This window comes from Staurois parvus, unplaced genomic scaffold (genome assembly GCF_062004578.1).
Source record: "Staurois parvus isolate SC_StPar_1 unplaced genomic scaffold, SC_StPar_1.0 ptg000604l, whole genome shotgun sequence".
In the NCBI taxonomy this organism is placed as follows: Eukaryota; Metazoa; Chordata; class Amphibia; order Anura; family Ranidae; genus Staurois; species Staurois parvus.
In genome coordinates, this window is record NW_028318400.1 from 3,167,440 (window position 1) to 3,292,791 (window position 125,352).

The following is a 125,352-nucleotide window of genomic DNA, read 5'->3' on the forward strand; positions in this document are numbered from 1 at the left end:
CCCCATGAGTTGTCAGTCCGCCCCTGATGCAAAGTGAGTCTGGGTTCACAAATATGCAGTGCGGTATATCACATGTGATTCTCAACGCACCTCATTCCTGTGCAAATCACATGTGAATTGTGCGCGGTGCGATTGGAGCCATACATTTTATATGGCTACAATCATGCCGCATCCACACCGAAAAGGTACAGGATCCTTTTTTTGGTCCGTACTAGAATCGGATCGCATAGGTATTCACACCCAAGCAATCCGATTCTGCACATTGCACCGTGCTTTGCGAACCGATTTCGGGGTGATGTTAACTTAACATACACATGAATGGGGTGCGATTGTGATGCGGTGCAGAATTTGGACAGAAAACGCTGTGAATTCTGCACCGCTTCAGTGTGAACCCAGGCTGAATCTGTATGAAAGGGACTTCATAATTATCTATCAGCTGCTACACCTGCAGGGAGCTAATGAAGAAAGTGGCAGGGACTGCATCCCTTTAGGGTTAGTTCACACCACAGAAACGCTGTCCAGATGCGTTCCAGATGTGTTTCTGCATGTGCGTTTTTGATGCATTTTTGGCGCATTCCAGTGCATTTTTAATGCATTACGGTTCATTTTTTCCCTTTTTCTTTTATTTAAATAGGAACATATGCATCCCAGTGCGTTCTGGTGCGTTTTTGAAGCGTTTTACCGCATTTCAGTACAGTTTTGTTCAAGAAAAATGTAGCCTGTTCTACTTTTTTCTGCATCCGGAACACACTGGAACTGCAAGCACTGATGTGAACTATGACATTGACAACCATATAATCTAATTTCTGTGCATTTTGGATGCAGAAAAAAAACAACTGAAACACATGTAATCTGAACTGGCCCTCAGACATGATTTCCCTGTGGGAGTATCTCCCCAAAAAGGACATTTTGTTGCAGGGGATGCCAAAAATCTGACTAGTATCTTAGTACATGCTTCTGAGGAAAGTGGCAGGGTCTGCATCCCTTTAGACTTTTCCTTTGGGAGTGTCTCACCATAAATGACATTTTATTTGCAGGGGATGCCAAAAATCTGACCTGTGTCTTAGCACAGACTACAGGGAAAATCAATGAGCCAATCACACAAGCAGGAAATATTTCTAGGCGGTGTTCCATACACCATCTGCGTACAGAAGGCCCCCGAGTAGCCATATTGCATTTTATAGAAAATGACGGCGCTGCAGAATGAAAAGGAAAAGTCATTTTTAATGCCATTCAATTACAATGTGACTTGTGTTGCAATTGTATACATTTGGTTTTATTTGCTATTTGTTTTTCCCCACAAACGTCGAGTTACCCTCAGGGGCGGACGGACAACTCATGGGGCCCCTGGGCAGTAGGGGATCATGGGGCCCCTGTGTGGTCGCCCACACTCAAAATAGCCTATGAAACGTACTAAGGGCATCTCATGGGGCCCCTTACTGAACCCGGGCCCGCGGGCAGTGCCCGACTTTCTGGTCAGTCCACCCCTGGTTACCCTTTAACTACAGGCCTATTGGGGGGGGGCATTTCTCATAGCCCCCCCAAAGGAGGCGCACACATGAATTTGCGATGGCCCACGTATCCCCCTATACTGAATGTCCTCAATCCGTGCATTGCAGCGATCAGTGTGCAGGAGAGCCACACAGAGTAGTCACCCTCCACACCGTGTACAATAGGGGAGGGGTTTAGCACGGGGGCGGGGCGACAGAAATCAGGTGATGTGTAGCAATCAGAGCGACACTGGAGGTTACACTGCACGCTTCACCTTGCCGATTTGCTCGCTCACGTGCGCTACCCCCTCCTCTTATGCGCCTGCGCAGTATGCATTCCCAAGCACCGAGCCGACAGGCTTGCCCCATGACAAGGACCGGCCTCGGCCAAGCCCCCGCTGACGTCACTCTCCCTCCCCGGGTCCAGCGCTCGCTGTGACGCCCCCCTGTGCACTTGGTAGTGATGGGGGATCCAGCGGAGCCCGAGGCGGCCTCTGCCCCCCGCCTGCAGAACGGATTCTATCCACCGGGGCTGGTGAACGGGGAGAGCAGCCGAGGCCCGGGAGAGCATGGTCCGCTCCGAGCCACCCCGGACTGTGGGCACCACCAGCACGGCTCCCCGGCCAAGAAGAGCCGAATGAGGCGGAGGATGGACTCCGGGAGGAGGAGCAGACCCCGTGAGTGTGACAGCGGGGGGGCACTGCAGTGTATGGGGGGGAGGGGTTCTGTCATCTGACACCTGCACTCACACCTGTGCTCCGTGCGCTGTGGTGTCATTCATTCTCAGGGCCCTTCACTCCATCTCATTGTCATCATTCTCAGGGCCCTTCACTCCATCTCATTGTCATCATTCTCGGGGCCCTTCACACTTTCTCATTGTCATTCATTCTCGGGGCCCTTCACACCATATCATTGTCATTCATTCTCGGGGCCCTTCACACCATCTCATTGTCATTCATTCTCGGGGCCCTTCACTCCATCTCGTTGTCATCATTCTCGGGGCCCTTCACACCATCTCATTGTCATTCATTCTCGGGGCCCTTCACACCATCTCATTGTCATCATTCTCGGGGCCCTTCACACCATCTCATTGTCATTCATTCTCGGGGCCCTTCACACCATCTCATTGTCATTCATTCTTGAGGCCCTTCACACCATCTCATTGTCATTCATTCTCGGGGCCCTTCACACCATCTCATTGTCATTCATTCTCGGGGCCCTTCACACCATCTCATTGTCATTCATTCTCGGGGCCCTTCACACCATCTCATTGTCATTCATTCTCGGGGCCCTTCACACCATCTCATTGTCATTCATTCTCGGGGCCCTTCACATCATCTCATTGTAGTTGCATTTATTCCAAACCACAACAGATGAAGGTGGATGTCCCTCTTCTGCCCCCTCCCCCAGTCATTGTACCGCAAGGCATGTCCAGAGGTGGGGGCATGGGATCAATCGCACCGCATTGCACGAATGCCTGTAGGTCCCATTCACACGTACCACTGTAATGCCCCTAAGACACGTGTGTTGTACATACGTGATGGCCACGTCACTGCCCTGCTCTGGAAGACAGGACTCTCCGGCTGTTTTTTCCATAAAGTGCACTAAAAACTGCAAATAAAAAATGTATCCACATCGCTGACACCGAGGTGACTGGGCCCTTGGCATGCATGTTGCTGCAGCAAGATGGTGTGAGCGGGTCCTGAATGTGATCATAATGCACCTGCATGGCGTCCTATGGGGTGCGCTGCGTCAGTGGACAAGGTGCCGCTACATATACACGTCTGCGCCTATCCATTGACTCTCCACCCAAGATGAAGGGGCCGCCTTTAGGCCCGGTTCACACCAGTGCCACTTGACATTTCAAGGTCACATGACAAGTCTCACCCTATATGCGACAATGGAAACATTCAAATCGATGCGACTCTGAAAAAGGTTCATGCTCTATTTTTTGCAACTTCATGTGCGATTTGCATTGATATCTGTGCATGAAGGCGCACAGATGCCAGTAAGCCACATATGAAGTCGCACTGATCAGCGGCTTTAAAATTGCGCTGAAGTAGCGTAAATTCAAAGCCGCATCCGGCCTGAACCAGGACCTAAAGTGGTTGTAAACCACAGACATGAAATATGAACAAAACATATTCTACAGTGTGTAATTGTATCAGTCCAGAGCAATCAGGAGAGATTTCTGTCTGCTGATCCCTTCCTCTGCTATCAACATGAGTAACATCTGACACATTTTCCAGACACCAAGAGAAAAATGGTGACAGTGGAGGGCACAGCCTGTGATTGACAGCCTCAGCTCTGTTCCTGTGTGGAGGGTGTGTGTGTCCCTCCTTCCAGTCAGTTCTCAGAGCTCTCCTCACTGATGTAACTTCAGATCCCTGCCCCCTGCTTTTCAGAGCTGAGAGATCCTGTGTCAATTCTGCTCTTTGAATGGATGTAGGGGACAGACAGCTGCAGATAAACAGATACAACTTGTGTAGGAGAATTAGTTTCATCTCTGTGTATCACCCGAGGCCAGTCACTTCACTGGGTATATGTGAGGATTTAGTCACTTTAACACAATGCACCTCAACAAGCATTGGGCAGTTACATGTGGACGGTGTCTGTCATTTATCTGTACAGGGCAGGGGCGGACTGACAACTCATGGGGCCCCTGGGCAATAGGGGATCATGGGGCCCCTGTGTCCTTGGCCAAATTAAAAAAAGCCTATGAAAAAGGTACCAGGGGCATCTCATGGTGCCCCCTACTGACCCCGGGCCCTTGGGCAGTGCCCGAGTTTCCAAATGGTCAGTCCGCCCCTGGTACAGGGTGATATGTCGCAGCTGATCGCAGACATGTGACTGTACCCACCGCAGAAGTACACTGATCTGGGTGGTGTCTGGTCCTAATCAGTCATATGAATGAGCCCCATAGTCTGTACTGGTTATGGCTCACGGGGGGGGGGGGTCATGACAGTAAGGGAGTTTAGATGGGATTGTGTGATATGAATGACGGGTGTGTAGGGGGCAGTCAGGTGGGAGTTTTGAATGCCCCCCCCCCCTAAGATAGCTGCAAATCTCCGCTGTCCAGTGACTGAGCCCTCCCCCCTCCACATCCCTAGTTTCTGTTCCAGCAATTTCTTGCTCAGAATATGGTGATGATTTTCTATGGGGTTCAAAATGTTGAGTGATTCATCACATAGTGACATCAGCATCTTGGCTCGGTGACATCACTAGCGGCAATCAGGCTTAATGCTTTTCTATGAAATGTTGCAGCAATTGCTGTGATTGGCTACTATTGCTGAAGGAGAGCGATTTTTAGCGGAGCACAACCCACTGCTGCAAATCGCTGGCAAGCCCTGCCAATGAAATGGCTAGCTGCAAAACCCCTCCTCTCCATCACAGCCAAGGAATCTGCCATCTTGGCTTCGGTTGGATCTGCAGTTGATATGACGCTGCACATGTGATCAGTTAGGTTACTTTCACACTGATCGCTGCAAAAACGCATAGGCGATTTTGCCGTGCTTTCTGAGCTTTTTTAAAGGACACATGACTTAAAAACTGCACCAAAAGCGCTTTTTTCAGGCGGTTTCCACAGATTTCAATGGGAAGAGGCATTTTTGGTGCGTTTTTTTAACTCGCCAAACTTGCTGCAAGCAGGAGTTTTTAATTGCTTTTTTTATGTATATACCTTCATTTTGTGTTTAAAATCACATTTGATTGCATCTGGTGTAATGCAGGCCATAGACGGGTCGTTTATTGGCTGAATTTTCATCCGCACCAAAAATCGGCCGATATTCACGCCATTAGTGGGGCAATACCATCGGCCGTCTTTCGCGGATCTTCTTGTTTGATTTTAGCGATCATGCTGGAAAAACAGCCGTTTTTCATGGACATTGGTGGCAGCATCAACCGATTTTTTGTTTATCGGTCGAAAATTTGTCCGATAAACGACCCGTCTATGGCCAGCCTAAGGCTTGGTTCACACCTCTGCTGTTTGTTGTTGATCCGTGTTGTAATGCTTTTTGCATTGTGCTTGCGTTTTTACACACGTATTTGCTGCGTTTTTAACACATTTTGCTTTCTTTTCAGCTTTTTTTTGTTGTTGTTGCTAGGCAGAAAAAAATACACAACGTGGTAAAAACACACTACATTCATTTCAGCAGCTTCTCCATTGAACTCTGTTGTTGCCAAAACAATGCTTTTTGCTTTTAAAAAAGTCCCCGACCCTTTCCAAAAATGCAGCAGCTCAAAAAAGCAGATGTGAACATGTCCCATAGGAAACCATGTTAAATGGACTGTAGTGCGTTTCTGTAAAAAGCACTAAAAAACACATTGGTGTGAACCAGGGGTGACGGAGCCCTCCGTTTTCACCCAGAAATGTCCTGTTTATTACAAAGCGGAGTGATGTAGGGGGGTGTGCAGTGTATGTAGATGCTGATGACATGATGGCTGTCCATTGATCCGGTGTACTAGCTCTGTACAGGGGAGCCTAGTCATCCAGGATAGCAGCACCTCATCTGGGCTGGCAGCACTCCCCCCTCTCCCTGTGTAGAGGGCTCTCCAGCCTCCCCATCAGCAGCATACAAGTCGGGGGAGGATTGGTGAGAACACAGTCAGTAGACTGCTTAAAATCAATGTGGTGTTAAATGCCAGACTGGAGCAGCCAATGAGAGCAGCAGAAAGCCAAACACACCTACTGACACCATGGGAGGCCGGACTGCTAATCAGCCAATCAGCCGGGAGGAAGCATGGCTTTTGTGGCTGCATTGTAAATACCATGTAGAGAAGGCACAGTTCACCGGGCGTTTCACAATTTATATGCAGGAAAGAAAAAAAAAAAGCGTGACCTTGTTCCTAGTGATTTCAGAGCAGACAGTCTTGAAATGCGAAGGTGCTGGTCGCATCTCTCTGGATCGTCATTCTGTCACTGAAGGCTTTGCTGCATTATACACCCAACAATGAAGCTCATTGATGGCAAGAAACATTGTAAGTACAATTGTGAACGCAGGCGGGGATTGCCCAACAGTGATGAGATGTAGGATTTCCAAAAGAGAGAGATCCAGCGCTTACATATGTGTGTCTGTAATGATGTATGTGATAGACAGTACAATGTGCATGTCATCACCAGTCATTGATATCATTAGCGGACACTTGGAGTGTGTGTATACAGTATATATGTCTGTACATACAGCCATCCATCCTAAAATGTGTACAGTATTCTTCCTTTTATTTCTCTTTACACTTTTTTTTTTTTATTATGTTTATTATTGTAATAATAATTTGCTCACATTTGCACCTAGGACTGTAAATTTGCTGTAACAGGCATTTATCAGTCACTTGTATTGTACATTTTGGTAGATGCTATTGTTGCTAGAATTATAGTAAGGGCAGCGCAGTGGCTAAATGGTTAGCACTTTGGCCTGGCAGTACTTGGGTCATCGGTTTGAATCCCAACCATGGCACCACCTGCCTGGGGTTTGCATGTTCTCCCTGTGCCTGTGTGGGTTTCCTCCCGGTACTCTGGTTTCCTCCCGGTACTCTGGTTTTCTCCAGGTTCTCTGGTTTCCTCCCGGTACTCCTGCTTTCCTCCCACACTCCAAAGACATGCTGGTAGGTTAATTGGCTGCTGTCTAAATTGGCCCTAGTATATGAATGTTAGGGACCTTTTGATTGTACGCCACTTGAGGGTTTGGGACTTGTGTGAATGAACAATAAATATGTAAAGTTCTGCATAAATTGATGGCGCTGTAGAAGTACCTGTGATAATAGTATTGTTGATGCAATTATAGTAAATGTTTAAAACATTTACAGTGACAAAAGCCAAACTGCATACTTTTAAATTAAATTTGCCTTTTCCTATTTAATCTGTGTAAAAAAAAAAAAACTAATGCTTGGCACTTCCTTAGCAGGGTGACAACAGGTTCCCCTGCAGTAAAATCACTGCGGTGTTGTCACCCTGTTCAGTGCTGTTTCACCTCACAAGTAGAGGAAGAGGGGTATCACAGTGCTGAAAATCCTGCTATGCAGGGCCAGTTCGCATTGGCTGTGTCTATCTTCTACTTCTGCATTGTGAATGACAGCATAGGGATGTCCATATCAAGGGGAAGGGGCGGAAGTGACACTGAGGGGGAGATTTGCTAAAACTGGTGGACTCAGAATCTGGTGCAGCTGTGCATGGCAGCCAATCGGCTTCTAACTTCAGCTTGTTTAATTAAGTTTTGACTTTAGGCCCGGGTTCACACTGATGCGGTGCAGAATTCTCAGTAGTTTCTGTGTGAATTCCTCACCGCATCAAAATCTCACCTCGTTCATGTGAACAGCTGAGGGTGTGTATGTTAAGTTAACAACACCCTGAAATCACTTCACAAAACGCAGTGCGATGTGCAGAATCGGATTACATGAGTGTGAATACCCATGTGATCCGATTCTAGTGCAGATAAAAAAAGGGTCCTGCATCTTTTTGGTGTGGATTCGGTGCGATTTGAGCCATACAAAATGTATGGCTCAAATTGTACCGCACAGAATTCGCATGTGATTTGCACAGGAATGCGGTGCGGTCCCTGTGCGAATCACATGTGATGTTCCGCACCGCAGAAGTTTGAACCCAGGCTATAACCTGGAAGCTGATTGGTTTCTCTGCAGAGCTGCACCAGATCTTGCACTCTCCAGTTTTAGTAAATCAACCCCACTATGTGCAGTGACACACGCTGGTAAACGCAGGCCACCACTAGACCATTTATAAAACAATTGTTTTCAATGTGCCTTGTTCACACCAAAACACTGGTGTGATGTGCGGAAAGGTGCAGCAGGTCTTCATTTTCAGCACAGCATTAGATGGCACCACAAGTCGTCAAACAGCAACACCACACACTGAGGTCCAGTGACTTGTGTGAAGTGTCCCTATGGGGGTTATTTACTAAAACTGCAAAGTGCAAAATCTGGTGCAGCTCTGCATAGAAACCAATCAGCTTCCGGGATTTATTGTCAAAGCTTAATTAAACAAGCTGAAGTTAGAAGCTGATTGGCTACCGTGCACAACTGCACCAGATTCTGAGTGCTCCAGTTTAAGTAAATCTACCTCTATGTGACACTTTAATAAAGTTGGACAAAAACAAGCAGTTTGCTGATGTGCACATCACACCGCTCCCTGCCGGAGCGAACACTGTAGCCTGCATGGTAGAAGGCTGCGTTTTATGGTGTGGACCTAGCCTTAGATTAGAGCACTGTAGCCCCTGTGTTGATGTATGAGGAGGAATTCCAGTGCGCCTCAACTAGGAGAGTTAAAAAAAAAAAAAATGGCAGTTACCAAAAGGAGCAGCAAGATGGACTGAATACTCAAACTTGGAAAACATATGTACACTATAGATGGACTTTAACACTGAATTCCATGCAAACATACCTCTACCCCTTTCTTGCTAAATTACCCATTCATTTAAAAAAATGCCCAAAATACCTACCTATGTTTATGGTCATGTGATGCACCATGTCCCTAGTCTTCTTGACTCTTCAGTGCAAAGTCAGAGGCTACTTTGGATGTCCACATCGCTGACTGGTGATATGGACACCTCCATCAGTGAAGATTCTGAGGACTCCAGCGGTGGACTGATGATGTGACATTGAGAGGCGCCACAAAACTGATTGGAGGGCCAAGACTGCAGCGGTGGACCACTGGTCTGCTGCCTCAGGATGGGTGCCACAAAGGGCTACATGACCACGAATAAGAGTAAGATGGTTTTAGTAAGGAGAAAAATCTGGTTGAAATGGGGATGCATGGGGGGAATTGGCAAATTTGCCTGAAGATGAACTTGTTTTTCAAAAGAGTATTTCATAAACCTCTCCATAAACACATCCAAAGGAGGATTTATTCCTTGTGTTTTGTTGATCGGAATCAACTCACAAAGTGAGAAGGCAATAACCCTGTGAGCTAAGTGACCGTTCAGTACCTACAGATCACGTATTTCTGGTTTACAGGGGTGTTTCTTGTAGAGATTGTTGCTGTAGGCTTTGATGTGAGTTGGAGAGGTTGCAGGAAAATAAGATCTTTGGTGTTTATTGAACTGGTGGTGGTTTGAATTTTCAGATGCCCCAAAGGCTGAAAAAGTGCAGTTTGTCTACTGGGGGAATGTGAAGATTGAGCGGACATCTGGTTAAAGGTTACAATGGGCTGTTTTGGTTTAAAAAGCAATGCTCACATTGTGGCAGTGTCACTGTAAGCTAAACAATGGCTGATCTTGGTATGTATATACAGGATCTTATATAATTAGCAGCCTGGGTGAACCAGTTTTCTAGTGCAAACTTATGTACAGATATTAAATCGCTATTGTTACATGCGTTGAGATGTTGGATCACTAGTATCTCATGCATAGAGATGTTGGATCGCTAGTGTCGCATGCGTAGAGATGTTGGATCGCTAGTGTCGCATGCGTAGAGATGTTGGATCGCTAGTGTCGCATGCGTAGAGATGTTGGATCGCTAGTGTCGCATGCGTAGAGATGTTGGATCGCTAGTGTCTCATGCGTAGAGATGTTGGATCGCTAGTGTCTCATGCGTAGAGATGTTGGATCGCTAGTGTCTCATGCGTAGAGATGTTGGATCGCTAGTGTTGCATGGGTAGAGATGTGGGATCGAGTGTGTTGCATGGGTAGAAATGTGGGATCGAGTGTGTCGCATGGGTAGAAATGTGGGATCGAGTGTGTTGCATGGGTAGAGATGCGTGATCGAGTGTGTCGCATGGGCGGAGATGTTGGGTTGCTGGTGTCGCATGGGTGGAGATGTGGGTTCGCTGGTGTCGCATGGGCGGAGATGTGGGTTCGCTGGTGTCGCATGGGCGGAGATGTGGGTTCGCTGGTGTCGCATGGGCGGAGATGTGGGTTTGCTGGTGCCGCATGGGCGGAGATGTGGGTTCGCTGGTGCCGCATGGGCGGAGATGTGGGTTCGCTGGTGCCGCATGGGAGGAGAGGTGGGATCGCTGGGGTCGCATGGGCGGAGAGGTGGGATCGCTGGTGCCGCATGGGAGTAGAGGTGGGATCGGTGGTGCCGCATGGGCGGAGAGGTGGGATCGGTGGTGCCGCATGGGCGGAGAGGTGGGATCGGTGGTGCCGCATGGGCGGAGAGGTGGGATCGGTGGTGCCGCATGGGCGGAGAGGTGGGATCGCTGGTGCCGCATGGGCGGAGAGGTGGGATCGCTGGTGCCGCATGGGCGGAGAGGTGGGATCGCTGGTGCCGCATGGGCGGAGAGGTGGGATCGCTGGTGCCGCATGGGCGGAGAGGTGGGATCGCTGGTGCCGCATGGGCGGAGAGGTGGGATCGCTGGTGCCGCATGGGCGGAGAGGTGGGACCGCTGGTGCCCCATGGGCGGAGAGGTGGGATCGGTGGTGCCTCATGGGCGGAGAGGTGGGATCGGTGGTGCCGCATGGGCGGAGAGGTGGGATCGCTGGTACCGAATGGGCGGAGAGGTGGGATCGGTGGTGTCGCATGGGCGGAGAAGTGGGATCGCTGGTGTCGCATGGGCGGAGAGGTGGGATCGGTGGTGCCGCTGGTACCACATGGGCGGAGAGGTGGGATCGCTGGTGCCGCATGGGCGGAGAGGTGGGATCGCTGGTGCCGCATGGGCGGAGAGGTGGGATCGCTGGTGCCGCATGGGCGGAGAGGTGGGATCGCTGGTGCCGCATGGGCGGAGAGGTGGGATCGCTGGTGCCGCATGGGCGGAGAGGTGGGATCGCTGGTGCCGCATGGGCGGAGAGGTGGGATCGGTGGTGCCGCATGGGCGGAGAGGTGGGATCGCTGGTGCCGCATGTGCGGAGAGGTGGGATCTCTGGTGTCTCATGGGCGGAGATGTTGGATCATTTTTGTGGAAAGCTTTTTTTCTGAAAAGAATATTATTTTCACACAAGGATTCTGCAGCTCTATATACAGCTCTTCCATGTCACTGTACCACCAGTCTGCAGAAGCAGCTCCAGGCACAATTAACATCCGTCAGTGAACTTCTAACACTTAATGGAACACCTGCAGCAAGGCTCATAGCGACTTTTGGGTTGGTGGAGGATTTTGGAGGATTCTGTACTTAAACTCTAGTCAAGACTTCTTTTCCTTTTCTTTTTTCCTCAGTGGACAACCTATTGTTCCTGTCTGTTCCTAAAGGGACCCTTCCCATTGCTGCTTCTGAATTTGAGAGTTGGTTGGATACCTGAGATGGTGGCACTGTGCATGATGTTTATTGGGCAAATATCCATGTTTGGGCAATGGAGGAAGAGCGGAGGACCTTCGTCTCCCAAGAATGTTTGGTTTGGGTTTGATTGCCAGGGTCTCGGAGGGAACTCTAGTACACCTTTATTTCTATACTGGCATGATCAGTCAGACGTTGTCTTATGTCTGTTGACATCTTTAAAGCCCAACTCCAGAGAAAGTAGCAATTCTCTCCTGCAGTGGGCTGGTCCTGCTTTGCATGGATTAACTAATCATGTAGGTCTAGGGGAAGGAAACGCAGTTTACCTACCTGATCCTCCGCTGCTCAGACAGATTGCGCTTCCCTACACTCTGGCAGTGGATTGTCTCTTGGAGTCCTTATTTCTCATGTAGGACCATGGGCTTTGCATCGATCTTGATGACATTCAAGAGCATCCTGACTAGTGGCTTGCAGGGGAGGAAAAGCTTTAGACTTCCCCACCGTCAGAATACACTGATCAGCGCTGCCATCTCTAGCTGGCAGTGCTGATCATGTGGAAAATGTCCAATAGTATGGTTGTACAGAGGTCAGTCAGTAGATTGTCTGTACATATCTGAATCGAAATTTGGACAGTCCCTGCAGAACCAACAGGATTTCGATCCATGTATGGCTGGCTTAAGGCTGCCCCCAGCCGTCCTGACTGTCTTTTGTTCTTCCAAAATCTGTGGGATCACACAACAGTCATCTAATGTCTGTACAGAGATTGCATTGCTTACTTAGAAAGATACGGAGAGTTAATCGTTGATGTAGTCTACATTGGTAAACAAGATACATTGCTTGATGTGTTGTTAAATATGCATCACTGAGAAGATATTCATTGAATGTTGTTCCTTTAATAACCATGATGTGAATGCTAAGAACCAAATACCATAAACAATCTCATTCCTCCTTAATTATAATCGTATTATATACAGGAAATAAACATGCCTCAACACAGTCTTTCCGAATTGGTTGTGGCAGGCACTTCTTAGAAGCAAACCAAATAATCCAGAAGCCTGGACAATACTGGGCTTTCTGGACATTAAACTGCTGCTGTCCCTCGACTTTTATAAGAAAAAAAATAGACAACATTGCACCACATGTAGCATTTCTACCACTAGTGCCCAATCTTGTTCCTTTTCCCTTGAATGTAAAAGATTAAATCTGATTTAGTACTGATCAGCCCCAGTGAATCTGCATATTGGTATAGACCAGTGGTGGGCAACCTTTTTTTTCAACTGAGCCAAATCTCGCCAAAACCACGATTGAAATTTATTTTGAGAGCCACATTTTTAAAACTGAAAATACATAGGATGGTACACTGTTTTTAGTTTCAATAAGTTTTTATAGTAATTCATCCCCCATATAGTAATTCATCCCCCATATAGTAATTCATCCCCCATATAGTAATTCATCCCCCCCTATAGTAATTCATCCCCCCCTATAGTAATTCATCCCCCATATAGTAATTCATCCCCCATATAGTAATTCATCCCCCATATAGTAATTCATCCCCCATATAGTAATTCATCCCCCATATAGTAATTCATCCCCCATATAGTAATGCATCCCCCATAGTAATTCATCCCCCATATAGTAATTCATCCCCCATAGTAATTCATCCCCCCTATAGTAATTCATCCCCCATATTAATTCATCCCTCATATAGTAGTAGTAAGTAAGTAGCAAGTCAAGTCCCTCCTGTGTCAATTCACTTACCTTTGCTCCGCGCGTTCCTCTCGCCGTGCTCCCCGCTCCGTTCCGGTCTTCAGGGCGGACTGTGAGAGGAGCCTAGCTCCCCTCACGTTCGTCACGCTGCCCCGCCTACACACATCCTGACAGCCAATCACTAGCTATCAGGATGTGAGTGGCAGCGAGACTGGCCAATCATTGCTGGGCTAGCTGCAGAGTCCTCGGCCACCCGAGAGGAGGGAGGGGAGCAGCCGCCCGAGAGGAGGGAGAGGAGGGAGGGGAGCGAGCGCCCGGCACACAGAAGAGCCGCATTAAAATGTGTAAAGAGCCGCATGTGGCTCGCGAGCCGCGGCTTGCCGACCACTGGTATAGGGTGTTCCAGAGGTCAAGATGTTCAACATCACTGCGGCTGCAAATGAACATTGATTTGACCTCACTAACAATTAGAAAATAAAATTAACATTCTTAGGCTACGTTCACACTACGTTGTGTGCAGGCAGCAGAGAGGCGTATGGGCAGCGTTTTTACCGCTTCCCAAACGCCTCTGCCAATTCTGCACATTACAGCACATGGTGCTGTTCTAACGGGAGAGTTTGCGTCGCGTTGCGTTGTGTCACGGCAAAACGGACACCTCTGATCGAGTCAGGAGGCGTTGAAGCCTCCTATTCTAGTCTATGGTGCCACTCCGCAAACGCCCGGCCGGCGGTTGCGGGGCATTTGCAGAGCGGTAACACCATTCAAACTGCATTATAGGCGTTTGTGGGGCGTTTTTAACGCTCAGCAAATGCCTAGCAACTGCCGCTAAACTGTGCATGCGGGGTTTGTGGAGCGTTTGCCGAGCATTAAAAAACGCTCCGCAAACGCCGGACCAACGCTTGCCAAACGCTATAGGGGCGTTTGGCAAGCGTTGGTAAAACAGCCAAGTGTGAACGAGCCCTTAGGCCTCATGTACACTGCTTCTCTTAAATGTGAGTTTAGGAGCTTTTAGCATTTTTTTTTTTGCCAAAGTCCCTGAACTCAACTCAATGAAAGATTTGGGTCCATGTACACATAGGCTTTTACCAGAGTTTAGAAGCAACAGCGTTTAGGGGCAGTTCAACATTGCTGTCCTGAATGCTGAAGAATCGCATTCAGGAGAGGAACGTTTTGGGCAAAAACACGCCTAAACGCTAGCCGCATTTAGCGCTTGGGCGTTTTTCATGTCCATGGAAAATACTGTGGCCAATCAAATAAATGAATGTCCAAGCACTAAACGCGGTACCGCTTTTCCATGCGTTTTTGCTGCGTTTAACGTCTAGAGGAGTTCATGTGTACTGTACATGAGGCTTTAAAATTTCTGAACAAAATCCTAAGAGTGTTCAGCTGTTGGGTGTCTGAACACTAAAAATTTGAACAATTTTCTAAAAAAATTTTTATACCTGTAATGTTATGCTTATGTGTACATCATAATGAATAATATTTTTTTTTATTTGGAATGTTCCTTTTTTTAATCAATTCTGGCAAGTAGAAGTACTCGTTCCAAGCTTTTGGAACTTGGGCAAGGCTCAGTCCTTTACCGTTGTGTAGAGTAGAGAGCAGGTTCCTAGCATGGCATGTGCACCTCTGTCATCATTTGGCCAGGTAATAGGATGGGATACAGAGCTCCAGTGACTTGTATTAGGGTAACTGTCTCCATCATTCTTAAAGTGAAATGTTTTTTAAATAAAACTTGCTCAGCGTAAGAAATCCAACACATGCGCCAGAGTGACATGATCTCACCCCAGCCAATCAAAATGGCCGTGTATGGATACTTTGAAGCCATCCCTCTTAAGATGTCAGCAGCCAGTGGGGAGCTCCAGTACATCCCCCGCTGGGGATTATGGGGGGGGGGGTATAGTTCCGAATTTAGGCTAGGTTCACATATATGTGGCTGTGCGAGCCACCATTTTCCTGGCCACGGCATCCTATTCGTTTGAATGGGCTGCTGTGCCTTGTGAAAAGCAGGGAGTGGGTCCCTGCACTATTTTTGAAATTGCAGCCCACATGGATACTGCAAGTACAGTGCGGTTCCCAGTGCAGGTGCGATTTCCAGTGCATGCCATTAGTAATAGGCTGGGTTCACACCTGTGCGGGTGGTTGTGCGAGCCACGGTTTGCCTGGCCACAGCATCCTATTTGAATGAGCTGCTGTGCCTCCTGAAAAGCAGGGAACAGGTCCCTGCACTATTTTTGAAATTGCAGCCCACATGGAAACTGCAAGTACAGTGCGGTTGCCAGTGCAGGTGCGATTTCCAGTGCATGCCATTAGTAATAGGCTGGGTTCACACCTGTGCGGGTGTTTGCCACTGTGGGACCCACACCTGTTCCCGCAGCCACAACCACCCGCCCAGTGAGATGCGGGTGGGGACCATTAATCCTAATGGCACACTGGGAATCGCACCCGTACTAGGAACCGCACCATACTTGCGGTTCCGGCATAGGCTGCGATTTCAAAAATAGTGCAGAGACCTTTATCCTTCATTTTATGAGGTACAACAGCTCCTTCAAATGAATGGGCTGCTGTGCCTGTGCAAACCGTGGCTTGCACAGCTGCATTTATGTGAACCTAGCCTTAATGGCACCTACCCACATCTCCTACATTTCACTGTGTGGGTTGTTGCGGGAAGAGGTGTTGGTCCCACAGCAGCAACCACCCACACAGAAGTAAACCTAGCCTATCTCTGCCTATCTGATGGTGGGCTGACATCTTTGGTATGAGGAAGTATCATTTGGTTTCATAATTGAAATATCTCAGCACGTCCATTCACTATATTTTCTGTAGTATGTGTCTTCTGTCAAAGTCCTAATGAAGGTGTAACTTGCATAGCTGGATATCTGTCAGGGGATGGTAGTACTATAATGTTGCTGGGTAACAGCCATAGCAGTTGATTGCATCTGGAATTTCTTTTAGATCCTGTTCCTGGTGTTTAAAGTAAGGGGAAGCCTCCATTGTATCCAGAATTCCAGCTTCCGGATAGCACTTTAACTTACACTATATTGCCAAAAGTATTGGGACGCCTGCCATTACTTGCAAATGAACTTTAATGGCATCCCAGTCTTGGTCTGTAGGGTTCAATATTGAGTTGGCCCACCCTTTGCAGCTATAACAGCTTCAACTCTTCTGGGAAGGCTGTCCACAAGGTTTAGAAGGGTGTCTATGGGAAGGTTTGACCATTCTTCCAGAAGCGCATTTGTGAGATCAGGCACTGATGTTGGATGAGAAGGCCTGGCTTGCAGTCTCTGCTCTAATTCATCCCAAAGGTTTGGGTTGAGGTCAGGACTCTGTGCAGGCCAGGCAAGTTCCTCCACCCCAAACTCGCTCATCCATGTCTTTTTGGACCTTGCTTTGTGCACTGGTGGGCAGTCATGTTGGAACAGGAAGGAGCCATCCCCAAACTGTTCCCACAAAGTTGGAAGCATGAAATTGTCTTGGTATGCTGACACCTTAAGAGTTCCCTTCACTGGAACTAAGGGGCCAAGCCCAACCCCTGAGAAACAACTCCACATCATAATCTCCCCTCCACCAAACTTTACACTTGACACAATACAGTCAGGCAAGTACCGTTCTCCTGGCAACCGCCAAATGCAGACACATCCATCAGATTGCCAGACAGAGAAGCGTAATTTGCCACTCCAGAGAACACGTCTCCACTGCTCTAGAGTCCAGTGGCGACGTGCTTTCCACCACTGCATCCGCCGCTTTGCATTGCACTTGGTGATGTAAGGCTTGGATGCAGCTGCTCGGCCATGGAAACCCATTCCATGAAGCTCTCTACACACTGTTGTTGTGCTAATCTGAAGGCCACACAAAGTTTGGAGGTCTTTAGCTATCGACTCTGCAGACAGTTGACAACTTCTGCACACTGTGCGCTTCAGCATGCACTGACCCCGCTCTGTCATGTTACGTGGCCTACCACTTCATGGCTGAGTTGCTTTTGTTCCCAGTTGCTTCCACTTTGTTATAATACCACTAACAGTTGACGGTGGAATATTTAGTAGCGAGGAAATGTCACGGATGGACTTATTGCACAGATGGCAACCTATGCATGATTTTATACACCTGTGGCCATGGAGGTGATTGGAACACCTGAATCCAATGATTTGGAGGGCTGGCCCAATACTTTTGGCAATATAGTGTACTTTGCGCACCAAAACTGCAGGATATAATAGAAGTCACTGGGAAAGTGCAGCTAACCCACACCAAGCCTGAGGGTACAATGCATTGACCCTCAAGGGGCGTACAATCGAAGGTCCCTAACTCACATCCATATATACAGTACACATACTAGGACCAATTTAGACAGGAGCCAGTTTACCTAGCAGCATGTTTTTGGAAAGTGGGAGGAAACCAGAGTACCTGGAGGAAACTTTGATGGAGTTTCCCACTACACATTTTCTTCTCCAGTTGCACTTGGCCTTCCTTGGTAACCAGGCCATCAATGCTGAATGTTGAGGTCAGAAGGATATCTGAAACCGCTTGTTAGTAAATAAATTAGTAACATTTTAGTGTCCTTTTGTAATGAGCCTAGTGTGGAATCCAGGATACGGATGTATCGTGTTTAGTAAGCCAGGACCCAGAGTTCTACAAGTGAGCCCAAACGTTCCTGTGTAAAGTCAGTGGTAGAAGGATCATTTGTTCTTGCCTATTCCTATGTTTACCAGTACTCAATAGTAGACTTGCTGCAATGGAAAACTCCTATAAATGATGCTTGTGATTTTATGGTGTCACTCAGTGTATTTTGGAAGTGGCTTTTCTGTGTACTTTGCTGTTCTAATACCTTTTACTATTTGTAGAAGTGAGTCTTCTTCCCTTTTTTTTCCTTATTCACAGCATTTGCTGACTACTTCAGTACAGGAGTGCATTAAAGTGGTTCTAAACTCCTACATATACCCAGTGAAGTGATTGGCATCAGGTGATACAGAGATGAAAGAAATCATCCTACATAAGTTGTACCTGTTTATCTGTTGTATTCTCTACATCTGTTCAAATTGCTGAATTTATAAAGTTTGTCTAAGAGTTCAGACAAAAAAGGGGCGGAGAGCTGAAACAACACACTAGAGCTCAATGAGGAGAGCTTGGAGAGCGGATTGGAGGGAAGAGACACCCCCCCCCCCCTCCCCTCCACACAGCTCACAGGAACAGAGCTGAGGCTGTCAATCTGCTGGAGGTCCCTTCCGTCACTAATTTTCTTTTGGTGTCAGGAAAGCTTGTGAGAAGTGATTCATGCTGAGTGCAGAGGAATGAAGCAGCAGACAGAAATTACACTTAGTGCTCTGGATTGAGACAAGTGCACACTAATGTTCATATTTCATGTCTGAGGTTTACAACCACTTTAAACTGACACTATTCTCTGGTTTAAGAGTTCAGACTGTGATGGACTATGGACTGTGGGATGTATAGTGTGCACATGACAGCAACTTATGTGCACTACTGGCTGCAAGCAAACAGAAATGAGGGGGAAAAGGAGAGGTTTATGAGCTCCCAAAGGACATTACAAGGAAGCAGAATGACACAGGAACAATTTCATGAAAAATAGATTGCAGGGCCATTAAGTAGTGGATGTGTTATTTTTGGAGAATAAGGATATGGTTTAGTGTCCCGTTAAGGCCCCTTTCACATGAGTGGACCAATCTTGTGTGCCTGTCAGTTTTTCAGGCGGATCCGATTGGACCCTCCATTGTCCTCTGTGTGGGTGTAAATGGACCTGTATGTTTTCACCCACCTAAATCCAATCCGGATGGCAGTCGGGTGTAAATGGACAGACAGTTCATTTTACATCTGACCGCCCATAGAGGAGAACAGACTGTGTCTGTGTCCACTCCATGTCCGAACCAGCCATCCATCTGCTCAGCAGGGATCAGTGGACAGATCCCCCACTGAAGAAGTGGACTCCTGGTGGAGTCCGCCCTAGCTTTGAAGGGGCCTAAGCCCTGGTTCACACCAGTGCGGTTTAGACGTCGTGGTACTTCAGTGCGATTTCAAAGCTGAAGATCAGTGTGATTTTTAATGTGCATTTCATTGCTGCTTTAAACTTCATTAAACAAATGTTAGTGCAAGTCACAATGAAATCGCACAAAATTGTGCAGGAACCTTTATTAAGTCTAAACAATTTGTACGGTTCCATTGCTGCAAATGGGGTGAGACTTGTCATGCGACTTTGAACTGTCAAGTTGCACTGGTGTGAACCAGGGCTTAAGCAGCCTTTCTCAAACGGGGGTTAAGCAGAGGTGCCGCCGCATCCTTGTTGGGAAAGGCTGTTAGAATGAGCTCCCTCTGGTCCCCTGAACTGTGTATCAGCACAGCCGGAGCTCCGTCAGGACTCAAGAGAATGACATGTAAAGCAGTGGAAGGGGCGGTGTGTTCCAGAGTCATGACCTGCTCTGCCTCCCCCTATAGTGCACTACTGTGAAGTGTAGTACCCAGCAGTGCAGGTATAGTACTACAGTTTTTAAAAAGTGTGTGTTTGCATGTTTGTGTGTTTGTATGTTTGTGTGTGTATGTTTGTGTTTGGGTGTGTTTGTTTGTATGTGTGTTGTTTATGTGTTTGTATGTGTTTGTGTGTGTGTTTGTAATGTTTATGTGTGTGTGTATAAATGTATGTTACCTAATCTTTACCCCTCATTTTGTATGATCAGAGCTGCTTTTTTTGTTTTCTGGGGCTTTTAACATCAGCAGCAATGACTTCTGCTCTTCTGGAAAGCAATCCATACCTGAGCTGCTTTTCAGAGGCATTTGACAGGCGGTGAAGAGGTGATATGTCACCTCCACACCACCCGTTTTAACCCGCTGTTTTAGTATCACAATGCCACAAGCATGTGCAAATCACACGGTTGTGGGGTTGTTGCAACTTGGCCCCATTCACCTGGGGGGGTTTAATTCCTGCTGCAATCACAGCAGGTATAAGAACCTGTTTGTTGCCTTTAGAGCTTGAGAGGTGCAGTTGGGGGTGGTAAAAATGCAGCTCAACCATATGGTTTAACTGTCTCTTTGTTGAGGGACATATCAGAAAGTAAAGAAACCTCAGGAAAGCCTGGCAGATTATAACCCCTACTCCATAGGCTGCCCTAAAGATGCCTTCATCCCGTATGACTTATTCCTATTTCTGTTGATTAAGAGGTTGCCAAATGTAATGTATGAATATCCTGCCAACATTTTCCAGACATGGAATTTTTTGCAGTTGCTGCATAGCATATTGCTTAAAACATTTTGTTTATAAATTAAATTTAGATTTTGCCCTTTTGCCTACTTGGCATTCTACAGAACTGGGTGACCCGAGTCACCTTCTAATTTGGCATGTAATGTATGTTTATACTTGTCAGATGGGAAAGCTTGGCTGTATGGAGCTGTGACCTGTGAGCGGCTGTGTGCAGGTAAAGGCATAGGAACTGCATATCACGTGTGTAGACCAGTCATCAGTGTTCAGGTAAAGAGGGACCCCTCCTGGTCTGCTGTCCTGAGCACAAATAACACACTCAACTGCCCAGTGAGTCCAACTGTGACCTGCAATAAGCCACCAAATGTCACTGCATGCCCGGTCCTTTGCTGATGACACCAGGAGGCTGTCTGTCTGTCGGGTCCTATAATGCACTGCATGTGCAATGTATTCTGCATACCGCCAAAGCGGGAGGGGGGGGCATTATTATGACCTAGAAAAAGGAAGTTCAGGGTGTGATCCTGCAGAAAGAAATTATGATCTCCTGCAGAAAGAGAAATTATGATTTCCTGAAGACATGAGGAAATAAGTAAAATTAAAGGCAGTCATACATGGCTCGAATTCGGCCAGTTCAGCAGGGACCGGGCGAATTTCAATGAAAGTATGGGTAGGCTGGTTGTATGCAAATCAATCTACTGATTGACGTGTACAAGCAGCCTGTTGGGGTTTTCCCTTAAAGATTAATGTCGCCGGCCATAGTTGTCAGCGTTGATCACAGTATTTTGACAGAGATGACATCTCCCTGCTGTCAGAACACAATAGCACAACGATAGTGATTCCCTCATCCACATCAAATGTATGGATGGGGGAATCTGATCCTTTTTTTTTTTTTTTTTTTTTTTTTTTTCAATCTGCTGGTAACCATGTAACCATAAATGCTAACCACCCCACCTAGCCTTTGCAGCAAGGAGCACATGGAAGGGCAATTCATGTCAAAAAACAAACATTCCCAGCTTACTTACCAGCCAGCCTGCAACACACTGAATTTTCCTGTCTAACAGCTCACATTAAAAACAAGGGGTTTAGTTTGCACACATTTTCAAATATATGTATAAGCTGCAGTGGCCACATCATGGCACCCCAGTGTACTGTAGTTCTAACACTATAATTTTGAGAGTCTCCCAAGTTGAAATACGTATACAGTAATGGACAGATTAAGGGCAGCTATGGCTGGAGGGAACCCACCCCTCCTTAAAGGTATAGGGATGCACCGGACATCCAACGGCAGCTGAAGGTAGCCAGTGCACCTCTTCACCAACAGTACAAACAAATGGCAACCACCCCAACCTATAACTAGCGTTTGCAGCAAAGAGCACATGGAAGGGCAACACATGACAAAAAACAACAAACAGAATTTCCCAGCTTACTCGCCAGCCTGCAACAAACCAAATCGGCCCTAACAGTTCACGTTAAAAACAAGGAGTTTGGTTTGCACACATTTGCAAATACATGGATAAGCTGCAGTGGCCACATCTGGTCTAACTGGTGTGTGCCTGAACTTTGAAGAAAATAGGCAGACTGGTCTGGAATTCCACCCTTTGTAAATTGGGGTTATCTATTAGCCGCCTTATATTACATTTTTGTAGTGTTGGGGCCAATGGATTTCTTAATTATTTCTTACTTATTTTATAACTTCTGCTATATCTGAATTGTTCAGGTTTTCCGGGGTAACATTTTAATGGGTGCCTTACATTTAGGCCTTATGCAGACAGGACGTTTTAAAAATACTCCTCCTCTTGGAAGCAGCGTTTTGGCAGAAAAATGGCTGACACTTGTCAAAGCATCTAGCGCTTTTACAAGAGTTAGGCTCATTTTTTAAGCATCAGAATTTATTCTGGCCATTGAAGTGAACTAATGTTCAAACGCTAAACGTGCCTACTGTTATCACACGTTTAGGCGCATTCAGATGCGTTTATGCCTGTCAGGCGTTTTTTCTGCTAAATCGTTGCTGCTCCTGGACATTCTGACCCTGGGAGTTTTTCCTGCTGGTAAACGCTACTGTACTAAAAGCTTCTGTGCACGGACACATAGAATAACATGGCCGTTTGGAAGCAGTAAAAAAAAAAAAAAAAAGCCTGAAGCACCTAAAAGTGGCTGCAGAAAATCCCTGTGTGCATGAGGCCTAAATCTCCAACAGAACTCATGTAATTCATTTGTCAGTAGTTAAAGCTAAACACAATGGGGGGTTGGGATAATACATCTTGTTTGATGGAGGCTTGACATCCCTGTTATACTAAGACACAGGCTGGAGGGGCATGACACAACCTGTCACTGCCAGAAATCCACCCACACCATGTTATTGCTAAAAAATAATAAAGTTTTGATTACAAATTTATATTTGTATGATTACTTAAAACAGTTTATTGATATTAATTGTTTATTTTTACTCTGCATCCCAAAGGCTTTTTTTTTTCTTTTGAACATGTGATCAGCAGCAGAGCACTAGAAGTTCCTCCTGCTTATGTTTCCCTGCAGAAAGGCTGGGAAAGAGCTAGGTCATGTGACAGCTGTACAGTATATAGATAAGAAAAAATGTACTTAGATTTTTTTTTTAATTAAAATAATTACAGTGCCATCATCCGCATACTGAAAAAGGAGGGACAATGTAAATTTAACAGTGTGTGTTTAGTATCATTCTATGCATGAAGGTAAAAACACTGTGCAGCCAATCCTTTTCCGAGTCCCCTCTGATCCAGTGATGTGATTAGCCTTGGCTGGATGGGGACTCGCCTACCTCATTGGATGAGACGGCAGCAGTAGCCCATTGGCTCCCAATGAGGAGAGAGCGGGGGTGGGGCCATTTATGGATGTATAGAGCAGTGGCTCGGGAGCAAGCACGCAGCGCTGCCCCTCAGGGCAAGCAGCTTTCTCTGGGGGCACTGCTCCAGGGGAAAGAGAGTGCTGTAGGAGGACCCAAAAAGAGGATCGGGGCAGCTGTGTCCAAAACTACTGCACAGAGCAGGTAACTATAGACATGTTTGTTGTTTTACTTAAAAAAAGAAAACAAAAAAAAAACAAAGCTTTAGTATCACTTTTTAGATACAATTGACACATGGGTCATATGCAAGGATGGTACTTTATGTTCCAACCTAGTTATTTGGTAGTACGAGTGTACAGTATTATGTTTTATCTGTCTAACCTGTTTGTCTCTCCTATAGACAATTAGTACAAAACGTTCAGTTTTGTGTCATCAGGCTGAACTTTACCTCCTAGTCTGAGACAGGTCATGGCAGTTCAGTCATCAGATATATGTGTTGCAGGATGTATGTGTTACCTGTACAGGGATCAACTATGACAGGCTAGGTTTGATACTGTCACATGAAGATTGAACATCACTGTGTATTCAGCTGACATATGTCTGTTCTTTATGACTGGCATGTTCTGAACCACATGGATCGCATCCCAGTCTTTGAAATTGACAGAACACAATAGCTCTGCGGGAGGCATTCCCCCATCAACACTGACTTGATGGGGGAATCGAGTGATATTCTGTCCCTCCACCTGATCAGTGTGCCCTGATGATCAGTGTGGCCCCAGAAGTGCCACCTGTCAGTGCCACGTGCCAGTGCCCATCAGTGCCACATCAATGCCACATATCAGTGCATACCAGTGCATATCACATTTCAGTGCCCATCTGAGCTGCCTTTCAATGTCACCCATCAGTGCCACCTATCAATGCCTATCAGTGCTGCCAATCAGTGACAGTCAGTGCCAGTCAGTGCCGCCTATCAGTGCCAGTCAGTGCCGCCTATCAGTGCCATATATCAGTGTCATGTATCAGTGCTGCCTTTCAGTGCCCATCAGTGACGCCTGTCAATGCCCATCAGTGCAACCTACCAGTGCCTCCTCATCAGTGCCCATCAGTGCCACCTATCAGTGCAGCCTATCAGTGCCCATCACTGCAGCCTCATTAGCGCACATCAGTGAAGGAGAAAAATCACTTATTTACAAAATTGTATAATAAAAAACTAAGAAAAAAAAGTTTGTGTTTTTTTTCAAAATTTTCAGTGGTTTTTGGTTTGTATAAGAAAAAATAAAAATCCCAGAGATGATTACCACCAAAAGAAAGCTCTAAAAAAATGATAAAAATTTCATATGGGTACAGTGTTGCATGACCGCGCAATTGTCATTCAAAGTGTGACAGCGCAGAAAGCTGGAAATTGGCCTGGGCAGGAAGGGGGTGTAAGTGCCCTGTAGGCTAGTGGTTAAAGTGACACTAAGAGTAAAATGATTTTGATTAAAATAATAAACATGTTATACTTACCTGCTCTGTGCAATGGTATTACACAGAGCGGTCCCGAACCTCCTGTTTTAGGGTAGCCTGCTGGCGATCTTGGCCCCTCCTCTTTTTTTTTTTTGTGTGTCCCCATAGCAAGCTGCTTGCTATGGAGGCACACAGTGCGTGTTCATTACCGAGCTATGTGCGTCTATGAAGCTGCGCTCCATAGACACACACAGCGGGACTTAGCCCCACCTCCCGCTTTTCCTCCCTGCATTTGAGTGACAGCCTGACAGTGCTTGAGTCTGTGTGAAGAGAGGGGAGAATAGATGCAGCCATGCACAGCGCTGGATCTGTTCTCCCCTCTCTTCCTTTTTACACAGGGAGGGGGGAAGACAGACAGCAATAAAATGTTTTTTGCACTAATGAAGGGAATTAAGTTAAAAGAAAGTTTTGGCTTTAGAAATATTTTAATCTACCAATTGACTTCTGTACAACCACCCTGTCAGATTTTCCCTGTCCAATCTGTGCTGCCAGCTATGGCCTGCAGTGTTGATTGGTGTATTCTTAGGGAAGTCTCTCCACAGTCAGTAAAATAGCTCAGTGGGGAGGATTCCCCCATCCACATAAAGTATGTGGATGGGGGAATTTAGTAATATTTTTTTTTTTCCAGAGAAAAACTTACTTATTTATGTGCTGCTTTAGTCATCCTACTTTAACCTATTGAAGTGATGACAATCTTTATTGCTTTGGCATAATCCATCCATAACTATCCAACACACATTTATCTCTTTATAAGAGCTATTGATAACCTTTAAAGAAATTTATAATTTCAAGACATTATCAGAATGGAGATAAACGTTACTGTGGTAAAAGGACGACTGGCATGCTCAGTTTACTGTTTAATAATTTCATTGGAACATGCTACAATTAGCCCCTCCCCTGCCCAAGGGGCACCTTTTATATAACATGAACATCGGAAGGATCCAATGCTTTTAAACGTCAAATTCAATTTCCTTTGAAGGTTTAGGTAAGTCAGGGCAGCTTGTGGTTTACATGCAAAGAAACAAAAATAGGGCGCACAGGCCTAGTGCATTACCTTTTTAAAAAATCATTTCTTGTTTAGAAGAAGTGGTAGTATACTCTCAAAGGATAAAATGTCAAGGGCACATCATATAACATCACATCAGTACAGCAAGGTCCAGTCACACTGGATGATATCCGTAATGGGACCCCTAGACCTCCAGATGACTGCCACGTTTCGAACACTTGCCTCTTAGAGCCAGATGGGCATTTCGAGTACTTGCCTCGTCTTCTTCTTGACGCGTTTCAACTACTTGCTTCTTCCTCTTGACGCGTTTCGAGGACTTTCCTCTTCCTCAGAGCCAGATGGGCATTTAGAGTACTTGCCTCTTTCTCTTAACGCGTTTCAACTACTTCCTCTTGACGCGTTTCGAGGACTTTCCTCTTCCTCAGAACCAGATGGGCATTTAGAGTACTTGCCTCTTCCTCTTCTTGACGCGTTTCAAGTACTTGCTTCTTCCTCTTGACACGTTTCGAGGACTTGCCTCTTCCTCAGAGCCAGATGGGCGTTTCGAGCAGTTGACACTTACTTTTCTTGACGCGTTTTGAGTACTTGCCTCTTCCTCAGAGCCCATCGAAACGCGCCATTCATTTGGAGGTCTAGGGGTCCCATTACGGATATTATCCAGTGTGACTGGACCTTGCTGTACTTTTTATGATCTGCCCTTGACATTTTATCCTTTGTGAATATTTTCCCACTTCTTTTAAACAATAAATGATTTTTTAAAAGGCCTGTGTGTCCTCTATTTGTTTTTTTTGCATGCAGTACATTTGGATTCCCCTGGTCCGTTGCAGCAAGGCATGCATTTTCTAGGCATCGTACATGTGGTTCTAGCCTTTGTGGAGTCCATCTTCCAGCGCAGGAGTATATGCATTTGCCATTCTTTGTCAGCTTTTGGTTTAGTTTTAATGACTTGTAAGTGATCTTGTTTCTTTTGTTTTACAGTTGATAGAACTATATTACAGTACTCCTTGTGTTGACATTTATATTATTTGTCTTGTGGCACTGCTAATTGTTTAATTTATTAGGCTGTACCTGATATTATGTCTCTCGGCAGTTGTCTTATATACTTGAGACCTTTCCCCTAGATAGTTATCGTCTAAAGCAGAGATCAAATGTCACCCATTCAGATAGCACCTGTTCACTTGGCCATGTGATCGCAGCATGCAAGGGAAGCGAGGTATGTAGAACAAAGTTTGGTTAGTAAGAAAGGTTAGACTTGTTTTCCTTTTTTTTTTTTTTTTTTCCCTTTTCTTTTTCTCTGTTGCAAAATGGAGGAATGGTGACCTGTCTTTAGTGCTGAGCTCCTTAAAATATACTCCAAACTTTAGGGCCCATTTACACCAGATGCAGTTGGATGCATTTTTTATTGCATTCCAGCTGCATAGATGGTCCAAAATCCAGGTTATCCTATGGGCATAGTTCACAGCATTACAGTGCAGTGAAAACAAGCCGCATTTTTCATGCTGCATGTAAGTGCACACAAATGTACCGCAACACATCACAACATAAAAGCCCAAAGAAAGAAGACAGAAGGAACCTCAAAGGACAAACACAGATGGAAAAACGCTCAACTGCATGTAAAAGCGCTTAAAAATGTGCATCATATGCATTCCAATGTACATGAAAAAAAAAACACACAGTAGATGTACACTTTCTGGTGTGAATGGGTCCTTAGGGCCTTTTCACACTAGGCACTGCATGAGAATCGTACAGAAATTCTGCAAAGTGCGATTTCAGCCCCATTCATTTAGAATGGGGTGAAATTGCACTGCACCAAAATGAGTGCATGCACTACGGTACTTTTTGAAACACACAGCAACCAGATTGCATGATACTTTTGTACTGTGCCATCTTGTGCGACACCCACAGCAGATCGCGAGGGCAGTATGATTGGAATGTGGTGTTGGAAGCTGCACAGGAACTTGGCTTTACCACACCGCATTCTAGTCTGAAACGGCCCTTATGCAGGCCAAACATGATTCGAATTCCGAACAATTTTTTTGTCCGAAAATCGAAAATTCGTTCTGTAATCTGATGGTGCCATCAATGATTTTGAAAATTGGTCATTTTTCACCAATTTTCCAGCATGCCCCATAAAAGAAATGGGGAGGAACCACGAAAATCGGCCAATGCCATTGCCCCACTAACAGAGCGAAAATCGGCCGATTAGTCTTAGGTCCGATTTTCGTACAAAATCATTTGGAATCCCAACCATGTGTGACCTGCATTAGTCTTTTGAATGTAACATTTTGTTCAGTCCCGCTAACTGGCTAAAGTAGGGTGGTGATATTTCAGCTGGACTTTAGACTCATCACACCAAACAAGTTGGACCTTACACCAAAGCAACACTGGCATTTGTAGGCCTTTCCTACATATATGGAGCATGATGCATAAAAACCTGAGACTCTCGGATCCTGTACCCTCATTGGTAGTTAAGGCGGACACATTTTCTTAAGGTGGAACTTTATGGAAATTATTAATATGGGCAGACAGGCAGGATTTTTAATGCAGAAGAGATATGATTTGCCTGTTCTGCAGTAAAATTGCCTATCTGCCTATCCTCCCCTGTACAGAGTGCTATGCATATAGAGAGTTGTCAGTTCTGAAGCTGACTGAACCCCAATGACATCATACCGGCCTGGCCAGTGAAAGCTGCCAGTGCTCCATACATGGAAGCCAGCCAATCAAAGATGTCAGTGGCCTGCGAGGAGCTCCAGGATGTCTCAGGTGAGGATAGTTCCGCTTTAAGCATACCAGCCTTATGGTCTCTTTCTCTTTAATAACATTGGCAATGATTATACGAGCCAGGCTGCTGAGTGGCATTTCTATTGGTAGGTAATACGTCTTCCTTTTTCTGGGCGCATGCCAGCTCCCACTTGATAGAAATTGGGGCTGTGGCAATGAAGGGGTTAGTACACTTAGCCTACTTTCCCACTGAGAAGTTTTTGAAGCGTTTTTGCATTAAAAAAAGCGCCTTAAAAGCTTCAGAAAAATGCTTCCCTATGTATGTGAATGTATATCTATGTATGTTTTCACACTGAGGCGTTGCGCTTGCGGTTTGGTGTAAAAACGTCTGCTTGCAGCATCTTTGGGGAATGTGTGGTGAGTTAAAAAAAAAAAAAAAAAATGCCCCAAAAACGCCTCTTCCCGTTGAATCAATGGAAAACTCCTGAAAAGCTCCTCAAAAACGCCACTGAGAAGTGTTTTTGTTGCAGTTTTTAAGTCACATGCCCTTTAAAAAACATACAGCGCTGTAAAAACGCCAATGCGTTTTTGCTGTGTATCAGTGTGAAAGTAGCCTTAAAGTGGAAGTAAACTTACCTTTATGAGAGACTTACCATAAAATGAAGCCCTCCATTGGTGTGCTGTCACCGCTGACAGGGCTTCCATCTTTAGCCAGTCTTCCTTCTGAGTTCACGGGTTTGGCCAGCTGTCTGGCTGGCCAAGCCGCAATGATGTCATTTCCGCGCATGTGCACAGGAGTCATAGTTTATGGCACAGATCTGTGAAGGAAAAGCATGATGTGCTGTTCCTTCAGAGCGCATATGCTGGTGACGTCACCGGCTGCTGCTCCATGGAATATCTCCTAAACGGTGCAGGTTTAGGAGATATTCATTTTACCTATAGGTAAGCTTTATTATATCTATAGTGTCATGTGACTTTTGCGCTAGACCTAAAATAAGGTGAAAACTGTACTGTGATAAATTGCTGATTGAGAATTCGTGATCGGGTACAGCTCACATCAATGAGTAGTCACACACGTCATGAGTACAGATCTAGAAAGATATATGCAGCGCTCCCTTGCCAACCAAACTAAATAAAAAAATGTGAATGCATGTGATATAAATGCATAAGATAAATACATAAATATTTGTTAAACCAATATGCAAAAATATACCTCTGTGTAATAAGTGTTCAGTGAGATAAAACATGACATAGGCATAAGCAGTCTGTGAGAGTCCAACATTCAGACTAATCTTCCTTAGTGCCACTCCTACATCTTCCTGCAGTCTGTGATTGAGTCAGTAATGGTCACCTTCATACAACTGTGACTCCCATCACCTTAATGATAATGCACTCACCTCCGAAGTGCGACCTAAGAACATACATTATTAGGTCTGGATAAACTTTTCCCTTATGGGGTTAATGATCTCTCCTTAGAAACAACAGCCAATCTTCTCCTCCCCGATCTTATGGGTAATCACTTCTTCTTACTCCTCCATTGTGCTCCAGTAAACACAGAACAGCATTTCATAGTGTAGTAGTTAAAACCAATCTGTTTAGTAACAGTATTGCACTTTCATACACAGAAGTTAAAGATCAACGCTCCTTTAAGACAAATATTGCATACTGCCACAATCACTTCCTGTGGCGTCCAACATCTGGCTCCTCCCACGCGTTACGTCACGTTCCCCGTGACTTCATTATAAGCTTACCAATAGGCGATAGTACCAGAAACAACTTTACTACCACTTTAGGTCAGCCATAGATGGAGAGACCTTCTTTCCTGCAACCACGGTCAATTGTTGATGTCAATGTTAATAGGACTCCCCGCAGAGTCATTGTGTTCTCCTGGAAGGGGGAGCCGTCCCCACTGGAAGAGCACAGTGATTGCTGCTAGAGGCTATAATAGCCACTGGCAATAATCGCATGTAAACTTCGACACGCTGGTTGTACCCAAGTTGATCACTAGATCAAATTGGGCACATTCAGCCTGCCCATACATGGTTTAAATCATCTTTAGCTGACTTTACCCTGAAGTTCTGGGAGGAGTTCTCCCCGCATTGAGATTGAATATTCTTCCACCGCCCAAAAACATATTGGTAGATTCCACCAAATCCACCAAAATTGACCCTTTATGTTTGTGGATAGAAGGGTTTGATGGTGTTGCATTGTGAGCTACTTTGATAGCAGGTACTTATATGTTAAATACTTATATGTTAAATATTTGTGAAACTGCTTGTAAAACACTTGGGCTGTTCTACTGAAGTGGTACTTGAGCCACAGAAGGAAAAGGCAGGCGTGTGTACAGTGCCGATGACTAGAAGAACACAGATCTCAAAGTGTATTTTGCAGGCAGCTTCAGATTTGCATTTGTACTTTCCGTGTAGAACAGAGATGAATTACTAAACTGTCTCCCAGATTTTAGAAAATATCTTCATCCCATAGCAAGAAAAGCAACCTATAAGTATCCATTCATTATTGCGGGGTAGTTAGAGGAATCCTATCCCTTCCTTACTTTTTTTTTCCCACTGGTTATGCACAGACAAAAAAAAAACACATACTTGCACACCCAGAAGTGTTCTTTAGGGATCCACTGCACACAGGGTTCTGCCCATCCATCTTCTTCTGGGACATTTTCCGGGGCATGATGCATCATTGGGGGGGGGGGGGGGGGGCAGCTGCAAGTACCAGGAAGAGACAGTTGGTACCCTGATGATGTACCACAGCACATGTTCCATAGAGTACCCTAAGGCCTCCTGGCAGAACCAGGACAGGTCTAGCACCCAGGGAAAGGCTGCGGGACTGCACCCCCTCCCATACTGTTAAGGCATGCCATGGAATAGGTTTATACAATAAGCACACTTTCACTCCCAGTGCTCAGAGATCCATCACTGTTGAATAGAGCCAAGGTGACCACCTAGGGACTTCACCGGAAATGCACAGCTCATGCAGCTTTCCTTGATGGGGGATCCAGTAGCAACTGTAAAACAACCAAACAGTCAGGCGCAAACACCTGGTGCATTACCAGAGGTTTATTCATTAAAATCAATATCATAGCAGATGGGTACTCACAAAGGTGAAAGATAAAAAGCACGAGATGCCACAATGTATGGGAGAAGTGTGCCCCAACATGCAACCCCACTAGGGCTGAAAAGCTGACATGTTTTGGGGGTGCATCCCCTTCCTCAGAGCTAAAGTCAGCTTAGCACTGAAGAAGAAGGTTCGCCCCCAAAACGCAGGGGCTTGCCAGCCTAGTGAGGTCTCCCACACATTGTGGCATCTCTTGGTTTTTATCCTTCACCTTTTTTTACGAGTTCCCATCTGCTTTGATATTGATTTTAAAGAATAGACCTCTGGTAATGCACCAGGTATTTGTCTGCCTGTTTGTTTTGCAAATGGTAAAAAGCTGACAGAGGTTCTACCATCCACATTCTAAAGGTAATAAAAACCCATCAGGGGCTTCTGATCCTTTCCCACTCTATCAAAAACAAAAACAGTTTGGATTTTCTGAAATCATTTGCATTGTTTACTTATGTCAGAGCATGTGTGGCCACCTTTAGATAGACTTTTGTTCCATGTCTTTATTACTATGTGCACTGCTCTGATGGTTGGACATAAATTCATCATGAGCTTGGAGCGAGAATAGCTCCATGTGGCGATTATACCGTCAGGGTCTATATTTAGGATCACACTTGGCTGTTTTGTTTTAGTTGCCAAGTTAGCAGGGCATTGAGCAGCAGGGTGGGTTTGTTCAGAATTTTTGAACTGGTTGGCTCCTGTGCCAACTACGGAGCTCAGACCACATCTATCATTCTGACAGTTTTCTTACTAAGCGGTAGTGGAGATGGATTTGTCCGCACATGGGACAGTTATAGTTTTTTTTTTTGTTTTTTGTGGGGGTTTTTTTGCTAACAGTGTTACGTACATGTAGTATGCAAATCATTGTATTCATGGCTTTCTTTGAGTAAGTCAGTAAATCACCTCCTAATAAGTCTTTCTGGAACTGACAGTTCCATACAAGGCTTTTGGAGCTGAAAAGTAATTTATCTACTCTAAAGCTTTCAAAAATATTTCTGTTATGCAAAATGTGGACCTATGACTTGATCCCTTGCCCTACCTAAAAACTTAGACCTAGTTCTACTAGTGTGATGAAATCTCTGCTTTCCACCTGCTATTTCATTACCAGCTTAGTGGTTTCATGGAGTGAGGCAATCTCCCAGTAGAACAACAATTTTCCTGTTCAGCTACATTTACCTAAAAAACCCCAAAGGGCCAGTTCACACTATAGAAATGCATTCCGGATGCAGGCGCGTTTTTTTACGTATTACGGCACGTTTTTGATGCCTTTTTGACGCGTTCCAGTGCGTTTTGGGTTTTTTTATGCATTCCAGTTTATTTTATCCCCTCTCTCTTTCTTCAATTTAACTAGGGACATGAGCGTTCCAGTGTGAACTGGCTCTTTAAAGTGGTTGTAAACCCTTATATGTACCCAGTGAAATGGGTGGCCTCAGGTGATATACAGAGATGAATCATATCTTCCAACATAAGTTGTACCTGCTTATCTGCAGTATTGTCTTCTCTACATCTGTTCAAAGTGCAGAAGTTATGCAGCTTGTCTGAGAGTTCAGAAAGCAGGGGGGCGGCGAGCTAAAATTATACACTGCAGTGTTCAGTGAGGGGGAGCTCTGAGAGTTGATTGGAGGGAAGAGACACACCTCCCTTGACACAAGAACAGAGCTGAGGCTGTCAATCTGCTGGTGGTCCCTCCCCTGTCACCGTTTTTTTTCGTGGTGTAAGGAAAACTTGTCAGAAGTGACTCATGCTGATAGCAGAGGAACAAACAGCAGACAGAAATGACACTAGGACAGGCCATAGACGGGCCGTTTATCGGCCGAATTGTCGGCCGATTAACGAAAAATTGCTCGGCCCTGTTCCCATGCTGCCACCAATGTCCATGAAAAACGTCCGTTTTTCGTAGATTTTCCAGCATGACCGATAAAAATAAAAGAGGAGATCCGCGAAAAACGGCCAACGGGCTGGCCCCACTAACTGCTTGAATATCGGCCGATTTTTCTTGCGGACAAAAATTCAGCCGATAAACGACCCGTCTATGGCCTGCATTAGTGCTCTGGACTGAGACAAGTATACACTATAGATTGATATGCTTTGTTCATATTTCATGTCTGATGTTTGCAGCCACACTAAGATAGATAGATAGATAGATATCTCTGAATCTGTTGTCCAGTATCTGCTGTATAATGCCTCACTGGGAGCTTCTTCGGTTAAGCTGGCCAAAGATGGTTGGAATCTTGGGAAAGGGCATGATTCAAACCATCTATGAGCAGGCTGATTGTACCCAAATCAATTGTTGTGTGCAACCAGCCTGATGGATTTTTCATAGCGGAAAGCCCCTAGCAATAATCGCTGCATTCTCCTGGCAGGGATAGCTACCCCACGCCCCACCCCATGCCTCCCCGCTGGGAGAACACAATGGTTCCGCAGGAGGGATTCCCTCATCACTGACTGTGTTGATGACAAAATTGAGCAATTTTCTTTCCTGCAAAGAAAATCCTGTCATCTACGGACGGTTTTAGCCATTGGGCTGTCTATCTGATAGATCTGATCTATTAAGCAATTTGATTAATCCTCTCCCTAAAGCCATCCATAGATGGTTGCAGGATAGAAAATTGCTTGATTCTCCCATCAACACAGTCGGTGTTGATAGAGGAATCCCTCCCGTGGAGCCATTCCTTCCAGGAGAACACAGTGATTGCTGCTAGCAGCTATAATACCCACTAGCAATAATCACATGTAAAACCCAACAAGCAGGTTGTACCCAAGTTGATCAGTCGATCAACTTGGGTACATTCAGCGTGCCCATACACAGTTCGAATCTAGGGAGGTCCCTCCTAAACTGGCCGAGATTCAAACTGTCTATGGCTGGCTTAACACACCATACTTTAAAATGAATCCTTAACACATGAACTAAGCACCCTAACCCCTGGCCTAAAACTAATATCTCTTATCCTGAAAGGTAAGAATCCCTTGCTGGCAATTAACAGCTTCAGTCTCCCAGTACTGACAAGGAACGGTCCACCTTGCTTCTGCTGAGGAACCACATTTCAATAGGGACTTTTGGAAAAATGTCTCTGACTCATGGGGTTTGGATGCAGGCAAGGTTGAGTACCTTTTGTGCTAAAGGAGAACTATGTCTCCAAAGGACAAGCAAAAATATATTCTTTTTTTCAGTTGAGTTTTTTGCTATAGCAGTGGCAAGAGGATTGTTTGCTCTTCTACAATGAAGTGAGAGTGATCCATACCCGGACTGGGTCAATGTCAGAGAGGGGAAAAGAAGCTATATCCTTAGGCTAAAAGTACATCTTTATGTTTAATGTGTGTGTCAGGCTTTTGATTTTCTTTTTCCTTTTACAGCCTTCCCATGGTTCGGCATGGATATTGGTGGAACTCTGGTTAAACTTGTCTACTTTGAGCCTAAAGACATCACGGCAGAGGAAGAACAAGAAGAGGTTGAAAACCTGAAAAGCATTAGAAAATACTTGACTTCAAATACAGCCTATGGTAAAACTGGAATCCGGGATGTCCATTTGGAACTGAAAAATCTGACCATGTGTGGCCGTAAAGGCAATTTGCACTTTATCCGCTTTCCCACCTGTGCTATGCATAGGTTCATTCAGATGGGAAGCGAGAAGAACTTCTCCAGCTTACACACTACACTGTGTGCCACAGGAGGTGGGGCGTACAAGTTTGAAGAAGACTTTAGGACGGTATGTCTAGGGAAGGGCTCTTTTAATGCAATCTTATAGTCCATTTTTCTATATGTGTGTATGTGTGGGAAAGCTTGATATGCTAACAAAAGAACGAATGACCTTTTATTTTAAAAGTAAAGTGCCAAACAGTTGATGTCTGTCAGTTTTTGTCCATCATGGGCTACGTCTGTTAGTTTGTACCCGTCATCCTAGTTCTTATCAAGCAATGTCTGTCACTGCATGTCCTTCACTGTGTCTATCAGTGCCTTTTGTTTTTATTAGTATGTTAGTGTTTGATAACGACAGCTTTAATCATTTATTAATAGTTTGCAGGAGTGTGTTACATAATCCCTGCAATGAATTAAAGTGATACTAAAGGTTCCGATATTTTTTTTTCTTAAAAATAACAAATGTGTCATACTTACCTGCTCTGTGTAATGGTTTTGCATAGAGCAGCCCCGATTCTCCTCCCCACCGGTGCTCCTGGCCCCCCCCATGCTGAATGTCCCCAGAGCAAGCTGCTTGTGCTGGGGGCACTCGTGTGTGCCCTGGGGGCTCAGGTAAGTATTAAAGGGGCCTGAGGGGGAACCTGAACACTGAAGGCATAGAATGCATGAAGGTAACAAATCCTTCAGCCCTTAAAACCACTTTAAGGCCTTTTAATATATAGCGGGGGGTAGATATTCAAAAACATAGCTGGGTGATCATTGGCCTGCTTCCGACCTGTGTTTTTTTTTTTTTTTTTTTTTGGTTTTGGTTTTTTTGGGGGGGGTTCGTTCCTGCAGACCCGGAACTATCGGCAAGTGATGTGACCCGTCTAACCAAGAGCATGTCTTGTGCAAAAATGCATGTGTGGAGTTAATCTAAGCAGGCCTAGATTCTCTACTTCTGGGGTCCCCAAACCACAGCCCCTCAGGCCACATTCAGGTCACTACAAGATGTAATCTGGCCCACAGTAGCTGTCTGTGAAAATACCCCAGCTGGCTGGCAGTGGATGTTCCGGTCTTTGTATCGTAATACGGACAATGGTGCATCTACAGGCAGCCAACCAGTCAGTGAATTCCCAAGTCCCTCAGATGGGCACTCCTGCATGTAAGTAGGGACTCTGATGGGCACTCCTGCATGTAGGGGAGAGACCCTAATGGGCATCCTGGCATGCAAAAGGAGACTCTGATGGACACTCTTTGATTTAAGGGATGACTCTGGTGGATGGTTGCTGCTTGATGTAAGAGGCGACTCTGGTGGGCACTTCTGAATGTAAGGGGGGACTCTTCATAATTTTTATTTGTTTTTGGCCCAGAATATTTGTAAAATATATAATTTGGTCTCTGGTTTTGAAATGTTTGGAGGCTCCTGCTCTAAATCAAGCCTACTAAGGGGTGTTAAACAAAGGAAGGTGAGAGATGTGAATATTTCAATCCACAGAGCAAGTGTGTTGCCTCTAAAAGCAGAACTTTTTATGAGCTTTTAGTAGATGCTCACTTTAGTATATTCCTGATATTGAGCAGTTCCTAGTTTATGTAGAAAGGTTATTAGGTTGGATAACAGCTCACCACTGTGGATGATTCCATTGTTTTTTGTTTTTTTTTATTTGCATGAATACTTCTACAACTCAGGTTTCAGGTTTTAAGAGCGATAATCCCTTTACAAGACCAGAACCTGATTATGTAGCCTATTGGCAGAATATATGTGCGATATTAAGGAGTTTATTGTATGTAATCAATATAGGTATTGCTAGATGAGATAAGAGAGCTGGAGAAAGGGTATCACCTAGTTAATGAGCTTGTTTACATAGCAATAAAACACAAGTGCATGTAATATGTCCATCTTACTGATAAGCATTGGAAAGGTGTTTGATCTCAATACTTTTTAATATCAATGGGCATTTAAGTATGTTTTGTTTATGTAGGATTCGAAATGCCTTAAATATAGCATATACACCGATCAGTCATAACATTATGACCCCTGACAGGTACAGTGAATAATGTTGATTATGTTGAAAATGGCACACAGGTAGGTGGGATATTTTAGGCAACAAGTGAATATGCCAACTGAAGTTGATGTGTTGAAAACACAAAAATTGGACAAGTGTAAGGATTTGAGCAACTTTGACAAGAGCCAACTTGTAATGTCTGGACAACTGAGTCAGAGCAGCTCCACAACGGCAACTGTTGTGGGATGTTCCTGGTGTGCAGTGCTTAGGACCTAGTAAACGTGGTCCAAGGAAGGAAAACCGGTAACAGTCATGGGTGGTCAAGGTTCATTGATGCACGTGGGGAATGAAGGCTGACCCATGTAGTTCTACCCAATAGAAGAACTGCTGTAGCTCAAATTGCTGAAAAAGTTAATGCTGGTTCTGATAGGTGTCAGAACACACAGTGCATCACAGTTTGTTGCATATGGACCTACATAGCTACAGACCAATCAGGGTGCCTATGCTGACCTGCGACCACAGCCAAAAGCACCTACAATGGGCATGTGAGCATCAGAACTGGACCATGGAGCAATGGAATTAAGTGTCTTTGAGATGTTGACTTGGTCTCAAAATTTTCCAGATCTCACTCCAATCAAGTATCTGTGGGATGTGCTGGAAAAACAAGTCAGATCCATGAAGGCCCCACCTTGCTGCCTACAGGGTTTAAAAGATCCATTTCTGACTAGCTTGGTGCCAGATACCACAGCATTCCTTCAGAAATCCATACCTTAATTGGTCAGGGCTGTTTTGGCAGCAAAATAGGGACCTAAGCAATATAAGGTGGGTGGTCATAATAGCGTGGCTGATCAATAGAAGGTGGGTGGTCATAATGGTATGGCTGATCAATATAAGGTAGGTGGTCATAATGGTATGGCTGATCAATATAAGGTAGGTGGTCATAATGGTATGGCTGATCAATATAAGGTGAGTGGTCATAATGGTATGGCTGATCATTGTAAGGTAGGTGGTCATAATGGTATGGCTGATCATTGTAAGGTAGGTGGTCATAATGGTATAGCTGATCAATATAAGGTAGGTGGTCATAATGGTATGGCTGATCAATATAAGGTAGGTGGTCATAATGGTATGGCTGATCAATATAGGGTAGGTGGTCATAATGGTATGGCTGATCATTGTAAGGTTAAAGTGTTTGTAATATAATTTTTTTTTTGTTTAATAACAAAGTTGTTATACTTACCTGCCCTGTGCAATGGAATTACACAGAATGGCCCCAAATTTCCTCTTCTGGGGTCCCCCTCCGCCACTATAGGCTCCTCCTCTTCAAGTGCCACTATAGCCAGCCACTTGCTACGAGGGCACTCGTGTGGGCTCAATCTAGAGCTGGGCTGTATACATCTATTGACATGCACAGCCCTCATCCCACGTTCTCTGCTCACAGGATTTAATTGACATTGGCTCCCTCTGCCTCAGCAAAGTCTGTGAGATAGGCACAGTGCTGGATCGATTTAAGACTCAAGTAAGTATTTTTGGGGGGTGAGGGAGCAATCTAACAGAGAATGCATCAAGGTAAGAATTGGTTAGGCTTTGCGACCACTTTAAGATTATTAAAGGGATAAAGAAATCCTTAGAGAGAACGTAGTTGTAAAAATAGAAAATGTTGTTATGATCTTCATCGCTTTATGGGCTATGTGGCTTCTAACCTTCACAAGCACAATACCTCTGGCAAGGCTCATTAATACTGATTAAGTGTAAGACCTGCATTTTCCTGCGTTTCCAGCTCCGTGTGAATGAGACATAACTGATGGAATGATTAACACAGTAGTTTCCCAGTCAGTGTGTACTGGGACACTATCTACATATAGCCCCTAGAGAGGCCATTAAGTCTTGCGATTTTAAGTTCGACTATGCGGTGTGACTTCATTGCGACTTGCTGCCATTTCATTGCGACTCCAGTGATACATCTCAATGCAAGTCGCAACAAAGTCTCACAGAAACGTGCAGGGACCTTTTTTGGACCTCCATTGAAAATTCAAAAAGACCAGAAAATGACATAAATATTGCCCATGATAAACTCAGAACTATCCCATGGAACCCAGTCCCCAGATACAGTATATATTCCAGTATTACACATTATATTGCAAAATTTCAGTATATATTCAATAAAAAAGAATAACTCACAAAAAGCACATTCCCTACTGTCAAAAATGAAAGTACAGGGATGAGGGAGGCCAGACAATGCACAAGGTATTTCTGTCCATTGCTCACTCTTGGACATTGACCAGTACACTGGTAAATTATCATGAGAACACACTGTACCCCAAACTTACAGGTGGCAACTGAAAACGGCAAAATGATCCTAGCCTGCCGTACCACCAACCACTACTAAAAGGTAACTTGCTTTTAGAGTGGTTTCAAGTTTTTTGTTTTTTTTTGGTGTATTTTTTTAATAATAAACAGGTTTATAATTATCTGCTTTGTGTATGGGAATTGCACAGAGCGGACCCCTGCCAGGGATCTATGCTTTACCAGGTTTCTGTGTGTGCTGTGGGGGCACATGTGCGGGTGCACTACTGAGCAGGGCTGTGTGTGTGTCCATAGACATACACAGTGTGGCACAGCCCCACCACCCACTACATTCACCCTGGATTTGAAAATAGAGTGAAGTCAGTGAGAGTAAGAAGAGTGTGCTGGATTGATAGAGGTACGTGTTTAGAGGGGGAGATTTATTTTTTTTAATCTGAATGCAGGGAATATATTAAGCTAAACACCCAGATTTTTACGCACACGCCCACACACACACGCATAGGGGTATTTGGTAACACAACAACAGTCTTTCTAAGTGTTTGGATTTCTTTGCTCAAATAGGAGGCCCTTTTAAATCCTATTCTAACTACCCCTTGAAAGGCAGATGTGTATACTTCCCTATTCTCAGGGCACTCCGGTCTGGTCGCATGATCCCTCCAGTGGCAAGCTTCAGTTTATAGGAGAGATCACTGACAATGGCTGAAATGCCTGGGAGGTGACATCACGTTACATTGTTTTTTTTTTTTTTTTTTTGTTTTTTTTTTTTTGTTTTTTTTTTGAATAAAGGTTTTACATAAATAAAAGCTGATCATTGTAAGAACCCCTGCTAGTGTTAAGTGGTTGGTCTCAACACTCTAGCTGCTACATCTGCAGAACTGTTTGTTCTGTTGAAAAACATCAGACTTTCTAGCAGGATCACCAGGTGAAAACAAAAGAAACATCCCATAAAAAAGAAAACTAATGCAGCCATCACATCTAAGAACTGATAAACTGCAATATGATAAGTTTTGCTTTTGGATTTAATACTGCTTTAAATCTCAACATTAGGTGCAGTTCACACCTGTGCAGTCCATTAAAAAAAATCCTGCTTGCTGCATCTTTTATGCCCTTTCATAAAAATGCACATTATATAGGGTTCAGTGGTAACGCACTGCACAGATGTGAGCTGGCCCTTTATAAAGTGGTTGAAAACCTCAGACATGAAATATGAACAAAGCTTATCCCTCTATAGTGTGAAACCAAGTGACATTTCTGTCTTCTGCTTCCTTCCTTTGCTATCAGCATGCATTACTTCTGACAACTTTTCCTGACACCAAGAGAAAAATGGTGACAGAGAAGGGACTTCCAGCAGACTTTCAGCATCAGCTCTGTTCCTGTGTGCTGTGTGGAGGGGTGTGTGTCTCTTCCTTCCAATCAGCTCTCAGAGCTCTCCTCACTGAGCTCTGCTGAGTGTACCTTCCACCCTGTTTTTTGACAACTCTACAGGCTTTATGAATTCAGCACTTTGGATAGATGTAGAGAAGAGATACAGTTGATAAAGAGGTACCACTTACAGTATATAGGAGGATTTGTTTTATCTGTGTATCACCTGAGGCCAGTCACTTCACTGGGTTTATGTAAGGGTTTAAAATCACTTCAAGGAATTCAGTGGGAAAAATATGCTTCCACTGCCTTCATTAACTTGCCTAAGTTTTTGTTCTATTCCAGTTTTCATTGTCACTGACAACATGTGAAGCCACTAATGTTTGGTAAACATTGAACTGCTGATGATTAGCTGTCCAAGCAGGGGGAGAAGGAATACAGTGTTCATTGTCATTGTGCATTTTTATTGAAAATGACGCATCCAGAGTGTCGGGTGTTGTCTGCATTCATTAGAATAATCCTTTGCTTCCTGTTTAACACAGGCAGAACAGCCTTTCTCGCAGAAGCTTGTTGCATAGCAACAAAAAGAGCATGAAGGGCGAGTGAAACCGGCCTAGCTGGCTGATTGTATTTTTCTCAAGCCTGACAAAGGAACAGTTTGGAGCAGATCTAAACGGCAGCACAATGAAGTACCAGAATTAAAAATAAATAAAATGCAGCCACATTGCCTACAGTGGCTTCTAGATGAAGAGACTTGGAATCAATGTTTTATTTTTTTTATATTGGATAAAAAAAAAAAAAACAACTTGATTAGAGCAAATCGACACCAATTGCCTTTAATATTAATGTAGCTCATTAACAATCGTCTTTCATTGACTGACTGCTCCAAAGAAGGTGAACACTACTTGTTGGGAATGTCAGTATGGCAGTGTTCCTTGTAATGATTTGTTAACCTGTGGGGCAATCAAAGGGTTGACTGTGTGCCGTTTTACATTATATGCTGTCTGTGTGCTTCACTGTAAGCACACTGCTTTGCATGGCTGTGCTATGCACAGCCATGCAAAGCAGTGTGCAGGAGTTGACAGGGGAGAAACTGTTTTGTTTACAAACCGCTCTTCCCCACCATCGGAGATGCTCAGTTATCACCGGGCGTCACAAGGAATCACCAGCCGGGACCCAGTGATTGACAGCCGCAAACGGCGGCACGTGTAGGGAGCACGCACCTCCTACCTGGTACTGCAAAATGATGTTTATATACGTGATTTTGCGCACCGTGATGCCCTGTCGCGGTACTTCTGCTTTAGGGCGGACGGGAAGCAGTTAATAGCAAAAAATATAAATGATTGTTTTTTTGTTTTTTTTTTCTCAAATTTCTCAAAATTGTGGGTCTTTTTTTTTTTTTTTTTTTTTTTCTTTATAACGCAAAAAATAAAAAACGCACAGACTACCAAATACCACCAAAAGAAAGCTCTATTCGTAGGAAAAAAAAGGACATACAGTGAAGAACAGAAGTGTTTGAACACCCTGCGATTTTGCAAGTTCTCCCACTTAGAAATCATGGAGGGGTCTGAACTTCACATTGTAGGTGCATTCCCACTCTGAGAGACAGAATTTTAAAAAAAAAATTCAGGAAATCACATTGTATGATTTTTAAAGAATGTATTTGTCTTGCACTGCTGAACCTAAGTATTTGAACACCTAAGAAACAGCAAGAATTCTGGCTCTCAATGACCTGTTACTGTGCCTTTAAATAGTCCACCTCTATTCCACTCATTAATCTAACTTAGTAGCACCTGTCTGAGCTCTTTAAAGACACCTGTCCACCCCACAGTCAGTCAGATGCCAACTACTACCATGGGCAAGACTAAAGAGCTGTCAAAAGACACCAGAGACAAAATTGTGGACCTCCACAAGGCTGGAAAGGGCTACGGGGCAATTGCCAAGCAGCTTGGTGAAAATAGATCAACTGTTGGAGCAATTGTTAGAAAATGGAAGAGGCTAAAGTTGACTGTCAGTCTCCCTCGGACTGGGGCTCCATGCAAGATCTCACCTCGTGGGGTATCACTGATGATAAGAAAGGTGAGGAATCAGCCCAGAACTACAAGGGAGGAGTTGGTCAATGACATGAAGAGAGCTGAGACCACAGTTTCAAAGGTCACTGTCGGTAGAACTCTACGCCGTCATGGTTTCAAATCATGCATTGCACGGAAGGTTCCCCTGCTCAAGTCATCACATGTCCAGGCCCGTCTGAAGTTTGCCAATGACCACCTGGATGATCCAGAGGAGGCATTGGAGAAAGTCATGTGGTCAGATGAGACCAAAGTAGAACTTTTTGGTCTAAACTTCACTCGTCGTGTTTGGAGGAAAAAGAAGGATGAGTTGCATCCCAAGAACACCATCCCTACTGTGAAGCATGGGGGTGGTAACATCATGCTTTGGGGGTGCTTTTCTGCGAAGGGGACAGGACGACTGCACTGTATTAAGGAGAGGATGAATGGGGCCATTGTGAGATTTTGAGCAACAACCTCCTTCCCTCAGTCAGAGCATTGAAGATGGGTCGTGGCTGGGTCTTCCAACATGACAACGACCCGAAGCACACAGCCAGGATAACCAAGGAGTGGCTCCGTAAGAAGCATATCAAGGTTCTGGAGTGGCCTAGCCAGTCTCCAGACCTAAATTCAATAGAACATCTTTGGGGGGAGCTGAAACTCTGTGTTGCTCAGCGACAGCCCCGAAACCTGACAGATCTAGAGGAGATGTGTGTGGAGGAGTGGGCCAAAATCCCTGTTGCAGTGTGTGCAAACCTGGTCAGGAACTACAGGAAACGTTTGACCTCTGTAATTGTAAACAAAGGCTTCTGTACCAAATATTAACACTGATTTTCTCAGGTGTTCAAATACTTATGTTCAGCAGTGCAAGACAAATAAATTCTTTAAAAATCATACAATGTGATTTCCTGAATTTTTGTTTTTTAATTTTGTCTCTCAGAGTGGGAATGCACCTACAATGTGAATTTCAGACCTCTCCATGATTTCTAAGTGGGAGAACTTGTAAAATCGCAGGGTGTTCAAATACTTCTGTTCCTCACTGTACATTTCATTTGGGTGCAGCATTGCATGACCACGTAATTGTCAGTTAAAATAACGTAGCGCCGTAACGCAAAAAATGGCCTGGTGAGGAAGGGGGGTAAATCCTCAGGAGGGCAAGTGGTTAAAATGTTGGTAATTCCAGAAAATTCTAGAAATGTTTTTGTTTTCATTACATATAAAGCTATTATGTCTGCCTGTATGCATCAATGTTCCTTCAGTGTTTGCGTAGCTAGTAAATACCTGGTTAATCTGCCATTTCCCTGGTCTTCCTTCTTTTGAGTCACAATAAAGTAGCATTCTATCTTCTATCACCTGTGTTGAAACAATCGGTGTCCTTAAAGGATAAGTTCACCTTTCTCAATATGTTACATATTACACCTATATTTAGGGTATAACCTGTAAAATGTTCAGCATCCACCACCTCCCCTTCCGATCCACCCCCTTTGTCACAGCGGGCGGGGGACCTTCTCTACACGCCCGCTGTCACAATTTGAAATCAGGGCAGAGCCTTGCATGGCCTCGTCATTCATTCACAGAGTTTTGTGAATTGATGGCTACAAGTATTCTCAGCCATTGCAGCAGATGGCTTGTAGTTCTCAATGAAATGCGGTGGTGCAGGTGGGCTCTACCATAGTCCATTAAGCTTCCTGGACTTCAATAACTGTCTGCCCATATTGGAAGTATGGACAGACAGTGTACTGACAGTCTGTAGGAGCCTGACATGGCACCTGCAATCTGCTAATCGTGGGTACAATGCTCTAAAGGCTTACAAGGAAAAAAATAATAAATGCACATTTTTTTTACCTGCAAAAAAGTGCATTTATTTTTTTCTAAAGGGGAACTTATCCTTTAATTGTAACGGCACCCCATGCATACATGGGTTTGCATATAATTTTAATGTAAACATTATGTAACGCCAACCAGCAAAGCCTCATATACACTTCTAATATACTTGTAATTTTAAGGAGAAGTACAGCCAAAGCTCGTTTGGCTGTACTTCGTCTGTGGATCACAGTAGTGCAGTTCATTCTGCACTCCTGTTACCCATTTTTCGCCGACAACAGGCTAAATTCTGCTGATTGCTGACGTCACTCAGCCATTCTAGGCTGGGGAAAGATCCCAACTTTAAAGTCAGGCTCTCAGTGAGCTGCTGAGAGCCTGAGCTGCTCCAGCTCCCTCCACAGTTCAATGCTGCAGTGAGCATGGGGGGGGCACAGCAGGGAGAAATGAGCAATCACCAGTATCTGGTCGCTCAGTTCTCACCCTTAAAGCCAGCGGGGGACAAATGCAGCATCGGATCAATACTACATTCACCTAGGTAAGTATGATTTAAAAAATACTCCATACTTCTCTTTTAGGAAATAATTTTCAATATTTTTAAATTGTCAGCTTAAGATACTTGAAAATACTTAGTGATCCTGCCATGACAGAACTTGTTCAGGCACTTACTGTTATAGGGTGACAACATTGTCCCTGTGTTCCAACTGTGCTCCTCTGTTGTCACAATAGGCATCTGGTAGGAGCGTAGGCCTTCTGTTCAGGCTGTGGAGGATGAAAGCAAGACGTGCGGTTTCAGTGCCTACACACCCCACTTCCCCCTGATGCTACCTTATGTGGGGGAACACAATATATATTGGACTAAATATTCTAATGTATTTAACAAAACCGTTCTGATGAACTGTCTAAAGCTGCTCTAAGCTACAGAGAATGCTGTTCAGACTCTTTGGAGGAGGAGCACTGCTATGATATTTAACAATGATAAAGTGTGTTTGAGGCTTTTGATGCCTATAGAAAACAAAATGCCAACACTGCTCCATGAACAGTAAATCATTACCAAATCCAGCCATTTTACTGTCTTCTATAGGAATCAAAAGCTCAAATACACTTGATCAGTGTCAAATTTCACAGCTTTGCTCCTCCCCCAAAGAGCCCGTATAGCACTCTCAGAATTGTCTGTCATCCTATGGAAAGAGTGAGGCCCTCTAAATATTAATGTGGCTGGTTTGATGATGATGAGGCGCAGAGATCTTTCACCTAAAGTCTAAAGAATAATAGGCTGGGGGAAGGAGAGATACAACCATGCTTACCCAGAGCTTGTTTATTGGGTGAACTGACCCTTTTATTTGGCACTGTAGTCAGTTTTTGCACAATATTTTGCTTATTGATACAGAATCTTTTATGTTTATCAGTATTTAGCATATCAGGATTTGCCAATAAACGATAGATGCCCAAAGTGCAGAGCAATCATTAATTTCATCATGTACTTTGTTTATATGTGTTATGCAATATCCAATATGTACAGGAGAGCAAAGTGCTGTCAGATAGCTCTTTGCCCTTGTATTTGGAGAAATTGTCTCCTCTGCTCTACTTACACCTGCTTATTCATTAACTTAATGTTTCTCTCTGTCTAGATAGCTGACCTCCAGCTCCATAAACTGGATGAACTGGACTGCTTGATCCAGGGCCTTCTCTACATGGATTCAGTAGGATTTAATGGACGACCAGAGTGTTATTATTTTGAAAACCCAACGGACCCAGAGCAGTGTTTGAAGAAGCCATATTGCCTTGATAATCCTTACCCTATGTTGCTGGTTAATATAGGGTCGGGAGTCAGTATCCTTGCAGTATATTCTAAAGACAACTATAAAAGAGTAACTGGGACCAGGTATCTAATATTTTTTAAGCTATTACCTATTAAGATATATCAAAACATTCAAAGCATTGGGAAGCAGTAAGGCCACACACATCATTGCACACATCACTTTCTTTATGACCAGGAGGCTGTTGTGCCGTGTGACTTGAATGATTCTGGTCAGATGGATTTAACAGGGTTTTTGGTTTGACTCCTAGCCATATTACTATACACTAACCAGCCATAATTTCATGGCCACATATAGGTTAGGTGAATAGGATTATCTTGTTACAATGGCATCTGCAAGTGGGTGGGATATATTGGGCAGCAAGTGAACATGATGTCCCTGTGATGAAAGCATAAAAAATTGTCATCAGTTACTTGCATATGGGACTTTGCAGTTGCCAAGCAATCGGGATGGCCGTGCTGACCCGTGTCCACAACCAAAAGCACCTACAATGGGCATGAGAGCATCAGAACTGGACCATGGAGCAATGGAAGAAGGTGGCCTGGTCTGATTAATCATTTTTTTCTTTTACATCATGTGGCTAGCTGGGTGTACTTACATGGGGAAGAGATGACACCAGGATGCAGTATTGGAAGAAGGAAAGCTGGCAGAGGCAGTGTGATGCTTTGGGCAATGTTCTGCTGGGAAACCTTGACTGCTGCCATTCATGTGGATGTTTCTTGCCATGTACCAACTACCTAAACATCGTTGGTGAACAAGTACATCCCTTCATGGAAACGGTATTTCCAGATGGCAGTGGCCTTTTGTCAGCAAAATAATGTGCCCTACCACACTGCAAAAGTGGTTCAAGAATGGTTTGAGGAACACAACATTACGTTTGAGTTGTGGAATTGGCCTCCAAATTTTGCACATCTCAATCTAATCGGGCATCTGTGGGATGTCTAATCCATGGAGGCTTCACCTTGCAACTTATTATGGGACTTGAAGGATCTGTTACTGACAGCTTGGTGCCAGATACTACAGCATGCCTTCAGAAGTCTAGTGGTGTCCATACCTCCATGGGTGAGGGATGTTTTGGCAGCAAAAGGGGGACCTACTTAATATTAGGTGGGTGGTCATACAGTTATGGCTGATCGGTGTATACGGTCCAATGAAAGAGCCAAACAAATGTCCAGAAGTTTTATTGATAATCTTAATTCAAAGAAGAAAAATCCAACATGTTTCAAGGGCCAACCAGACACCTCACTTTGTCAATCTCAGAATAAGCAGATACCAAATATATTTGCACTATATTTTTCTGCTTGAAACTGTTTCACAAGGCAAGTTATGCAATGGTAATAAGTGCAGCAAAGGTTCTTTTTGTTCTGCTACCACTTTTGTAAAAAATATTGGACTCTGGGATGTTTGTTTGGCACTTTCATTGGACTGTATATATGTGGATTCTCATTTCTGGTTTTTCCCTGTTTTTCAGGGGGTGTTGTGGAGTGCTGCTGAACCAGAGCTAGTGTGCCCAGTGATATTTTGATTGACCCATTGAAAATTTGTATTTAGCATTATTAATGTGACCGAGGCTGTTAGTAACACCTTGAATAAACACTTCAAAGGTGCAAGCTAATGGGAACACTCATGGTGTATTCCCACTTCTATACACTATTGTTGGTAGACATACATGGTCAGATGTAGCTCTATTTCCTGATGCTTTGAAGCCCATCTTATTGTATTCTAGATCCTCTACCTATGAACCATTCAGGTATGCCTCAGTTCCAGACCTCAAGGCCTTGTAATGTTGGCCATTCATGTGAGGAGTTTGTAGCGAGTTTTCCCTTGAATTTTTGTTGAAGTTGAACAAAATGGTACATGGCAATCTTCCAGGCATTGCTTGGTCAGTTTCAGACTTTGAGCATCCAAATGATCAACAACAGTTTAAAGTGATCAGTACCACTGTAATCCGATTGAAGACAATTTGTTAATATTATCCATCTCAATTGTTGGCCATCAAATCACTTCAAACAGTGAAGGGTTGGCTGGGAACAGCTGAGGCAAACATTTCTAAAATTGCCTTAATATTAGGAGGCTTCTGGCTATTCTGGAATAGCTTTCCAATTCTCTTTACCGATTCACAGAGTCCTCATTTCCTTGGCAGTCTTTATATTACACGGTATAATACACCTAGGCAGAAGCCCATCATGGTAGGCTGTGATCCTATGCGATCATTTGATGACTGACCAGCATGAGCACTCATTTAATAAGGGTTTTATTGTTGTTATTATTGTACAAAATTTATGTAGAGCGAACAGTTTGCGTAGTGCTTTACAATCTAAAGGGAGACGGTACAATAACAATGTAATTAAGTACAAGAGGGTTAAGAGGGCTCTGCTCGAAAGAGCTTACAATCTAATGGGGGGGGGGGCAAAAAGGTTATAACTGTGAGAGATAAGCTAATGGAGAAGTTAAAATTTCAGTTGTTAGGTGGAGGCAGGATAGGCTTCTCTGAAGAGATGAGTTATCAGGGATCGCTTAAAGGTGGATAGAGTAGGAGATAGACAGATTTAGGTAGAGAGTTCCAGAGGATGGGAGAGGCTTTGGCGAAGTTCTGGAGGCAAGCATGGGAAGAGGAGACAAGGGAGCTAGATAGCAGGAGGTCTTGGGAGGAGTGGAGAGGATGGTTTGGGTAATATTGGGAGACAAGATTGGTGATGTAGCTCGGGGCAGAGCTGTAAATGGAATTGTGTGATGATGTTACTCTTTTGAATTTAATTCACTGGGCAATCTGAAGACAGTGGAGGGATTGGCAGAGAGGAGTGACAGACGCGAAGCGGTTGGTAAGGTAGATGAGTCTGGCAGCAGCATTCATGATAGACTGAAGAGGGGATAGCCTATGGAGAGGTAAGCCTATGAGAAGGGAGTTGCAATACTTAAAGTGGTACTTCCCATTTTGGGTGGAGCTCCACTTTAAGTCTTTGTCTCCCGCTCCCCGTTAAGGATTGGTACCTTTGGGGAGCAGGTATCTGAATTTGACAGGTACCCACTCCCACTTCCGCTGCGATTGCCTAGGCGATTGGAAGCAGAGGTTGTCCTCCCCCCTCCCTCCCCGTAGTCTTCTGGGACACGTGACAGGTCTCAGAAGACTACAAGGCCATTCACAAAGCGCAGCACTTCTCACGAATGCACAATAGGCACCCGGCTGTGAAGCCGCAAGCTGTCACAACTGGGTGCCCACACTGAAGAAGACGGCAGGTGAAACAGGTAAGTGTCTGTATTTTAAAAGTCAACAGCTACAGTTTTTGTAGCTGCTCACTTTTATTTTTATTTTTTCAGGTGGAACTCCACTTTAAGGCAAGCCATAACTAGGGAGGGAATGAGTAGCTTGTTGGTTTCATTATTTAACAAAGGGCGAATTTTAGAGATGTTATGGAGGTGAAGTCTACAAGCTTTTGACAGTGATTGGGTTTGGTCCAAAAGGACAGGTCAGAGTCCATGATTACACCTAGCACCCTGGCATGAGAGGAGGGACTGATAGTTGTATTCTTGATGGAAAAGTCCCAAGTAATTCTAGCCATAATAAGGTTATATAAAATTTGTGTATTACAGAAAAAAAAGCTTATTGATATTTTTAATTCTTTTACAATTTTATTTCCTAATCTATTTAGTCTGGGAGGAGGAACATTCCTTGGCCTGTGCTGCTTGCTGACGGGTTGTGAAACATTTGAAGAGGCTTTGGAAATGGCTGCTAAAGGAGACAGCACAAATGTCGATAAACTTGTGAAAGACATCTATGGTGGGGACTACGAACGCTTCAGTCTTCAGGGCTCTGCTGTTGCCTCTAGGTAATAACTATACAGTAACACTAGTTGTTGAGTCTAAAAAATGTATAGAAACACTTTAATGCTAAGTTCACACTTGCTTATTATCTGAATCTATCCCTGGTGTGTACAGCAAGCATTTTCAAAGCGATTGCAGAGCGTCATGTACCTGGTAAGGGAGCCTGACGTGGAGGTGAGGGCGTCCTGCTCAGTGCGCCTGATAGAGTAGACAGGGAACACGAGCCAGGAGTAGCACGAATGCCGGGTATGTCTGTGCTGTCAGCTGATGGTGTGTCGTTGGGACGAACAGGATGCAGGTGAGCTGCGGATACAGGTCAGCGGAAGATGCAAGTAGCAGGAGCAGCAGCAGGCAGGGTTAGGCAGTACTGCAGATAACAAGGCACAAGCTGAGGAAGAAGCAGAGTCAGACAAGCTGGGCGATAACTAACAAGCAGATCAGGTACAGGGAGCAGGCAGAGAGTAGTCAGAGTCAAGCTGGGTCGGGGCGGGCGGAGTTCAAACGAGGTCAGGACAGATCAGGTAAGCAACATAATCGGAGTACACAAACAGCAGATGAGGGGATTGGGAAGACCAGAAGGCAGTGTTTCCTAGTGCAGCATCAGTTTAAATAGCCCGTCTGGCGCCAGTCGGATGCGCAGAGATCCGACTGCCAAGGACCTGACACTGGAGCATAACTGTGCGCCTGCATGTACTTTACTTTCCCTGACACAGAGCCTTCAGAAAGTTTTTATGCCATACATGAGATGCTGCGCCTCCCTGCAATTATAAAGTGCAAAAACAATATACTGTTCTACTGTGCAGCTGTATACAACACCATAAAAATATAGTATTACAAGTTAATCACAATAAAAATTGTGTATATACACTGCTCAAAAAACTTAAAGGAACACTTTGAAAACACATCAGATCACAATGGGGGAAAAATCTCATTCTAGATATCTCTACTGATATGGACTGGGTAATGTGTTAGGAATGTAAGGATGATGGAAATAAAAATCGTTTGATGGAAATAAAAATCATCAACCTACAGAGGACTGAATTCAAAGACACCTCGAAAATTAAAGTGAAAAAATTATGCTGCAGGCTAGTCAATTTTCCTGAAATCTCATTGCAGCAACTCAAAATGGTACTCAGTAGTTTGTATGGCCCCCACATGCTTATGCATACCTGACATCTGGGCATTCTCCTAATGAGACAACAGATGGTGTCCTGGAGTACTTCCTCCCAGATCTGGACCAGGGCATCACTGATCTCCTGGACAGTCTGAGGTGCAATCTGTCGGATGGACTGAACATGATATCCCAGAGGTGTTCTATTGGATTTAGGTGAGGCAAGCGTGGGGGCCATTCAATGGTATCAATTCCTTCATCTTCCAAGAACTGCCTGCATACTCTCGCCACATGAGGCTGGGCATTATCATGCACCAGGAGGAACCCAGGACCCACTGCACCAGCGTAGAGTCTGACAATGGGTCCAAGAATTTCATCCCGATACCTCATGGCAGTCAGGGTGCCATTGTCTAGCCTGTAGAGGTCTGTGCGTTCCTCCATGGATATGCCTCCCCAGACCATCACAGATCCATCACCAAAACAGTCATGCTGAACGATGTTACAGACAGCATAATGTTCTCTACGGATTTTCCAGATCCTTTCACATCTGTCACATGTGCTCAGGGTGAACCTGCTATCATCTGTAAAAAGCACAGGGCGCAAGTGGCAGACCTGCCAATTCTGGTGTTCAATGGCAAATGCCAATCAGGCTCTATGGTGCCGGGCAGTGAGCACAGGGCCCACTAGAGGACGTCGGGCCCTCAGGCCACTCTCATGAAGTCTGTGTCTGATTGTTTGGTCAGAGACATACACACCAGTGGCCTGCTGGAGGTCCTTTTTTAGGGCTCTGGCAGTACTCATCCTGTTCCTGCTTGCACAAAGGAGCAGATACCGGTCCTGCTGATGGGTTAAGGACCTTCTACGGTCTCTCCTAGAGTACTGGACTGCCTGTGCAACCTCTGTAGGGTCCAGGTATCACCTCATGCTGAGACCGACCCTAGCCAAATGCAAAACTAGTGAAAAACAGAAAAGATAAGTAGGAAAAAATGTCAGTGGCCTCCACCTGTAAAACTATTTCTGTTTTGGGGGTCGTTTCAGTGGCCCATCTAGTGCACCTGTTAATTTCATTAACACCAAAGCAGCTGAAACTGATTAACAACCCCCTCTGCTACTTAACTGACCAGATCAATATCCCAGGAGTTTAATTGACTTGAAGCTATGCTCTGATTAAATAGTGTTCCTTTAATTTTTTTTGAGCAGTGTATTACAAATACCTAAATTGCCATATTCATTAAAAATAAATAAATAGAATTAACAACTTCAAGTCTCATTAAAGTGTCCACAGTTTATATGTATATACCTTCAATTAACTTCCAAAAATATACGTGTCACCTCCTAGGTTGTTTAAACAAAAATGTGTATCCACCACCGTTCAATCTTGCATTCACCTCCACTCATAGACCTGTCCTCTTACAGGTCATCAGCGCTTGTTTCTCTTAAATGAGGTCCTTTGTTCTGCTCCTCTCTTATTTACAGACTCCGTACGTATATTTTTGGAAGATAATTGAAGGCATATACATATAAACTGTGGACACTTTAATGGGACTTGAAGTTGTTGATTCTGTTTATTTTAATGAATATAGTAATTTAGGTGTTTGTAATATATACACAATTTTAATTGTTGTGGTTAACTTGTAATATTAGATTTTGTTATGGTGTTTTCTATGGTTGCAGAGTATATTTTCTTTGCACTTTATAATTACAGGGAGGTGAAACAGCACATGGCATATTCGTTTATATAATATTGCAGTTGTTTTAGTTTACTGGTTCAGTAACATTCACATAAAGTGGGTGCAGGATAACCATAGAAAATTTGCTTTCAGCAAGCTTTGTTGAAGCTTTTAAAAAGTATCATTCAGCTTCCATTTGGAAATGTTAAATACAGATTACTAGGAGTGCTGACTTTCACTTTAAACAGGCTGACTAGCAGACTTCACTACAACTTCAGCCTTGTTGGAAGCCTGTTGAAGCCTGCTAGCAGCTTGTTTAAAGCGACAGTCAGTATTCCCATTAAGATCTGTGAATAACCTTTCCATACAGGAGCTGAAGAGAGCTTTTAGGCCCCTTGCACACGGGGCATTGAGCCACTTTGTCCCAATCTCGTGCTTTCATGCAACAGGGAAGCACAGGTACAGCGTCCAGTCTCACTGCCTGTCAGTCTGTGACCTGCAGAAATGTGCTGCGGCTTGAAACTGTATTGAGCAGCCCGTTTGTTCAGGGATATATGCCTGGAATGAAGGCATTCTGTGTTGCTTGAAGCTTCATAAAAGTTTGCTGTTTACAAACACCCTTGGAAACTAGGCCTAAAAGAGCGAATACCTATTACAAATGTAATAGGGATTGTTTATTTTTGCATTTGGGCAATAGGCAGTTGCATCTCAGTTTTACCGCCCCTCCTTGAGCTGTAAAAGCAGCCCAGTAGGATTGTACACATGCTATGGGCGCAGCAAAAATTATACCCCCTGCTGTGTTCGTCGGGCAGTACTGCTACTGAACACGACCCATTCAAGTGAATAGGACCACTCCTTAAAAGCGTGCAATGCATTTGGTTATGGTGCTGTCTAAAACAGGCAGTGAGGAGGCAACATATTGATTACTGCCTGTCAGATGCCTCTAAAGAGTAGTCTACCACAAATCTCTGTGGGGTGACATGATTGTGCTGCAAGTGTACATAACTTAATGTAACTAATAACCACTGACCTGCAACATACAATGTGACTGCTGGTATGCCAGCTGTATAAAATTGAGCATTGTATAAAACTGAACAGCTGCAACAAACTCGGTCACAGTACTGCCAATCTTATCATTTACTCAACTCCACAGCACTGTTCAGTAAGGAAAGAACCATACATACATATATTTATTGAAAGGATAATGACAACAATAGTTTCCGAAATGCAAAAAACGTTATATAGCATAGTCTAAATAGCATCTACAGCAGGGGTAGGCAACTTTGGGAGGTGGAAATGTACCTGAACATCATGAAAGAGATTAAAGATCACCAGGGTTCAGCGCCATTTAAAAAAAAAAAAGAAAAAAAAAAGGAAATTAGCACGGCCTAACGAAATGGTAAGGAAAATGTATAAAAATAATATAATAAAACAAATGTCACTGTAAAAATACAAACTTGACCTACCTTAAAAATGGACAGTGTCAGTCAGTAGGGCAATGGACAATGTGTCAGTAGGGCAGAGATTGTTGTCCATCAGTAGAGCAGTGGATGGTGTCAGCCAGCAGGGCAGTGGATGGTGTTAGCAGGGCAGTGGACAGTATCAGCAGGGCAGTGGATGGTGTCAGTGGTTTTTTTATTTAAAATATTTTTTTTCACAATTTTTTTAGGATCCCTGTTGAAAGGGGAGCACTTGGGGGAGGGGCCAGGCAGCAGAAAATAGGAGGAACAAGGGCAGGAGGGGCAGCAGGGGAGGCGTTTACTAGAACCAGTCCCCTGGATTTTCCTCCTGCAGCAGCTGTATGCTGGCGGGAGAGCAAGGAGGAGATTCTAGCTTTCAGCTGCTCCAGGACAATAACGGGGATCGTCGGAAGGCATCTATTTTAAAAATCTAAACTCCCAGCAAGTGACTTTTTACTGCCCCCCAGCTACCCTGGTGCCCTGAGGCGGCTGCCTTATGGCACCAGGGTAGGGAGTTGGGGCAGAAAAATCCAATCCCCAGCGGTGCCCAGTGGGAGGGGGACCAGCACCTATAAGGTGGAGGTAGGCAGTGCAGGTACCTGTTCGCGGTCTACCTGTCACCTGACCGCAGTTGACGGGTAGACTGCGATCAACGGGTTGCCGACCCCCGATCTACAGTATGTGTTGTGAGTAATAACCAAGAGCATAAAGCTTTAGGTGCAAAATAAAAGTAATTAGGTTTCTCTGTGGGATTTCAGGGCTGATTCTCAGTGATGTGAAGAGGAACATGGAGGACATGTCCTGCATATGTTTTAATTTTAAATATGTCTGTTTTGGGCATTCTCACATGGATGCAGCCTTAGAGCTAAAACTTGTGGAATTATAGGGTCCATACAATTGGGAGGGGGTCTTGGGGCAGATTCAAAAAAGTATGTTGAGCTTGGAATGCCCAGCAAAGAGCTAGAGTCTTTGGCTGGGAAAAGGGATTCCTTGCCCAGCCTGCTTAGTTTGTTCCTTCAAGAGCCCCGTAAGTGAATGTAAACCATCACCGTGTAAAACAATCCATTCAGAGAAATGAAAGGCAAAACATTTGTGTATAGATATAAAAAAAATGTAAATACCTATTATTTTATACCTTCTGTTCTCAACTGTAGAAGAACTAGGGGAGGAGAAACAGCATCACACCGATTTTTGTTTTTTTTGTTTTTTTCTCAGTGAATGGCTGTGCAGGGGGCAGGGGTGTGTCAGAACAAGTCTGATCATTGGAGGAGAGCAGGCTGAGTTCCCAGTCAGAAAATTGACAAGTGTGGTCAGTTTTTAATCGAAAAGCACAGGGACTGGCAGAGAACACCAGGGTTTTCACACAAAGGAAGCAATGCAAAGAGAACAGGATAGTTTTTCATACATGGTACAGCAGGCACATATAAAAAATATGAAATGTTGGGTTTACATATTCTTTAAACAGTGCGATTACAGGTTTTATGAGGTAACCATATATATATATATTTGTCACAATAACATCCAGGTAGGTGCAGTCCAACAGTCACATAGCCACTGCCAGAATACAGCTGCCTACTTCTAAACAGGAAAAAATCAATTTGTTGTTCTCACACAATGCTGGAAAAATGCTTTAAACAGAGACCAATTACAGTACAAAAAAGGAGCAGTCGATAAAAAGGTGTAGGCGGTGCTTCGATGGAAGGATCTTACAGCAAGTGCTGAATCAATGTTCAGGATCACATGACCTTCACATTCATAAATCACATCCAGCCATTCTTCCCATGTAGGGACCAACCAGCCAGGCATCCACATGCTTACCCACCACCCAACTATGTACAACAGGTAACAAGTGTCATCCCTAAACGTCTGACCCCACCATGCTTTGGCAGTGCAGGCCGTCATGTCTCTAATTAACAACCCAAGAGGAGTATCTGACTTATCAACATTATTCCTCAGAATTGTCCCTCTTCCCTTTATTACAGACTTATCTAAATTGTTCAGGTTTCATGAGAAAAGCAAATCTATTGAGAAAGTACTACCCCACCCATCAGGAGATCTTGTGTGTGATTTCTGTGTAACCCAGGTGTAGGCAATCCATGAAAGGATAATTGAAAAGTCAATAGACTCAGCTATAGACAATGAGCAAACAACAATAGTGTAAATTAACCAAAACAAACTAAACAATGCAAACAATATACAAGGTAAGTGAATGGTAATTAGGGAAGGGATAGGACTGGGACAAGAAGGACAGGGAAATAATGATCAACAGGATAGGGAACAAGCATGTCATAATTCAAGACTGGGAAACTAGATGGCCAGAGCAACAAGGTAATAGGCAAAGAAATTGGCAGAAAGCAGGGAATATCCGATTGCCTCTCGGGGGGATCAGGAAGGAATTTTTTTCCCCTACTGGAGCAAATTGGATTATGCTTTGTTGGTGATTTTTTTCCCTTCCTCTGGATCAACTGTGGGCATAGGATTGTGTATATGGATTGTATATTTTTTTTCTTTTTATTGGATGTATTATCTTTTTTTTCAACCAGACTAACTATGTAATATCCAAGTGTTGAAGAGGGGAAATATAAAGTATTCAAGCAGCTAGGAACAGCTTTTGATTTAAAGCAGAGCTTCAGCCAAAAGGTGAAGATCTTCTTTAAGTCCTCCTACCCCCTCCTCTACCTGATTTGGCATGTAATTTGTTTTGGAGGGAGGGGGGTAAAGTGGGTAACTAGCTTTGACTGGTACTGGCTCCACTTCCACTCGGATCACCTAAGCGATCTGAGCGGAAGTGTACCTCTCTCCCTTCCTCCCCGAAGTCTTCTAGGACAAGTCCCAGAAGACTACAGGACCATTTACAAAGCACAGCATGACTTGCGCATGTGCAATGGACATCTGGTTTTGAAGCTGCAAGTTGTCACAGCCAGGTGCCAACACCTAAGATGCTGGCACTGGGAACCCGAAGGCTAGTGAAGATCTAGCGTGGGTGAGGACAGCGCTGGATCCCAGGACATAGTCAGCAACTACAGGATTTGCAGCTGCTGACTTTTAATTTTCTGTTACAGAGTGGAGAACTGCTTTTAATAGTTTGGCTGGGGGTCTCCAAACTGTGGCCTGAGGGCCAGATGTGGCCCTTTTCTAGCCTTTGTCCTGCCCCTGGGGCACTATTCCTTCCAATGATATGAGACACTATTCCTCTCACTAACACTGGGGCAGTATTTCTTCCATTGATATCTATGATGTGGTACTATGACTTCTACTCATACCAATGATGGGGCACTATTCCTCCTCCTACTTTATTCTCTTATGCTTGGCTTGGGACATTTTCTACCCCCACCGGTGACAGAAATAAACTCTGAAGGACAATAAACTGGCCCTTTGTTTGAAACGTTTGGAGACCCCTGGTATAGGGTTATGTGTTGGAAGGAGTCACCTGCTTGTGGCTATTGGAACCACATGATGTATAGAGACAGATATAGAACAGACATACATGGATCGAAATTCGGCCAACTTTCAATCCATGTATGGCTGTTCCCAATGAACAGAATTCAATCTAATGATCGTCTTCTTTTGAAAGGGAGTGTTGGAAAACTTTTGTCGATCAGTGGCTGCAGATGCTGAGCAGTGTATTCTGACAGCGGTGAGTTCTCACTGTCAGAATGCTATGGCATGGCAGAGAGGATTCCTCTATCCACCTTGATTGTATGAAGGGGGGAAATCTCTTTATCTATGGGCAGCCTTACTGACAAATCTTCACTCATTAAACTGCATGAATACTCACTCAGTTCAGTTATTCAGTCATGTGATGAGCAAATTCCTGTTCACTTTTGATAACCCAGTTTATGTGCAGCTGACCACTGGAATGTGCATTTTCACATGATTGAAGTGGATATCCACACAGTTTGAGTGAAGATTTTCAACTCCTTTACTAAAGCTGGCCATACATTATACAATTTTCTTTGCTTCAATTATGGGTTGATGGGGGAGATCACACCTGCTGTGCTGTTGTGTTCTGACAGCAGGAGGTTTTCCAGCCATCAGAAAGCTATGAGCAATACTATAACCAGCAGCAGAAATTGTATGAAAAAGAAATGACAGGCTGGTTGTACTGAAGTCGATGGGTAGATCAACATCAGTACAGCCAGCCTGCCCATAGATGGATCTAAATATGGCCGGTGCCTGCTGAACCAGCCAAATCCGTCCGTCCATGACTGGCTTAAATCAGCCTGCTAGTCTGGTGAAGCACAGTGTCAATAGAAAGGATTATACGAAAGTGGCTTTATGAAACTACCCTGCCATCCAACAATGAATCATGAAAAAAAAAAAACTTACCAGTGCTGAACAGAATGGCACTTTGGACTATGTCACATGATCATATGTCTAGGCACTTGGTCGCTTTACTTTAGCTACAACATTCTGAGGATTAGCATGGGAAAGCTTTTTTATAAGCAATTATTCATTAAAGGGAGTACCGTGATGGATGGGAAAGATTGTGTTTTTCATGTCATGTTGTCATTCAGTATACGTAATCCATACCTAACCTTCATTTTAATTTATATCAGTGAAAATGAGTTTTTCACTGATTATAATTTTGTACACCTTTAGGGAAGGGTGTTGATTTGTGTTGTGGGGGAGTCACAGTAATTGGAGGTGGTTATTGTATATATACTTCATTTTAATTTGCCACAAAAAATGTAAAAAGCATATGCATCAGTGGATAAAAGCATGTTACTTCTGATAGTTAATTCTTTTTATTGTTTCAAATTTTTCTCCCTAAAAAAGTTTTGGCCATATGATGAGCAAGGAAAAAAGAGATACCATCAGTAAGGAGGACTTGGCAAGAGCGACACTGGTTACCATTACAAATAACATAGGGTCAATTGCCCGTATGTGTGCCCTTAATGAGGTAAGAGTTAAGTTTTGCAATAATCAATTTCAGTGACATTTAAAGAATTGCCTAATGTCAATTACACCTAACATTTTAAAATGTATTCCATTCTTTGGTAACAACTGTCACTGTGCAAGTTTTTATAGTGCCTCTGTCACTACTACATACCAGATAACACAAGGGTGACTCGAATGCAATTAATGCTTCGCAACCAATCAGATATTTTTTTAGATTTTGTCAGTTATATGTGAAATTTGCAACGTTTTATCTGATTGGTTTCTCTTTCGTTTACATTCATGTACAGAAAGAAGCTAAAACTGCATAATTCTAAATAAAATGACATTCTCTTCAGCTGCTTTACATGCTAACATCAACTGTATTTATGCTGAAATCAGATGGGAAATTAGTTTTTAGTGGAAAAGATGTGTTTTGTTGAATGTGCTTTTTCAGTGCACAACATCCTGTTTATAAAGCAAAATATTCAAAGAGGTCAGAAGTGTGCTATGCTCCTAAAATCTTGTTAATTAAGCAGGACAGGAGTGCAAGAAATCCAATACAAAGAGTCGACGCATTTCAGCCCGGGTGGGTTTTTGCCAATCTAAAGCCCACCCGGGCTGAAGCATGGTAGCACACTGTGTTGCCAACCTCTTCATTTGGATACTTACCTGACAGCTTGTGTGGCTGTGGTATGGGCACACGTGGAGCTTCTTTTACATTGGTTGGATTGCAGCATCACACCACTACTTTGCAGATTATAAAGCAAAATGTCTATGTTTTCATACCGTCCAATGGCACGGCCTATATGGAGACATTAGTGGACTTCTTTTTAAGGCAGTAAAGACTACATTGAAGATGTGCAGGACCAGATTTCTGATTGGCTATTTTTCTGTAGACCGATAATACTGATTGGTTGCGATAGATTAAATACTTTTCACTGCTGTCTTCTACACTGCCTTTCTGCGTAGGTCTTCTTGTATTTAAGCCTCAACTCCACCCTGGTGCAAGCAGTGCAAATGTAAGGCATCAAATTGCTTTAATGGGTGGATGTCAGTCTGGTGAAGTGGGCATTCCTAGGCAGACTGCAGTTACATGATGAATACTTTAGGTAACAGCCTCCCTGATTGGAAGAACTGAAACTGAATGAAAGGCGAGGCTGGGAAGAAAGAGTTAGATGATGCTGGATGGCCTCCAGTCAGGAAATGATGTGGGCTTTATTTGATTTGCTGCAGCTTCTGGTGTACTCTGTGAGAAGGTCACAGTGTGCTGTGAAATCAGAGTAAGCATTTTTAGTACAGAAGGGGTGCCTGCACAGCTGTGCAAGACTGAAGGTAAGGCTGGAGTTCAGTGTTTGTACATACAGGTGAAACTCGAAAAATTAGAATATCGTGCAAAAGTTCATTTATTTCAGAAATGCAACTTAAAAGGTGAAACTAATATATGAGATAGACTCATTACATGCAAAGCAAGATAGTTCAGGCCGTGATTTGTCATAGGTGTGATGATTATGGCTTACAGCTCATGAAAACCCCAAATCCACAATCTCAGAAAATTAGAATATTACATGCAATCAATAAAACAAGGATTGTACATAGAACAATATCGGACCTCTGAAAAGTATAAGCATGCATATGTACTCAGTACTTGGTTTGGGACCCTTTTGCAGCAATTACTACCTCAATGCAGCGTGGCATGGAAGCTATCAGCCTGTGGCACTGCTGAGGTGTTATGGAAGACCAGGATGCTTCAATAGCGGTCTTGAGTTCTTCTGCATTGTTCGGTCTCATGCCACTCATCTTTCTCTTGGTAATGCCCCATAGATTCTCTATGGGGTTAAGGTCAGGCGAGTTTGCTGGCCAATCAAGCGCAGTAATCCCACAGTCATTGAACCAGGTTTTGGTGCTTTTGACAGTGTGGGCAGGTGCCAAGTCATGCTGGAAAATGAAGTCAGCATCCCCATAAAGCTCGTCTGCAGAAGGAAGCATGAAGTGCTCCAAAATCTCCTGGTAGACTGCTGCGCTGACCCTCTACTTAATGAAGCACAGTGGACCAACACCAGCAGATGACATGGCTCCCCAAATCAACACAGACTGTGGAAACTTCACACTGGACTTCAAGCATCTTGCAGTGTGTGCCTCTCCATTCTTTCTCCATACTCTGGGTCCTTGGTTTCCAAATGAGATGCAAACGTTGCTCTTATCAGAAAAGAGGACTTTGGACCACTGAGCAACAGGCCAGGTCTGTTTTTCTTTACCCAGGTAAGACGCTTGTGACGTTGTTTGTTGTTCAGGAGCGGCTTGACAAGAGGAATACGACATTTGAAGCCCATGTCCAGGATCCGCCTGTGTGTGGTGGCTCTTGAGGCACTGACTCCAGCCTCAGTCCCCTCTTTGTGAAAGTCCTCAACACTTTTAAATGGCCTTTTCCTGACAATCCTCTCCAGGCTGCAGTCATCCCTGCTGCTTGTGCACATTTTTCTTCCACACTTTTCCCTTCCACATAACTTTCTATTAATGTGCTTTGATACAGCACTTTGGGAACATCCAACTTCTTTTGCAATTACCTTTTGAGGCTTTCCCTCCTTATGGAGGGTGTCAATGATGGTTTTCTGCACAACTGTTAGGTCAGCAGTCTTTCCCATGATTGTGATTCCTACTGAACCAGACTGAGAGACCATTTAAAGGCTCAGGAACCCTTTGCAGGTGTTATGGTTTAATTAGCTGATTAGAGTGGGACACTTTGAGCCGAGAATATTGCACCTTTTCACAATATTCTAATTTTCTGAGATTGTGGATTTGGGGTTTTCATGAGCTGTAAGCCATAATCATCAGAATTATGACAAATCACGGCTTGAACTATCTTGCTTTGCATGTAATGAGTCTATCTCATATATTACTTTCACCTTTTAAGTTGCATTAAATGAAATAAATTAACTTTTGCACTATATTCTAATTTTTCGAGTTTAACCTGTATATCTGTGTTGCTTAGCTGCTTCCTGCACTTGGAGAGCATAGCAGTGGAAGGACTCTACAGTAAGGGCCCATTCACACCAGAAACTGCACAGCTATTGTGCGTCGCTTTATGCACTTTTGCATGCAGTTGATGACATTGTTCCATCCTCGTTTGTCCTGTGAGGTCACTTCCTCCTTTCTTTATTTGGGTTTTTTTGCACACAGCAATGCGTTGCTGTGTGTGCAAATTTTAACATGCTTGTGGTGTGGAAAAATACAAATTTCTGTACTTTTTTTGCACTGCACTGTAATGGTGTGTACTATGCCCATAGGATAACCTGCAGTTTGGTCCGTCTGTGCAGCTGGAATTCAGTCAAAAATGCATCCAATTGCATCTGATGTGAATGGGCCCTTAGGATTCCAGTTTGCCGTACACATACAGGGACTTTGATGGAGGACATAATAGGGGAAGAAAAATACAGCAAGGATCCCAGTTAGCTGCACACATGCAGGGACTTTGATGGAGGCCACACTGTACAGTGGGGATCACAGACTGATGTATACATGCAAGAACTTTGATGGTAAACATAATGGGGGAAGAAAAATCTTTCCAGATTTGCCCTTCACATACAGGAACATTGATGAAGTACATAGTAGGGGCAGGACACATCAGTGAGGATCATAGTTTGTTGTACACATACAGGGACCTTGTTGTAGGACATAGTGGGGGAAGGACTGTACAGTGAGGATCATAGCTTGTACACATACAGGGACTTTGATTGAGGACAGAGTATGGGAAGGACTCTTCAGTGAGGATCATAGCTTGTACACATACAGGGACTTTGATTGAGGACAGAGTATGGGAAGGACTCTTCAGTGAGGATCATAGCTTGTACACATACAGGGACTTTGATTGAGGACAGAGTATGGGAAGGACTCTTCAGTGAGGATCGTAGTTTGTTTTACACATACAGGGTTTTGCTGGAGGTCATAGTGGGGGAAGGACTGTACAGTGAAGATCAGTTTGTTGTACACATACAGGGACTTTGATGGAGGAAATAGAATGGGAAGAGCTCTTCAGTAAGGATCGTAGTTTGTTGTACACATACAGGCGCATTGATGGAGGACATAGTAGGGGAAGGACTCTTCAGTGAGAATCACAGTTTGTTGTACACATACAGGGACTTTGAGGGAGGACATAGTAGGGGAGGGACTCGTCTGTGACAATTGTAGTTTGTTGTACACATACAGAGACTTTGATGGAGGACATAGTAGGGGAGGGACTCTTCAGTGAAGATCAGTTTTTGTACACATACAGAGACCTTAATGGAGAACATAGTGGAGGAAGGATTGTACAGTAAAGCTGGCCATATATGGATAGAATTTCGAATGAAAATTCTTAGGAAGTTTTGGGAAAATTCTCAAAACATTCAAATGTTGTTCAAAAAATGTTGTTTGCTTTTGATATTTGAAATGAATGGACTTTACAAAATGAAAACCACAAACATTGTTTGAAATTCGTTCAGACGGGAAAAATTTCCCATCCTGCTCCTTCGAATTTCCTAGACAGATTGAAAATGAACGCTGATTTTATCCACTGATTAGAAAAGCCAAACTTTCATAGAACATTCTTTTCCTAAAATTTTTCAGTCCAAATTTTACCCACCTATTTCCAGCTTAGGTATGTTGTGCACTCACATAGTCTGTGGGGGGAAGGACTGTAAAGTGGGAATCCCAGTTTTTGTAAACACAAGGACATTGGTGGAGGACATTGTGGGGGAAGGACTGTACAGTTCAGTTTAGACTACGTACATAAGGAGCTTGATGGCTGCTGAAGGAATAAAATAATGACAAACATGCTGTGATAGTTTTTACAAAATGACCATAGGTGACATTATTAATGGGATTACTGTGTTGGTATGAGTATAAACGTATTATTGCAATATCTTTCTGTACGCGGATATTTTTGTTTCAATTTAGAAGGTACACATTTTCATCCACTGGGGAACATTTGGTGTAATTAACCAGCAATATGATGTCCTCTTCCTGCTTTCAGCTTCTTTACAGTGTTGCCTTGTGGCATGGAGTTCAAGCAGCATTGTACAGGGCTATCAAAGCATGAAGAACTGCAGCAAAACCCTGCAAGAGAACTCCTGTCTTTTTGTGTGGTGTTGTCTTATACTTTCTTTTTTGTTGTAACTGTTGTATTGCTTGAAGACTAATTTTGTCCAATGTTGAAAATTCTTTGTCACTGCAGTCTAGGCATACTGGGACGTAAAACTGTCTTAGACTTTATCAATGAAATGTAATGGCTGGGCATCAAATACCTCCTTTGCTATAGCCTTTACTTCAAGTAAAAGACACCATTCAGCATCCATCTTTTCATTGGTCTGGTGGTTTTAGTGTTCTTTTTTTTTTTTTCTCCAGTTATAACACTTTTAAATAAATGCTATAATGATATTCTATACAAGTGGAGAAAAGCAACAGTGGCGTATTGCCAATATCAACCCAAATTTTTATTTTTGAATTGACACAGAAAAACAACACCCCAACTTCTGCTATTGGGCCAGAATACCTCCATTAGCAACACTGGCCAGAATGTGTTAATTGTGGCACAGGAGGAATTGGGAAGGTGAACTTACAGAGGAGCTCAAGTCTACCCCAAAAGAATTCAAAGTCCGCAGCTACAAATACTGTAGCAGCTGACTTTTACTATATGGAGACTTACCTGTTCAAGGATCCAGCACTGTCCTCATCTGAGCCGATTGTTCAGTCAGCTTCAGGTCCCTAGCACTGGCTTCTTTAATAAGGAAACTGCCAGTGAAGCCCTGTGGCTTCACAGCCGGTTTCCCACTGCGCATTTGCGAGTCATGCTGCTCTTTGTGAATGGTCCCGCAGTTTTCTGGGACCTGTGGGGGAGGCCGAACTTCTGCTCAGATTGCCTCGGTGATCTGACCAGAAGTGGGAGTGGGTGCCTGTCAAAATAAGGTACTCAATTCCCCCACCCCCCAAAAAAAGTACCAATCATTAAAGAGGAGGGGAGAGGGATGCAAATAAGAGGAACTTCCCCTATTGGGTGACATATGTGGACTAGTAGTTGGAACTTGTAACCCTGCATTCCCCTAAGACATGCTGGGAGCTTGGGACATGTAGCCCCCCCAATACTCCCAAGAGACCTGCTGGGGCTTGTATGCACTCCCCCGAGCCCGATCTCGGTTCAGCACTTTTGGTTCAGGAGCTCCTGCTACTGTCAATCAAAACCTGCAAGCAGGGCTGAATAGATGTAAACAGCCCGGCTCAGGAGCAAGCCCACATGACTGCCCCCATAGGAGGCTGCTTCCTGTGGTGGGCACTTGACGGGGAGGAGCCAGGAGCACCAGTAGGGGGCCTGAGAAGAGGACCTGGGCTGCTCTATGTAAAACCATTACACAGAACCCGTACGTATAACTTGTTTGTTATTTTAATGAAACAAAAATAGAAGCTTTGCAATCACTTTAAGATGGCAGAGGGAGGGCACGCAGATGATGGATACCATGGTGTTGCTTGAAGGGAAGACAGTCCAGTACAAACGTAACCAGTCCCACATAAGTGGGAAATGTGTGGATTCTGAAGTCCCATCAGCCATATTGGTTATAGTCAGACACTTGTGGAGGAAAGAGACTTAATGGCCACTTATACAAGTCTTCTTACTTTCTAATATTGCCAATCTAGTCATATGCCAGATGGATAGCATTGGCTAAAATTGTTAGGACAGGATTTTCTTTTTTAGTACTCTGATGTTAATCATGTGTCTCAAACACCCTGTGAGTTTCATTTTTATCATTTATTTTTTTCAAATTGTCATTGAACTTGGATATTTGAATTGGACAAGGGTTTTCTAGGCCCCCTTATTTCATCATTTTGTGTAGCACAGTATGTCTTCCCAACACAGCGGTACCTAGCTGTACTGCTTACCACATTCTGAAATGAATGGATTGCTTTTTAGAGGGTGGTGTAGCAGCAGTTGACAGGCATTCGGGAGTTGCTACTGCAGTCTCCTGAATGACTGTGTTTTTTTTGTTTTTGTTTTTTGACAGGTAGGCTCCCTAGTTGAAAATGTCACAGCTGCAAAGCAATGAACTCTGTCCAGCTGTATTGTTACAGTTTGAGTGGGTGGTTGGGAGCGGTAAAACTGCGGCTCAGCTGCCTGTTTTTACCTCTGCTGATTCTGGGTAATTGGAAAGCAAAAGTAAGTGCACTCCTGTGACAAAATGGATAGGGCCAAATAGCTTTGGTCATACTACTCTTTTTTAAATTCCCCTAATTGGGAAATTCACAAATTCTCTGTTGTGAAATAAGGGCATTTACCCAGAAGTCATTTTTGCTCTGAGAGGTTTTCCTGAGTAATTCCTGGAGAGTATTTCCTGTTTAGAATTTAGTACTAGGCTGACAAGGGACCTGAAAAAGACAAGAAGTTGTTCTTACTGGCTCATAGATCTTCAGTGTTGCCTTGCCCTCGTGCATTATTACAATACTGTTGGTTTTGTTATCACTACCCTATTGTTTGTCATGTGAAAATGAAGATCTCTTCACAGGATAAGTTCACCTTTGTAAAAAAAAGAAAAAAAAACTCTCTTTTTGCAGGTAAAAAAATGTGCATTTATTATTATTTTTTTAAATTTCTTTTACCTGGAACCTATAAAGCATTGCACTAATGATCAGCAGATCTCATTGCCATGCAAGACTCCTGCAGACCTGTCTGTATATCTGTGTGGCGGTACCTCGTACATGCAGGCAGTTCTACACCAACAGGAAAAGAGAATGAACTACTACAGTGCACCGCAGTTCCATGGTAGTTCATTGAGAACTACAAGCAGACAGCTGCAAAGTCTATTGGGACGTGTAGTTTTTCATTCACATAATTCTGTGATTAAATTACGTGGCTGGGTGGGCAGAGCCCCGCACAGATGCGTCTTTTTTTTTTTTTTTAATTACGACAGCAGACACGGGGAGAAAATCCTCGGTCTGCCACTCCTTTGTGTGGGGAGTAGGGGCACGGGGCAGCCGAATACGGGTGTAACATGTTAGAAAAGGCGAACCTATCCTTTAAAGTTCATCTCCAGGCAAATGAAAAAATCTTCCCTTGTGATGGGGCTGCCCCTGCACTTCAAGGGTAAAAAGCTTATTTAGGTCTACAGGACCAGGAAAAGCATTTTTTTTTTTACTTGTGTCTCCTGGTCCTCACCTCAAATGAAAGGCTATGGACCCTGCATTGTACTTCATGATGTCAGAGGACCTGCATTCGGCAGAAGAGACTGCGGGAACTGGTCTAGCAGTGTGGAGGGATCCTGCATGAGGGGAAGATTGGATAAGTAAAGGTGCTTTTTCTGGTCTCCTAGACATAAGCAAGCATTTTACCCATTCAGTGCGGTTCTGCCTGGAATTCAGCTTTAAGAACATTACTTTCATCCATCAGTTGATCATCCTTGTTCTGTGTTTTTCTCATTATAAAGTCTGTATATATTTTTTCAGTATGAGTGTTTTCAGTCATTCATAACAAGCATGTCTGTTAAGTATTCTAGAAGGTTATCTGGAATGAATATGTTGTGTGTAATTCATGTCTGTGTTGCTCTGCACTTGTAGAACATTGACAGAGTATTATTTGTGGGGAACTTTCTACGAATTAACATGGTTTCAATGAAGCTGCTATCTTATGCCATGGATTACTGGTCGAAAGGACAACTCAAAGCCCTTTTTCTGGAGCATGAGGTAAGAGACGTTGTAACAGTGTATTAATTCATGGATAATTTAAAGCTGAACGCTGGGAAAAAATGTACACTGCATGGGTTGACTGCTCATTTTGTCCAGGGGCATACAGAAAGGCTATACTTACCCAATCCTTCGATCCTCCATAAAGGAGCACTCCCCTACGTCCAGTGGTGGACTGTTCCTGCTGACCTCACGTGCAGAGCTAGTCTGTGGGCGTGATGATAATAGGAACAGTTCACTGCACAAGACCACTAGCGTGTGGGGGACAGGAGCAGTAGGGACTAATCTTGCACTTGGAGGATCGGCTGGTTAAGTAAATATATCTCCTTCCTCACCCCTAGACAAAAATAAGCAGTTAACCCATGCAGTTTAGGCACAGCCCCATTGTATGGGGAAACCTTTTTTCCTGGAATTCTTTTTTAAAACGTTATGATGTTTACTTAGGGTGCTCATACATGGATTGATAATTCAGCCGGTTCAGGAGAGTGGCTGATTTTCTTTCCATGTATGGCCTGGGTGTTGGTTTGATCCATCAATTGATTTGTGTACAACCAGCCTGTCTGGTTTTTCCCAAGCTATAGCTGGCAGCACTGATTGTATTCTGACAGTGGGGAAATCTCCCCATTGTCAGAACACAAAAGCACCAGGGCAGTGCTTCCCCCATTCACATCAAATGAGATATATACAGTCAGGTCCATAAATATTGGGACATTGACACAATTTTAACATTTTTGGCTCTATACACGACCACAATGGATTGAAAATGAAATGAACAAGATGTTCTTTAACTGCAGACTGTCAGCTTTAATTTGATGGTATTTACATCCAAATCAGGTGAACGGTGTAGGAATTACAACAGTTTGCATATGTGCCTCCCATTTGTTAAGGGACCAAAAGTAATGGGACAATTGGCTTCTCAGCTGTTTCATGGCCAGGTGTGTGTTATTCCCTCATTATCCCAATTACAATGAGCAGATAAAAGGTCCAGAGTTCATTTCAAGTGTGCTATTTGCATTTGGAATCTGTTGCTGTCAACTCTCAAGATGAGATCCAAAGAGCTGTCACTATCAGTGAAGCAAGCCATCATTAGGCTGAAAAAACAAAACAAACCCATCAGAGAGATAGCAAAAACATTAGGCGTGGCCAAAACAACTGTTTGGAACATTCTTAAAAAGAAGGAACGCACCGGTGAGCTCAGCAACACCAAAAAACCAGGAAGACCACGGAAAACAACTGTGGTGGATGACCGAAGAATTCTTTCCCTGGTGAGGAAAACATCCTTCACAACAGTTGGCCAGATCAAGAATACTCTCCAGGAGGTAGGTGTATGTGTGTCAAAGTCAACAATCAAGAGAAGACTTCACAGAGTGAATACAGAGGGTTCACCACAAGATGTAAACCATTGGTGAGCCTCAAAAACAGGAAGGCCAGATTAGAGTTTGCCAAACGACATCTAAAAAAGCCTTCACAGTTCTGGAACAACATCCTATGGACAGATGAGACCAAGATCAACTTGTACCAGAGTGATGAGAAGAGTATGGAGAAGGAAAGGAACTGCTCATGATCCTAAGCATACCACCTCATCAGTGAAGCATGGTGGTGGTAGTGTCATGGCGTGGGCATGTATGGCTGCCAATGGAACTGCTTCTCTTGTATTTATTGATGATGTGGCTGCTGACAAAAGCAGCAGGATGAATTCTGAAGTGTTTCGGGCAATATTATCTGCTCATATTCAGCCAAATGCTTCAGAAGTCATTGGACGCCTCTTCACAGTACAAATGGACAATGACCCAAAGCATACTGCAAAAGCAACCAAAGAGTTTTTTAAGGGAAAGAAGTGGAATGTTATGCAATGGCCAAGTCAATCACCTGACCTGAATCCGATTGAGCATGCATTTCACTTGCTGAAGACAAACCTGAAGGGAAAATGCTCCAAGAACAAGCAGGAACTGAAGACAGTTGCAGTAGAGGCCTGGCAGAGCATCACCAGGGATGAAACCCAGCGTCTGGTGATGTCTATGCATTCCAGACTTCAGGCTGTAATTGACTGCAAAGGATTTGCAACCAAGTATTAAAAAGTGAAAGTTTGATTTATGATTATTATTCTGTCCCATTACGTTTGGTCCCTTAACAAGTGGGAGGCACATATGCAAACTGTTGTAATTCCTACACCGTTCACCTGATTTGGATGTAAATACCCTCAAATTAAAGCTGACAGTCTGCAGTTAAAGCAAATCTTGTTTGTTTCATTTCAAATCCATTGTGGTGGTGTATAGAGCCAAAAATGTTAGAATTGTGTCGATGTCCCAGTATTTATGGACCTGACTGTATGTATGTGTGTGTGTATATATATATATATATATATATATGTGTGTGTGTGGGAGAGGGAGAATTTTTTTTTTTTCTTCAACTCGCTGGTTAAACAGAAAAAGAAAATGATTACTGTATGGCCAGCCTTAGGAATGTAAAAGCCCTTATACACACCCACTATCCAGTGCATGTCCAACAAGCTGACCAATACCCTGCAATTGGTTTTGCTGCACACTGTTTTCTGTTGCTATATATTAATCGCTGGAATCCTATGTATTGTACAACAATTGGACTCTGCATATCCAATCGTTTTACTGTTGGCACAGAAAATGTCGTATTTTTGTAGTACAAATAAGAAGATTTATATAGTTGTCATTGATGTGTTTAACTGGAAACCAAAAGAGATTTACTTTAAATATGAGATGAAATCTGCAGCACACGTATTCATGGTACAAAAGGATTATCTGCTCCAGGCAGACTATAAAAAGCACCAATTGATGAATAAAGTATGACCTGTATTTTGAAATACAATTGATTTTAGTAGCTGAAATTGACTTGTTGTCAGCTCCTTGTAATCTCCTATACAGCAGAGCTCAGACTGGGAGAGGACAGATGCTGTGTTCTCTTAACTGCAGCAGAGATAAATCCGGTCACTAGTCTGGCTCTGCTGTGTAGCAGGACCAAGTAAATAATAGGACCAGATGGACAAAAACAGAAATCCTTCGGCAGTTAAATTACTTTCCTTTATATGTATTTCAGCTAATATATTTAGTGGGTTTCCCGGAGTTCATATTTAATATATAAAGCTTGTATACTTTGTGCATTTGTACATAGACCTGGCTTCTGTATCGTGCTTATAAGATTGATTGTTAGTACATCCTATTGTATTGTTTGTGTGAGCTGTCCTGCTATTGGTGTTGCTTTTCATTGTATATTAATGAAATATAATCTCCTAAATCAGCTATGCCCCACAGTGTCCCCTAAAATATTAGCTTTTAACAATCTAGTAAACATGGTATATTTTTTTTTTATGACATAATTGGAAGAAAGCATGCCTCAACAAAGCACCATTATGCCATTTGATTTGAGTATCATGTGACATGGTTGTTATTCTTCCATTATTGAAACTAGTAGCACTAAATATATGGTCGGCATCAGAAGGCAACGTGATAGAAGATCAGCATGGATGATATGAGCGGTATTCTTCTGTCAGCATTCCTCTATGAATGTGATCCCCAGTTAGTGGCGCTTTACAGGCACCAGACCGGTTGTGGTAGACCAACATCAATGCAGAACCTGGCAGCTTCTCCAGTCTCCACAAATACCAATGAAAACCGGTGTACCGATGACAGGGAGACCCGTGGATATGGGATGACCCTTGTCTACTTCACCCTTTTTTTTTTTTTTTTTTTTTTTTTTTTCAGATCAGACCCCAATTTGTTTTATATGCTATTCTGGATGTCCGGTGAAAGAGTGATCAGTTATGTGGAAAGAATCTCTATTCTTTCTTTAATAAGCTGATGCCAGAGGTCCACTTCTCTTTCCTTAGCATAAACATGTTGAGCTGGTATGGTTTTGGAGCTGCTGGCAGGTGGTCAAATCATGTTTGAAGGTCAGGCTGACTCAACGGGGCACATATCTCTAGTATCCAATTAGAATTGAACTTTTTTGTGAATGGACTTAGGTACACAGGAATTTGTGTTCCTATGGTAAAGGCAATGTGCACTTGCTTTGCTAAGTCAGCCTGTTTGTGGAGCAGGGATGACCATAGTGCCACCACATGCCACAAGCATTGGAGGCTCTTGGCACTTACAAATAGCTGTTCCCTTACAAACCATATGCATTTTTCCACTGCTTCTTACATAATCTAGAAATATTCTTAAAGCTGAAATACAGGAATTCAGCTATTTTATAAAAAGTGCTGGCAAGCTGAGTCAAGTCCAGCGATGTGCATATCTCTTTTACATCTGACAGTTTTATGAAGCTATGGCTACACTCCAGGGCTCTGAGATAAGAGATGCTGTCTTCTCATACACCACAAGCAGTTCTGCACCCCTCATTGCCCATTCAGAGAAGCCTTTGTATTTTGTGAATTCGTTCACATAATACAAAGCGGCTTGTGATTGGGCAGTAGGAAGGGAGGGGCAGGCACAGCAGCTTAAGTTGCTGAGACCAAAAGGTCTTATGTCGGAGCTCCAGGAATGTAGCAAAAGCTACCCCTCAGAGCTCCATAAAACTGTAAGATGTAAATTAAAGCGATAAATCCACAAGGTGGCATGCAACTCCTGGGCCATAAAGTGGTTGTAAAGGCCTAAAGTTTTGTATCTTCCTACATTCTATGCATGAAGGTAAAAAACCTTGTGTGCATCAGCGCCCGCCCCCAAATACTTACCTGAGCCCCATCGTGATCCAGCGATGTGCACAAGAGCCTTGTCTCTCCAGGGATGCTCCTTCCTCATTTGCTGAGACAAGGGCTCCCACTGCTGTCAATCACAGCCAGCAAGAGGAGAGGGGGGGGGCTGAGCCATGGCTCTGTATGCAAATGGGCACACAAATCAGCAGCTCAGGAGCGAGCCTGCTTGGGTGTCCCCATAGTAAGCTGCTTGCTCTGGGGGCACTTGGCAGTAAGGAGGGGCCCGGAGCTATGGTGGAGGACGCAAGAGCAGGATTAGGGCTGCTCTGTGCAAAACCATTACACAGAGCCAGTAACTTTAACGTTTGTTATTTTTTATTTAATTGCCTTTAATATCACTTTAACTCTTAGTATGCTTGCACATTTCTCAAATTATCTAAATTCCTGGAGTTCAGTTTTAAAGCTAACATGCATGTTTGATCACACAAATAATTTCCATGGCCTTTCTGAATAACAAAATGTGTTTTTAGGGTTATTTTGGAGCTGTCGGGGCCCTTCTGGAGCTACTGAAGATGAATGACGATCACTAAGAAGATTGTTGGTGCATGAATTGCACACCTCAAGGCTGCTGTCTGAGAGGCTTCCTCCTTCCTAAGCTTCCAAGAGATGCATACAAAGCCATTTCCCACCTGTATGTCGTGTCTTGTACATAGAGCAGATTCCTTTCCACAGACACTGAAATCCTGTACATATTTGTATATTTTATTGTATAAACCAACTTTGCAACATGGCCAAATGTACTGTAGTGATTTTAGAACTAATTTTTATGCAGTAATTCATATTTATATTTCTTTTCTTTTCTTTTTTTATGTAAATAGTCTTTTACCCTGCTGGTTGTGCAGGGCTGCTGCTGTTTTAAAATAGAGATCTCAGTTTTATGTTTTTTGTCATAATATCTCTGTTAGTTGAACTCTAATGCTAAACCTCAGTAATACTCTGTTTGGGACTCGGAGGGTGGCTTTGCAAATTTTGTGGAGATTGGACCTATGAAATCCTGTAATTACTTGTTGGGTCACACACACCCTTCTAATGAGAGTCAGTTGATGAAAAGACATATCATCCACATTTGGACTAGATTTAGTGTGGTATAATATCTGAAGAAACGATACACCTCCTGAATACTGAAAAAGGTCTAGCTTTCCTTTCCTATCTCTATTGAAAGACAAATTATTTTATTTCATTTTTAAGAAATGCTTCCATGTTTATTGGGTATCTTTTAATATAATTTCTATCATTACTTGTATAACAATTTTATTTTTCAAATAAACTTGTGATACAAGGTGCTTCCAAGACAGTTTAGGTTGCCCTTGTTTGCTGAAAACACTAAAAATCACGTGTGTGTACGAGCAAGCTGACTTGGAAGGGGGTGTATTCCTCCTCTGATTTTGTGAGTTGTGAATAGACCTGAATAGCAGATCAAAATACCCAGGCTATTCACAGCATAAAAGTAAATGTCAGTGCAGCTAACCTACTTTTCTCCCTCTAACATGCCACCTGCTGCAATAGGTAAATGGGATATATTTATAGACAATATTTCTTTATCTGACAAAAAAAAAGAAAGCTTTTTATATATGTAATTCTGCATAATAAAAACAGAAAAATGTACAGAAAACACTTTACATTCCCTTAATCCATTAAAGGCACTGCTGCCATTCGTTTTAAAGCTCTGCAGTCTTTTTAGTTTTAGGCCAGCCATAAATGGTTAAAATCTTGGCAGGTTCAGCAGGGACCAGTTGAGATTCAAACCATCTTTGGACAGGCTGATTGTACCCGTATCAATTGTTGTACTACTTGGGTGCAATCAGCATGTCAGTTTTGTCATGCAATAATTACCAGCGGCTCCCCCTCACCCAGGGGAACACAATAGCTCAGTGGGCATGATTCCCCAGTCAACACTGTGTTGATGGGGGAATCGAGATTTTTTTTTTCTTTTTTCTGCAACTCATGATTGCAGGTAAGAAAATCACATCATCTGTGGCTGAGCGCTAGGACTTTTTATCCTTTTGTAGGATATTACACGTTACACCCATAGTTAAAGTGTAATACGTAACATGCTTTAGCAGTCCACCTTGCACCCCCACTCGTCACCTTTTTAAAAAAGCACCGTGGTCGCACAGATGTATTATTCATTCACAGGAATCTGTGAATGAAACAAATACATGTCCCGTCCGCCACTGCAGCAGACAGCTTGTAGTTCTCAGTGAACTGCAAGAACGCTGATGAGCACGCTCCTTGTTCATTCACAAGACCTGTGGCTTTCAAACAGACAACCCATAAAGAAGCATGGGCTAAAAGCTGTAGGTCTTGTCTGCAGGAGCCTGACATTACATTACACCTGTGATCAACTGACCTGCAGGAAAAAATAATAAATGCACTTAATTTTGCAATTAAAAAAAAGAAAAAGTGCATTATCTATTTATTTCCCAAAAGGTGAACATATCCTTTTAAGCTTTTTTTCAATGGATGCCAGTCAGAGAAAGGAAAGCTAGAAAACTTCATTTTTATTTATATTAAGACAAATGTGAGATGATTTTTTTTTTTTCCAACAAAAATCCTGCTTTTTATTACTGATATATGATCAGGCTGCCTAACAAATAAAAAGGCATTTTTTTAAATGAATACTGCTGAGTGTAGCGGTCTGAGTCTCCAGCAGACCAACACTCCTCTTGCACAGTACTTGAATCAATGATGCTCATGCTCCCTGAGCAGCATTGTTGGTTGGAGCGCTGTGTTGGGCTGCTGGAGATCTGGACAGATTAACTCTTCGTGAGCAGCGGTCTGGCTCTTCACTGTACTGCTGGCACAAGGCAGCTTCTTACAGTTTAAAGCATATGATAAAAACAAAATATTCTTTACTTGTCATGCAGCCTCACTGTTGTATGGAGAAGGCACCTGAAGGTTGCTGCATACGCATGCGGCAGCCTCGCAAACCCTCCAATCATGGCAACGCGCTGGACCATTCTATATGGCAAAGCTTCAGTTCTTTCTGGAGCTTTCTTGTCTTTCTACCTCCTGGATATTGGCCAGAGTGGCTGCCCAGCTCATATTGAGGATTTAGCAGCAAATTGACAGTATCTCTAGTGACCTGTTAGAATAGCCAAGGATTCAGCCATGTCAGGAGGGTTTGAGAGTCTCCTTCAGGTATGTGCATCTCAAAGTGCCTCTACTTAGCCTGGATTCACATATGTGCAGAGCCGGTTTATAGTGCAAATTTTAGCCCCATGCGGTGTAATTTCTTTCAGCGGTTCAGGTGCCATTCCTAAGCAATTTGTTAAAGTGTAGGAGATTGGAAGTTGCACCTGAACCAGACTGAAAATCACACTGCGGCCGGCCCACACATATGTGCATGGACTTCACGGAAAATCTGTTTGGTTCACATATCATGCGACTCGTTGCAGTTCAAAACACATCTGAATTTGCATATATGTGGACCAGGGCTTATACTTGCAGCATTTTTATTTAAATTTTTTTTTTTTTTTTTTTAATGAAGTGACAAAGTATTTTTAAAATGAAGCTGACCTGGCTTAATACGTTCTATAGTAACAACTGTGCTAAAGCACGGGGACCTTGTGATAACTGAATTATCTATAATAGTTTCAGTTCAATCCCTATACCTCATCTGAGCCCCTTGGTTCCTAGCACTAGACTGTACATGGAACCTTGATTTCCTGCCCCATCACAATACCAATTGCTGCTCCTATCATTTAACTGTCGGATGCTCTGCTGCCGCTAAAGCTCAGGCATTTGGCAGCTGAAGAACAGAAGTGAGATTTATTGCCAAGGGTGGAGGGCTTTATTAGCGGACAGATGTCGAGGCCGCATGTACATCCCAAGTTGGGAATTCATGGGAATGACACATGGACACAAACATCGACAGTCCATGCACTTCAGCTCTATAACATTAGACTTAGACCAGGTCAGCTTGAGTTATCTTTTTAAATATATTTTGCAGGGATACAGGAATGGAAAAAAATCTATGTAGAAAAGTAAAAACTGAATCCTCTGTACGATTGTATTGATATTAATCGCTAATAATAATAATAATGCCCTTTCATGTGAGAACACTTGAATTGATATTTAATGACTGTGACCTTGTTTTAGTAAATAACTTTTTTTTTTTTTTTACGTTTTCATATGCTGAAGCTCAAAATTCACTGCACTTAATTTATGCTGTTTAAAAAGGATATTCAAAGGCTGTTTACCACAGCCAGTTAATATTATGTTTATTTTTTAATGCAAAATAAAACAGTGATTGAACACTAAGACATTATATGCTCCTGTTGATATGCTGTGTATATTTTTGTATAATCAGCACTAAAGTAAAATGTATAATCACATATGTAGTTTATGTAACCTGAAAATGTCAGGAGTGAAAAATCTGTTCTAAAAGCCAGCTTGACCCAAAACAGATTTCTCTGTGTCAAATTACATGGAGCAAGGTGTGTTCTGCTGTTGGACCCTGGCTTCTTTTACCCAGACATGGCTGGGACAAACTTGGGTTTTAGGTAAAGAAATGTCACCTGGAGTTTTCTATACCAGCTTTTTGCACCCCAATGCACTAGGGGATATTTGATATTTACGTTGAGTTTGGCCTGTCAGACCTGCATCTGGGGTAAGGGTAGATTGGCAAATAATCCAATCAACAAGATAGGACTGACACTCGGTGTCATCAATAGATGTAAATCATTACTAACTACGTGGTGAAATTCAGTTAAACAGGTTTACTCATTTTGAGTATACAGACTTAATGTGCTATGAGTAAGGCTGTATTTATGCCCAGATTTCACCATGCTACTAATAAAGATTTATTTTATGGATGACACTGAAATGTTGATTTACTAAAGACTAATAGAGTGTGAATTTTGCAAAATGCAGTTGCTCCAGAGCTTAGCAAATGAAGTAAGTCTTCATTTTGCGAAGAATACCCAATCACATGGAAGGAATTAAAAAAAAACAAAACTGCATTTTTACTTACACAATTGGAAAATGGAAGTCAGGAGAGTTTCTGCTCATCTAATAAGCTCTAGTACAGGGGTCTCCAAACTTTTTAAATAAAGGGCCAGTTTACTGTCCTTCGGGCTTTAAGGGGAGGCCGGACTGTGGCTTGTGTGAGTAGAAAATGTCTCTGCATAGGTGGGAGTAAACCCTGACCCATCATTGGCATGACAGGAGGAACAGTGCCCCATCATTGGCATGACAGGAGGAACAGTGCCCCATCATTGGCATTGACAGGAGGAACAGTGCCCCATCATTGGCATTGACAGGAGGAACAGTGCCCCATCATTGGCATTGACAGGAGGAACAGTGCCCCATCATTGGCATGACAGGAGGAACAGTGCCCCATCATTGGCATTGACAGGAGGAACAGTGCCCCATCATTGGCATTGACAGGAGGAACAGTGCCCCATCATTGGCATGACAGGAGGAACAGTGCCCCATCATTGGCATGACAGGAGGAACAGTGCCCCATCATTGGCATGACAGGAGGAACAGTGCCCCATCATTGGCATTCACAGGAGGAACAGTGCCCCATCATTGATTTTAACTGGAGGAATAGTGCCCCAGTGTTGGTGTCAGTGTGAGAAATAGTGCCCCAGCGATGGTATCAGTGGGAGGAATAGTGCCCCAGGGATGGTGTCAATGGGGGGAAAAGTGCCTCATCACTGGTATCAGTGGGAGGAATAGTGCCCCATCGTTGGTGACAGTGGGAGGAATGGTGCCCCATCGGTGACAGTGGGAGGAATGGTGCCCCATCGTTGGTGACAGTGGGAGGAATAGTGCCCCATCGTTGGTGACAGTGCGAGGAATGGTGCCCCATCGTTGGTGACAGTGGGAGGAGTAGTGCCCCATTGTTGGTGACAGTGGGAGGAATAGTGCCCCATCGTTGGTGACAGTGGGAGGAATAGTGCCCCATCGTTGGTGACAGTGGGAGGAGTAGTGCCCCATTGTTGGTGACAGTGGGAGGAATAGTGCCCCATCGTTGGTGACCGTGGGAGGAATAGTGCCCCATCGTTGGTGACAGTGGGAGGAGTAGTGCCCCATTGTTGGTGACAGTGGGAGGAATGGTGCCTCATCACTGGTGTCAGTTGGAGGAATAGTGTCCCAAGGGCTGGATAGAGGCAAGCAAATGGCCGCATCTGGCCCCCACGCTGCAGTTTGGAGACCAGTGCTCTAGAGCAACTGCACTTGCAGAGTGCATTGAGTCTGTTTGCCTCAAGGGCCAACACCCTTGAGTGTTGGCCCTGTGTTGTTGAATGGATTACCTACAAAAGTGTGGAAGTACTAGAGTCTGAGCAGCAGTGGTTCCAGCCTCAGCAAGTCCATGTGGTTGAGCATTACATCTTTGCTAATCTCAACAAATACAAAGACCTGGTGGAGGATGGCAGCATGCCTTCTTTGAGAAATTGCTTATGGGTTTAGCTGCGCTTTTACACTACAGTCTGCAGTTCTGCATGTAGTTAGTGCTTTACAACCACCTCCTAAAATATAATCTGTGAAATCCTGCTCTTTGTTATGTTAATTCCATTTGCATTTTATAAATTATCTGCTAGTGGGAGACAAGTACACTGAAACAACCTGTGTGGCCATATGGAGCCAGTCAGGAAACCATGGTGTATGCTGGGTTACTGCGGCTTTGGCCAGAATGAATTCCTGCATCACTAAGCATGATCTGTGCCAGTACCCACAAATGTTCACCTTCACCGTAATAAACTTTTTGCTATCCAATAATACAATGGTGTCAAACTGACGACCCTCCAGTTGTTGCAGAACAATAAGTCCCATCATACTTCTGCCTGTGGGAGTCGAGCTTGTGACGGTCAGCCTTGCAGTGCCTCATGGGACTTGTAGTTCCTCAACAGCTGGAGGGCTGCCAGTTTGACACCTGTGCTATAGTATTAAGAATGATGGTACTACCGCTGTTATCCATTGGTATAGGCCAGTGGTCTCCAACTGCAACCCTTGAACCTGAATGTGGCCCTTTTCTTGCCTTTATCCAACACTTCAGGCATTATTCCTGCCACTGACACCAACAATTGGGCATAATTCCTTCCACTGACACTAAATATTTCTCCCCCTAATACCATAAATTGGGCATTGTTTATTCCCACTGGGCACAGTCTGCCCCCCCCCCCCACCCCTAAAGTCTGAAGGACAATAAACTGATCCTTTCTTTAGAAAGTTTGGAGACCCGTGGGGCTCATGCCCTATATTCGGATTCAAGCAGGTGATCCCCGGCCATATTGGTACAAAAGGCTTTAGGCAGCAAGTATGCATAAGGGTCATTAAACAATGTAAAAAAGTTAAAGCTGAGCTCCAGGTATAAATTTTATTGCACAGTTACATTGATCTAGCGTGGCCCAATGTAAGTATCCTTATACTATACCCATTGGATGGCTGTGGAATCAGAGAATCATTGCAATTTCTTAGCTGCTGCCTAGTAACCACAGGGGCTCCTCGCTTGGCACAGGGCCCAGAAGGCAACAATGATCACTGTAGTAGCAATGGCTACTACAGTGATTTTTAGCTTACACCACAGTATTACAGGTATGGCATATGAGGGGCGCTCAAGTCAAACTGGGACTTTTAATTTTATAGGTATAAAAAGGGATGCTAGTGTAGTGGCACTATATGCAGCAAGTGGCAAGTGTGTCCTATTACTGATAGGCGGCGCACATGTTGCAGGTCAGTCCAGAGACTGTTAATCAAGATGGCAGACAACAGTTTTGGTGTGTGAATGTACAGTGGGTGGGGAGGAAGTTTCTTGTGAACAAAGGCATAAAACCAGCAGATATCTACAGAAAACTTCCAAGTACAGTACAGTGATGAGACGCTCAGCCGCAGTAAGACATTTGAATGGTGTAAACATTTCAAAGATGGCTGTACGTCCACCAGTGACAATCCCAGCCCACAGTGGTCATTCCTGTGAACATTCAGCACATAGATCGCCTGATCCTGGATAATCGATGTATAACCTGACACAAAATTGCACAAGAGACAAATCTTTTTGTGGGAACGGTGAACACAATGATGACAAAGTGCAACAGGCTGTTCTAGCATGGTTCAGGCGTACTGACAAATCTGTCTATGCCGAAGCTTTCCAGGCATTAGGTAAATGCTAGGATAAGTGTATAAATGTAGCAGGGGAGTATATAAAACAATAAATACAGTTTCCACTCCTTAAAGTGTATTATTTTATTATATAAACTCAAACGTCCCAGTCTGACTTGAACGCCAATTGTACATTGGTTCAAGCTGGACCAGTATAACTGCAACAAATTCTATCCCTGGAGATCAGCTTTATACTATAGGCTTTAAACTGTATTCCTATAGCTGATCTAAAGACATTTTGGGGTTTATTTACTAAAGCTGGAGAGTCCAAAAGCAGACTCCCTTCTGCATAGAAACCAATCGGCTTCCAGGTTTCATTGCCAAAGCTTCATTGAACAAGCTGAGGTTAGAAGCTGATTGGTTTCTATGCAGAAGGGAGTCTGATTTTGGACTCTCCAGCTTTAGTAAATAAACCCCTTTGTGACTGCCAGTTTAACAAATGCTGTTTGCTGGGAAAAAGAGCAGACAGGTGGTGCAAACACCTAGTGCATTATCCAAGATTTATTAAACGATGTAAAAGACAGAACATACTCACAGACATAGCATGTATAAAAAGCTTTGCATAATGGAGATGGCTGCAACAATGGGCAAGGTGTTCTAGTTGTCAGCGTGGTCAGTTCCTGACGCGTTTCGGGGTTGGGTCCCCTTCCTCTGTGCTTCTGAGGAAGGGGACTTGTCCCAGAAACGCGTCAGCCATCAGTCTACACTGACAACTCAAACACCTTGCCTGTTGTTGCGGCCATCTCCATATGCAAAGCTTTTTATACATGTTATGTCTGTGAGTATGTTCTGTCTTTTACATCGTTTAATAAATCTTGGATAATGCACTAGGTGTTTGCGCCACCTGTCTGCTCTTTTTCTCAGTGGTTGATTTACCCCGTCTGGGGAGGGCTGCATCCCTGAAGCATTTTCTGCAGGCCATTCCTGCCCTGGTTCCCTTGGCCTCCCTTTGGCAATTTATTTCCTGGAGCACTGGAGAGTACACACGGTTATCCTAAATGCTGTTTGCTGGCCATAAGTGAGGTGTAATAAAACAGTGTTAGCTCTATAAAACAGTCTAAGCTGTTTATACAGAACATTTCAGGATGTGCCTTTGGCATCTTCTAGAAGGAATGTCTTTTTTTATAGTAATAGCATGATGACTGATGAATACGCTGCCTGCTTATAAATTGACTTCATGTGTTTTGTGATGTTGCAGAGAGGCACAGGCATTTATAATTCATTTTGAAATGTATTCAAAGACCAAAGGTGTTATTGATGTTAACCCCAATGACTGTAGACGTTGTCTCCCTTTGGTTTTTTATTGTGGTATATCATGTTTGATATTGTAATGTTCAGCATGTGTTTCAGAGCTATGTTCATACATCTATACTGGCCAGTCTCCATTTTCCCAAAGTTGTTATGGTCAAGTCAGAGAAACTCTGTTTCTACAAGTTGAAAGAAAGCTTAAAGTGGTTCTAAAGATTCAGGTTTTTTTTTCCCTTTCTTTAAATTAATAAAAACATCATACTTCCCTGCTCTGTGCAATGGTTTTGCACAGAGCAGCCCCAATCCTCTTCTTTCTGGGTCCTATCCCATGGTCCTGGCTACTCCCCCCTGCCAAGTGCCCCCAATAACAAGCCTCTTGCTATGGGAGCACTCGAGCAGGCTCGCTCCTGAGCCATGCTCTGTGTGTCCATTCACATACAGAGCACAGCTCAGCCCCACCCCCACTCTCTCTTCATTGGCTCACTGGCTATGATTAACAGCAGCAGGAGTCAATGACTCCCTCTGTTGTGTCTCAGCCAATGTGGAAAGAGAGACCTGGGAGAGCTGCTGATCTCAATCACATCAATGGATCGAGATCAGGCTCAGGTAAATATTGGGGAGCTGCACACTGAAGGTTTTTTTTTGCCTTCATGCATAGAATGCATGAAAGTAAAAGGCATTTAGAACCACCTTAACAAGTTAAAAGCAGTATGGTACATGCAGTATACTGTCGGGTGTGAAGAGGAAAGACAGAAAAAGAGTATAATTTTTGCTGGCCTTTCTACACACAATATCCTGCATTCTGATAAATGTATATCAAGAGACATGTAAAGATGGGCATCAATAACTAAAACATAATGGGGTGAGTTTGGCAGTGGTACTGTCCCCCAAATGTGACATGGGATATCATTTTTGTTGCAGCATGTGTTCCACTGTGTTAAGTAGGTAGTCAGGGGGCACTAAAACTGTGGCTCAGCTGCCTATGTTTACAGCCACAAGTGTAAACAAAGCCTTGAAATATTAGAACCCACATTTTCCTGGCTAGGAACTATTAAAATATAATAAAGATTGCTATTCTCTCTCAAATATGTTGTGGTTCAAACTATCCTAGTAAAACCTCCTTAATGCTTCTTCATTCAAATAACCAAGGCCACACAGGACTACGAATGATCTAGATTATATAAGACCATCTTTTATACATCCCAAACACAATAGAGGAAAATATTGTCTTATTGAAACTTCCTTCCCTGGATACCACCTCACTTGCAGTCTAAACTAAAAAATACATCTATAATATTACCCTAAGCAGGGGTCTCCAAACTATCTAGACAAAAGAGCCAATTTACTGTCCTTCAGACTTTAGGAGGGCCAGACTGTGACCTTTGAGAATAGAAAAGGTCCCAATGTCAGTGGAGCAAAAACAATGCCTTTGGTGTCAGTGAGAGGAATTGTGCCCCATTAGCAGTGTCATTGGGCCCCATTGTTGGTGTCATTGGGAGAAATTGTGACCTGTCGGTGTCATTGGGAGGAATTGTGCCCCATAATTGGTGTTATATGGAGGAATAGCATCCCATCGTTTGTGTCAGTAGGGGGAATTCTGCCACATCATTGGTGTCAATGGGCCCCATTGTTGGTGTCATTGGGAGGAATTGTGCCCCATCATTGGTGTCAGTGGGGAGTATTATGCCCCATTGTTAGTATCAGTGGATACCAAGGGCCAGATAAAAGTAAGCAAAAGGCCACAGTTTGGAGACCACTGCCCTAGAGGTATGTGTTGGAAAGTGGTGTCTGTTTAGACTGGGGGCCTTCTATTCTTAAACTCAGGATTCCCTCCTGCTGTACATTTTTCTTCCTTTTTTTTCCAATAGCATAGGGACACGATTAAAAAGCATTGAACCTTATCAATCAGCCATGGGTCTAATGGGACTACTTTGTGTGCTCTACTGACTTTTCTTCATATCTGTAATGTTGCAGGGCGTGTCTTACTGCACCATTTTGGAACGCTACTCCCCTCTGGGCTTCCCTTTCTTATCTCCCCCTTTTTCCAGTCTTTCCTGCCTCTTTTTACCCCCACTTCTCCTGAAGATCTCACCAGCATGACACACACATCATTTTTACGTGTTACCATCCTCCCTTGGTTATATAGAAGATACATCCATGCAATGGTACTGTGAAAACACTGTGTCTCGAATGTTCATTGTATCACCAAGATGAGGCTTTTCTTATGGTCTTCGGAAATAATGTTCTTAATGTATACTTAGACTTCTTGCCTGTTCTGGGCCTGTTTCCTATTTCTTTGTTCATATTCTTGTAAACTGGGAAAAACAATAAAAACAGATTATACTATGAGAGTTTACAGCCCAACTGACACTTTTGCTAAAGAGGTGTCACTTGGGCACAAACACAGGTTTACCGTGTTTATGACGCTGTGTACATGTCACAGTCCAACCACTATTCCCACAGAGCAGTTGACAACAATTTAGAAATGTACTGATGTACTGCAACAAAACCTTTGAACCAAATCATAGCAGGTAGATGTTACTTTTTTATCGCACAATAAATATCTTGAACAAGTTTAGTTATGTCTTGAGATATACCAATGAACATCTGGCCAACTAGCTCTCAAGTGCCTGCCCAAATCTTCCATTGGTCCAGTGCCTTTTAGTGACAGGAACAAAATCATTTCATTTCTATACTAAGATCTGTGTGTGAAAGTAAACCTCTTGCTGACCACATATACAGTAGATGGTGGCAAGAAAAGTGGACTATAATACCCAGCCTCAACAGATGTGTCCATGGTGTGCTGAGATAGCACTCAAGCACATTGACCCGATCTGTCACCGACTTTTGTCATGGCTTCTGATCATGTGAGTGCTGTGAGTGTCAGAGCAGGGTCACCAGATACAGAAGCCTTGCCACCTTCTGGGCATTAAGGCCCAAATAAAGGTCCACCAAGAGGCAGTGCTAAGGGATTAAGTAAAGTTTATCAGCTGCTACTAGACAGATTCCTTTTGACCTTGCTTGAAACCTCAACATTTGGTGCATTGCACTAACTAGCTAATATATTTTGAATGGGCTGTCAATGCACCGCAGAGAAGGTCCATCAGCTCCTTTATTTGTGTGTTGGGCGCCATGTGGAAATGGCATGCGTTAAGGCACGATGATACAATATCTTACTGTGTAGTAACACAATGCATAGTTGTACAGGGGGCCCTAAATGTAAGCTGAAACCTGATTGGTGATTATGGGCAACTGCTTCTTCTTTCTTCTTATCTCAATACATTATTTATACACCAGTTCCTCTATATACTGTAATACCCCTTAGGAAGTTTCCAGTTGCCTGTGAGGGATAGGCACAGACATTAGGGGCTGTAGAACACTAAAAAGAAATGTGTTCACACTGAAAAGTGTGCAAAGCAAAATTATCACTGCAACCTACCAAATCATTTGACATATCTAGAAGTGGTGATCTAAGCACATTTCATTGAATCAGAGCACATGCACTTAAAGAGGTGTTTGGGCCCGTATTGTATTGGCCTACAAACATAAAGCACCACTACAACTGGTAAATGAGGACTAAAGTGGGAAAGAGAGTGGTCATCTCTCCAATGAAAGTCTATGTGTGATAATGAACCATTCTTTTTGTAGGACTTAGGCTGGCCATAGATGGTTCAAATCTTCAGCAGGGACCGGCCGAGAGTCAAACCATTTATAGGCAGGCTGAATATACCCAAGTTACTCGATCGATTTGAGTACAAGTAACCTGTCGAATTTTCCATGCGATTATTGCTAGCAGCTATTATAGCCACTAGCAGTAATCACTGCGTTTCCTTTTCTGGTGGGGACAGCTCCCCCCTGCTGGGAGAACACAATGGCTCCGCGGGAGGGTTTCCCCCATAAACCAGTGGAAGCAGGAAAGAAAACCACTCCATGTATTGCTGGCTTTAATAACTGGTTGTAAGATTGCCATAATAATGTATTAAAACATACAAAAACAATACTAGCTGACTCCATAATTAGTTGCCAGTTTAGCGAGCGTCTGTTCACTTTGGACAAACCTAGTAAGATTTACAGAGGAACAAACATCACTAATTTGACAAGAACACAAACATTTCTGGTTTGGCAAGCCGTGATACATCACCCCTACTTATCCCTTTAAAATTCAAACATCCTTTTCATTTAGGAAGTAGGATTACCAAAATTTTTTGTTATTTAATATACTGTACATGTGAAATAAATCGGCTTAATTTAAATAATCTTATCAATGTTGAACTTTTAAAAACTTTGTTTTGGTGTATAGTTTGTAACTTTAGGCCTCATGCACACTGGGCTTAAAAAAACACTGCTTTACAGGCATTTGATGTTTTTTTCTTTTCAGCCTCTAAATGCACCTCTATGTAAGCCTATGCGTCCTTGCACACATAGGTGTTTACAGGATTAAAAAAAAACACATCTAAACGCTAGGCATAGTTGAGCATTAACGCATTCCAAAGGCCGGAATAAATTAATATTCTGGCTATTGAAATCCATTAACACTTAAACAAGCCTAAACATTTGCGCAATACATGGCTTTCAGTGCGTTTTTTAAGCAGCTCTTCTCCTGCAAAGAGTTCTGACATTCAGAGGGGCTAAACAGGCGCTCTGTATATGTGGGGCCATATAGGTACCCAGGGGCAGCCATATTGTTTATAACATGGAGAAGATCTGCTTCCTGTTTAGTTGTGCTATGCAGTGCTTGTGCCTTACTGTTCTTTCTCCCAATGCTAGTTTCCCAGCCAGGTCTGACAGCATGTGTGTCTGAGATTTTGAGGTTTATTTTCTAAGGCCTTGTACATATAGGATCCAGCTTGTAAAAGAACAGAATATACAGCATAGGGGTGTGCTGGGTGTGCCTGAGCACGCCCTAATTACCCTTTTCGCATTGGCATTATCTCTCTGTGTGTTGGTGGGGAGATGGAAAAGATCCCCCACTGAGGGGCTCTGCTTATAAGAGAACAATAGAAGCATTTCTTTCTCAATTTGAATCTGCAGGCAGGGAGATAATAGGCTGGCTGGCCAGAGTACTGCAAGGGGACTTGTATGCGTACTTCGGTTTACAAACGCCTCAGTTAACGTAATTTTCAGTTTACGAATGAATATCCATTGAAAATAATGCCTCGGTTTACAATTTTTTTTTTGCAGTATAAAGTAAGTTTCCCCAGGATGCATTGCACCTGGGATGTTTATAATTCCCCGTGCCTTTAAAGTGCACTTTATAAAGAGTTTTGAACAGATAAGACTTTTTTTGACTTTTTTTCCGACCTCCGGAACGGATTAATTAGTTTTCAATACATTTATACATTTATTTTAATCATGTCCTTGGTACAGTATTTATGCCGTTAAAGTGCACTTTGTGAAGAGTTTTGAACAGATAAGACTTTTTTTTTACTTTTTTTTGACCTCCGGAAAGGATGAATTGGTTTTCAATACATTTACGCATTAATTTTTAATCATGTCCCTGTATAGTATTTATGCCTTTAAAGTACACTGTATAAAGAATTTTGAACGGTTAAACCTTTTTTTTTAACTTTTTTCTGACCTCCAGAACAGATAATTGATTTTCAATGCATTCCTATGGGAAACTGCATTTCGGTTTACGAATGTTTTGCAATACGAAGCATCCCGGAGAATGCATTCAATTCGTAAACCGAGGTACGCCTGTATGTATGTGTGTGAGTGTATATATATATATATATATATATATATATATATATACACACACACATGCATGTGTGTTTGAACATTGATGTGCACACCCTAATCATGCAATAAGCTGCACACACCTATAGTGTACAGCAAGCTTTTACCAAGCAAGCTTTCACCAAGAACTGGTAAAGCTTTCAGTAAGCTTTAAGCAACTTTTAGCTGCAGTCAGTTGAATGAATATCTAAACTGCAATGCTTACTGTTTCTTTTAACAAACTAATTATCAGGCTTCAAAAGCTTTATTTGTATCCAAACCCAAAAATAAAAATGTAATCTATTGCAGCTTACCAGTCCTTGGATGCAATGGTTAGTTTTCTTTATTTCATGTATATTTTACTTTATTTTCTCTTGGTTATTCTGCCAATGACACACTTCCAGTCTTAGGATGATAACACTCAGTCTACTGTATCAGGACAACAACAATTGATAAGGACTATAGCACTCCATCCTTCTGCTACTGTTCATAACATAGAGGGACATGGACCTGTAGTCCTCAGATATAACTGAGGAAAAACACCTAGATGATAAGAGTCACCATAAGCAGACAGCACAAGATGTTATCAGTTATCACAACATTTTTGACATGATCAACGGGTATGTTTTAGACTTATCAAACAGATTAAAAAAATTAAATAGTATATTTAACAAACCAAGGGACCAAATAAGAGAAGTTAATTGGGTTTACATACCCTTCAGTTCTACTTGAATCTCCTTAAAAGCCTTCTTAAAGCTTGTTTAAAGTTACAGTCAGCACTCCTACCAGGATATACTGTATGTTTAAAGCTGAATTCCAGGATAAGCAAATATTGCCTAAATAAAAGGGGCATGTGTATTTTTTCTTGAATCTTGGTGTTCTTTGTGTATTTCTTCCAGATCTGTTCAGGAATCTAGTGTGAAACTTTGCCTCTGTGCCGGAGCTTCCTGTATTAAGACCAGTCATTGACATTCTCTCTTCTTGTACAAAGTGTCTGGTCTTGCTCCACCCCCTTCTGTAGTTTTCTGCAAGCAGCCTGTAGAGGGCGAGTTCACTGGGTCCCTCCCACAGCTCTGTTCTCTGCACAAGCACAACACCCAAATAAATATCTGCTTAGTTTAGTAAATAAAGTGGAGCTATATTCACTTCAAGCATGTGCAAGGCAAAAGCCTGTTTAATTTCCTTGCACATGATTATTTATACAGAACAAAGCACCTCTGTATGCAATGTGCTAAGTATTTTACTTTAAATACAACTTTAAAAAGTCAACCTCATGATTTTAGCTGTTGTTGATCAGGGGGGCTGTTATTGTTGGGAAACACAGAGCCAGAGGAAATGTATTAATCTGTATATAATACAAGCATACTACATGCTACAGCAAGGATATAAAAATGTGAATGATGTATGTAAATTAGTATAGGGTACAATGTGATCCCAAAATCTGTGCACATTAAAATGTATCTTTAAATATTCAGCTTGCTGCACCATGGTTTTTTTTAAGTTTAACAGAATTTTAAAAATTCCACGGAATGTTTCCGTAATAGCTTACTTACTTTTTGTGGGTTTTTTTGTGTTTTATGTAATTGTGCAGTAATCATCCTTTAAATTATTTTCTGCATCTATTTTCATTTTTTATTCATGCAAAAATAACCATGATTTTGTTTTCCAGCTCACATATTTATCTATGTGGATATTGGTTAGTTGGGGAATTTTGTTTTAAAAGAGAACTATGGCCAAAGCTTTTTTGGTCATACGTCTCTTGTGGGTCACAGGAGTGCAATTACTTTCCTGTGACCCACAATCAGCTGATAGCAAGCTAAAGCCCTCTGTCAGCTGACATCACAGAGCTGCTCTGGAAGGATCCCAACCATATTGTCAGGATCCACGCAGATACCTGATTGGCAGCCGTCTTTGCTTCTTAGCAGGTGGCTGCACTCACCTCTCCTCTTCCCGGCACTCAATGAGCCCTGGAGGACCAGAGTGGAGAGCAGTGACTGTCAGTCACCACTCTCAGCTTCAAGAGGACCGAGAACTGAGCAATCAATGGTCATTAGATCTCTCTTCTTGAGCTTAGAGGTGGCAGAGAACAGCTACAGTATCAGACTGATGCTGAAGCATAGAGGTGAATATGTATGTTTGTTTTTTTCTTGTATTCCCATACTTCTCCTTTAACAAGTTGTCATTGATGCACAGAGAAATTGCCTGTAAATATTTGCATATATATATTTTTACATTTCATTCAAGCCATATCCACAGTTTTGCGTTGCAGGAAAGTGTGATAAAAAATATTCATTACTGCAGTGCACCTGCTAATGTTCAGTGCACTGCAGTGCCATTCTTAGTGAGTAGCACCTCGTTGCACTGTACAGTAGAGGGCAATGGGTAACACACCACAGACCACCACAACCAGGGGCGGACTGACCATTTGGAAATTCGGGCACTGCTCGAGGGCCCGGGGACAGTAGGGGGCCCCATGAGATGCCCCTGGTACCTTTTTCATAGGCTTTTTAAGTTTGGGCAAGGACACAGGGGCCCCATGATCCCCTATTGCCCGGGGGCCCCATGAGTTGTCAGTCTGCCCCTGACCACAACGTACATATCATACATTAAGATGGGCTGCATCACTGTAAAAATGGTCATTTGCATTTTTTTATCTATTGTGGTGCATTGGCAGCTTATTTATAGGTGTCAGTGATTTTTTTTATTGTACCATAAAACTTTTTGACATTTTCCACAAGTAGCAATACTTTTTTGCATTCAAGGTTGATGTACAACAACTGTAACTTCACTATAACTTCGAGGACTGTGACAAGGCAAAAGATAAAGTTCTCCTTTAATATATTAAATGTTTATAGACAAGTGTAACATGGAATAAAAAGCAATAAGTACATCAATTAACATATTGACCAACTGTGGGCTATTTTACTGCATTTGTTTTTCTTTTTTTTATGTATGCAAAAATACGGAAATGCCTTTTTCTACAGCATTTTCCCAGATTCTGTTTTAAGTATACATCTTTTGCATCAGAGTATTATTATTATTATTATTTTTTTTTTTTAAGATTTGCATTTTTATAGTTTCCTTTGTTAAACTACGCGATTATTTTGACTTAGATTTACTTTTCAAATGAAAGTGATCTTTTTAGAAAACTGGAAATCAGATTCTGCTGTCTTTGCCTTTCTTGCCTAACTTGTGTTAAAATTAGAGATTGAAATTACATTTGTTTTATTTTACTTTTTTCCATTTGCTTCTGCATTAAATTGTTTTAAAGCTAATAACAGTGTATGTTCATATGTAAAAAGTTTGTACAAGTTGTAAATGTAATTTATCATAATTTTCAACTAATATTTGCCAATGGTGTGTCTGCTTCAAAATAAACCTTGCAATTGTTACATGAACTCATACTTTCTATTTTCAAAAGTTTTTTTTTTTTAATATATAATCTTTATTTCTGATTCTTCACAAATACAGCTAACAATACTGACATGTACTGTAATCAAGCATTGCTGTAACATGAAATTGACTTGCACCGTATGTGCATCAACAAGGAACAATTTACCATATGCAGGGAAAACATTTCGAAGGAACCGGAGATGGGAAGGGAGAGGGTAGAGAAGGCGGTGAAGAAAACTAAAAGTTTATTTTATTATCCTGCTAAGACATGATTGCCTGTTTGTTAAAAATGATGGAATTTTAGAAGCCCTAGTGCAATGAAATTACATACTGTATGAGGCAAATAACCTCTTTATGATAATACTGTATTGCAGTGGTCTCCAAACTGTGGCCTGGGGGCCGGATGTGGCCCTTTGCTTGCCTTTATCAGGCCCTTGAGGCACTATTCCACCCCCGATACAAGGCATATTACTTCTAATGACACCAACAATGGGGTATAATTACTGTTACTGATAACAACAATGGGGCATTATTCCTACAACTGATGCCAATGATGGGGTACTATTCCTCTCACTGACACCAATGGTATGGAAATATTCTTCCCACTATCACCATTGATGGGGCACTATTCCTTTCCCTGATACCAACAATTGGGTACTAATCCTTTCCCTGATCCCAATGATGGGGCACTATTTTTTTCCACTACTACCAACAATGGATCACTATTCCTCCAATCAATACCAATGATGAGGCATTGTTTATTCCCATTGACGTTGGGTCATTTTCTACTCCCACTGGCCACAATCCCGCCCCCTAACAGTCTGAAGGACAGCAAACCGGCCCTTTGTTCAGAAAGTATGGAGACCCCTGCTGTATTGGAATACAGTATATAACTTACTGCATTCTTTTAGAATAGAGTCTGTAACATAGCACAGAGCGTATACCAGTCTGGGGTACTGGCACATCTAGCACAGTGTCCAGAGTGGGATGGTTCAGTGAATGTAACAGAGAGCACAGAGTGAAGTGGTCTACTTGATTACAGCACCTTATATGGAGTAGGGAGTCCAGAATAAAGATGAGAAGGCATGAAAAAAAATTGAAACATTGAGAAAAAAAGTTTTTTTTACATTTTGTTTCCAAAACCATTTTTGTTTTTTTTTTCTGGAAAAATTGAATATGGAATATGTTCTTTCACAATGATAAATAATATATCTATGATATGGTATTCAAACTATATAATATAAAAATCATAATGAAAGATTTCTGAGACTTGATCTAAATTCTTAAAATAGTGTAAGTTCTCTCAGCTGAAGGCAAGCAAAGCCTGAAATACAATTCAAGTAACACTGTACTCTTCAACGCAGTTCTCAAACAAGAGAAATATGCATTTCTGCCACTAGGGGCACTGCGGGGAAAAGACTCCAGTTTGCTTGTGGACTCTATCTAGTACCTCCTACAGTTGGGGGATTGTTGGGATACAATAGATGATAGTTTCTGTCCTCAGCTTTAATTGACAGGTAAGAGGGTACAATTTTCTGGATAATTAGTTTATCATTATGACCTTTAAATGATTCCTATTCATTTTCTCCACCATCACAGCATATTTTTTATCTATTGTCTGGTCAGTAAATTGGATTTTCTTTTCCTCCTCTCAGGAAAATGGTAAGACCAACATCTAGAGTTTGGGAACTTGCAATTTGCAATGTAACAAAATGACTTTCAATTTGTAAAACTACTTCAAACATTTCCATTTTTTTTATCAGAAACAACACTGAAAATGATTTTTTTTTCATGGCTTCAAAATTTCCAGAACTTTTACTTCTCTTGTACAGAGTATGCTGCATACTGCACAGTGTCCAGAGTGGATGGTTCGGTGAATGTAACAAAACAGCCAGAATTACACACAGTTTTGCTCATATAATAAACCTGGGGCTCTTGGTCTGAAATACCATTACATCATTGCTACTTTGCCACAACAAAGGGTGTGGGTGAGATTATATCTCCCTCTTTCTGGGGTTTTCATTTAATATAACCATGGGATAGGAGATTTGTATAGCACTGGTGCATTCTACAGAAATACACTAATTTGGATTCTAAAACACAGTGGAGAATGAAAGTTTACTAATTTCTTTGGTTACTGTGAAGTTAAGTGTAAAAGACGATAAATACAGCAAAATATCAAAATATCAATTGCTATCAAGCGTAGGTACATAAATATCCCCGACAGCAAGTGGTTATTAGAGCCGGTGTTTTATAGTGTTTTTTAGAGCTGGCGACTGTCTTTCTTTTAAAAGTGAACCAGGTGGGTCCGATCACTAGCGCTAGGAAGCCCCCCACCCGGCACCACCTGCGGTGGTTGCCAGGTTCACCCAATAACAATTGATAGTTCTTTGGAACAGTTGCAACATTTTACACAATTGAGCCTGATACAGCAAGACTCACACATGATAAATCTACACCACCATGTTCATATTCTCCATGTTGCCTGTCTCTTATTCTAAATTATGAGAACACTTTCTTCTAAAAGTACATTATCTGTAGTATTATTACAATATTATTGAAGAAAGATGAATGGTCAACTGAATGCCTTTTGTTGAATATGTCCAACTTCTTCCAGAGTTAATGATGGGTAAACAATCTAAAATACAGTATATGATACAAAAAACCTATAAATAATTACAAATATCAATAATATCTAAATCAGGGGTAGGCAACCTTCTAGAGGTGAAGACACTTTTGTACCATGAAATCCGGTTGCAGTGCGTTTTAAAAAGAAGTGTGTGCACTACTTTTTGTGCAGTGAAATTTCACCCCATGCAGAATGAATGGACTGAAATCGCACTGCACAGAACCGTATGTGAATTGCACAGGAATGCACAATGCATTCCTGTGCAATTCAGATGAGGGCATGGTGTGAATTGGCTCTTCATCAAATATATCCTTAGCCTACCTAAAAGGTATTTTCAGTGAGAAACTTGGTTTCACTTTCATCCACAATTCTCTGTATGTCTGAAAAGTAATTGGTCACCCCCACAAGTCTGATGCCAGAGTCTGTCATGAAGGCAGAACACCTGCAACTGCTAGTTTCAGGTCTGGTTAGCCTCAATGCTAGTCTGATTGTCTGCTTTGCGTTCTGGCCAATGTAAGTATCATGTAGGGCAGTGTACAGATCTCAGTAGTATGTAGGGCAGTGTACAGATCTCAGTAGTATGTAGGGCAGTGTACAGAGGTCAGTGGTATGTAGGGCAGTGTACAGAGATCAGCGGCATGTAGGGCAGTGTACAGAGATCAGCGGTATGTAGGGCAGTGTACAGAGATCAGCGGTATGTAGGGCAGTGTACAGAGGTCAGCGGTATGTAGGGCAGTGTACAGAGGTCAGCGGTATGTAGGGCAGTGTACAGAGGTCAGCGGTATGTAGGGCAGTGTACAGAGGTCAGCGGTATGTAGGGCAGTGTACAGAGGTCAGCGGTATGTAGGGCAGTGTACAGAGGTCAGCGGTATGTAGGGCAGTGTACAGAGATCAGCAGTATGTAGGGCAGTGTACAGAGGTCAGCGGTATGTAGGGCAGTGTACAGAGGTCAGCAGTATGTAGGGCAGTGTACAGAGGTCAGCGGTATGTAGGGCAGTGTACAGAGATCAGCAGTATGTAGGGCAGTGTACAGAGGTCAGCAGTATGTAGGGCAGTGTACAAAGGTCAGCAGTATGTAGGGCAGTGTACAGAGGTCAGTAGTATGTAGGACAGTGTACAGAGGTCAGCAGTATGTAGGGCAGTGTACAGAGATCAGCAGTATGTAGTGCAGTGTACAGAGGTCAACGGTATGTAGGGCAGTGTACAGAGGTCAACGGTATGTAGGGCAGTGAGAGGAACGAGAGTGAGACTCTACATACACCATCAAGCAGCCCGCAGCCTCTCTCAGATCCCACCTGGTCCCCATGCCGCAAGAGTCCCTTCTTCCAGGGGTTGGTGCTGCCTCCATGAAAAATGCCGTCCTAGGCAAATGCCTTGTGGTAAATACACCCCTGGATGTGAATGTACAATATATATGTAAAGCACGCACTGCGTAAATTGACGGCACTATATAAGTACCGGAAATAAATAATAATGTCATCTGTGTGCACAAAACCTTGGTTTTTTTTATAATTCCTTTAAAAACCACATGGTGTCACTAGTAAGTCAAAATCTGCTTTCAGTGCAGGACTGTGATTTCAGAATGGCCAGAGATGGCAATTGCTGAGGAACAGACTCCGCCTGGACTAATGCTCAATTTAAATGTCCAAATTCATCTCAGGTGAATATCAGCCTCAATACACAGTCATTTAATATTCACTAAACTCTGAGCAGAGAAGATGGCTTTATTGATGATAGACGTGTTGTTACTAAAGTTCTGTTCATATGTTAGTTATGTCCGATAAAACCTTGTTTCTTTGTTTTTTTGTATCTTGAAGTTGAATTAGAGATGCTGGAGGAAAGCTGGCCATACATGGGTCGAATTCCGAAAGAATTCTCTTTCGAACATCTTTTCTAAGAATTTTCATTTGAATTTTGCACCATTAGTGGGCCACAGAAACTTTTTGTGCGACCATCGAATTTGAGTGATCAGGCATGTTGGAAATGTTTTGAAAAACGATCAATTTTCTAATCAATGATGGGAGAATCACACGAGAAATATAATCGAAAGAGAAATGAGCATGAGCTGTGACCTGGAAAGAAAAGAAAATTCTTGGCCACGAAAATTCTTTTCTGTAGCAACACAAGGTGAAATTGAAGGCTGGGTTGGTCAAATTTTGAAATCAATGGTGGCACCATCAGATTATTATTATACAGGATTTATATAGCGCCAACAGTTTGCTCACCGCTTTACAATATAAAGGGAGACAATACAGCAACAATATAGTTCAATACAAGAGGGTTAGGAGGGCCCTGCTCCTTGGAGCTTACAATCTAAGAGGGAGGGGCTAGTGGTACAAAAGGTAATAACTGTGGGGGATGGATTGGTAGGAGGAGTAGAAGATTCCATTATTAGCTGAGGGCAGGATAGGCTTCCCTGAAGAGATAGGTTTTCAGAGATCGCCTAAAAGTGAGCAGAGTAGGTGATAGTCTGATAAATTGGGGTACAGAGTTCCAGGGGATGGGGGAAGCTCTGGAGAAGTCCTGGAGATGAACATGGGTGGAGGAGACAAGGGAGCTAGAGAGCTTGCGAGGAGCGGAGAGTACATTTTGGATGATATTTGGAGACAAGATTGGTGAGGTAATTTGGGATTACAAAACACACTCAATTTCTGATTTTCTAAAGAAAATTAGTTCAGAATTCGACCCCTGTATGGCCTGCATTAGTGAAGGGTAGCGATTGTTTTGCTATCTTATAAGGCACAATTAGGGCAACGCACAGGGGCGTATTTGCCGCGAGGCAAACAAAGCATTTGCCTAGGGCGGCACTTTTCAGGGGGGCGACACGGTGGCAGCGCCGCCCCCCCATGGAAGGGACACTTCTGTGGGAAAGGGACAGGGGCTGCTGTGTCTTACCTGACTTCGTGTCCCACGTTGATCTGGTCCACAAGGCGCTGCTGGAGGAGGGGTGCAGAGGAGAGCGGAGTGGAGGAGGCTTCTCCTGTCTCACTGCCCCTCACCTGTCCCTTTGCGCTCCTCCTGTCCTGCTGCCCTGATCCTGTCCTATGCCCCCTGTCATGTTGCCCCCCACCTATCCCTCTGCGCTCCTCCTGTCCCACTGCCCCTCACCTATCCTTCTGCGCTCCACTTGTCCCTCTGCGCTCCTCCTGTCCCACTGCCCCTCACCTATCCTTCTGCGCTCCTCCTGTCCCCTGAGTGTGAGGAATAGTGCCCCATTATTGGTGTCAGTGGGAGGAATAGTGCCCCATCATTAGTGTCAGTGTGAGGAATAGTGCCCCATCATTGGTGTCAGTGGGATGAATAGTGCCCCATCATTAGTGTCAGTGGGAGGATACGTGCCCCATCATTGGTGTCAGTGGAAGGAATAGCGCCCCATCTGTGTCAGTGGGTGGAGCTCTAATAGGAAGAGGTGGAGCCTAAAGAGGAAGGGGTGGAGTTTGCAGGTGAAAGGGTGGGACAAATTTAGATGGGGGGGGGGGGCGATTTTAGTCTTGCCTAGGGCAGCACAAAACCAAAATACACCACTGGCAACGCATGTCAAAAGTCCAATTTATCAGTTTACTTTCTAATACTACTACAGATTGACTCTATGGTGGGACTTTTTTGGCACCATTATCTGCAAATGATGTGTAATGTAATATAAGTGACAACCAGGGATTCCTTCATTTTGGAGGGATTGCCTCTTACTTCCTGCACTGGCGATGAGACAGGAAGTGAAGAGAAATCTCCCAAATGGGACACATGATAAAAAAGAAGCCAGGAGTCATAACCCTCTCTTGGTCTAGCCAAAAGGACTTTAACCACTTGCCCTCTGGAAGATTTACCTCCCTTAATGACCAGGCAATTTTTTTGCTATCCGGCAATGCACTATTTCAACTGGTAATTGCGCGGTCATGGAAAATCAAAACATAAAGAAAAATATATCAAATTTGTGTTGTTCCTCTAAAAAAATTGAAGAAAAGTGACTGTTCAAAAAAATAGCAGTGTTTGCATTCTTCTTTACAAACTCAAACATTCACTATATAAACTGAAAAATGTTTGAAGATTTTGCTTTCCTTTGAATCACTTAATGAATATTTAGTTGTATAAGCACTGTTTCTGAGAACTGCTGTACATCTGTGTTGCATGGAGTCAGCCAACTTCTCCAGCCCAGGATGGTTGGACTACATTCCACAGTTCTTCTCTATTTCTTGGTTTTGCCTCAGAAACTGCATTTTTGATGTCACCCCACAAGTTTTCTATTGGATTAAGATCCGGGGATTGGGCTGGCCACTCCATAACGTCAATCTTGTTGGTCTGGAACCAAGATGTTGCACGTTTACTGGTGTGTTTGGGGTTGTTGTCTTGTTGGAACACCCATTTCAAGGGCATTTCCTCTTCAGCATAAGGCAGCATGACCTCTTCAAGTATTCTGATGTATTCAAACTGATCCATGATCCCTGGTATGCAATAAATAGGCCCAACACAGTAGTATGAGAAACATCCCCATATCATGATGCTTGCACCACCATGCTTCACTGTCTTCACAGTGTACTGTGGCTTGAATTCAGTGTTTGGGGGTCGTCTGACAAACTGTCTCTGGCCACTAGACCCAAAAAGAACAATCTTACTTTCATCAGTCCACAAAATGTTGCGCCATTTCTCTTTAGGCCAGTCAATGTGCTCTTTGGCAAATTGTAACCTCTTCAGCACGTCTTTTTTTCAACAGTGGGACTTTGCGGGGGCTTCTTGCAGATAGCTTGGCTTCACATAGGCGTCTTCTAATTGTAACAGTACTCACAGGTAACTTTACACCTTCTTTGATCTTCCTGGAGCTGATTGTTGGCTGAGTCCTTGCCATTTTGGCTATTCTTCTATCCATTCGAATGGTAGTTTTTCGCTTTCTTCCACGTCTTTCAGGATTTGGTTGCCATTTTAAAGCATTTGCAATCATTTTAGCTGAGCAGCCTATCATTTTCTGCACTTCTTTATATGTTTTCCCCTCTCCAATCAACTTTTTAATCAAGGTACGCTGTTCTTCTGAACAATGTGTGGAACGACCCATTTTCCTCAGAATTTCAGAGAGAAATGCACTGTAACCAGCATGTACAACATTTGCTGCCTTCCTTCCTTAAATAAGGGCAATAATTGCCACCTGTTTTTCAAAGAATGAATGACCTCACTAATAGAACTCCACACTGCTATTATTTTGAACATGCCCCTTTCAATTAGTGATTCAATTACACAGAATCAGCAGCATGCATGTCATGACTGTTGGGTCTGTTGGATTTCTATTACTCTACTACACCTGCTAGTAAATTATTTGCCATGTAGAAATATTATTTCTGCCAAAAACAGTGATTGATCAGGTTAGTGATGTCTGACTGCTATTATTTTGAACACAACAGTATATATATATACTATTTGGCACAACTGTAAAACGGGAATATAAAAAAAAAATTAGCAAATGTGGATTTTTAATACTTGTAACCATATCCAGCCAAATCGAACATAATGTCCCAAAATGCCATGAGAGTGATACTTATCAGTCTTGTAAGGAATCCATAATAGGTCCTGTCATGACTTGCACAGCCTGGCCCGTATTGCCAGACCCACCCGGCTTCATCAGAGGCATAATACACTATTCCAGTGTGTTTCATTTGCACGTCATTGTTTTGAGTGTGTTTCTTTGTAATTTTAATTAATAAATAAAGTATTTTGCATGTTAATGATATGTGTCGATATTTTTCTTACTTTTATACAATGGTTGAAAAAGTGATTTGGGCAGAGGTATTGAGCTAAATCCATTTTTCCTTTTTTGTTTTTTGAAATTGCTTTTACTCAGTGCCGTGTTCCCTGACATGGTCCCTCTTCTCTCCCTGGATGGAATAAGGGGCAGCGGGGGGGGGGGGGGGGGGGGGGTGCATGCATGCGCATACACACCCGGAAATAGAAAGCAATGTAAGATTACGTTTGCCCAGAGCTGCCACCAGCAATGTGCGGGCAGCAAGTGGTTAACAAAAAAAATTCTCAATAATTATTTTAAACATTTTTTGTTTATTGCTATTTTTTTTTAAATACTTTCATCAGAGTAGTGCAATGTTACCATAGTAACATTGTACTACTCTGGGGTTCGGGTGATCAGGGTTTTTTTTTTTTTTTACACTTTGCAATGCAGGAGCAATGAAGAAAATTTCTCTACAATGCAAAGCTTGCTTTGAACTGTAATGAATGTGTTACGTTCATGATAGTTGAAAATACAGTGATCTGTGATTGTCTCCAGCTGGTCACATGGTACAGGGTGCTGTGATTGGCCCCATGTGCCATGTGAGAGCTGTGGACCAATCAAAGTTCTCCAGAAATAGAAGCAAAGCTTTTATGAATATGATTGATTCCTAAAAGCTTTGTTGTGATTGCGATCATGTCATCGCACAGCGATGACATAATCACCGGGTCCTGATTCTCATTCTACTGTGTCCACCGGAGGGACCACAGCACCCCCCTGTGTTGGTAAAGCTATAAACAGCCATCAGTCATAATTAACAGTCATTTCCATATGTGTTATACAAGCATCATGTCCTCATGTGAACTGCAGTGAGTTAAATGTATTAAATGATGAGACACCCTTATCAGGAGATTGTAATAACATACGTAATGTACATAGAAAACCAAGGCGGTGTCACTGCTGGCAGGTGTACAGCTTCTAAATTAGACCATGTTGCCCTGGCATGTTTCATCAGCTTCAGAGCTTCTACTGAGTGGCATGATCACTTGTTAAGCCAGCCATACATGGGTTGAAATTAGACATGTGCAATTCATTTCTTTACTAATCGAAATTCAGATTACATTTTCATTATCGATGTATTCCAATTTCTTTATCACAATAGTAACAAATTTCAGCTAATCTTAAATAAATTATAACAAAATGAATGGCCCATATTTGAACATGAATTTGAATTCGAAAATGAATTTGAAAATGAATTTTATTTTGAAATGGTAGCACATTGCAATAAATACAGTAAGGTATACAAGTGAAATAAGATGATGAGTCCTATTTGTGTTGGAGAATAGAAAAGAATAGAATAGAATAGAACAGAATAGAATAAAATAGAGTAGAATAGAAAATAAAAGAATATAATGGAATAGAATAGAATAGAAAAGAAAAGAATAGAATAGAAAAGACTAGATAAAAAAAAGAATTGAATAGAAAATAAAAGGATAGAATAGTATAGAAAAGAAAAGAAAGAAATAGAATAAAAAAATGAATATAGCCTTCTTATGAAATTCAAATTTTGAATTTCAAAATTGGAGTTTTGAAATTTGATTTTGAATCGATTTGAAAATAACAAATATACAAAAATGAATCCGAATATATGAAACAAATTCTGAAAATGAATTATTCTAACATAACAAATATGATGAAAGGAAATTATTAACTTAACAAACGAACCCATAATGAAACAAAACAGATTTTTCTGTTGTGGAAATCTCTAATTGAAATTGAATTCAATTTCAAATTGAATTTTGTTGCATGTATGGGATAGCTGGTTGTACAGAAGTTGATCTATCCATTGACTTGTATACAACCAGCCTCTTGGGTTTTCCCAAATGATCAGTGCAGCCAGCTATAGCCAGCAACACTGACCATTGTATTCTGCCAGCGGGGAACTCTCCCTGCTTTCAGAATACAAAGACACAGCGGGAAGGATTCCACCATTCACATCGAATGTGTCGATGGGGGAATCGGCTATTTTTTTTTTTTCAACATGCTGACTGAATGGAAAAAAAAGAATCATGTATGGTTCTATCACTTCATTTCATAACTTAAACTACGTCTGCTTCCAAGAATTGAAAAGGACGTATTTGTATGCCTGCTTTGGAGGTCAGCTAGTTTGTATATTAACAGTGCTTCCTGCTTTAGAAACCCAGACACATTTGTTAATATGTTATGTTTCAACAACTAAACAGCTATGACATTTACAGTCTGTAAGACATCTGTTTAAACCAGAGTTCTTCTTTAAAGTGCTTTCAAACCTCAGGCATGCATTATGAACAAAGCATATCCTTCTCTAGTGTGTACTTGTTTCAATCCAGAGCACTAAGTGCCATTTCTCCCTTCTGCCTTGTTCCTCTGCTATCAGCATGAGTCACTTCTGACAAGTTTTCCTGACACCAAGAGAAAAATTGTGACCTGGGAAGGCACAGCCTGTGATTGATCGCCTCATCTCTGTTCCTGTGAGCTGTGTGAAGGGTGTGTGTCCCTTCCCTCCAATCAGCTCTCAGAGCTCTCCTCACTGATGTAACCTCAGCTCCCCACCCCCTGCTTTTCAGAGCTGAGAGATCATGTGTAAATTCTGCACTTGGAAGGGATGTAGAGAAGAGAATGAGACAGATAAACAGGTACAACTTATGTAGGAGGATTTGTTTAATCTCTGAGAATCACCTGATGCCAGCCACTTCAAGAGGTATACAGTCATGGCCAAAAATATTGGCACCTACTTCTGTCAGATAATGCACCACTTCACCCCAAAAATTGTTGCAATTACAAATGTTTAGGCATTCTCATGTTTATTTATTTTGTTTGTATAGGTATGACACAAAAAGTGTAGAAACAAAACCGCAAACCTGACATTCCACGCATTCCAGCATGGTATCATCTTCTAACTTCAGCTTGTTCAATTAAGCTTTGCCAATAAAATCTGGAAACTGATTGGTTTCTTAGTAGAGCTGCACCAGATCTTGCACTCTGCAGTTTTAGTAAATGAGCCCCATTGTCATCACAGCATAAATATAAGTATGATGCAGAACAGCAAATAGTAATAAAACAATATAAAGAAAAACATAATTGTTATGACATACAGCAAACAGAGGCATATGCCTAGAGGGTGAGGACTACAAGGTACAATACATTGAGACCGGATATCTTCTAGAAGGAAACATCCTTGTCTTTATCTGTAAGTGGTACGCATTCCAGTCCAGCAGTGTGGTCATCTGCAAGACTGTACTCAGGGCTGCTGTTAGAAACCATGGGGCCCCATACAGCCAACCTGATAGGGCCCCCTCAAAAATTAACGGACAATAATAGTGAATCCTGCACTCGGTACGTAACACATCCCTGAATCCTGCACTCTGTACGTAACGCGCTCCTGAATCCTGCACTCTGTACGTAACGCACTCCTGAATCCTGCACTCTGTACGTAACGCACTCCTGAATCCTGCACTCTGTACATAACAGACTCGTAAATCCTGCACTCTGTATGTAATGTACTCCTGAATCCTTCACTTTGTATGTAACGTACTCCTGAATCCTTCACTCTGTACGTAACGCACTCCTGAATCCTGCACTCTGTACGTAATGCACTCCTGAATCCTTCACTCTGTACGTAATGCACTCCTGAATCCTGCACTCTGTACGTAATGCACTCCTGAATCCTGCAATCTGTACGTAACGCATCCCTGATTCTTGCATTCTTTACGTAATGCATTCCTGAATCCTTCACTCTGTACGTAACGCACTCCTGACTCCTACACTCTGTACGTAATGCATCTCTGAATCCTGCACTCTGTACGTAACACACTCCTGAATACTGCACTCTGTATGTAACGCATCCCTGATTCTTGCATTCTTTACGTAACGCATTCCTGATTCCTGAACTCTGTACGTAATGCATTCCTGAATCCAGCACTCTGTACATAATGCACTCCTGAATCCTGCACTCTGTACGTAACGCATCCCTGAATCCTGCACTCTGTACGTAACGCATCTCTGAATCCTGCACTCTGTACGTAACACACTCCTGAATACTGCACTCTGTAACGCATCCCTGATTCTTGCATTCTTTACGTAACGCATTCCTGATTCCTGAACTCTGTACGTAACGCATCCCTGAATCCTGCACTCCGTACGTAACGCATCCCTGATTCTTGCATTCTTTACGTAATGCATTCCTGATTCCTGAAGTCTGTACGTAACGCATCCCTGATTCTTGCATTCTTTACGTAACACATTCCTGATTCCTGAACTCTGTACGTAACACATCCCTGATTCTTCCATTCTTTATGTAATGCATTCCTGATTCCTGAACTCTGTACGTAACGCACTCCTGAATCTTGCACTCCGTACGTAACACATCCCTGATTCTTCCATTCTTTACGTAATGCATTCCTGATTCCTGAACTCTGTACGTAATGCATCCCTGAATCCTGCACTCTGTACGTAACGCATCCCTGATTCTTGCATTCTTTACGTAACGCATTCCTGATTCCTGAACTCTGTACGTAACGCATCCCTGAATCCTGCACTCTGTACGTAACGCATCCCTGATTCTTGCATTCTTTACGTAACACATTCCTGATTCCTGAACTCTGTACGTAACACATCCCTGATTCTTCCATTCTTTACGTAATGCATTCCTGATTCCTGAACTCTGTACGTAACGCACTCCTGAATCTTGCACTCCGTACGTAACACATCCCTGATTCTTCCATTCTTTACGTAATGCATTCCTGATTCCTGAACTCTGTACGTAACGCACTCCTGAATCTTGCACTCTGTATGTAACACATCCCTGATTCTTGCATTCTTTACGTAACGCATTCCTGATTCCTGAACTCTGTACGTAACGCATTCCTGAATCCTTCCACACTTTGTGTAACGTACTCTTCCATAGTTTGTTCAAAAACATTTGTAATGGAAGCTTTTTATTTAATGATTTTGCTAAGGTTTGTGTCTATGAGCCTCTTGCTTGTGGCACAGCAATCAAAGCATATTTTATAGGTACAAGAACAACAGGGTTTTGTTTAGCCATGACCACTAGGCCTCTCCCACTGTTAAGCATTTGGTCACACCCACTTTTTTCCTGACGCGCTACGCACACCACAGGTCACTTCCTCCCTCAAGTGTCCGTCATTCTGAAGTTCAAAAGTTGGGAGCTATGGTAAAGCTCAAAATCCTTATAATAGCTTTTATTTCCATACATGCAAATACATTGGGAACAATGCAGTCTATTCCAAATCAAATCAAGAAGAAAAATGTTTCAAATTTGTTATTACTTTAGAGAAAGTGAAGAAAACTACATTCCACAGTTCATCTGCATTTATTGGTTTTACCTCAGAAACAGCATTTTTGATGTCACCCCACAAGTTTTCTATTGGATAAAGATCAGGGGATTGGGCTGGTCACTCCGTAACATTAATCTTGTTGGTCTGGATTCTGGAACCAAAATTCTGCCCGCTTACTGGTGTGTTTGGGGTCGTTGTCTTGTTGGAACACCCATTTCAAGGGCATTTTCTCTTTGGCATAAGGCAACATGACCTCTTCAAGTATTCTGATGCATTCAGACTGATTCATGATCCCTAATATGTGATAAATAGTCTCAACGCCATAGTAAGGGAAACATCCCCAGATCATGATGCTTGCACCACCATGCTTCACTGTCTTCACAGTGTACAGTGGCTTGACTTCAGTGTTTGGGGGTCGTCTGACAAACGGTCTCCGGCCACTAGACCCAAATAGAACAATCTTACTTTCATCAGTCCACAAAATGTTGCGCCATTTCTCTTTAGGCCAGTCAGTGTGTTCTTTGGCAAATTGTAACCTCTTCAGCACAGGCCATTTCTTCAACAGTGGGACTCTGCGGGGACTTCTTGCTGATAGCTTGGCTTCTACTCACAGTACTCATGGGTGGGTAGCTTTTGACCTTCTTTGCTCACCCTGGAGCTGAACAGTTGGCTTTGCCATTTTGGCTATTCCTCGATCCATTTGAATGGTAGTTTTCCATTTTCTTTCACATCTCTCTGGTTCCTATTTTAACCACATGCCGCCCAGCCACTGTAGAAATACGGCGGCAGGGCTGGGCAAAACCACGTTTTAAAACATGTTTTCAAAACAGGTAGGGGGCGCGTGCGAGGCGCACCGCTGCCCTACCTGTCCCGCCGATCACGGCCGATGTCAGTCGCCGGGTCACAGCTGGTCGTTACCGGCTATGTCCCGGTAAGCGGCAATCAGTGACAGAGAGCACAGCTGCAGTGGCTGTGCTTTCTGTCAGTTCCCTGACAGCTCCTGACAGGCTGATCGGGAGAGAAGAGTTTATCTCTCCCGATCAGTGGTGTTCCCTGCAGTACACACCCCCGCTCCCTAGTAAAACATTCCCCTCACACAGTTAACCCTTTCACTGTATAATAAAGTTAACCCCTTCCTCCCCAGTGCCATTAGTACAGTGTCAGTGTTTTTTTTTTTCACTGATCACTGTATTGATGTCAGTGACCCCAAGTCAGTTCCCCCCCCAGTGTCAGAATGTCCGCCGCATAAGTCGCTGATTGCCGCCATTATTAGTATAAAAAAAAATTAAAAATCCCAGTATCTTTCCCGCCATTTGTAAATGCTATACCTTTCACGTAAACCAATTAATTTACACGTATTGGGTTTTTTGTAGCAAAGACATGTCGCAGAATGCATTTTGGCAGAAATTTATGACTAAATTTTATTATTACATTTTTTTTTACTGGACATGTTTTATAGCAAAAAGTCCAAAATATAGTTTTTTTTCCTCAAAATTGTCAGCCTTTTTTTTTATAGCGCAAAAAATAAAAAACGCACAGGCGATCAAATACCACCAAAAGAAAGCTCAATTTGTGTGAAAAAAAAGGATGTAAATTTCATTTATGTACCGCATTGCATGACCGCGCAATTGTCCATTAAACTAGCACAGCGCTGTATAGCAAAAAAAAATGGCGTAAATTGCAGTATCTGTACCATAGTTTGTAGACGCTATAACTTTCACACAAAGCAACCAATATACACTTATTGGGATTTTTTTTTACCAAAAACATAGAGCAGAATACATTTTGGCCTCAATTTATAACTAACTTTGAGTTTACTATATATTTTTTATAGCTGAAAGTAAAAAATATTGTTTTTCTTCAAAATTTTTGGTCTTTTTTTGTTGATAGCATGAAAAATAAAAAGCGCACAGGTGATCAAATACCACCGAAAGAAATCTCTATTTGTGTGAAAAAAAGGACGTAAATTTCGTTTGGAAGCAGCATTGCATGACCGCGCAATTATCAGTTGAATTAGTGCAGTGCCGAGTAGCAAAAAGAGGCCTGGTCATTAAGTGGTTAAAGCATTTGCGATCATTTTAGCTGAGTAGACTATCAGTTTCTGCACGTCTTTATATGTTTTCCCCTCTCCAATCAACCTTTTACGCAAAGTACTCTGTTTTTCTGAACAATGTCTGGAACGACCCATTTTACTCAGATTTTCAGAGAGAAATGCACTATAACAGGGGTATTGAATTAAAATTCAAGGAGGTCCGGTCACTTAAATTTTCTTCTGGCCGAGGTCCGTATAGGGTGTGCTCATCAGTGTGCCCCCTTACATTAGGTGTTGCCATCAGAGTACAACTTTACATCATGTATTCCCATCACATCAGGTGTGCCCAACAGAGTGCTCCTTCATATCAGTTGTCCCCATCAAAGTGCCCCTTTGCATCAAGTATCCACATCACATTGCCACCGTACATCAGGTATTCCAGTCAGAGTGCCCCCTTACACTCAAAGTACCCCTTTCTATCATATTTCCCCATCAGAGTGCCCCTTTACATCAGATTCCCCTTTCCATCACGTGCCCATGAGAGTGCCCCTTTCCACAGTATGTGCCCATTTGTGCCCCCTTAACATAAAATGTGCCCATCACAGTGCCCCTTAACATAACATAAGGGGCACTTTGATGGGCACATGTTATGTTAAGTGGCACTCTGATGGGCACATTCTCTGTTGTGCCCATCAGAGTGCCCCTTAACATTCAACGTGCCCATCAGAGTGCCCCTGTAAGACTACACCCTACCTTGAGGGCAGACAGGAGCTGTGCCGGGATCCTTGTTGGACGCTTGTGTACAGGCAGGAAGTGGGAGCCTGAGAGACAATGAGCTGAAAGGGGCAGGGCGCACACGTGATGTCCTGTTGCCGAGACAATCTCCCTGCTCAGCAGAGGATCTGTCATTGCGGGCTGGTGGTGTCGGCAGAAGCGCTGCTGGGGCCATTCGCGGACCGCGGTCCGCCATTTAGTGACCGCTGCACTATACTCAGCATGTACAACATTTGCTGCCTTCATCTTTAACTGCCTCCCTCTCACCATATAAGGAAATGATGGGAGGGTGGCGGCTCTCTCGCTCTGGGAGGACACTATATGATGTCCTCCCACTCTAATTGCTCATATGTGCCCCCGGGGGGCGCACTGTGTCCCTTGGACACAGCAGATCACCGATCACAGTAAAGAGCCCATGACACAGGCTCTGTCATGTGATCAGCAGTGTCCAATCACAGCTGATCGCATGTAAACAAGAAATGCCGGTTATCAGCAGTCCTCTCTTCACACTGACAGAAGAGAGCTGGTAAGCAGCATTCCTCAGAGGGGACATCTACACTGATCATTAGGGCACTGATGATCAGTGTAGCCCCATTAGTGCCACCTGTCAGTGTCCATCAATGCCACATACCAGTGCCCATCAATGCCACATATCAGTGCCCATCAATGCCACATATCAGTGCCCATCAGAGCTGCCTATCAGTGCCAGTCAGTGCCACCTATCAGTACCAGTTGGTGACACCTATCAGTGCCGCCTATCGGTGCCAGTCAGTGCCGCCTGTCAGTGCCCCCTATCAGTGCTCATCAATGCCGCCTATCCGTGCCATGTATGAGTGCTGCCTTTCACTGCAGCCTCATTGCGCACATCAGTGAAGGAGAAAAATTACTTATTTACAAAATTTTATAACAGAAACTAAGAAAAAACTTTTTTTTCCAAAATTTTTAGTCTTAAATTTAGTTTGTTTAGCAAAAAATAAAAACCCCAGTGGTGATTAAATACCATCAAAAGAAAGCTCTGTCTCAAAAAAAAAGATATCAATTTTGTTTGGTACAGTGTTGCATGACCGCGCAATTGTCATTTAAAGTGCAACAGCACTAAAAGCAGAAAATTGGTCTGAGCAGGAATGGGGTAAAAGTGCCCCGTAGGCAAGTGGTTAAGTAAGGGCCACCTATTTGACCCCTGTTTTTTTCACAGATTAAATGTCCTCACTAATTGAACTCCAGACTGCTACTAATTTGAACATGTCCCTTTCAATTAGTGATTCAATTACACAGAATCAGCAGCATGCATGTCATGACTGTTGGTTCTTATGGTTTTCTATTACTCTACTACACCTACATTATTATTAAATTTTTTGCCATGTAGAAATATAATTTATGCCAAAAACAGTGGGGTTTATTTTCTACAGCTGGAGAGTGCAAAATCAGGCTCACTTCTGCATAGAAACCAATCAGCTTCCAGGTTTTATTGCCAAAGCTTCATTGAACAATCTGAAGTTAGAAGCTGATTGGTTTCCATGCAGAAGGGAGCCTGATTTTGCAGCTGTAGTAAATAGGCCCCAGCGCTTGATGTAGTTAGTGATGTGGGACTGCTATTATTTTGAACACAACTATGTACTAAGTATGTAATCCAACTCTGGGAGCATACATGCTTTTATATAATGGTATTGTTGTATTAAATAAAACACTACATCTTAATGAAAATATACTATATATATATATTTGTAACAGTTTAAAATTCCACTACAAGTGGTTGGATGAAAAAACAGAGATGAAAAGATTTGTACTGAGATATTCAGTATAGACCATCCTTCCTGAACCAGAGCTCTATTGAACTGTTGGATTCCTCAAGAGGTTGTTGGGGGTTCCTTGATCAATGAGCAATTTCTGCTTCTCAGATAAGTAACTACTGAAACTATTGATGTTTGTAGCTATTTAAAAGAGGGGGATTCTTCCCAATGACCACAAATGTAACCACTTGCTGACCCGCTGAAGTACAATTACTGCTCATATAGGCACAATCACGTACCTGTACACCGCAGCTTTCTTCCAGGTCCTCTCCACATGCAGACCCAGAGGCCTGTGCTGTCATTCACTGCAGCACAAGCCGATCACCGGGTCCCAGCCAATGATTAATGTCCAGAACCATGGATCGGCTCAGGGAATGACAGGAGAGAGCTCTGTGTTGGTAAACAACACAGAGCTCTCTTCAGACAGCAGCAATGTGCCAGTTTTTTCTCCCTGCAAAGCAGGGAGTGAAAACTGGCATGTTGCTTGTAAAGCAGTACACAGTACACACAATAAACATTAAAGATTGGTTCTTTATCTGAGGATGTGCTTGGCACGTAACGCGTAAGGAGGAGCCTACGTACGCCGTGACGTCACGCCGTCGGAGCATCGTGGAGCTCTGGCGGCCATTATTCCTTTCAGGACAATTAGTCCTTTGTACACTGCAATTTTTTATTGGATGCATCCTCTGCTACTGTCACATGCTTTTAATAAATGCTGTTTATTAAACTATACTTCACTATGGGCACCTTTTTTTTTTTTTCTTGACCCCTTGCGGGGAGCATCTCTTTTTTAGACACCATAACCCGCTCTACCCAGTGAAAGAGTCTTACCCTTTGATGGAGCTGTGCCTGGTTTTACCCTTAAAAGGAACTTTTTAACTATGTGCCATACGTGGATCCATTTTGCGTGAGGGAATCTACCTATCTTTACCACCCAGATGACCACTTGCTGAACTGTAGGATATCTACACTGCACATTTAATGTGCAAATCTGGTTAGTGTGCATTTCTCACTTTATTTTACCTCTATTGGGACTATTATTATATTTTTTATTTTATTTTAGCAATTTATTTCCTTTTTTATGTTTTTATTTTAGCACTGCACTTTTTTACATATGTCTTTGTGAGGATTGTTATTGGTTATCCTGTGTGCCTAGCTGCTTTATTTGAAAAGCGCTCACTTATATTATTTCACTTGTATTGTTAGGCACAGAGTTAACTCTTTGATTGCTTTTAAGTGTTAAACTCTTTTCCAGGCAGTGTCATTAGTACAGTGACAGTGTATATTATTAGCACTAATCACTGTATTATTGTCACTGGAGTTGGAGTAGTCAGTTCCTCTCTCCGCCTCCAGGCCCAGTGTTAATGTCAGATTGCTTGCCACACTATCGTGTTCCCACTATAAATAGCTGATCGCCACCTTTACTAGTATAAATTAAATAAGTAAAAATTGCAGTATTTATACCATAGTATGTAGACGCTATAACTTTCACACAAACCAATCAATATACACTTATTGGGATTTTTTTTATCAAAGATGTAGCAGAATACATTTTGGCCTAAATTTATGAAGAAATTATTTTTTCATATTTTTTTTATTGGATATGTTTAAAAGCAGAAGGTAGAAAATATTGGGTTTTTTTTTCAAAATGTTTTTTATTTTATTTATATAAAAAAAATTAAAAACCTAGTGGTGATGAAATGCCACCAAAAGAAAGCTCTATTTGTGTAAAACATATGATATAGATTTAGTTTGCATGCAGCATTGCATGACTGCACAATTACCAGTTAAAGTAGTGCAGTGCCAAACAGCAAAAAATGGTCTGGTCATGGGGGGGGGGGGGGGGGGAGGGAATCTTCCAGAGCTCAAGTGGGTTAGAAGCATTCTTTCCAGTGACCACCATGCTAATATACCATTGAGCTGTAGATATAGTGATTGTTAGCAGGGGTTCCCTAATGAACAGTACACATGGTAAGAAAATTGTACTTCATACAACCAACGATCGGCCGATCATGTGATCATTAGTATAGTGCTTTGGACAGCTGATTATGACTTTTTCAGATGGCAAAATCCGACGGTACAAGCTAGAAAGTTTTTACATGACCAAAATATCCTATTTTTGTTTAATGTAATTGTACGGAAATAATCGAACAGAAAAATACGTGCGCATGATCAGAAGCATAGAATGACCCTACACTTATTTATTTCAGGTATTTCTATAGCGCTGTCAATTTACGCAGCACTTTACATATATATTGTACATTCACATCAGTCCCTAACCCTCGAGGGGTACAATCTAAGGTTCCTAAGCCCTGGTTCACATATGTGTGTTCCTGTGGGCCGTGTTTTGCGTGGGCACGAGAGCCCATTCATTTGAATGGACTTCCGTGCCCCGAGACACACAGTGAAAAAGTCCCTGCACTTTTTTGGAAACTGCAGCCCGCACAGTTGCAATTTTCAGTGCAGCCAGCGTGCTATTAGAATTAATGGCACCAGCCTGCGAGTCTGCATTCTTCTGTGCGGGTGGTGCGGCTGCACGGTATTTTGTGTGGATCCACAGCGGCACCACCCGCACAGATGTGAACCTAGCCTTACTCATATTCATACATACACATACTAGGGCCAATTTAGACAGGAGCCAATTAACCTACCAGCATGTCTTTGAAGTGTGGGAGGAAACCAGAGTACCTGGAGGAAACCCACGCAGGCACAGGGAGAACATGCAAACACCAGGCAGGTGGTGCTGTGGTTGGGATTCAAACCAACAACCCTAGTACTGACAGGCGGAAGTACTAACCATTTAGCTACTGTGCTGCCACTTCCTCTTCTAATGCGCTAGTACAAAGCTACGTATATAATAATAAAAGAATGAGCGCTAATCCAAAAAAAGCAGCTAAGCACTCTAAGCAACCAAAAAATACTTAAACAGAGTAATATCAACAAAAGTGCAGTGCTAGATAATAAAGTCTGAAAGAAAGTCCACTAAAGTCTATTCGTAAAAATGTGCCAGATGACAAGTAGAAAATCAATGGTGGCGGTCCGTGAAGAAAAGCAGAAATGCGCACTCACCAGAAGACAGATGTAAGTAATCAAAGCCCATAGATCCTCAATCAAGGAGAGAACTGGTCCGGTCAAAGTGGGCTGATCTTCCCTTAAGGATGCAGAGCTAATCCAAAGCAGATCCAGGTAGCCAGAGGTCTCCTACAGCTGGATGGATGGAAGGGGTCTCCTGCTTAAAGGGAGGGTCTTCCTCCTCTTGGTAAAGGCCTGAATTCTCAGTAAAGGACTCTGCAAAAAGGTACTCCTCTAAGGCAGCAGATTTTTCCTGATGCGGACGTCCAGTTCTGAGAGGGCATCATATGATGTCCTCCGAGAAACGTGCCTCCTGCGGTGCGCACCCACCGCTTACTTACATCTGTCTTCTGGTGAGTGCGCATTTCCGCTTTTCTTCACGGACCGCCACCATTGATTTTCTACTTGTCATCTGGCACATTTTTATGAATAGACTTTAGTGGACTTTCTTTCAGACTTTATTATCTAGCGCTGCACTTTTGTTGATAGTACAAAGCTACGTTTGAATTTGACAAGCCAATACCATTCTGAATATATCATGATACGCACTTTTGTTGAAAATCTGATGATCGTTCTGATTGTCTCATACTGTGTACTAGCCTTAAGGTCCTGCACGATTCAACCCTCATGCAAAACACACTATTTTTGTGATCTACAGAGGGTGTCAATAAAAATGTAAAGAAACCCCAAAGTGCGTTTGCCCACACCTGTCCACAGCAGATCATATGGTACTTTTGTACCATGTGATCCAGTTACATTGCATTTTAAAAAGTAGTGCAAGCACTACTTCTAGCATGGTGTGGTGTGATTTTAACCCATTCATAATGAGTGGGATTGAAATCACACCGCACAGACCCGCATATGAATGGCACTGGAACGGACAGTGCAGGTTCAGCTCCAGGAATGATGTGAACCTACCCTCACACCAGAAATTTGTATCAAGGGTTCCTCCACGTTTTGTGCCACCGCTTTACCAGCCACTAGAGATGTACACAACAGAAAAATGTGTTTTCTTTTGTTTTCGTTGTTTTGTCACAGTCATTATAAAAGAATGATTCATTGGAACAGTTTTGTTATTTTGGGAGAATATATATTCATTGTTCCAAATCGATTCATATTTTCAGAAGTTCTGTTATTCTTACGTCATTTCAAAAGACTGGCTATGTTCATTTAACTGTGAATTTGTTTTTTTGGGAGATTAACAATGAACTCTGAGTCATCCCTGCTAGTCCAGCCCACAAAGCAAAATGGAATGAGCAGATTGGACAATATCGACTGGAGTTGCGTGCATCTGAAAGTCACAAATGGAATGAAATTAATTTCGGATTCATTCATTATGTTATGATGTACAAGGCAGATGGAATTTCTGGAGGCTGATAACAGAAGGTAGATGACAGTTCAAGGATCAGGGCTTATGCTTCATTACTGGACAACAAACACACTGCAGATAGGAATGGCAGATAAAAATAATTAGACTGACAAAAGAGAAGTCAGGGTGTCAGAGGTGATTATTGGTTAACAGCTCTATACTTTCCACAGATGAACAACTACATTTTACTTCTCTGAGACCTTCCCACAGTAAACATGGTCTGTTGTCACAGAATACATAGAAGTGCAATGATGGATATCGGAGGTCATTCGAATGTACAGGAAAACCTTTGACAGATCTATACACAAAAGACTCATATTGCCCAAGCATGCATGTTTATTATAGAGGTGAGGGTGGAGAACAGGAGAAGGTCCCAAATCCCAGCTTTATTTCTGAACCACAGCAATGAGCCCAACACATCCAACTTTACTGATCAAACATTCTGAGAAGATCTTTAGCCAAGCAGTGTCTAGTAGGTGCGGAGTGCCTATAGACTTCAAATACATCCTAATCCCATGTTACCATCTGGCTGTCTAATGGTTTCCATAGTCCACAGGTTGGACCAGTTGATCTTTTTTCCCCACAAAAACAGTCACTAGGAATGTCTCCCACTGACAGAGAAGATGGTTGCTTGATGCTCTTTCTACAAGTTCACATTAAAATGATATGAATCCCTCATTTTCTTTAAACACTCTCAGCAACTGCTTTAATCACTTGCCAAGTGTGCATCTTCCTAATCTTGTTAATACTTGCCTATGTTCAGGTTTAAGCTGGTGCCATGATAACTACCCCAGGTTTCCCATGTCAGGGTGAATGCTTTTTCTTGCAGCATCTTATGAAGCCAATAGTTTTTAGAGGATACAGCAGGAGAACTAAGAATGTCTTTGCCTTGCATTGCAATGTAGCACTGCCCCCTTAGGAGTCACTAGATATGGGTCCCCCTATAGTCCTGCACAGCCAGGCATCACACATCTTCACACAGGCTTGCATCCGGAGTCAGAGATCAGTCCTTGAGCTTTGTTGTTTGATTTAGGGGAATTGAACTGTGATAGGGTTAGGGGTGTACAGGATGCCCATGGAAACCTATAAACGGAGGACAACGTCCTGGAACTATTTACAAGCCTTGTCTGCAGCACAGTCTCTGATGGAGAGCTAGCCAGCCTCTCCTAATGTACCACCATAAACCCTAAATGAACTTCTCCTTTTCACCCAGCAATTTGGAGGTATCCCTGAACAGGGGATCCAGTTCCTCTCACATTAAAGGATGAACAGTCACTGGTAAGTGGCTAATCTGGTTTCTCACCAGAGTGCTCCTTCCCCTATCCACCCAAGGGGTGCAGGTGTACTCACTCAGATCCTCTCCTGTACCGCTGATTGGTTGGTGGCTGCTTCCAGGCCTTTCCAGCTGGGCTGCTCCTTCTCTGCCATTCAGGTGGTCATCTCTCTGGGGGCCAGTGAGTCTCTAAGCTTCTACCTTTTCAGCTCCAGGCCTGAAGGTAGGCCGCATCCCACTGGGCCTCCTCGCAGCCTTCTTCCTTCAGCCGCACATCTTCTTCACTATCTTCCACCCAAACTCTCCTGCAGCTGAGCAGGCTCCAACACTTTTGAGGGTGTCCAGCCCCTTGCCAAATCTTCTGTTAGAGATTGGCTAGGACCCCTCAAGAGTGCAGCCAGCCACTCCTCAGATCAGATCCACACACTGCCTCTAGGGCCTTCCTCCAAAGCCCCGGAGCATAGGGAAATTCCAGAGGGGCTGGCCTGCAGAGCCTCACAGCTTCTGACCGCAATTCGATCTTCTGGCTAATACACCCAAGCTGCTACTCAGCTTTCCTCACTGACAATCAGGACTCTACCTCCCCCTAGCTAAACTAGGAGGGTGTTACAGCAAGAGGCAATTACATTCTTCAACCCAACAGCATGCAGAGTGTATACAACCAGAGCTTTTTTTCAGCAGGAACCCATAGGAGCACCTCCAGCACTGAATGTGTGTCATGGCAAGGGGTGCTGGAGGGTCTACTGATGCTGGCTGCTGGGGAATCTATTGTCGCTGGGGGGTCTATTGTTTTTGGGGAGGTTTGTTGTTGCTGGTGGGAGATTATGTTGTTCCTTTGGGGTTGTCTTATGTTGCTGGGAGGGATCTACTGTTGAAGGAGGGGTCTATTGTTGCTTGATGCTAGCTGCTGGAGGATCTGTTGTTGCTGGCGGTTTATTGTTGCTGGCTGCAGGGGATTAACACATTCCATACAAATTTCTTAGCACCACAAAATGATATCGGGAGGGGGGTAGGGTGAGGAACCAAAGGACAGTGCTCAAAGGTGGACAGGGGGTGGGGACAAGAGGTGACTAGGGAGGGGGAGTTCCTGTACCTATTCTCTGAAAAAAAAAAGCCCTATATACAACCAAAATAAATACTGGACTTACTGATCCTCTAAAGGGGAATTTTTTCAGGAAGCTAAACAATGTGAGATGGGTCACGTGGAAACTACCATTTCACTAATCTCAAACAGAAAAACCGTTCCATAGCAGTGAAGCTGATTTTTGTAGCTGTGCAGTAAATAGGTTGTGCACTGGAATCAGTATACAGGCCAGGAATTAACAAGTAAATAAAGAAAAAAATAGCTTTTTGTCCAGCAGATGGAGCTCTTTGATGACAGGAAGAATGGCATCATATTCCCCTAGATGACATTACAAAAGCACATGGCACTGGATTGGGTGGGAAATATATACTGTAAAACATGCTTATCATCACAAAAACTATTAGAAAAAAGTAAATGTCCATTATAATCTGTCTGCTGCATATACTTTACTCTTCTGCGGTAATATTCCAATAGATATTACAAATAGTTGGTGTTCTTGTCATTCAAACACATAAATGGCTATTGCTACATTCAAGAAGGTGGTCCAGAAAGGGGATCTCTTCACCACTGATATCTGGATCACCTTCTTGGTTGTAGTAAAAGCCATTTGTGTGTTTGAATGACAAGAACACCAACTATTTGTAGTATATAATTGGAGGATTAGAGCAGGAGGGTAAATGCATGCAACAGAAAGAATATAAAGGAAACGTACTTTTTCTTTTTTATGTTTTTATTTATTTATTTTTTTATGATAGAAATAAACATTAAAATGATACTAAACCCAGGGCCCTGCATTCACTAAATCTGTTCTCCCACAGTACACACAACATGGAAATGCAATTATTTTAGTAAATATAAACTGCTAAATACCTTTTCTCATCAGCAGTTAGAGCAATCTTGTGACTTCAGCTGAGCACTGGTTAAAGCATGTAGGAGGAGTTTTCTCTAGGAGGATGGAAATCCCCTGACCTCTGTCTGGACAGCACAGATTGGCCCTGTGTTGATCACATGCACCCTCCCAAGAAAAAAAAAATCTCTCTAGCTTCCCTACCCAGGGCTGCTGTTAGAAACCACGGGGCCCCATACAGCCAACCTGACAGGGCCTCCCTCCAATAACACAGTTTACGGTGCTTCAGTTATGAATGAACACAGTGAATGATTGGTACCAATCATTCATTGTGTTCATTTGGGAAAGGAAGGAGCTGGTAAATGTGACATGTTTACTGGACCATTCCCCCACTCTGCATCCTGAAGGATGCCATTGTGTGCTTGCAGCTGCCGGTGGGAAAGCTTCAACACTGTATTGGTAGGAGCACTCAGGGTGGCCTACACAGCAGGGGGAAATGTATGGTGCACAGTGAGGGTGATGGGTGCATCAAGGGGGCAATTATTAAACCTGTATGGGTCTCTCTGCAGCAGCTGAAAGCCAGCAAGAAGGAGAGGAGAAGAATCCGGCTTTCAGCTCTTACTGTGAAAAAAAGCTTTCCGAGTTTGGAGATTAAGTTAAGTTAACAACACCCCGAAATTGGTTCGCAAAACGCGGTGCGATGTGCAGAATCAGATAGAATGGGTGTGAATACCCATGCAATCCAATTCTAGTGAGGACCAAAAAAAGGGTCCTGCACCTCTTTGGTGCGGATGCAGTGCGATTCGAGCCATACAAGAGTTGCACGATTTGCACAGGAATGCGGTGCAGTTCCTGTGCGATTCACATGCGATGTGCTGCACTGCATCAGTGTCAACCCGCAAAAAGTTTTATTTATTCTGAAGTCCATTGCCAACCATGGCGAGAATATCTAGTGTAGAACTCGTATTCATTCCTTTTTGTTTTATGATTTTTAAGCTTTCTTTAAAGTCAGCAGTTGACATTTAATTACTGTTTACACCATTACTGCTTGTAACTTTCTAAGCATGTTTCTTGTTTTAAGAAGAGAGCAGACTATGTCAGGACTCGGAGATGTTGTCTTAGAGAAAGCTTCCCACACCTGTGAAAACATGCTTGTTATCAAGCCATCAGGCCGGTGGTCGGCCAACAAAAACAAGGCGGCCACTGCTATTTCACATGAGTTTATAGGGTGACAGCATGCTCCATGGAGGTCACAGTACTTGTATGTACCATGGAAACAGTCCTTGTCTCTCCTAAACCAAAGTCCTTGTCATACAGTCAATCAGTAGGTTTTCATATAGTGGTACGATACAAAAATGTGTGCAGGTTGGGGAGGGGGCATTCTTGTTTTGTGGCCTATTAGTATGTGGTGGAAATGTGGAAGTCTCAATAAATAAACAGAAATGGGTAAGAAATGTTTATTTTGGAATCATCAGACCCTTAAAGTGGTATTCCTAGATTGTAAACTCTAACGAGCAGGGCCCTCCGTTTCCTCTTGTACCAAATTGTATTGTAACTGTAATGTCTACCTTCATTTTGTAAAACGCTGCGCACACTGTTGGTGCTATATAAATCCTGTATAATAATAATAATAAACCTCAGACATGAAATAAGAACAAAACATATCTCTCTATAGTGTGTACTTGTCTCACTCTAGAGCACTAAGGAGTTGATTTACTATAAAGAGTAACACCAAAATAGGCAAATAGATTGTGCAGATGCACTCTGAAAGTGAACTTGCTCCACAGCTTTGTAAATTAGGTAAAGATTCTCTTTGCGAAGACTACCCAAACACATGCAAGGAACATTTTTAAAAACTGATTTTTGCTTGCATGTGATTGGATGATGGATGTCAGCAGAGCTTCTGCTAATTTACTAAGCTCTGGAGCAACTGCACTTTGCAAAGTGCACTATTTGACTTTAATAAACCCCAAAATGTAATTTCTGTCTGCTGCTTTGTTCCTCTGCTATCAGCCTGAGTCACTTCTGACAAGTTTTCCTGACACCAAGAGAAAAATGGTGACAGGGTAGGGACCTCCAGCAGATTGACAGCCTCAGCTGTGTTCCTGTGTGGATAGGGGTATGTCTCTTCCTTCCAATCAGCTCTCAGAGCTCTCCTCATTGAGCTCTGCAGTGTGTAACTTCAGCTGTTGGACCCCTTTTTTGGAGAAATTACAGACAAGCTGTATAAATTCAGCATTCTAAGCGGATGTAGAGACTAGAAGACTTCAGATAAACAGGTACAACTTATGTAGGAGGATTTTTTTCATCTCTGTGTATCAACTGAGGCCAGTGACTTCACTGGGTATATGTAGGGGTTTACAATCCCTTTAAGTGGATCGTTTATTTTCAGTATAGTTGGCACACAATGCAATACTGCCTTGTTTTTTTGGACATAAGGGTAAGTATTCTCCTTGAGGTGTGGTGTTGAAGGCTTGGTTCACACTGTTGTGGGTGGAAGCTGCTGCAGGATCCACACTTCATCCCAGAGCTGGAACCACCTGCACACAAAACGTGGGACCTGCGGACGGGAGCCTTCAATCTTAAAGGCACACCGCCTGCACTGCAGTGCGTTCCCAGTGTGGGCTGCGATTTCTGGAAAGGTGCAGGGACCAGACCTTTTCCCTGCATTTTGCAAGGCATGGCAGCCCATTCACAATGGGCTGCCGCGCCCACGCAAGCGCGGCCCACACAACACTCCTGGCATCCAGAGGAGAAGATGACAGCGTCCAGCGAGGAATGTAAACCACCAGCTTGCTATATGTATATGTGCACTGCCATTGACAAAATATCCAAAACTGGGAAGCTTCATTGCCTTGCACAGTTCAACATATACAAAGGCTAATTGTTTCCAAAATGAGCATAGGAGTGTGCAAATATGTTTGCAAGGTATTCATTAGGCTGGTGCATTGTGATGCGTTTTCATGCATTTTGATGCGTTCCGCACAAAAATATACAGCAAGTTGATCTTTTGTTGAAAGCACTAGAACTGACTGTTCACAAAAATTGGGCACGGATCAGCCCCTGCAGCAACCTCTTACCTTGTGAATTGCTGAAAGTTAAAATGTACAATCTGATTGCTAAGGGGGAAGAGACAGCGGAAATGCTTCCTCCTGCTTGCAGCAGACTAATGACAGTATGGAGCGCCAAGACTGTTTTCTAATGATAAAATGTGACAATTGTTAAAAGTAAAACAGGTGACATACCAGTAATTTATTCATGCAGGCATTACTAAAAGGTCCACTTTAATACCTGGACTGTATCTCCAGCTGTCCCAGTTTCTGCAGGACTATCCTGGGATTTATTTATTTATTACAGGTACTTATATAGCGCTGTCTATTTATGCAGCTCTTTACATAAATATTGTACATTCACATCAGTCCCTAACCCTCAAGGGGTGTACAATCTAAGGTCCCTAACTCACATTCATATACTAGGGACAATTTAGACAGGATCCAGTTAACCTACCTGCATGTCTTTGGAGTGTGGGAGGAAACTGGAGTACCCGGAGGAAACCCACACAGGCAGAACATGAAAACTCCAGGCAGGTGTTGCCGTGGCTGGGATTTTAACCAATGACCCTAGTACTGCCAGGCAGAAGTGCTAACCACTAAGCCACTGTGCCGCCCAGAAGTGCTAACCACTAGTTAGCACTAGTGGTTGTAACCCTCAGACATGAAATGTGAACAAAGCATATCCCTCTATAGTGTGTACTTGTGCACTAAGGGGCTGATTTACTAAAACCAAATAGATTCTGCACTTTGCAAATACAGTTGCTCCAGAGCTTAGTAAATGAGCAGAAACTCTGCTGACTTCCATCATCCAATTGTGTGCAAGCAAAAATGCAGTTTTTTTTATTTTCATTGCATGTGATTGGATATTCTTTGCAAAGTGAAGCTTTATCTTATTTACTAAGCTCTGGAGCAACTGCACTTTACAAAGTACACTGTCGGTTTGCCTTTAGTAAATCAGCCTCTAAGTGTCATCTCTGTCTGCTGCTTCATTCCTCTGCTATCAGCATGAGTCACATCTGACAAGTTTTCCTGACACCAAGAGAAAAAAGGTGACAGGGGAGGGACCTACAGCAGACAGCCTGTGATTGACAGGCTCAGCTCTGTTCCTGTGAGCTCTGTGAAGGGGGTGGGGGTGTCCTTTCCCTCCAATCATCTCTTGGCTCTCCTCACTGACCTCTGCAGTGTGTAATTTCATCTCTCCACCTCCTGTCTTCTGGAAGCTCAGACAAGCTGTATAAATTCTTGACTTTGAATAGATGAAAAGGATTGCTGAAAATAAACAGGTACAACTTATGTAGGAGGATGTTTAATCTCTGTGTATCACCTGAGGCCAGTCATTTCACTGGGTATATGTAATGGTATACAACCACTTTAATCCTGGAGTCCCATGTACCCACCACATGTCCCGGAATGTATATTCCAGCATCCGGTGTTAGTAAACGAGCAGTCCAACTGCTGTGGGCGTTGCCCTCCCTAACTCCACCCACATGATGGCAGCACATGGGAGAAGTTTAGTGTCATTCATTATTGTAGTGCAGTACAGTCCAGGTAGGGACTGCCTATGGAGGGGGTAGTGTGTCAGGATAGGGAAGAAAGGGAGGTGGGCTAGGACAGGCAGCCATGATTACATGCAGGCTGCTAATGTATGCTGTGCAGGGGCAGACTGACCATTTGGAAACTCAGGCGCTGCCCGAGGGCCCGGGGTCAGTAGGGGGCCCCATGAGATGCCCCTGGTACCTTTTTCATAGGCTTTTTTGAGTTTGGTCAAGGCCACAGTGGCCCATGATCCCCTATTGCCCGGGGGCCCCATGAGTTGTCAGTCCACCCCTGATGCTGTGTCATTGTGTCTTATTAGAATAGACGATGTCATTCATCAGCTTCATTTTATAAATGGAAAAAGATGGGGGTAGGCAATAGCCTTAGGAGGGGGAGGAAGGAAAACCACTACTGACCACCAATGCCTTTGGGGGAGGAGAGGGGGACACTCAACTGACTACCATTACCCTTAGAGGGGATAAACATCATTGACAACAAATGCTTTCGGGGGGGGGGGGGGGGAAGAGGAACTACCACTAATGTTTTTAAAGGGGGGGATTAAATCCATTGATCATCAATATTTTTAAAATGGGTGGAGATAAATCCACGGACCACCAGTGCTTTAAAATTTTGTGTGACTTCCACTGATCACGAATGCTAGTAAAGAATGATGGGGGCCTTTAGGGCTCATTCAAACCGAGGTGGTCCACTAGGGTACATTTAATGTATGTTAACATGCATTGTATTGAAGAGGAACTAAACCCTACTCTCCTTTACAGCTAAGAAAGAAGCCATCTTAGCCTCTCATACTGTATACAGTTGCCATGCTGCTGCGCAAACATAAACCAATTTAGTGTGTTACTGCTTATTGCGCTGGTTTGCAGTGCGGGTACGTTGGCGTGCTATTCACAATAAATGGCACATCAGTGCACACACCCACATAGCATGTATTAATGCATCAGCCTGGTGTGAATGGACCCTCACTGACTGACAATATCGGGGAAGGAGGGGAGAAGGTTAATCCACCAATGCCTTGGAAGTGGGGATTCTTCCTCCCACTGATGCAGATGCTGGGAGGGGGGAGTTCTTTCGTTTACTGATGTTTATGATGGGAAATGTTTAACCCACTGACCACAGTCATTTTTTTCCTTCCACTCAACAGCGGGGTCTTTGTGTTTTTTCCACAGGACATATTTGCCTCCTACTGACCAGCACTACAGTTACATATTCCTAACCTTTGCACTTTTGGTCTTGTGCTGTGTGTTCTCCTGATCTCTACATTCTATAACCTATGTTGTACATTACATACTCCTGACTACTGCACTGTATACACTGTGATTTATGTTATAGGGCAGTGATGGCGAACCTTTTTGAGCCCGAGTGCCCAAACTGCAACCCAAAACCAACTTATTTCTTTCAAAGTGCCAACACTGCAATGAAACCTGAATATCGAGCTTTTGGTTTAGAAAAAACAACTCGTACAGTAGTGCAAACTAATTAACAGTACAGGGATGACCAGAGACTGCGGACACAGTACAGGGATGACCAGAGACTGCGGACAGTACAGGGATGACCAGAGACTGCGGACAGTACAGGGATGACCAGACACTGCGGACACAGTACAGGGATGACCAGAGACTGCGGACACAGTACAGGGATGACCAGAGACTGCGGATACAGTACAGGGATGACCAGAGACTGCGGACACAGTACAGGAGATGACCAGAGACTGCGGACAGTACAGGGATGACCAGAGACTGCGGACAGTACAGGGATGACCAGAGACTGCGGACACAGTACAGGGATGACCAGAGACTGCGGACACAGTACAGGGATGACCAGAGACTGCAGACACAGTACAGGGATGACCAGAGACTGCGGACACAGTACAGGGATGACCAGAGACTGCGGACACAGTACAGGAGATGACCAGAGACTGCAGACACAGTACAGGGATGACCAGAGACTGCAGACACAGTACAGGGATGACCAGAGACTGCGGACACAGTACAGGGATGACCAGAGACTGCTGACACAGTACAGGGATGACCAGAGACTGCAGACACAGTACAGGGATGACCAGAGACTGCAGACACAGTACAGGGATGACCAGAGACTGCGGACAGTACAGGGATGACCAGAGACTGCGGACACAGTACAGGGATGACCAGAGACTGCGGACACAGTACAGGAGATGACCAGAGACTGCGGACAGTACAGGGATGACCAGAGACTGCGGACACAGTACAGGAGATGACCAGAGACTGCGGACACAGTACAGGGATGACCAGAGACTGCGGACACAGTACAGGGATGACCAGAGACTGCGGACAGTACAGGGATGACCAGAGACTGCAGACACAGTACAGGGATGACCAGAGACTACGGACAGTACAGGAGATGACCAGAGACTGCGAACAGTACAGGAGATGACCAGAGACTGCGGACAGTACAGGAGATGACCAGAGACTGCGGACAGTACAGGGATGACCAGAGACTGCGGACAGTACAGGGATGACCAGAGACTGCGGACACAGTACAGGAGATGACCAGAGACTGCGGACACAGTACAGGGATGACCAGAGACTGCGGACAGTACAGGGATGACCAGAGACTGCGGACACAGTACAGGAGATGACCAGAGACTGCGGACACAGTACAGGGATGACCAGTGACTGCGGACAGTACAGGGATGACCAGAGACTGCGGAAAGTACAGGAGATGACCAGAGACTGCGGACAGTACAGGGATGACCAGAGACTGCGGACACAGTACAGGGATGACCAGTGACTGCGGACAGTACAGGGATGACCAGAGACTGCGGACAGTACAGGGATGACCAGAGACTGCGGACACAGTACAGGGATGACCAGAGACTGCGGACAGTACAGGGATGACCAGAGACTGCGGACACAGTACAGGGATGACCAGAGACTGCAGACATAGTACAGGAGATGACCAGAGACTGCGGACATAGTACAGGAGATGACCAGAGACTGCGGACACAGTACAGGGATGACCAGAGACTGCGGACACAGTACAGGAGATGACCAGAGATTGCGGACACAGTACAGGGATGACCAGAGACTGCGGACACAGTACAGGGATGACCAGAGACTGCGGACACAGCACAGGGATGACCAGAGACTGCGGACAGCACATGGATGACCAGAGACTGCGGACAGCACAGGGATGACCAGAGACTGCGGACAGTACAGAGATGACTGCTGACCTTTGGGGAGGGAGGGGGAGCGGGTACCTGAATTTGACAGGTACCCGCTCTTACTTCCGCAGAGTTTTTTTTTTATCTTACCTGTTCCTT

The 125,352-nt window shown here is 43.2% G+C and overlaps 1 protein-coding gene across 2 annotated transcripts; it reads left to right on the forward strand.

Moving 5' to 3' along the window:
* Positions 1-1,734: 1,734 nt before the first annotated feature.
* On the forward strand, positions 1,735-77,333 carry PANK1 (pantothenate kinase 1). 2 transcript variants are annotated; one of them, XM_089692772.1, is made up of 7 exons: positions 1,735-2,167; positions 35,071-35,423; positions 46,508-46,761; positions 50,347-50,523; positions 59,539-59,662; positions 68,215-68,340; positions 73,534-77,333. In XM_089692772.1, the coding sequence occupies exons 1-7, from the start codon at positions 1,954-1,956 to the stop codon at positions 73,591-73,593; spliced, it is 1,308 nt and encodes a 435-aa protein (XP_089548898.1). In that variant the 5' UTR covers positions 1,735-1,953; the 3' UTR covers positions 73,594-77,333. The 2 variants fall into 2 exon arrangements, with proteins under 2 accessions (XP_089548898.1, XP_089548899.1); XM_089692773.1 differs by lacking the exon at positions 1,735-2,167 and adding an exon at positions 6,275-6,467.
* Positions 77,334-125,352: the final 48,019 nt, after the last annotated feature.

What these genes read in the sequence shown, in the direction of transcription:
- PANK1 (XM_089692772.1), top strand. Translation starts at nt 1,954, where the DNA reads ATGGGGGATCCAGCGGAGCCCGAGGCGGCCTCTGCCCCCCGCCTGCAG. An exon ending in TTGAAGAAGACTTTAGGACG is followed by an intron (nt 35,424 to 46,507) that starts GTATGTCTAGGG and finishes CTCTCTGTCTAG; the next exon opens with ATAGCTGACCTCCAGCTCCA. An exon ending in GGCTCTGCTGTTGCCTCTAG is followed by an intron (nt 50,524 to 59,538) that starts GTAATAACTATA and finishes TCCCTAAAAAAG; the next exon opens with TTTTGGCCATATGATGAGCA.